Source organism: Capricornis sumatraensis, chromosome 23, assembly GCF_032405125.1.
Source record: "Capricornis sumatraensis isolate serow.1 chromosome 23, serow.2, whole genome shotgun sequence".
NCBI lineage: Eukaryota > Metazoa > Chordata > Mammalia > Artiodactyla > Bovidae > Capricornis > Capricornis sumatraensis.
This window is the reverse complement of record NC_091091.1, coordinates 44,208,034-44,325,402: the sequence shown is the minus strand read 5'-3', so window position 1 is coordinate 44,325,402 and position 117,369 is coordinate 44,208,034. Positions and strand designations below refer to the sequence as shown.

Here is a 117,369-nt window from a genome sequence, read left to right as displayed (position 1 = left end):
GATTTACATATGTCAGTAACTTTGAATGTAGACTTACTTTGCTATATTTTTACTTATTTACCATGCATAAACTTTTCAGTGTCTGTTTTTTCATGCTTGAGTTTTCTTTTAGCACATAATACTTACAGGCACTATTAATTTTGCAAGGAAAAAGTAATATCAAATTGAAATAAATTTTAACTGTTGCTCTGTTCTTTTTAGCTTCCTTTACTCAGAGCCCTTCCATGCAGTGAGTTGCAAGCGTGACATTTGCTGTGTTTTCAGCACCTGCCAACTTGGAAACCAGGGTTTGTGCTCAGGACTTAGGCTTACAACCCACACTTTGTGGTGCACAATGCCGTCCCAGCTGGCATGCTTCGTGCCTCAATGGTGCTAGACACTCAGTTACAAAGCTGTGCGGATTCACATGCGCTGATTTCAATAGGCAGTCTCCTTCAAGCTGCTTTCAACTCTCATTTTGTATCAAAAGAGTTAGATTGGTATCATTAAATTCACTGCTGTGCTTATTTTTCAATGAAAATAAATTCATTTTATTTAGCTCCTGAATCAAAAAATGACTGTCTTCGAGAACCAAAGTTCCTCTTAAAAAAAGGTGGATGTCTACAGATATGGGAGATAGATTTATGTATCTGTATGAGATTCCAGCCAGGGTTATAACTCATTTTCATCAGTTTTGAAAAGGTTTTAGAACAAAAGATAAAAAGAAGAGAAAGTAAAGAACAGACGGATTAGTGTGTTGTAACATGCTTATGTAGGTAGGGCTGTTAATTGAAGCTGGATCATAGGTATGGGGACGATTATAGAACTTATTTTTCTGAATAAGCTCTGAATAAGAAAATTGCCCCCATAGTAGGCTCAGAGTTTTGGCTTCCACTGACAACCAAAAACTTCCCATCATTTTTAAAGCAGTGTATTTTGCTAATAACTTGCTTTCAGTAGCCAGTCTCTGAAAATGTTTCAGGTGGACTTGGTGATGTCTATCTTCCCATCATCTATTACAAGTGATTGCAAAAGGTTCTGCTTTTATAAAGTTCTTTTCAAGTGTAGAAAAGACAGTGTGAAATGTGAATGACTGGCTTTTAATACAGCACTTGTGACAAAGAAGCTGTGGCTTTGGGAAGCTGAATAAAGGGGTTAATACACATGCATCTGCATACTGCTGTTGGTTCCAGTGTATAACATGTCTGATGTCTGTTTCACTCCCATCATTAGTCTAAAAAGAATGTTATTCTCAGAGACAAACCTGTTTACCATCTTTCAATGGTCACCACTCTTTACAATCATAGGTACAGATAAATTTAATGGGAAAAACTGAACAGTATTGACTGCTACTTGCTGAAATGTCAAAAGCTTAGCTCCCTGTTGTTTGAACATCATATTTATCTGGTTCTAAAGACACAAACACAGAACACCCACTAACTATCAAGGACATTTCTGAGTACTTAATCAGAACCCAATCTTTACCCGCCTCTGCACAAATGTGCTTAGGTGAATACTTTTATTAGCTTGTTGATACAAGTTATAGTTGGTTACACCCTTTCTTAGTAAAATACACCCTCATTGTCTCTTGTTGCTTAAGAGCTTTAAACTTGGAAGGGGAGAACCGTCTAGTATAGAAAGCCACTCAGTTTCTATCTCCCCAGCAGTGCTGAGTGGACATGTCATGCATACCACACACACAGGCATTCCTTCATTTGCAAGTTCTGCTTTGAGGGGAGCCAGGAGAGCCAGTATTGACTGTACTTTTTCCCTGGGCTTCATATGTTGGTCTTGGAGTGAGACTGCATGTAATCCCTACAGCTTATATTTCCCAGCGTGTTCTGTGCCTTAACCAGGTTAGTGTTGGTTGGTGATAATGGAAAAGTTGCAAGTGATCATTTTTGGATTATTTTATGGATTTATTCCTAAATTGGCCCATGAATTTGCATTTAGGTTTCTGGTTGTATTCTGAATCGGGTTTTGATTTGGTTTTGACCTTTAAGGACTGAACAGAGGTAGACAGCTTAGCCCTCCTACCCCCTTCCCCTGACTGCAGCTCACATTGTTTTAAAGCCAGTTTGACTGAGTTTATGTTTACTTCTTTGAATTAAGTAACTCTAATATACAAACTTTGGGGTAGGACTTTTTATAATAAAGGACTGTGTAGTATGGCCCTAAAAAGAGGGGCGTCATATATCTATGTTATAGGACTTTATTACATGATGTGGGAAGGCCCATAGGATGGAAGACTAGTGACACAGGCCTTAATGTATGTATTTTTAGTCCTTAGACATTCAAATTAAGTAAATGAGAAATAGCTATTCATTGGTTAGTAGCACAACCCCTGAAGCAGATAGTTTTTAGTTCTCTACACTTTTAAGAAAGCCTAAAAACCAGAAAAACAGGCTGCTTTAGGTCGGAAAGGAGGCGTTACGGCGAAGGAGCTTGCCATAACCACAATCCTTGGAGTTTTGTGAGACTAAAATCATCCTGAAAGCAACAAGAATAATGGTTGCAGTAATTGTTTCCAGGCTCGGGACCCCTGAATTTTGTTTTTTAAGTTGACCCCATGAACTAGTAATTGCAGGAATAAACTGAATGTTTGCCAGCAGGAGTCACTCTAGGCCTCCTAATAAAAAGTAAATTAAACTATATCCGTAAAGCTCTCAAAGGCTGAGGTGTTTGACACTGCATGCGTAAGATGGCATGAGGGCAGTGTTGCAGCATTCTCAAATTATCCCTGTACCTTTCTTTGTTCAATCTAGGGAGACTTGGTTTTTGCTTCTTTCAAAATTGGCCCTTGATAACTTTTCTTAAAGCAGAGTTTATAGGTAAGGATATCGGTACCATAGTATTCTACATATTAGCTTGGTTTGGCTTTATTGGATGAATTGATTGTATCCCACATCATCTACTTGAATGAATACTCACATCCTTCTCCTGGTTGTGCCTCTCAGTCTTGCAGCAGAAGTCACTGGCGTGAACTGTAGTTGGTGTGAAAGGAGATGTTAACTCGTGGTTTTCTGCAAAAGAATGGGTCCAGTGTGATGGGAAACTGAAATATGTTAGCAATAGCTGTGAAATATAATAGTTTCCCAAGTGCACACAAGCTCAAGAAGTTAATTGTTCATTTATGTTTGATACTGGGATTGAAACATTGGATTAAAACCAATTAAATGTTCCTAGAAGCAACAGAAAAAGTTTCCTGATTTATGAATAGAACCATTGAAATGGCGCAGACACAATCCATGTAAAGTAATGAGGTGTTTTGTTTTTTTGGCAAAGGAGAACACAAAACAGGCATAGGGAGTTCTTTTAAAAAACCTTCTCTTTAAAAACATCTCTTTTTGGACAAGGTCAATAAAATAACATACACCAGTAGGAAGGCCTAATGGGAAATCTAGGGCTTCACTTCACAAGGAAAACAATCCCCCTCCCCCAGGTGAGCGGCACAATGAAAATACTCTGCTTATTCTATCAGGGTTACATTCCTGAACTTAAGTCAACATCCTAAGTTACAGAACTAAACATGCTCTGCTTCTGCTTAGCAACCACAAATCCTTCCTTCACCAGTTGCATATATTTTGGATGTGGCTACCGAAGTACACATTCCTTTATTTCGGTCAGCGCCCCGAGTTAGGAAAGGAGCGCTTTATTTTCCAAAAGCGCGACAGACAACATTCACACGGCTCCCCCCGTCCCCTGCCGCCCAGCACGCCACTGAAGCGATGGTTTCTTTAAAACCTCAAAAAAAAAAAAAACCACACACACACACAACCAAAACACCCCAACAACCCGGAAGCTGGACGTCTGAAGTCCACGCGGCCCGGGGTTTTCGTCCAGGCTCGTGCGGGGGCCGGCCCCGGGGTCTCTGGCTCGGGGCCCAGGCGGTGGCAGCGCGGCCGGGGCCCGGGGCCACTTCCCGCGTTCCGGGGCCTCCCAGGCGCGAGCGCGGCGAGCGGCGCGCGGCTCGGCTCGCAGGACGCCCTCTAGCCCCGCCGGCGGCGCGCCGCGACCCCCCCGCCCCACTCCCCGCCCACCGGCGGCTGCGCGCACTGCACCCTCGCCCGCCGCTGCTGCCGCTGCCGCCGCCGCCGCCGCCGCACGCCGCCCGGCTCCTGCACGCCGCCGCCGCGCCGAGCGCCCGGGCCCGCGACGCCGCCGGCAGAGCGCTGGACCCAGCGACGAGCAGCCGCGGTCGGGCGGCCCCGCGGCGGCGGCGGGCGCGGGCGGGCGCGGGCGGCCTGGCCAGGGCCGGTTAAAGGGACGAGTTGCAAACAGTTCAGGAAGTGACAAGTCGATTTCCTCCTCCCCGGGAGCAGCTCCGTACAAAGCGCTCGGCGCCGGCAGGAGAGCGTGCGCGCGGCGGCCGCGCGGCGGGCAGCCCGGACGACTCGGCGAGCGCCGGCGGCGACTGCGCGGGGGCCCGCGGCCGGAGCGTCCCGCCGCGCACAGTAAGCGATCCCGGGCCGGGCGGCGGCGGCGGCGGCGGCCGGGAGGCCGGTCGCGAGCGGAGGTCCTGGCTAGTGCGCCCCGGCCGCCGGCGGTAGGGAGCCTGGCTCGCGGGATGCACTGGCCTTAGCACCCCCCCCCCCCCCGCGCTTTTTTCAATATTTGTGTGGCTGATTTCCTTTTGGTCCGCCTGCCTGGTTTCGTGTGGGGCCGGGCGGTTTCTCGGGGCGCTGAATGCCGCCGCTGGTGCATGCGTGAGACTTGTCAGAGCGCAGCCAGGGGAGCGAGCCAGCACGGCCCCTGCGGAAAAGTCTGCGCTTCCCCGGGGCGGGCGCGGGCACTGCTGCGCCCTGGGGTGTTCCCCCGTCTCCACGTCTCAACTTGAGCCCCGGCGAAGGCGCCGGGGATCCGGGCGTCCCCGCACCCCGAAGTTCCCGCATCGTTTTGCAGACAACTCTTTTGTTCGTGGAAGTTTGCGTCCGCCACCCCCGGGATGCGAGCGCGCAGCGGCGGGCTTCGCGGCGGCGGGACTGACCGGAGAGGTCACGCTGGGGGTGGGAGAGTACACTGTCCGCGGTGGGGAAAAGCCCCCGCGGAGGCCAAAGCCGCGGGGACTTGCGGAATGGGGTGGGGGTGGAGGGCCGTGCCGGCGTGGCTTTTGCACATGGCGAGAAGGGCCGTCCGGCACAGGGCACCCTGGCCGAGTCCCATCTTTGCCAGTCCTTGATTTGCAAGCCCGTGGGAGTCGGCTTCCCCCCTCGGGCTTTCTCTTGGTGGGGGTGGGCACGAAGACGGGGAGGGCGCCCAGAGTCCGGGGAGGGCCCTGGGTTTGCATTGCTCAAAGTGCCTTCTTGGCCACCGCCGCCCCCCGCCAGCTCCCCATCCCCTCCCGCAGACTTGAGGAACAATACTCGTGGCTCGATACCGGGTGGCGGAGCCCTGGCGACTGTCGAGAGCCGGGTCCCTCGCTCCCGGACGCCCCCTGAAGCCAGGCTCCGTGCATCCGAACGCCGGGCTTCATTCACACGTACTGTACTTCGTACGACGGTGAACAAAGAACAGCTCTTTGCAGCATTTGATGAGTGGGATTCTGCCTCCTATAGGCCACACTCCGAGTCTTCCATACGTTACAGCCTCCGGACTCGGGGGGCGGGGGGGGGGTGGTGGTGTTGGGCGAGTGGCCCCCCGCGCTGGGCTGCGCCCCGGGCTCGGGGACCTGGGCCGGGCGTTTGTGCCGTCGCCTCCGCCAGCTCGCCTTGCCGGAGCCGGTGCAGATGGAGCCAGGCTGACGGTTGTTCAACAGGAACAAATGTTTGTTGAATTGTTGGATGGTGGAGACAAGGGGCTGTTTTCTATTGACTGCTGCAGGAGTTGGAATGGCATTGTTTATTGGCCTGGGAAGCCAGGCAAGCGTCTTGTGCAGCTTACAACATATTAGCAGACTTCCAAATGACATACTAGCATATGTGTTCCCAGCAGTTCCCACCGGCTGGAGGGAGTTCCTTCCTTGATCCAGAATCCTGGACTCTGGGTGATTACAGTAGGACGCTACCAGGTTTGAGGACTTGGAAGGGAATGGAGTTAGTAGACTGGGTGAAACTCACTGTTTCTGCAGTTGGCTAGGTTTTGGTTTCATTTTAATTTATTCACTTAACAGTAACTTGTCTCAGTTACAGTTTTGATACTGAATTGCCGATCTGTAGTTCTTTTTTTCCCTTCCTCCCCTCCCATTTTTCTCAGCTAGGGACAGCTAGATAAACTGAAAACAGCTGCTTGTCCCAGTTGATAGGCCCATGTTAGTGGGAGAAGGTTTGGGTCTTAAGTTCAGGCTTGGTAACCCTTGACCCAGTGTTTGTGCTTGGCAAGTGCCGGGATCCTGCCAGCCATGGTCCAGACCGAGGAGCCAGGTCACAGGGTGCTGCTGCAGCCCAGAAAATGAAAGAAAGGCATGGGGCAGGCCTGCTGCTTTCTCCAAATGCTCCCCTCCAGAGAACAAGGCAGTTTGATGACCTGTTCCAATAATTCTACCCAAGGACTTCTTTTCCCCTGAGAAGTGATTATTGCAATGCAGTCATTTTAACATAGAAAGCAAGTTTTAAATAAAAGCTTGCAGTATAGCTGCTGCAGAAGTGGGCTTGAACGTCCTCAGGCTAGCGGGACAAGTAGAGCATTCCACTGTTTTGATTGATGATGATGTTTTTAGTCAGTTTCTCCCTCCTGTTTTCAGTTCAGGGTAAGTCGCATGTAGCAGAAGTGTTTTTGGAAGTTCGTAAAATTCTTGGAGGAAACAGAGCTTTAAGATACCGTATTGTAATCATGGCTGCTGCACTTAATTGGCGTTTTATGGGAGAAAGCCCTGTGGTTACCTCTTAGGCTGTTTCCCACCACGCCTTTTTGCCTTTATTCCCCAGTTGATTTCTTTTCACTCTCGCCCAGCCCCTCCATCTCCCCTGTTCTCTGGGAGCCTAGTGGGCTGGGTGTCCTTTAAATGGGTCCAGGGAGCAGGCGCCTGACCCGTGATGGAAGCTCAGGAAAGGCCAGCCAGCTTTCCTCCCCCTGCGGGAGGCTGGAGAGAAAAGAGCCTTGCGTAAACTCTGGGAGCTGACGGCAGAGGACGCTCCGGAGCAACTTGGTGTACCTTTGCATTGCTCTTTGAGAAAGCACACCCTTCTTTACCCACTGCTGGATGCAGCGGGCACTGGAGACTGTGCTTCGGACCCACTGTTGGATTGTTGCGTTGATGTTTTACCCAGGCAGTGTGACTTTCTTTTGGATTGCATAAAGTGTGTGGAAAACTTTGTTCTTGCCCTTAAAAAAAAAAAAAAAGACTGAAATAAGCAAATACTCAGATCAGCACAACTCCCATCATTACCACCACCACACACCTCTCTGATGTGTAATAAAAGAAACTGCGGGCATAATTTGTTATGTAATATGCTGATAATACAAATTTCGGTTTTCAATGGAAACCAGGTGTGGAGGGGCTCTCATTAATTGATCCAGCAAGGGGGACACTTTAATAGATTCACTAGCCCTTGAAAACCCCAGAGGTGATTTTTTTTGGGGGGGGTGCGACTTGAGAGGAGAATCCCAAACCCGGGACTTTTTCGAGGTTTTTGCCTCTCAGCTTCTCATCTTGCTGCAGCTGTCCTTTTTGTCAGACTCTTCCTCTCTTGAAAGAACCGGTTTGTTGCCAGCATGAAGCACATGGCTGGGTCTGGCAGGGCTCTGCTTGGCTTAACTCTGCTGGGCTCCACTCTCCTCCTTGCCTGGCCCAGCTGCCGGCCTGCCCTCTACCCTCCACAGCAGAGCCGGGCCGGGGGACTTGGGTGCTGTGAGGAATGCTGACTGGTTTCCCCCAGCTCTTTTCTACAACGTCTGATCATCCAGGGAGAGTTGCTGTTTAAACTTGCCCAACGAACAAACTTTCCGAAATCTCGACTCTCCTTCTCTGATTAATTTCTGTGTTTGTTTCCTGCCTAACTTTATGAGGGTTCTTTCTACACGACTGAGTCACCTTTATTATGGCCCAAGGTCGGGGACTGCACTGTAATAGCTGACCCCATTAACAGTAGTTTCATTGCGTGCCGGGGATGTGAACTTTGGAAACAAACCCAGAGGCTTAGATACGCTGATGTGCCCAGAGACTCGCTCAGAGAATTTTTGTTTTAGCTCAGTTTACATTAACATGATTAATGACCCCAGCCACTGAAAAGTCTATATTCAAAAGCAATTTTACCGTTCCCGAGGGTTCTTCTTACTGCGAAGTAATTTTCTTGGCCAAACAACTTTGTTGTAAGGTAACTTCTTCTTTGATGTTTAATCCAAACCTCCTGTGCACACGGTTTTGGATCAAGGTTTGGGCTTCGAAAATTGCGGGTTGTGGTTTTGGTGGTGCCGGTCTTAACCCTCCCGAACTCTGGTCAGGAGGCACCCGGGTTCTTGTCTCGGGAAAGTTCTCTAAGATCTGGAGCATCAGCAGAGAGGGAGGAAACCTTCCAGAGGAAACTTGGCTTCGGGGTGTCCTGGAGGAGGGATACAGGAGGCTGGAGCGGAGGACAAGCTTTTTCTTTTTCTTTTCCCCTTTGCAGAGATTGAAGATACTTGAGCGTTTTCAAAAAACAGAGACGTCTTCGCTGCAGCTGCCTCCTGCTCCTCCTCCTGCTGCTTTTTCCTCATCTTCTTCTTCTTCCTTTTTTTTTTTTTTTTGTTAAGTGTGGGTTGATTGAGAGGGGAAATGCTGATGGGTGGGTCTGAAAGCAGCCTTAGGAACCCAAGAAAATAAAAACACATTTGAAGGACTCTGGAAGATTTTGCATTTCAAAGGGTCTACCTTGTAGAATTTCACATCACGTCAGGGAGAAGTGTGACGGGCACCCCGCTTCTTTATAGTTCTCCTCTCCTGCTGTGGGGTGGCGGGGGAGGGGGGGGTTGATGCACGGGAGGCTGCTTTTTGCAGGGGGGAGGGGGACAGCCCGGCCAGACTGTGCAGGAATATCTCACAGCCTCCCCGCCACCCATAGGCAGCTGTAGTCCCTGGAGGGACTTTTTCTACCCAGCTCCCCGCTCAGGAGGTGAAAGCAAATCATGTTGGTAAAAAGCCCCTTTGACCCCAGAACGCAGGAGCAGCCAACTCCTGGCTGTTCTGACTCTCCCACAAAACAAAGAAACAGATTTTCCTCCTGCGATGATATAATGGGGCTCCCAAGATGCAGGCCTGTACAAAACTTGGGTGCAGCGGGATTTAGCTGAAATGGGGGTGGGCTATTTCAGAAATAATAGCAGTGCCCACTGGTTGTGGAGGCTCACCCTTGCCCAGGGGCTTTGCATCCACTGTCTCTCAACTCTCAAAGCAGTCCTGCGGTTACAGCTGAAGAAACTGAGGCTGAGGGAGGCTCCGGGACGCAGCAGCTGAAAGACTGAGCGTCTGGGGGCTCTGTTCCATTCTCTCTGGCTCCACAAGCCTGCCCGCTCTCCATACACCATGTTCATAAGATGCGGAGGCACCGAGTTCTGTTTTATCTCAAAGCATAAATTTTGTTTAGTCTTGTTAATACCACAGGGAAACTTAGAAATTTTAACTGCCTCTTTCCATTGCCCCTGTGTTTTCCACAGTCTTTTTTTTTCTTCCCCCTTTAAAGAAATGATTGAGTTCTATTGCTGTATCTGCCATAGGACCAAAGGCAGTGCCTCAGTTGGGAAGACTGAAACGTTTCGCTTTTGTCTTTACAAAAGACAGATTCACAGGAAAATATGATTATTCCTAGTGACCTTCTGGGGGAAATGGGAAATAAATCTGGCAGCCCATTAGAAGCATCACCATGTATACAGATCCCATTTTCCCTTCAAAGAGATTGTTAAAAGGATTTCCAGCATTTATCTCCTTTTTTTTTTTTGTTAGCTGAGTGAGATGTTTCAGAGTAAATCATTTTGTGGTACTTGCCACCCCAGGTTTGCACAACATCACGTTCTGTTTACATGCCCAAAGTAATCAAATAACTGAACACAATTGTCCATCCTCCAGTATGTGGGCACTTGGTATGCCCCAGCCAGGGCTGGGCAGAGGCCTTGCGTTCTGTCTCAGACAGATGGCTCTTTGCAGGTTGATCCTGGTTTGTGTGTGGGGGTGGAGGCGGGGGACCGGGTGGTGGGGGGGAAGGCAGAGTGAGACCCATCTCCAGCAAGGGCTGCCTGGCTGGGTCTTCTGGCCTTTCTGCTCCTCAGGGGTTTGTGGGAGAGGCCTGGGATCTCCATTGACCGAGTGTTTAGCGTCCACAGAGGTGGTCCTCAACCTTGGCTGCATGTTAGAATCACCTGGGGAGGTTTAAAAAAGAAAAAAAAAGTCTGGATGCCCAGACAGCATCTCGGACCAGTTACATCAGAATCTTGGAGAGAAGGGGTGGGACCCAGCGTTGGTATTTTTAAAGCTTCTGAGTTGATTCCGTTGTGCATCTAAGACTGAGGCATGAGGACTGGAATAGACCCTGCGTATGTATACCTCCGTCTCCTTCATAGGGGATTAGGGGCCTTCCTGTTCAGGAGTGGAATAAACCTATTGGAATTTTCCACTGCTCCCGCCATGTCTCAGCGAAGGAGAATCTGAGAGGTACCCACCCCTGGGCCCAGTGCCTGCTGCAGGCATCATCCAGGTAGTTCCTGTTTCGGCCCAGCCAGGTGTTCGCCGCCCCTCACAGGATTTGGTACAGCCCCTCTGAGCCACCTCCTTTTTGGAGTGAAGAGGGCAGGTTTTATTCAGTCTGTTGTCACGTAGGTCCCGCATTCCTTCTGGAGGTTGGGCACACGGTGTCTGTGTGGGGCTCAGGGGCGGGAGGAAGCAGTTTTGTCCATCGGTGATTCTGAGAGCCGCTGGTCCTTTTCATCTTGGTTTGCAGTGAGTATCATACTGACAGCCACCTAAGGGTACCTGACTGCCGGGAACCTGTCCTTCTACATACTTGAGATCACGTTTTTCGTAGAGTTCCATGTCGGGTGACCAGGGGCTGGGAGAGCAGGAGCTGCCGTGGCCTGCTCATGGAATCTTACAGAAGGTGAACCCCACCGCGAGAGATGCAGTGACTTTTCACCCAGTCACATGGGCCGGTGCACAGAGAGGCCAGAACCTGTGTCCCCACCCTTGCCCCGCCCCCAGGTCCCCTACTCGAGTGCTGCCTCCTCTCTGGTGAGACTTCGGGACGCCGTCTTGCTCGTGAGACAGTGTGCTGTGCAGTCCAGACCCGCAGGCAGCGTGGCCCTCGTCCAGTGCTCTTTAGCCTGGTGAAACGTGCCCTCCGACACCCTCAGTCGGCTTGGACCGTCCATCCCAGATTTCACTTCCTCCCCGATTCGGGGGCAGCAGGCCTCCCTTCAGTCGTTGAGAGTGCAGGGTTACTAAGTCCGCCACTGTCCACCAGGAAAACTGAGACCCGAGGGGAAGTGCTGAAACCTCAGGCTTGATCAAAAGGCCTTTGGTCGCTTTGGCAAAGGTTTGTCCATCTGCTCTTCTGGGCGCCAGTGGTGGCGCATAAATAAGGGCTCTTTCTCCTTCACGAGAAGTTGGGTTCGGGCCTAATGAGGTGGTCGGGCATGGGGGGGTTCTTCCTGCCTTCATTTAGCAGACACTGATTGGACACCTGCCGGGCGTCCCTTGCAGCGCTGGCCACTTTTCTTCATTCGTTCACTGAGTCCTCAGCACAGCCTGTGGCTGAGGGACTTGCTCCGTCGCTTGCTGAAAATGCCGCTGCTCAGAGAAATGACTTGGCCTCGGGTTTGAAGGACGGTGACCTCCCAGCTCTTCGTGATGGCCTCCATCCTGTCCCCGCCACCAGGCTCCCTCTTGGCCCAGTGGCTGCCCCCGGCCGGGGCAGCAGAGATGCGCTTCCTGCCATAAGCAGGGGGCATCGTCTGGGGAGATGGCCCCTGGCGATTAGAGATTGGGCACTGAGCTGCCACCTCTAGGAGGGGCCCAGGTGGCCATGTGCCAGGGCCTGCCACGGGGCCCAGGGAGCAGGGTCTGTCTAGGCCTGTGTCCCTGCAGTTGGAGCAGTTCCCCCGGGGGGAGGCGGTGGCTCGCCCTGAGAGGCCACCCTCCTTCCTGCCGCCCTCTGGCTCAAGTGCTCTGACGGCCCGGTTGGGAGAGGCCTGCACCGCGCCTGGAATTCCCCTTGCTCTGGCCTTCACATTGGCTTGGAGCCTCGGAGTGCAGGGAGGTCCCGGGTGCCGCCTGCAAGCTGCCTCTCTGCCAGTTTGGAGGTGGAAGGACACAGGTCTCCACGGCCAATTGCCTCTGTACTCAGGATGAGAGGGCGGGGCTGGGGCTGGGGTCTGTGGTTCTGAGACTCCAGGCAGAGTCTGGGATGCAGGGGGCCCTCTGTGGCATGGTCCTGGGGGCCCCTTCCCCCTGAAGGCCCAGGGGCAGTCAGATGATGGGATTCCCCGGGGGAGGGTGGCGGGCCCTCGATGGCTCACTTGCTGGACCTGGTTGGCTGTGTGACCCCTGTGGCCTCGGGTCTCTCCTCTCGCCCGCCCTGCCTCCTAGTGCTTTCAGGGTTGGGTGGGGGCCTGTCCAGGAAGCCCCCCGGTGAAGGGTGTGGTGCTGCCCGTCGGACGTGAGCTGGACTGGGTGGGCAGAAGTTCTGCCAGCCAGAGGACTACAGAGGAACTTGGGCAGGGAGGAAGGGAAACCCAAGGGCAGTTTTCAGCTCTGGCATCAGTGCCCGGGGTTTGAATCCCAGGTGTGCCCTCTGCTCACTGGTCGCTCTTAGGCAGGCCTGCCTTTGCTGCCTGGGTTCCCTCGTCTGGCGTGTGGCCAGGCCAATGGCACCCAGCCCCTGGGTTGGGGGGAAACCTAGGGAAACCACGGTTGGGGGCACTCAGAGCCCAACGGACGTCGCGGTGCAGCCCGTGGCAGGCATGTGCTTCTGGCGGGACCGATGAGGGGAGGGACCGGGGTGACTGTCCCTATGGCCAGTGGGTGACTGAACAAGGAACAGGGCAGCAGGGACTAGCTTGGAGCTGGCCCTGGCTGGCCAGGTGAGGCCAGGTCAGGCGGAGCGCCTTTCTCTACGCACAGTCTCCCGTGGTGAGTGTCTTGTGATTTAGGGGGAAGAAGGGTTGAAAGCCCATGTTAACGATCTAGTTTGCGGTGTGTCTCTCAGTTAAGATGGGTAAAATCTTTTAAGCTTTTTTGCTTGGGAAACAAAATCTCCTGTTTACCAAAGGTGATTGAATTTGGTCCTGAGCATGGAACACTGGATACGTGTCATGGTGTGGCCCCGTTATCTTGGCTCCGCCCTCACCACAGTCTGGGAAGGAATTCTGTGGCCACTTCCTGGCCGCATCCCCCTGAGGACTGAGGGTGGCAGCTCCTTCACTGTCTTTCAGGTTCTTCACAGACTCGCCACCTCTGATGTCTTTATTTTGGCCCCTCCCTTCAACTTGCTGAGCTGCCTTTCATAACTGCCCGTGTCCTCTCGGGTCAGGTTATGTGGCTGGAGCTGGGGCATTTGCTGGGGCACGTTTCACCGACTCCTGGGGTGTGAGTCCAGCGCCTCCAGAGCCCCTCTATCTTGCCCCTGATGTAGCGGCAATTTCTCCAGCAGCAAGAGCTCATCTAAGCTCATCAGAGCTTTTCAAACAAGTCCTTGACTGGGATGATGGAAGGGAGGGCCATCCCCTCCCCAGGGATTGGGTAGGCCAGTGGTCCCTGGCGGTCTCCATTCTCCAAGTCTTCTTATTTTCATGTTCATCTTTCTGCTTTTTCGGCCATGCTGCACAGCCTGCGGGATCTTCGTTTCCCGCCCAGGGATTGAACCTGCGCTGCCCACAGTGGAAGCACGGTGTCTTAACCCCTGGACTGCCAGGGAAGTCCTCCTGGTGTCTCCCGAGTGTCCCCTCGTCAGCCCCAGCCTGGCTGTCCTGTGGGGCGAGCAGGGTGGACAGTCTTGGCCTGAGAGATTGGTGCTCTGCTTCGGACAGCTTTGGGGAGACCCTTTCCTGGGGAGACCTTCCTGGGGAGACCCTCTCCTTTGGGGAGCTTTGGGGAGACCCATTCCTGCAGGGGTGTGCAGACTATTCACTGAGTCTGGGTGGGTGCCCTGACTCTGGGCTGTTGCTGTTCCTGCCCTCAGTCTGGCTTGGGTGGCTGGGGCCGGCTTTAGAGAGCTCTCCCCGTAGAGGACCCACTAAGGTGGCCGGCCTCAGGTGGCCTCGACACAGACCCTTTTCCTGGACCTCACAAAGCTCAGTGACCGAGGGGCAGTGTGAGGGGGGTGACCAGGACATCCGGGCTGCCTCCGCCCTTGCTGGACGTGACAGAGCCCGTCATCCTGGCCCCGTGTGCCTCTTCGGCTGTATGGCTGCTTCTCTGCTAACCACAGAACACTCTGCATGCTGGTTCCTCCCCGGCCCCCGGCCCCCCTTCCCGGTGGAGTCCCATTCAGTCAGTGGCTAGGAAGCACCTACGGTATGTGTCAGCATCTCTGAAGAATCCCGAGATGAGTGACCCGAATCCCTGCCTTGAGGAACTTGTGGACTTGAGCTGCAGACCATCAGACTGCACTTGTGTTCACGTACTTCCCACCATGCGCCTGGGGCAGTGTAGTGGACGTGTGGGTCCACGGGGCACTGGTGAGCCCCAGTCCCGTGGGAGTCACAGGGGGGGTCATTTAAACCGAGCCCAAGGGAGCAGGGCTGAGCAGGAGGCTTGAGGAAGGAGGGGTTTGGGTGGGGGCGGGGAAGGAGGCATTCCAGAGCAGGGAGCACGGAGGCCTGGTGGCTGGAGACCACCCCGTCGTGGTGGAGGACGACCTAGGCTCGAGGGTGGGAAGCACACCGCTGGGCCCACAGCTCAGCCGTGAGTCAGGATGGTGCGGGTGCTGGACGGAGGAGTCCGAACTTTATCCTGGTGGGCTGGGAGCTGGGGGCACTTGCTGATGCTTCTCTCTCTGGGAGGCTTGGTGCTTGGGGAGCAGCACTGTGGAGTGGGGTTGGAGCAGACACCCGGGAGACCACAGAGTGACCCAGGAGAGAAGGCAGGGATGAGGGTCAAAGAGGTAGCGGTTGGTTAGTCGGACACTCGCTGGAAGCTGGCGAGGAGGCAGCTGGGAGGAGGAGATGGGAACAGCCTGCTCCTTACCAGGGGCCCCATCCTTTTGACCTCTGAGTGACCTCCTGGGAGAGCCCAAGACTAGCCCCCTACGCAGGGAATCATCACCTAGTGGCACCTACTTGGCTGGAGGCCTGTGGTTTGTGTTGATTTTAGTTGCCACTCTTGCTTTCAGTGGGGGCACTTGGGATCCCCAAGACCTTCCAGAGTTCCTTGCCTACACCTGACTGGAACTAAAGGAATCAAAATGAACAAAGCCTTTTGGCATTGCATGAGCTGGAAAAGTCTGATTCAGGGTGCACCTGCTTTTTCTTTTCTTTTCCCCTTAAAGGAGAAGAAAGTAGCCACGTTGGTGTGATGGAAAAAAGGAGTGTGGGTGCCCTTTGGGTTCTGCTGTAGCGTGTGCTCGCTGGTGATCTCAAAGGGTGGGGAGTTGCTGACACAAACACGCGAGAATGTTCTGCGTGGGTCACCTGGCGCCTGGGACTCCACACCCTCAGATGCCAGCCAGGATTCCAGGCCCTGGTGGCTGTGTGGCACGTGACTCAGGCCCAGAGGACGATAACGAAGGAGAATGGTGAACCTCCAAGGCTGGGCCCTTCAGCAGCCCATCTCGGCTTTCAGGGTGTGTTTTCCAAGCCCTGTGGGAGGTTTTGTACATCAGCATTTAGTCTCGAGGAGAGAAGTTAAGTAAGCTGGCTTGCTCTTGTTATCTGATTCCCAGGGCAGTTAGCAAACTGCCCTCACCTGTTAGAAAGAAAAGTAGGAGAGTGGTCAGGCCTGGTGGAGGCTGAAAGGGACCCAGAAGGTGAGCTGCAGAGCAGAGGGGAAGTACCATGCCCATCAGGCACCTGGGCTGCTGGCTGAGGCATGTAGAAGGTGGCCTTTCCGCAGGTGATTGGGTTCTAATTTGCTTAAACGGAAAGTATCAGATTTTTGAACCTTTTGTAAGATTCAGGCATGTCCTCAAGGGCTGCAGAAAAGACCCCAGGACATCTCTGCTCTAGGTTGTGGCCCGGGGCGCTCGGCTCAGCCTCGGAAGGGCAGGGCCAGCCTGGCACAGGCTCTGGGTTGGCCCGAAGGCCCCTGGCCTGCTGGTACCCTCCTTGGCTTTGAAATGCGGATGCCCGGCCAGCCCTTTGCCTGCACCTGCTAGAGAAAGAGCAGGCTGGCCGCTTCTGCCTGGGGTCTGGGTGGATCTGTGGACAGACCAGGTGAGGTCATGGGAGGCGGTGGGGTAGACCGTACGGTCTGCAGAGCTCAAGAAGTTTACTGTCCGGCCTATTACAGAAAAAAAAAACAAAACAATGAGCTGATCCCCCGCCTGTACGGATGGGTCTGTATACCAGACCTGTGCCGTTCAGCTGGTAGCCGCTAGCCACGGGTAGCCGCTTAAAGTTTTTTCCAGCCTTATTGAGGGATAATTGACACAATTATGATTGTTTAAATTTAAAGCAGTGGAGTTAAGAAATCAGTCCTTCACCTGCAGTAACCACTCATCACGTGCTCAGTAGCTATGTGCGGTTCCTCACTGTCATGTTGGAAGGTGCAGATATAAAACTTAGCCCAGCGGCACAGAACGTCCTGGGGGCAGATGTGCACTAGGCCTCGTCTCCCGTGCGTGTGTTAAATTGTGTCTGACTCTTGCAACCCCATGGACTGTATCCTGCCCGGCTCCTCTGTCCATGGGATTCTCCAGGCAAGAATACTGGAGTGGGGTTGCCATTTCCTTCTCCAGGGGATCTTCCCGACCCAGGGATCGAACCTGAGTCTCCCGTGTCTCCTGTGTTGGGAGGTGGATTCTTCACCCCTGAGCCACCCGGGAAGCCCAGACCGTCTCCCAGTGTGTGAGGGAACCGGAAGTATGGAGGAGGCACTCCAGGGAAAGAAGGGACACAGGCTTCCCTGGCCCTAAGACACAGGGTGCAGAGTGAGTTCGTTGACTCGGAGGTGATGGGGAAATGTGTGATGCGACAGGGGGGCCTCGGCCTGGAATGGAGAAGCTGCCCCCAGACCTTCCTTCTCTGTGACTGGGCAAGCCCCTTACTGTGCAGACCACAGTGCCCAACTCCAAGTGACCAGTGGCTACGCGAGGACCCCCTCAGCCCTGCCGCTCCAGCCTGTGACCCCAGCTTCTCTACCCCTGGCTCCTGGCTCACCTGGGCCGGTGGCTACATCAGCTCTGCTGTGCCCAGCACTTCCCCCCGCTGGTGTGTGTGTGTGCACACGCAGGTGTACACACACGCTGGGCTCTGTGGAAGTCCACAGAAATCCCCCCTTGCCTGTGCTCCAATCACACTCCGCTCCAGACCACCTGGACCCGGTGGGTCGTATCACTGTTCCTCCTGGGCGGGGCACATTTTTGTTTTGATAGGATGGCCATGTTTTCCATGGGCAACAGATGAGGAGCTACTCTGTTCATTTAGAATGGTGGCCTCTGTGTAGCATGAGGAAGGAAGAGACGTTCCAGGCCCCGCCACTAGCCAGCATCACGTGGCTTTCTCATTACAGTGCCGTCAGCTGCAGCGCTGGGGCAGTCTGTCGACTAGCTGCGAGCTGGGCTGAACTGTAACTCTTGTCTTGCTTGGTTCCCACATTCGCTGACTCCCAGTCCCTTTGGAAGCTAGTTAGGGGTAGAGTCCTTCCGAGGTGGGACAGCAAATGTGGGGAGCGTGGATGTGAGCTCTGTGCGTGGGGCCCGACTGTGAATGCATTGCTGCTGGAACCACCTCCCTGCGTTGCTGGACGCTGGTGGACTCTGAAGGTGGAGAGACTTTGCGGGGTTGCTCTCTGCTGAGCTGTCCCGGTCTGGGGTTCACTGCCTTCACGAGATGCTGCATTTTGCCAGGAGTCCTGTCCACTGGTGCCCTTGGGAATGGCTGGGCCTGTCCACGTTGGGTTTCCATGAGTCCAGTCTGCTCGCGTCACCCAGCTTAGTGCCCACTCCCTTTGCGTCAGGATGAAAACATCTCCAAGATGCAAGCCTAAGATATCAGGGGGAGCTTCCCGGACTTTGGGCAAGAGTGCAAAAGGGAGGACACCAGATAAGCCTGGTGAGTTTAGCCACAGAAGAGTTGCATGAAAGAAGTGCTTGGTGAGGAGGAAGTTGGGGTTAAGAGGAGATGGAGCAAGAGCTCTGGAAGCCCAGGCCTGATTGCGTCCCCTCCTCTGAGACTCGGCCTCTAGCCAGCCCCGGAGGATGGCCTCCTGGGCCTGCCCTCTAAGGCTGATGGGGGCCTGAGAGCATTGGCAGGTTGGGCCATGCCCGGGATTGCGCACCGCTGGTCTCACCACCCAGAAAGGGGCAGTGTATGTGTTCCCCAGGAACCCTGGTACAGCACCTTCACCGTGGAAGCGGCTCGTTACTTAGGGAGCTGGTGCTGGGTGAGCACCTGCTGCATGCCGGCCCTGCGCCTGTCTTTTGTCTGATGGTCACCCAGGCAGTTGGCTGTTAGCTAATGAGCCCCACTCCACAGGAGGGGACTGAGCTGCGGGCATATCCGAGCGCAGGCCCATCCTCACAGGCCAGACCCCAGTTCTCCTGTTCCAAAGCCCATTTCTCCTTCACACCCGGTGCCATCCCCCGTTGGCGACCGTGCCACCATCTGCAAGAGGAGTCTCTTCCCTCTCTGGACAGCACCCCCGCAACCCCCGCCACCACCACTGTCTTATCACGGCCTGTGGGAAGAGGAGTAGGTTGCTCTGTGGGTTGACATTTAAGAAAGCCTGCTTGATGGAGCTGTCCCTCTGAATGTGTGGTTGTGGTACAAGAAGGCTTCATTTGTCCCAGGCTGTTTTGAAATCAGAGGCAGGAAACCCCCGTCTCATTTCTGTATCTTGCATAGAGGTCATCAAAACAGGATCCTGTGTTCTGTGCGGGAGTCGTGATCGAGGAAGCCAGCCACGTGTAGGCATCGGGGCTCCAGAACCATCTCTTCTATCTGCTGGGTTTACTTGGATTTGTTTAAAGAACTTGGCGTGGAAGCACCCCTTCCCTGATACCCCACTGTGGTAGAGGCTGGAAGGGAGCCCTCCCGGTGACGGTGGGGCAGACCCCGGCCGTCCTCTGCTCCCAGTAAGGCCGCAGCTCACGCACCTCTCTGATCATGTGGGTGGGAAGGCAGGCCTCTGCCGTTAGGGATTGCAAGCGTCATGGTGCTGCCCTGGTGTGCTCTGAATTTCAGACAGTCTGTGCTTTCTAGTCCTTTTTAGGGCTTCCTCTAACTCAGAACCAGCCAGGAGTGATACAGATGGATATGCGTGACTGTGGGGTGCTCAGGGCGAAGCCACTGGGCTTTTCAAACCGAGATGAAGTGCGGTTTTCTGAATGGCCTCGGAGCTTGAGTAAGCGTCCTTTAGAGCAGAGACTGCGCGCCCATGTTCTGGGGGCCAGATGTGGTCCCCTGGCAAAGTGTGTTTGGCTCCCAGGGTGCTCTAGGCACTTCTGCGTTTCTTGACAACATTTAAAAACCAAGATTGTACAGAGAAGTCTAGATGGTCAGCTTTTTCTGACACATCAGAAGACCTTTAATATAGTATTATCCTTGGTCCTCTTTCCCCCGCCCACAGCCGGGCAAGGGTAGCCAGCCATCCAGCCTCCCGGGGACTCCCTGCTCGGCATCACAGTTTCTCCCCATCAGGCTTCACCTGTTTCTATTCCCTGCTTGGCTCTGGAAGATGTTTGAGATCGCTGGAGTGGACATGCCATTCAGAAGGCAGATTTAGGTTTTCTGGTCCCCCGGATTGCATGGTTCAAGGTGCACGGTGGTGGAAATGCCCAGGTGCACAGTCATTCCCTCCGTTACCTGGCTGCTTGTGCCACCTGCAAGGAAACCGACAGAGATGAGCTGGGAAAGTACTCTGTTCATCCCCGTGAGGCTTCCCTCTGGCTGCTCCCATTGAAACTGCCCGCACGACCCCCAGTCAGCTCCGTGAAAAATGACCCTTGACTCTTGGAAGCCAGTCTCCAGCGTGGGGTTCCCTCCGCTTGCCCTGCAGATCGTTTCTGTCCCCCTCCAAACCCCCTACAGTCACACTCAGTTGCTTCACCCAGTTTAATCTTCTTAGTTCAAAAGTGCTCCCATGATTTTAATAGATGATGCAGGATTTTCTTTTTTTAAACAAAGATTTAATCTCTAAATTATCTTGACAGGCAGTCTAGCTGCCATGTATCAAGTAGATAACTTCTGCTGGTGGTCGAGAGAGAAAAACTTTCTCAGGGTAAATGAGAACGCGCTTCTCAGAGTCTCTCAGCTTATTCTTTTCGACAGAGACTCAATGAACCAAGTGGAAGCGAAGAGCCTCCAAATGGCAATTTCTGTTTTTTTCCCCCTAGGAATTGAATTTTCCTTCTCGTATTCCTCCAGGTATTTAGCATCAGTCACTCCTTTCATTTACTCTTTTTGCTTCAACCCCATTTTTTTTCCTCCTCCCGTGGCAAATATTCTGCCTCCCCATCTGTCTCCTACTCCCCTCCCAGCCAGTCCATTCCATGCCTGTGGGCTTTGTCTAACCCCTGACCCCTCAGGGCTGAGACTCCTGAGAAGGACCCCAAAGGCCCTGCCCCCATTGGTGTTCTTGAGAGCATTCTAGGGGCTGCTAGGAGCTCCTTAAGGACAAGCACGCACTGGGTCATCTTTATCTAAGTCCCCAGGTCCTGGCCCAGATGAAGTGCTGGTGGTGGGACCTAGACCTTCCACCCCTTTCTGACCTCATGGACATTTGCACGAGACTCAAACCAGTCCATCCTAAAGGAAATCAACCCTGGATATTCATTGCAAGGACTGATGCTGAAGCTCCAATACTTTGGCCTCTTGATGAGCTACCTCATTGGAAAAGACCCTGATGCTGGGAAAGATTGAAGGCAGGAGGAGAAGGGGACGACAGAGGATGAGATCGTTGGATGGCATCATCGACTCAATGGACATGAGTTTGAGTAAACTCTGAGAGATAGTGAACTTCCCAAGTGATGCTAGTGGTAAAGAACCTACCCCCAATGCAGGAGACCTAAGAGACGCGGATTCAATCCCTGGGTCAGGAAGATCCCCTGGAGGAGGGCATGGCAACCCACTCCAGTATTCTTGCCTGGAGAATCTGAAGGATGGAGGAGGCTGGCAGGCTACAGACCATAGGGTCACCAGGAGTCGGACATGACCAAAGCAACCTAGCATGCACGCCGGGAGATAGTGAAGGATAGGGAAGCCTGGCGTGCTGCAGTCTTTGGAGTCAGAGTCAGACATGACTTAGGGACTGAACAACAACTTTGATGGACCCCATTTTTTTCATCTGCAGAATTGTCCTCCCCTCCCAAGTATCCGGGTTCTAAGGACCAAATCAAGTAGAACATTGGTTTTCAAACTTTCAAGAAGCATCAGGCTCACCTGGAGGGCTTGTTAAAGCCCCGATTGCTGGCCTCTGCTCAGAGAGTCTCTGATTCACTCTGGGTGGGGTGGGGAGTGAAACTTGGCATTTCTAACAAGTTCCCAGGTGAAGCAACTTGCTGCTTGTCCCGGGACCACGACTTTGAGAACCACTGCACTGGTAACCACGTTGTTGAAAGAGGCTCCAGCGTTCACCTCAGCAAGGGTGTGGTTCCCAGCCAGTGACTCTGATGCCTGCCCTGCTTGCGATTCGGATCCCCTTTTTACTTTGATATTCTTTGACGTACACACAAAGCTTTGCATCTTTTTTTTTTAAATTTATTGATTTGGTGGCCAGGTCTTAGTTATCGCACATGGGATCTTTTGAGTTTTGGTTTCCCAGGTAGGTTTATTTTACCCTGTCTCATCAAGGAAAGGCTGTACTTGGGCTGAGTTAACATTTGCACGGAGATGCTGGGTAACCTGCTTCCTCATGGGCAGCTTGTTCCCCTCACAGCGCGCGTGCTCTGCACCTGCTTCCCACGACTTTCCAGGTATCCGTCTTGAGGCCGAGGCGCCCTCTGACTCAGGTGTCCTGAAATCAGTGTTGCTGTCGGTGGCGGCTGCCTGCCTGTGAAGATGAATTTCACCTCATTTTTGGTTTTCAGTTTTCCTGTGTGAATCTGAAATCACTGCCTGTCTCCCGTCCGTCTTTAGCCTTGGATGGAGTAGCTGGACGCGATGGCGGTCACCAGTCTTGCCTCACTTTGCAGTTTTCCGTGCAGTTTTGTTTTGTAAAGAGCTGTCCACTTCCCCCACCTCCCCGCCCCCACTTCCCTTCAAAAACTGGGGGGACAATAAAGCAGTCATGGTTTTGAATGAAGCGTCTCTGTTGTGTCTGGGACTCACTTCTCGCTACTCCGTCCTCTGCTGTCCCCGGACCCAGTCCCAGCAGCTGAAGCACACGGGCCCTTGTGCTTTTGTGCTTTCATAGGCACGCAAACATGTGGTGAGCGCGTGCTCGGCACATGCCTTGATCACATATTTGTGACTCGGGAGTCCGGGACGGTCGCGACATTCTCACGTGGGGCAGGACGTGGCCGCTCCCCCTCCCATGGGAGCGAGCACAATTGCCGTATTGTCTGTGGGCGGCTGAGCTAGCCGCGTGGGTCGGAGCTGGGCTGCTGGCGCGCCGGGAGAGCAGAGTAGCTGTTTCACCCTGGGTACCTTCCTGCTGCCGTTTTATGGAAGGGGGTGGCGTGGGACACCCATTCAGGATGCTCTGGCCCTGCTCGGCAGGTGCCCCTCGTGGTTCAGCTGCTGGCCTGGTGTTCCCATGTGCCGAGAGCTGGAGAGGTGGAGCCAGGCAAGGGGTGGGGAGGCCAGTGCGGCTGAGGCCGCCCCTGGATGGCAGAGCCCCCACCCTCCAGGGGCTTTAGAGGGCTGTGGGCATCAGCCGGACACGTGCCCATTTGGGCAGCATGGGGCTCCTTCTGCCGAAGCGGGAAGGGCCTCACCTGCCCCCAGCTCCTGGAGTCCTGGGTGCGTCAGCAGTCGGCTGCTTCTGGACAGGGCCTCGCCCTGTCTCCATGAAGCCCGACACTCCTGTCGCCTCTAGGACACCTGCCCAGACCTGGACCTCCCTGTCTGGGGCCGCAGCTCGCTCCTGCCCTGCAGCACGTGTCTGCCCTGGCACTCAGTGTTGTCGCTGTTGTTCAGTCGCTAAGTCGTGTCCAACTCTTTGCGAACCTGTGGACTGCAGCACACCAAGCTTTCCTGTCCTTCACCATCTCCCGGAGCCTGCTCAAACTCGTGTCCATTGAGTCAGTAATGCCATCCAACCATCTCATTCTCTGTCGTCCCCTTCTCCTCCTGCCTTCAGTCTTTCCCAGCATCAGGGGCTTTTCCAATGAGTCGGCTCTTGGCATCAGTTGGCCGGAGTATTGGAGCTTCAGCTTCATCATCAGTTCTTCCAATGAATATTCAGGGTTTATTTCCTTTAGGATTGACTGGTTTGATCTTGCAGTCCACGGGACTCTTAGAAGTCTTCTCTAGCACCACAGTTGGAAAGCATCAGTTCTTCAGCACTTAGCCTTTCTTTATGGTCCAACTCTCACAACCATACATGACTCCTGGAAAAAACATAGCTTTGACTATACGGATCTTTGCCGACAAAGGGATGTCTCCGCTTTTCAGTACACGGTACAGGTTTGTTGTGGCTTCTTCCAAGGTGTGCCTTGCGGTATAACTCTGTGAGCAACGGGTGGTGTGTGAGGGCTTGGCTGGGTCCCTCCGCTTTCCTTTCTCAGACCCTGGCACGGCCAGCCTGGGCAGTGTGGGACAGGGGACGCGGCCCCTGTACCAGGAGGAGGAGGCAGAGTGTGTGTAGGACCTGCCTGTTGAATCAGAGCACCTCAGAAGCTGCCCTTTGTTCAGGAGCACAGCGTCACGTGCGCATCTGACTTCTCCCCGGCGGTCCTGCCCCTTGGCCCTCCTTGCTCACTGTGCTGGCTGCTGGCCTTCAGGCCTCCAGCTTCTCAGGGGATGCTGGCATTTGGGGGTGCTGCCTCCCCGCCAGCCCTGAGTGCAGTCAGGTGCTTTCTCCTAAAAGCTGAACTTGGGGGGAAGGACCCTGGGCTGAGGGTTTCCCTGGATTGGGTGTGTGAAGGGCTGCCTGCCAGCCTGCCGGCTTGCCCAGGGAGCCTCCTGATGGGTATTTGCAAGTTTCCAGGAGGTGAGTGGTATCAGAGAGATTTTGTTCCGACCACATGCTCTGCTGCCGTGGAACCTAGACAGCTTTGAGCCCAGCCTCTCCATGGACCAAGAGAGCATTCGTGCAATGCTTCGACTTAGTGCCAACAGCCCAATTTTGATAGCTGTGGAGAAACCCCACAAACAACAGAGGTTTCAATAGCTTTTGGCATCAGGAAAGTCGAGACCCGACTTAATGGAGTGAATGTGGTTTTTGGGTTCAGCAAACATTTCCCTGAGCAGCTGTCCGTGCATGGTCCTGCGACTCGGGACTGTGGTGGGTTCTCACCCTCCCGAGGTTCACAGCTTGTGGGAGAGATGGACATGCTGCCCGTTCATTTCATGCTCCTTTGATCCTCCGTCTGTGGGGTGGGCAAGGCCTTCCTGGAGGGGGAGACACCTGAACTGTGTCTTAAGAGCCGAGGGTCGTGAGCTCAGCTGGAGATGGACAAGGCTAAGAGACGAGCAACCAGAGAGCCCAGCGTGAGCAAAGCTCGGGACACGTGGAACCGTGGGGGTTATTTGGGCAACTACTGGCAGCTGTGTGTGTGTGATTTTTTAAGAACAGACAATATATACACTTGGTCAGACTCAGCTGTGGAAAGGAGCTCTCCCTGCCTCCCTCCCTGTCTCCCTGGAAGAGTTCTTGTTGCCTTCTTGTTTATTCTCCCAGAGATATTCCATGGATGTGCAACCATATATAAATATATACAGACTTTTGATTTTAAACATTTATGTTTTTTTGCATAGGACACACCTTCAAAGTTCAAAACATGCAAAATGGTATTCCTTGAAGAGCCTCCTCCCCACTCTGTTCTCAGCCACCCTCTTCCTCTCCCAATGATCCCTCATATTGGTTTTTTTGCATCCTTCTATATTATGATTACATTTATTTAGTTTTACCCAAATAGGAGCTTGCTGTGTCCACTGTCTTTGCTTTTTCTCTCAGCACTGGACTGGAAAATGGTTTCCTCTTGGTACCTATCAAGTCTTTTGAAAAGCTGCATATTGTCCCTTGCATGGATGTCTGGGCAGCTGTTTATCCTGTCGTTACTGTTAGTTAAGTTGCTTTCCGTCTTATCTATGGTGAAGATGCATATTTTTTGCACCCGAGCAGGACTAATCTGTAGGGCAGATTAATTTGCCATCTGAGGCTCAAAGGGGAAGGCTGCCTGGTTGACGGTAGCATGGCACAGACCATGTTTCCCCAAGTTATGTTTTTGCTTTTGTTCCGCTTTGTGGGAGGCAGGTGACTTTTAAATTGGGTTGGGCTGAAAGTTTGGGGGAGAAACTGTTTTATTCTGTTGATGCCTCCCATATCTGACCCCTCTGAGAAGTGGGACCCACTGTGGGCTTGTGAGTGCCACTGACTCCTGGGTGTGGCCAGACCTGGGGCCCACAGAGAAACTTTGCCAGCCTTGGCTACTGGGGCCTGGTGGGCATGAATGCCACGTCTGGGCATGCTGTGGGCTTTGAGCTTCATGAGCGTCATGGCTCAAGCGAGTGTTCTGTTGGTTTATTAATAACTGATGTGAACGAGAATCTGCTCAGGAAGAAAACCCCTCCCGAAGGGTAAGGCGGGGAGACTCCAGCACGGCTTTGCATGCACCTCATAAAGGTGGTGATGCTCAGGTTTGAACTCCGGAAGGCCCAGTTATGTTGTCATGTCTTACGGGTGAGAGGGGTGAGACACCAGCATGACTTTGCATGCACCCCATAAAGGTGGTGATGCCCAGGTTTGCACTCTGGAAAGGCCCAGTTACGTTATCATGTCTTAGGGGTGAGAGAGGGGAGACCCCAGCATGGCTTTGCATGCACCCCATAAAGGTGGTGATGCCCAGGTTTGCACTCCGGAAGGCCCAGTTACGTGAGTGGGGAGACCCCAGCACAGCTTTGCATGCACCCCATAAAGGTGGTGATGCCCAGGTTTGCACTCCGCAAGGCCCAGTTATGTTATTATGTCTTAGGGGTAAGAGGGGGGAGACCCCAGCACGGCTTTGCATGCACCCCGTAAAGGTGGTGATGCCCAGATTTGCACTCCGGAAGGCCCAGTTATGTTATCATGTCTTAGGGGTGAGACGGGGGAGACCCCAGCACGGCTTTGCATGCACCCCGTAAAGGTGGTGATGCCGAGGTTTGAATGCACCCAGGTATGTTATCATGTCGTTTGTCTTTTAAAATGTTCTCCGTCTCAGTGCATTTTACTTTCTATTTCACTCATGCATCAGTTAATAATATTTACTTCTCTGGACAGAGGGCCTGTGGCTTACATGTGTTTTTGTCTTCAACGCCTGCAGACACCAAGCAGCCACTGGACAAGGGCTTGTAGAGTGAGTGAGCACAGCCCCGTCCCACCCGGCTTCCCGGGAGGACGGCCTGCTGTTAACTGTTCACCCAGCACACCTGAAGCTTGGTTTTGGTGTCAAACGATGACCTCTGTCCAAGGACCTGTTAAATTTCATCCAGTCTCATCTTGTCCTCTTACTCAGTCTGACAACTTTTTTTCCTAAAAAAAAAAAGCTTTATTATTTATTTATAACTCTGAGCACATTGATAATTTACACTCACCTCCTCAGGGCTTCCTCCTGGCCAAGGAGGCGAGCATTGCCCCTTCCTGCTCTTGGCTGCTTGGCATCTCCTCCAGAGGAGGCTCCTGAGCAGGGCTAGGCCCCTTCTACGTGGGGCGAAGGCCAGCCCACCCGCTGGTGGGTTTGGGAGGTGCTCCAATGCCTGGCTGTAGAGCTTAGTTGCTGACTTAGTGAAATGCACTTCCTGAGAGTTGGACAAGCCTGCACCACAACCTGGTTCCTCTGGCCCTGATAGGGGACGATGACAGTAACGTGACAATGACAGCAGCCGCGGGCACATCTGCGGGTTTTCAGGAATATTGGGGCATGTCGTGGACAAATGTGGAACGAACCTGCGTTTCTTCCGGGGCCCGAGCCGTTTCTGACAAAGGAGGTGGTCTCCTCACCTCCCGAGGTTGGGTTAAGTCTTTCGTGGAGTCGCCCTTAGAGCTGTCTGGATACTCTGGAGGCCCTGCAAGGGTTCAGCAGGGCTTCGGGAATTGGGTTGGCCCTGTTGTTTCCTCTTTAACCTCCCGGAGGGCTGTGCTCGAGAGGCTGGTTATCACATCCACCCTGGCGCTTAGAGGAAGTGGAGATGGGTTTGCAAATGAGGCGCCCCTCCCTTCCCCTGCCCCACGCCCTGCCGGAAGGTGAAGCAGAAGCGAAGACCCTGAGCTGCTGCTCCTTGCCTTCTGCTCCTGAACCATTCTAAATCATTCAGAACCGAGTCTCTGGGCTTTGCTGTGAGTTCGGACCTCAGCCCTTCTCCCGCCTCCTCGAGAGTCTGGTGTTGCCTGTGCGGACAGGTGGCTGTTGTTTACAGAGTGCCTCTCTCTGCCTCGCGCTGATGTCAGCGTCATCTAGGTGGAGTTGGGCCCACCCTTTGGAAGCCCCCTGTGAGGCACCAGAGGCACGGCTTGGAGAATGTTGACTGTGAGGTGCCCCGAAGTTCAAGGGTACTTGTCGCACCGACGGACCCCGAAGAGTTTCGTCTTGGCCGCCCACGGCGTTCTCGAACGTGCATTGGCGCCTGCAGCGTGAGGGGCAGAGGGGAGGGCGGAAGCCTCAGGGTAGATCAGTTAGCCTGGCTGATTCATTTCTGCACTAGACCCTGTAACACTGGTGGGTTCAGGAGGGTGAGGCCCCTGGTCCGCAAGATGAGGTCAGGGTGTGACCTCCCGAGCGAGCGGCAGATGGGAGGCCTGGTTCTCACGTCCCTAGCAGTCCTTTACCGTTGCGTCACCTCCCATGTACCGGGGTGACACTTGTGATACTGCGGGGGCCCCTGAGATAGAGAGGGGCTGCCTCCCAGCTGTGGCCCCAGTGCCGGCTGCTGTGGGGGGACTCCGTGCACTCTGCTCGGTGACCAGGCGTTCTGTGAGGGCAAGGCTGGTGTGGCTGGAGCGGGTCAGGACCGCCTCTCCCTGCCCGAGCCGTGCTGGCTCGGAGGTGTGCCTGCAGCCTGGCTGGGGACGGGTCCTCCAGCCCACCAAAAATCCGTAAATATTTTGCCGAGGGAGAGGATATTCCTTTGCAGAAGGTAGGAGACCAAGGTGTGAAAACTGGTGAGTGACTCAACTTCCTGGCCTGCCAAGAAACTTCCTCCATCCCCGAACGTTGTTAATGTCACTGAAAGACACCAGGTGCCCCCGCTATGCTTAAGGACCAAGGTTGGAAAATGTGCTTGTGCAAGCACCCTGGTTTGCACCCATAGATCCGGAAGGGTGGGGCCAACCCCCATCTGCAGCCCCAGAACCCAGGCGTCACCGGCCCCCAGGGAGTATCAGGGTGGCTTCCTGCTCCCCACTCAGCTGTACAGAAGGTCACGGCTCAGGCTTGCGATGGCAGCGAGTGAGAATTCGGCCTTTGCTGTTGTCCAGGTTTCCCAGGATCTTGAACGCTGGAGGTCGGGTCCGAGCAGGACGGGAAAGGCTGGCCAAGGCCTGGCAGCCAGAGCGTGACTGCAGGGCAGGCATCAGCCCTTCCCGCCCGCCCCCAGCTCACAACACATCTTCAGCTTCCCTGATGGAGTCATCGCTCCCCCGGGCTCCCGTTTTCATGATGCAGGGGAGGAAACTGAGGCTCAGAGAGGCCGCGGGACCTGGCTGAACCACCCAGCTGGGGCTCACTGAGCAGACACGGAGCCCGCGTGGCCAAGGCTTCCAGGCGAGGGAACCAAGACCACGCGGGGGAAGTGAGTTGGCAAATGGGGCTGGGCTAGAGGCCGGGCCAGAGCCCCGGCTCCCGAGCCCCGCCGCCTTCAGGAAGAGGCCACACTGCTTGGGCTCCTCTGTTCTTGTTCCATTTTTTCCTCTTTCTTTTTTTTAACCCCTCCTCTCTTTTGTTTCCTTAACCGTGGTTTGATTACATTCGCTGTGCTTGTAAATAGGTCTGAGCGAAGAACAGGTCATGGTCGTCTTAGGCTAAGTGGCTTAACATGCAGTAGCTTATCTCGGGGGCCCCGGCTCTGTCTCCCCGTCCTCTGTGCTCTGCCTCGCCCTGGTCTGGAGGAGAAGGCGGTGTCTAGTCTGTGCTCCCGCAGTAAGTGCTAGTCCTCCGCCCCCTCCGCCTCCCCGCCCAGCCTTCCTTTCCTTCCTTTTGAGTTCGCTCCTCGGACTCTAGTCCATAGGACGCGCTCGCTCGCTCGCTCGCTCTCTCGCTCTCGCTCTCGCTCTCTCTCTCTCTGTCTCGGGTTTGGCGGGTTAGAATGACTCCAGCGGTAGCGAGGATCACGAGAATGCTTATAGGAGACTGGCCTGTCAGTTATTTCTCATGATGAATGAGCTCTTGACAGGTCATGCATGCAGTTGGCTTCAGTTTCAAGAAGCAGCTCAGGCTGTCTCGTTCCCATGTTCAGATTTGTTTTGGCTCTGGGTCTCAACACTTTCATGTCCCTGAATAATGTCCTTCCTCCCCTTCCTCTTGAAATGCTATTTGCTTAAAAAAAACAAAACAAAAAAACCCAGCAGATCTCTTTAGCGCTGTGAGAGTGACTGTGTAAAGTCCCAGAGAACAGAGTCCCAGTTTGGTTCAACAGCTCATTGAACCAAAGCAAGGGTTTTGCTTGCCCTCCATCAAGACAGCCTCATGAGGGAGCCTGGGCCGCTTTGCTCAGCGCAGGGCACGGAGTGGGTCCCTCTCCCGCTGGGTGGCGTGGCCGCTCAACCTTCCCCCAAGACTGGGCCTTTGGCGGCTTTTGACTGCCTGGAGGTCTAGCCCAGGAAATGGCAATCACCCTAGTTACTGCAGAAAACACCCCCAAGGGCACACCTTACTCTGGGATGAGGGATCAGAGACGGGGTGAGCATGCTGTCTCTAAGGACAGCAGATGCTTTATTCTCACAGCTCAGCCCCCCAAGAATCCCGGGCAGCCATGAGTCGGCTGTGTGGCGTACCCAGGCTGGGCTGCCTCCCTGAGCCGAGTTTCCTCACCTGCCACAGGTGGATGGGAGCCCCCATGAGACTCAGTCATGGATTCAATTATCTGGCCACTGCACCTACCAGCGAGGTGAGCCTGTTCTGTGACCTGGTAGCCAGTTCCCATGCGCTGGAGGAGGGCCCCCTCTGTGCTTGAACTGCGCTCACCTGGGGACCTCGGTCCCCCGGGCCCCTCTTCAGGGGCCCCACCGTGCAGACCTTTCCTTCCTTAACTTCCCACTCAAGGGGGCTGACTTCTTACAGATCACAAAGCTTAGCAAAGTCATAATGTGCGTCCAAGGTGCCACAGCCCGCCCGGGACTAAACCTGGAGTGATTCTGGACCTTGCATCCAGTGCTCGTCTCCCAGCGTGTTACTGACTCCGCGAACGGACACGGATCAGGTTCCTCCTGTCAGAGCCTCTGTTGAGGCCAGAGGAGGCCGACACCCGGACGACACGCCTGGAGGGGAGAGCTCGCCAGAGCGCCCTGGAAATGGACTTGGAGAGAAGGGCAGGGTGGGCTGTGGGAGCCCAGAGAGATGGGGGCCGACGGACTCAGAATCTGATGTAGCGAGGAGCGGCAGCGCTGCCCCAGGCCTGGGGGGCGCCCTGGCTTCCCTGGAAGGCCCTTCACCTCCTCCTGGCGCCCGGTGTGGCTGCACCTCCCTGCGTTTGGGGTGGGGAAGCAGTGCCCGTATGCTCTCATCCCCACCTTCCCACCTCCCCACTCCCTGCCTCGGTGGGACCCCTAGTGCCAGTTCCATCGTTAAACCCAGAAGGTTGAGGTGTGGCCTCGGGCACCTTGGGAAGAGCTTATAGAGAAGGGGTGTCTTGCAAACCCAGCGTCTGTGCTTCAGTATCTGGTCCGTTTGAGAGAGCAAATATTTGTGGGATAATTATGATAAATGTTAACAGATCCTGGAGTTGAAGCCTCGGTGGGTAAGACAGAGACTTTGGAATCCATCAGACGTGGTTGAATCCTTGCTTCACCCTTCGCAGCTGGGTGACCCTGGGCCTCAGCTTGTCCCGCTGTAAGATGGGAAAACAGCAGCGCCCGCTTGGAGGGCTGCTCTGAGGACGTGGTAAGCCTGGGGGCCTGACTGCTCTGGTGGCTCAGACGGTAAAAGACTCTGTCTGCAGTGCGGGAGACATGGGTCTTCCCTGGGTCAGGAAGATTCCCTGGATGCGGGCATGGCAACCCACTCCAGCATTCTTGCCCGAAGAATCCTACAGAGGAGCCTGGCGGGCTACAGTCCTCGGGGTCGCAAAGAGTCAGGCACGACTGAGTGATTAACATTTTATTCATGGTCTGTTAAAGGTAGACCCCATGTCACCTGTTAATTTCCATAAACACAGACCAGGAAGCTCCTGGGAAGATGGTGGATAAAAGGTTATTTCTTTGCTGTCTGTTGCCTCTGCTGTGGAGTTGCCTTAAATCAGTGATATTTGGTGTCGAGCGTGTCCTTGGTGTTTAAGTATTGACGTTAAGAGGTCTCATCTGTCTCTGTTTTTCTGTCAGCGCATTGCAGGTGGTGAAGGCCTCGCTCTTTGATCGGTCATTTTTCAGTAGGATCTGAAGACTTGGGAACCTAGGCCAAGGGAGTTAGTTTAAGCGTTCCACCAGCGTCTGGAAAACACATTCTCCGGGCATGTCCTCTTATTGAAACTGCAGACTCTTTCCAGTATCAGCTCGGTGTGGGAAAGTATGGGCTCTTGATAAAAGTTCCTAGGCAGCTTTTAAGTTTTTATCCTTAAACTCAGACGCCTTCGCTTCACAAGCCGCAAGCAAAAGGCCTCCCCAGGCAGATTTAATTCCCTTCTCTTGGCAGAGGTGGACCCTGACTGCGACCACAGGATTCAGTTTCTCCTCTCCACCCTTCCAGGAGTTTGTCACGGGATCTGGCAAAAGGCCGCATGGCCCCCTGAAAGATGCGCTTCCTCAAACGTTCATAAATTAGCTTCCAGAGCCTGCCCACAGATTGCTTCTGTCACACCAGCAGCTGAGAAGTCACTGAAGCTGAGAAGTGCACGCAGCCTTCTCCAGGACGTTGCAGAACTGCTGTTTCTCTCCCATTTCCTTTGGCTAACGAGAGGGGGAGGGACACGGAGGCTGAGGGGGAATGACTTGCTCAGGCCATCAGGAAAATCACTGTCAGCGGCCAAGGTTATGTTTAGGTTTTGCTCCGAGTCCTGTGTTTGGGGTGGTGAGATATTCTCCTGCTATAAAACTAAGTTGCACAAGTAGTAAACACAGGATAAGGATATTAAAAGAAGGAAACATTTAATTGGGCGAGTTCCAGTGTGGTCAGTTTCTTTTCAAAGGGTAGCTCTTCAAAACGCATTACAGAAGCGTTTGGTAAACTCCTGTAATCTTCTGAAGAGTTATATAGAATTTGAGAGTTTACAGAACTTTTTGCGTATATAAAGGAATTTGGTGTGCACCGGGCAGGGTTCCCACTCCCCAGAAGCTGAGCGTCTCCAACCACAGTGACATCAGACAGCTGGGCTCAGGGGCTTGCAGAAGGCACACTGCAGGTTGCAAAGCAAAACCAAGAGAGCTGCTTGTTAGGAAAGGCTCGTGTGACAAAGCCAAGTCAGCCCCTGTCTGTGAAGCGTCCTGAGGAGGCAGACCTGGATTCACATCTCGCCATCACCCCTTCTAGGCTGCAGGATCTTGGGCAAATGCTTGATTTATTTTTCCGGAGCCTTAGTCTTCTCATCTGGAAAATGGGAGTGCTGTTAGCAGCAACAGCTGTTCATGGGAATTAGATGAAATGAGTGAGCCTGTCGTTGGTGCCCGGGAGCTGGAGGCTGGAAGCACAGCTGTGAAGGGGTAGGTAGAGGAGGACCTGGAGCCAGGCTGCCACGGGGCTGGGTCGAGGCCTCTTGTAGACTCTGGGCAGTGTCACTTGGTGCCCGTTGGCCATCGTGGGTGCCCTGGGCAGTGGGCACCACTGTCTGGGGCCTTCTCTGTGCTGCGCTGTTACGTGCCTTTGCTTAACCTAATTCTCCCGGCAGCCCGCAGAGCAAAGGTGTTCTCACTTTGGTTTTAAAGATGAGGAAACAAGTCAGGTGACTTGCAGGGCGATGGCGAGACTTGCCCAGTCCCTTAGCACGGGTCCTTGCCCCACCCTCCACACGTCCTGTACATGCAGTGGCAGCCACGTGGGCCCCTTAAAAAAAATTTTTTTTTTTCATATATCTGTGCAGTGTAATTCACTCGTTGGTGTTTGGTGTTATGAGTTTTGATGAATGCGTCGATGGAGTGGGCTTTTTCCATTTAAAAGTGTGACACCAGTGGTTGTCCTGTGGTTGAGGCTTTGCCTTCCCATGCAGGGGTTATGGATTTGATGCCTGGTCGGGGAACAAAGGTCCCATGTGCTTCATGGCCAAAAAAACCCAAAACAGAAGCAATATTACAGCAGATTCAATAAAGGCTTAAAAAAATGGTCCACATCACAAAACAAAGTCTTGAAATAAAATTTTGACACAAGAAAACATTGCTTTTTCTTGCTTCTTTCATTTTGTATCTCTACGAGATGATGGATGTGGTCACCAAACTTGTGGTCATCATTTCATGATGTATGTAGGTCAGACCGTAATGCTGTACACCTGAAATGTACACAGTGCCGTGTATCAATTTATATCAATAAAACTGGAAGGAAACGTTTTAGTTTGAGATCATTGTAAATTCACATGTAGCTGTAAGAAATCGTAGAAGATGCTGTGTATCATTCACTCAGCTTCCCGCAGCAGTTAACACGTTGCAAAACGACAGTGCAAATTGCAAACAGGAAGTCGACACGGATGCAGTCGAGATGCAGAACATTTTCATCACCTCGAGGGTCCCCGCCCTTTTCATAAGCACATCCTCCTCCCTCTCCCACCTGCCTTCCCAAGCACCCATCCAGACCCCCAGCAGCAACTAAAGCTAGTCTTCCATTCTGTCTCTTTGTCATTTCAAGACTGTTACATAAATAAGAGTCGGGCGGTAATTAACCTCTAGGGGATTGGGATTGTTCACACAGCATAATTCCCTGGAGATTCATCCAAGTAGGTATCAAAGGTTCGTCCCTTTCCAGTGCCAAGGGGCATCCCACAGCATGTCTGTCCCATAGTCTGTTCAGCCAGTCACCCATTGAAGGACATCTGGGTTGTTTCCTGGTTTTGGCTGTTTTGAATAAAGCTGTTATGAGCATCCATGTGCAGGGCTTTGTGTGAACATAAGCTTGCATTTTTCTGAGTTACGTGCCAAGGAGTGCGCTTGCTAGGTTGTATGGGAGTTGCTCGATGGGGCTTTGAAGGATGCATTTGGGATGGAGAGGCAGGTCAGGTGGGGCTTTGCTGCAGGTGGGCTCCGGTGGGCAGCACAGGCTCGGGAGCTCACCCCTGAGGCCGTGGTGGGTTACTTCATCTGTCTGTAAAATGTTATTAGTTACATCTGTCGTGTAACTAGTGAATATAAAGCACCTGGTACACGGTCGGTGCTCAGTAGATAGAAGCCGTTCTCAGTCAGAAGCCGTTCTTAATACGGGCTCAGAGAAGACCGAACAGGCCAGGGTAGGATCTGTGCCCCACAGATGAGCTCAGCAGGTCTTTCCCTTGTCACTTGTGGACTCCGGGGTACTTCCTTCTTACCTCGGGTAGAGCTGGGCACATAGTTGTCCCTTAAAGGTCAAGTTCCTGGCTTCTGCCTGAGAAGTCCCTGGCCCCGTTCTCAGGCTGGGCTCTGAGTCCCTGGACGGGCATTGGCATTCCCCAGTGAGCTTGGCCAGGCCCATGCCACGGATCAAAGGAATCCCAGGGAATTCCACATGGTGCCAGGCTCTGCCGGTCTGGATTTGCCTCACAGGGTCTGAGAATGTGCCCAGATTATTTCAAAAGTTGCTACGATTCAGCCTGGTTCCAAACACGTGTGAAGCTTTTGGTGTAGTCAAGACACCCTGCTAGGTGTTGCAAAGAAAACAAACAACATGACCGTTTCAACTGATCAACCCCACCAACTCCAGCTCCTTGGGGACCCTCCCCTGGCTGCAAGATGGGGCCTGGCATCAGTGCCTTTGGTCTGGTGTGACTTTTGTCTTTCCAGACCCTTGTCCCGCGGCTGCCCTTCTCCACATACCCTGTGTGCCTGCCACCAGTGGGCTGACGGCCCCCGCCCCCACCACATGCAGGCCAGGCTGCCGGGCTTTGCTCATGCTTCCCATTGCCTCCTCCCTTCCTCTTGAAGTCTTACCTATTTTCTTTGTGATCAAAAAGGTGTTAATATGGTTACAAGCACTGGATGAAATACACAAACAGCACGTGCGTGTGCGTGTGTAAGGCTGTACACTCAAAGTATGCCTTCTCCCACTCCAGGACCACGTGGTTATGGGACCACCCTGTTCTCCTCCCCTTGCTGTTTCCATTTACAGTGAATCATGGAGAGCGTGTCATGTCGGCACCACTAGAATCACCTCATTAAAACTGCGGTGCAGGTGACGGGGCGTTATTCATTTACACAGTGGCCCTGTGATTTCTCTTACCGGTTGCCTGCTGGTGGCCGTCTGGGTTGTCCCCACTCCCAGCCTCTTCCAGCAGTGCTGTGCGTCACTGGCCCCTGTGCAGAGGTGTCTGTTTAGGACTCAGCCCGGGTCCCCCACTTCCTCCTGTCTGCCTCTGGTAGCTGTGGTGCCTGTGTTTCCAGCACTGTCTTTCCACAACTCCTGAGGACAGGGCTTGTGCAGGACCCCTCTCCTTCCAGCGCCTGCCATGCTTACTGACTGCCCTGTTGCTGCTGCTAAGTCGCTTCAGTCGTGTCCGACTCTGTGCGACCCTGTAGATAGCAGCCCATTGGGCTCCCCTGTCCCTGGGATTCTCCAGGCAAGAACACGGGAGTGGGTTGCCATTTCCTTCTCCAATGCATGAAAGTGAAAAGTGAAAGTGAAGTCGCTCAGTTTTGTCCGACTCTTAGCGACCCCATGGGCTGCAGCCCACCAGGCTCCTCCGTCCATGGGATTTTCCAGGCAAGAGTACTGGAGTGGGGTGCCATTGCCTTCTCCGACTAACTGCCGTAGTTTCCAGGAATACATGGTCTTCTGGTATTCACCGATCTTGCTGCCCCTGTGTGTTCCAGCCTTCTGTAGGGCTCTGCTGGGAGCAGAGACACGAGAGCTGAGACGCCTGCACCACCATCTCTGTCCGGCTTTGTGCTTGGTACACAGCGGTGGCATCAGATGGGGTAGCTTGTTTCCATGGTGATAAGACTTCCACAGCATCTTTCTTACTGTTTTCACCACAGGGATCGACCACAATATAGCCAGTCCTCTCTAGATGGAACATTAGCTTTGGAAAGTTTTAGCTTTAAAATTCTGCCTTTAAAAAATTTTTTTGAGAGGACAGATGGTTTGGTGTCCATTGCTGAGAAAAGATCAGGACTCACAGCCTCCGCCATGAAACTAGTGGCTGTGGCTACTGTTTAATGAGCAGTTCTTCAAACGAGCTAGGGCTTCTCACTGTGCAAATGGCTTGAATTTGTATTTTCTCATGATGCAGCCATCTTCTGAGGCAATCTGGTGGCAGTCTTCTATGGCAAGAGGAAATCGAGGCTCAGAAAGGAAGTAACTTGGCAAAGGGCACTCAGCACATTTCAAGAGGTGGGATTCCGGCTCAGGTGTGCTCGGCTCAGGACTTGAGCTTAAAACCAGTGAACCCTCCTGCCTTGCTAGGAGGAAAGGCCTGGGGAGGGCGGGTCACCCTGGGCCTGGGGTGATGGTTGGCGGCCCCAGAGCTGAATTGATGTTGCACCCGGAGAGAAGTTGGCCACCATCAGGCTTGGTCTCCGACTCTGAGCTGCACAAAGGGTCCCTTTGAAGGGGGAGTCCAGGGCACCCCTCCGGGCGCTCTCCTGCACACATTCTCCCCCCTCCCCCCTGCTCTCAAGCCAAGTGTCCTGGGGGCTGGCGGGCATTTCTGGCTCGGCTTCCTGGCCAGACTCGGACAAGTGATCTGAAATTCTTTGCTGGGCCAGATGATACCTGGTCAGAACGTGTGTCACTTCTAGGTGGATGTGTCTTTGAAACAGGTCTCCCGGTGTGACTTGGGGACCCCGCTGGGCTTCCCTCCTGAACAGTCAACCCTTTGAAAATGTATTGATTTCCCCCCTCCCCTTCCCTGCTTTTGCACTTTGGATGAACCTTGTTTTCGAAGAACAGTAGAAGGTAATTTTCCCATGCTTGCCAGCTGGCCTGTAATTGAGCAATGTCAATAACACCCACTGTAAAGTCTAATCGAAGTAAACAGGAAAATATGATTTATGATCTGGACAGCAAGTAAATACCACGGTGCAATTAATTTTTACACAGAGCAGCAGATTCTAAAACATTTTCCTGCACTGACCAGTTTGTTTTTAATTACAGATTAGAAGCTGCTTTTTATGTATTTATTTTACGATTTTTATTTTTATTTTTTTTAACTTTTTGATGGTGATCTTCAGATTCCGTGGATCTCTGTGACTTTCTCTGAAGGTGTAACCTTCAGAGGGGTGGGATGGAGATAGGATCAGAGGGATTAATTTGCAAGGAGCGATTCTCCCGACGTGGGCTGCAGGCTGTACCTTTTGGGCTTGATGGGAGATGACATTGGGTTGGGGAGATACTCCGGGCTGTGTAGAATGGTGATGAGAGAGGGTCCGGAACTGCTGGGAGCTCAGAGGTGTGTGTGCAGGCCTTCCCCCGCCCCCCACCCAGGGATGTGGGGTGTTTTGGCTCGTTCTGAGGAAGGAGACAGGTATGGAGGCGCCTCTGCTGCCTGTGTGTCAGTGTGGAAATGTGATGCTTCCGAGGACAGGAAGCACGTGCCCTCGTAGTTCTTCCAGTAGCTTCTCTCCAGACCTGGGTGGAAAACAGAAGTTACTGCTGGTTGCCCAAGGGCCAGTGGCATGGGCTTCGACTGTGGGCTGGGTGAGCGCCCGACACCAGCTGACCTCGGGCTGTCTGTAGGGTCAGGCCTGCCTAGGAGGTCACAGGACTTGAGCACACTTTGGGGGTGCAGGCCTGTGACCAGCCAGACCCCGAGATCTGTCTTAAAAAGGTGCCACAGCTGAGCTGAGAGACGCTGCTGTGCCCACCAGGGTGTTGGCTTTAGGGATGCTCCAGGGCTGGCCTGGGGACTCCCAGGAAGGTGATTCTGGCCTTCATGTCCCTCCACCCACCCCCACCCCCACCCCCAGAAAGCATCTCAGTTCAGCGGTGAGGCAGTTCCGCTCCCCAGCAGGGCCCCACCTGGAGGGGAGGGGCTGTGCTTCTCGGGCCCCCGTCTTCCACGGTCCTGAGTCCCTCTGCCTTTGTTTTACCTTTCCAGAGAGCTGACCTCACTCTGCTGTTTCCTGGAGGAGCCCCACCCCAATGGGGCGCAGCCTCTCCTGACGTCATCGCCCGGGAGCCGCCCCAGGAAGTCACCTCTGCCCCCCGGTCTGCCCACCTGAAGATGGCTCGTGCCCACCCTGGGCTGGTGCCCAGCGCCTGAGGCCCTTACCATGGTGATGATCCTGAGTCAAAGCCTCGACAAGCAGGGAGCCGACCCCGTGGCCTGCAGGACCTTCAACGCTGAGCCGGTAAGGACCTGGTGGCCTCGTTTGGAGGCCCGATGTCCTGGTGGGGCTGTGGGCTGAACAGGCAGGCTTAGCAGACTGAGTCCAGAGGGCCCGCGAGCAGCGCTCTGGGAGATGTGGCTGCAGGGGCGGCGGGCTGTCACCCAGAGCCTGGCTTTGTAGCTGGCCCAGGTGGAGTCCTCTGGAGAGCGGTGAGGGGAGGCCACCCCCCCCCGACCCTCCCAGTGAATAGTACCAAGTGGGGCTCTGCCGCCCCTGCCAGGCCGAGACCCACATCCCTCCTGGCCTCCACCCAGTAAGGTAGGTGGTTTCCAGAAGGTGGGGGGTGGCACCAAAGGGCGGTTGGAATAAGAGCTGCCATCTCAGAGATGTCAGGAGCAGGAGCCGGTGGAGAAGGAGGGTGTGGTTGGGGGCCCGGGTGGTGGGCCCAGTGCTGGCGGCCCTGCACAAGGTTCTTCTCTGACCAAGAGGGCTGATGAGCTGGAGCAGAGAGGCAGGGAGCGGCCTTGTTAGACCAGGAACGGAACGGCCTCCTGGTCCTCCTTCCAGCCCTCCTTCCTCAGAAGCGGGTGGGCTGCCCCTTGCTGAGGAAGCACGAAGCAGTCCCACTCGGGCATGAACACTCTTGCGGTGGTGGGCTTTGCAGGTGGTCCGTCCCCAGGACTCTCTGCCGCTTCTGTGGACAGGGCTTGGGGGCACCCCTCCTGGCACCTTCATAGCCCCCTGTGAGACCCCATGTTAGCACCTCTCGTGGGCTTCCTCCCCTGATACCTCCCCAGCACCCACGCCGAGAGCGGGCAGGTGGGTCTCAGGTCCTTGCAGGAGCTTGTGAAAGTCACCAAGACCCGCATCCACCCCGCAAGGCTTCACTGGGAACCGTGGGCCAGAGGAACTCCGCAGGATGAGCCGGTGTCTGTGCGTCATCCCTTCCTTTTCCAGTTTGCTTTGAACGTGTCTCTCCGTAGACTTGCTCCCATCATTCCTGCTGCTTCCCCTCTGGTCCCGCCTGCGTCCTCTCTTGCCCGGACTCTCATGGGAACTGGCCCCTGCTTCTGGCTCCTGCAGCCTCTTCTCCAGCAGCAGCAGCTGCAGGAGATGCAGGTCAGAGCGGTCCTCCTCTGCTCAAAGCCTTCCACCAGCTATCCCCAACTCAGGCTGAGCAACACGCCAGACCCTCACTTGGATGGATGGGGGCTGGCGTACCCTGACACCCGTGACCACTGGATGCTCTCCGCCACGTTCCCCCCCTCAGTCTGCACACGCCTCGCTGGCCTACGTGCCTCGGGGCCCGTGCGCTTCCTCTGTGGCCTGGAACACCCCCCGTGAGCAGGGTTCCCTCCCTTCTTCGAGGCTTTTCTTGGGCCACTACCCTGCTCCCTTCCCACATGCCCTCTGTCCCCTTTCCCTGGTCTTTTCCCTTCCCGGGCACCACCAGCCTTCCTCACGTTTTGATCTTGTTCCCTGAGTTGATTCCTGCCCCAGAATGCTAGCTTCGCCAGGCAGGGACTTTTGTCTCTTTGGCTCCTTGCTGACCACCCCAGTGCCTGACCCTGGGCACAGTCCATGGTAGGTGCTCAGGGGACCTTGGCAGAGGGAGGGGATGTGGGTTCATGGAGCCAGGTTCTCAATCCGACCTTGTTGAGTCCCTTCTCCGGTACTCAGCTTCCTCGCTCAGGGGGTGCAGGTATGAGTTGAATCGTTTTCTGCTCTGGGCACGTGTTTTCCTGGTGAAATGAAGGCACCTCATGTGGAGTAGCTCTGACCAAGATGAGACGGCTCTCAGGGTGCAGGCCTCCTCGAGGTCCCAGGGGACCCCCCATTCCCTCCTCCCTTCCCTTCCCCCCCCCAGTCTGGTTCCAGCTGTGCTGTTGCTTCAGTCGCCGCTGAACTTGGTTCCATCTGGAGGTGGGCCGGCCTGGGCTTGGCCGTGGAGCTGGTTCCGGGGCCCATGGGCCTGTGGTCAGCTGGGCTGCTCTTCCAAGAGACAGGGCCCGAGCCCCCGCCAAGAAGGAGGGCGGCCTCCCAGCCCCAGCCGGGGAAGGAAAAAAAAACTTCTTCTCAGAAAAAGAAAAAGGGGCGACGAGCCAAGGGGAGCAAATGGCCATTGAAGGGGGCCCGGCAGTCGCTTTTGGAGAGGGGCCTCTCCTGTGTCAGCCTGTGGGCGCGTCATGGGCCTGGCCGGTTTCTGCCCTCATGGTGGGGTGGAGGCACAGTGAAGGCGAGGGAGCCCGGGCCTGCGGGGGGCCCGCCAAGGTGCCCTGCCTCCACGCCCCTGACTCACAGGAAACAGGGCCCAGGGGCAGGGGGGCACAGACGAGCAGGACGCAGGCTTCAGGTGCAGGCCCCGCCCACCACCAAGGCCTTCACCCCACCCCCGGCCTGTCTCCTGAGCTGCCACCGGGCTGGACTTCCTTGGGAAGAAGCACGGGCCATAAACAACCAAAGAAAGAACGCCCCCACCCCAGATAAGACCAGCCAAGTAATGACAGCCCCAGAACGTGAGATCAACTGATTAGAATCTGCTCTGCACAGCCAGCCAGGGTGAGAGGAAGATGGGGGGGTTTTAGCTTCAACTGCTTAAACGGGTCGCATCATCTTTGGGTAAATACCATCAAGATAATGACAGGAAAGAGGGAAAAGCTGTCCTCTTTTGTTTTCTCATCAGACTAAGAAGATACCAGAAGTTGGGGTTTCAGATTTAAGAAAAAAAAAGGAATGGTGAATCACCCCCAGGCAGCTTCAGAATTAGGGAAGCGAGAGGCCCTGCCGTGAGGTCAGAGCCTAAAAAAGCTGCAGGTGAACGTGCCCTGGGGGCTTGGAGATGGTGGGAGGGGAGAGACTTGGGCACCTCCCCCCCACCGTAGCCAGGCCCCGACCTGCTTGCTTAGAGGGTCCCCGACGCAGTTTCCTAGTTCTCCTTTTTCTATAAACTAAAACACTGGTGACAGCGTGACCGCCCTACTCCCCAGGGAGGTGAGCAGACAGCAAAGGGACTGAGAGCCCCGGTCTCGCCTGCCCCCGCCCCTGGGGTGGGGGGCAGTGCAGTGACTCGGTGCCCCTTTCCCCCACTCCGCCCGGTCGCCTTCCTTTCCCCCGTGAGTGGCCCTTCCTCCGAGTGTGCTAACATTAGCTGCTGCCGCTGGAAGGCCGCCCAGACATCTGACCTTGGGGCCAACGTTCCCTGAGCTCCTTCCCGCCCGCCCACGCTCCTGCCGAGGGCCCGTGGTCCCTCCTCCCCAGGCAAGCCTCCCGGCCCCCCTCTCTGGAAGCTGGAGACCGGAGGGAGCTTGGGGTGCCCTGCTCCCTGGAGGATGGGGCCGGGGAGCAGTGGGGTTGGGGGTGGACAGAGGCTGGAGGCGGGGGCTCCAGGCCGCCTCACTTTCCTCAGCCTGGAGGTATTTCCGGCCACAACAGACACTCGATGTTTTTGGAGCAGGTCCGTGCTTCCATGCTTGTCAGATGAGGACGCCGAGGGCCTTGCCCAGCAGGAGAGTTCAGGGGCCATGTCAGCTGCCCCAGGCACCCAGGCTCTTCCCCCGTCTTGCTCACCCGGAGTCAGCATCAGGCTTGACGGGGCCCCAGCCAGGATCCCAGGCTGGAATCCCAAAGTGCGCGGAGCCTGAGGCTGTCCCAGTCTGCACCCCCACCGTCCTGGGCAGCAGAGACCACCCCCCACCCCCATGGCTGACCTGCAGCCTGGGAAGCCGGGGCTCCACCCTGTGTCCATCAGCCTCCATCCCGGGGCGCCTCTGCCTTCTCAGCTTCTCTTCTTGGCCTGCCTCTGCCTCCCACTTTCTGCCGCCCAGGGTTTCACCCTGTTCCCTTCCAGAGGCCGGAGCACTGCTCTTGTTAGCCCCCCAACGTGTGAGCGTGGGTCCATCTGCATCGCTCCAAGGCGGCATCAGCAGAAGGAAGAGTGATGTCATTGCCCTAGTCTGCAGAAGGAAGCCACGAAGACGCGTGGTGATGCCCAGAGAGGAGCTCGGCCATTTTCTGTCTGAGCTGGCTCCTCATTAAATGATGACCTGAATTGAGTCTTATTTAAGTCAGGGCTTCTCAGTCAGATAGACGGCCCCTGGAACCTCCGTTTGGTCTCCAACTTCTTTCTTTTCTATGGAAGATGTAATTCCAAGCCTTCTCTGCTGATGTAAGGAGTCTCCCAGACACCAGACTGTGCCCTGGTCAGGGCGGGGGTGCTCAGGAACAAAGGTTTTGGAGTAGCAGGAGCAGCCCCAGGAGCAGAGCTCGTCGTTCTGGGGACACAGCAAGGGCCCCGGGCACACACTCGTGTGTGAACCCCAAGTGTCTTGTGAAACCTCAGATGGTGAGAGCTTCCCCCCCGCCCCACCCCGGGGGGCCATTCGGGCCTCACCACATCGTTGTCCACAGAGCAATGGGCTCATCAGCATTTGCACAGCGGGTGCAGAGGGCTTCAAGGGGTCGGGGAGGCTGGCTGCAGAACAGCACAAAGCAGTGGGGATAGGCTGGCCCTGGATAACCTGGAGTCCAGGGGGAGCCTTGGTGCTGGGCCCAGGGAGCATGGCCAGCGGTCGGCGTGTGCACGGGACCCTGGGAAGCGGTGGGTTATGTGATGTCCTGGCCTGCCCACTGCCAGCCCAACCTTGTGGACGGGGTTCAGAAAGCGAGTTGGGGCCCTGATCTATCTTTCTTTCTTTCTTTCTTTCTTTCTTTCTTTCTTTACCCCAACAGGAGGCAGAAGCCCCAGGGGGAAGTAGTTAGCTCATGACTTTCAGCCCTTTTCTGACCTTAAAGTTGCCAGCGTCCCGTTAGTCAACATTTCTCTACTGCTACTTTGATGGGATTTGTCTCCATACAAAACCAGTTTGAAACGAGCATCACATGAGGATGAAGGAAAAGAAAGAGGGGAGAGCTGCATTTTTAGGTGGGACGGGAGGGCAGGGAAACGCCGTTGCCCTCTACATATTTTGGCCGGTTTCCTTGTATCTTTTTAGTGAAGCAGTTTTCACTGATAAAGTATGCTTCCTCGTGGTACTGGAAGCCTCTGCCCAAACACTGCTTTGAGCGGTTGCATGATATCCCTTCAAGTGGCCGAGCCTACTTCCCCCGTTATCCTTCTTGAAGACCCCTATGAAATGGGCCAGGGTTCCTCGGATGTAAGCAGCTGGGGCCACCTCCCGCTGATACAGCAGAAGAGAATCCACTGGCGCGATCGAGAGAGAAACAGGAGAAGAACTGGTGACAAGTCCCCGCAAAGGGCAGGGACAGGCCCGCTGGGAGGATGGTGGAGGCGGGGAGGGGGCTCCCCACCAGGTGGACTGGCCCAGGACCCCTTCGGTCAGTGGGGGGGGGGGGGGGGGCGGGGGACAGAGCCCCAGAGCAGGCATGTCCGGTCAGCCAGGCCTGCCCTGTGCCGTGCAGCGGGCTTGGGGTGGGGGCGGTGACATCCCACCAGGACATTGCCCAGTGGGGAGGGGAGGAGTCCCAGTGCAAAATTAGGGTGCTGTCAGCAAAAGAAGGGCGCACGCCACCTGCCATGCCATTTCACACTCAGCGCGGTGGGGTTGTGCCAGGATGGGACACGGAGCAGGTGTCCCTTGTCAGCTCTCCGTGCGTACGACGGCCAATCCCCCTCACCCTGGGCGCAGAGTCAGAGGCTGTGTGTGTGGGGGGGTTGTCCCCGACTTTATCTAGCTGATGCTGTCCCCCTCCCCTGCTGAGTGGTGACTTGGCAGGAGGCCAGTGATTTGGGAGGGCAGCGGGTTGCGTCCAGGGAGAGTCTGTTTCCATCGGCCCTGCGTTTGCCAGGCACGTGGTAGCAAGGGCAGGCTCGGGCTGATGGCCGGCTGCAGTGGCGGTGCGGCAGAGAAGCCCCGGGGAGCCCGCTGCAGGGTGGGGATGCTGTGGACCGGACCACGGCCTCAGGGAGGCTCGATCTCAGGGGCGAGTGGAGTGTGAGCCCAGAAACAAAGCAAACTGATGCGCACTGGGTGGCGGTGCGGGGGGGGGCAGCTTTTAGCAAGGTCCCGTGGAGAAGAGCGCGGGTGGGCAGGGCGCGTTTCAGCCAGGGAAGGCCGCCAGGGAGGCCACGTGACAGGAACCAGCCTCAGAGCCAAAGGCCCGGGCTGCAGCGAGCCGGACCGTCCCCGAGCAGCGTGAGTGAGGCCGGGGTGGACGCGGGCTTGGCTCATGGGTGCCCGGTGGGCAGCGGGGAGCGGGGCACAGCCAGGTTTTATCCAGGTTGTTGTGAGCAGGGCGGCCACGGGGGCTGGGCCCCCTGGTTCTGCGTGGAGGACGGATGGTGCAGGATGAGCCCAGGACCAGGTCAGGGGCTCACCTGGTCCCTTGGTGGACGATGGTGGAGCTCGAGCCGGGCGGCGTGGGGAGCCAGAAGCGGTCGTATCACTAGTGCGTGCCCCCCTAGCCTGGCAAGCAGGTCCTCGCTGGGTGAGTGAATGAATGACTGAATGAATGAATTTTGAGGGCCAGGGGCACCCTGCGTGCTAACCCAGTGGCTCCTCTCTGTGGGCCCAGACCCCAGCCTCTCTGGTGCCCGCTTGCGGGCCACATTCCCGGGGGAGGGGAGCCAGGTGCCCCTCTTCCTGAAACACGCCTGCTGAGCGAGAGATCGGTCAGTGGGCAGCCCACCCATGATGGTCCGCGGGCAGCACACCCCTGACGGTCCGCGGGCAGTGTGCTTCCCTTCGCGTCTGTAAACCTGGGCCCCTGGTGGCCTCTGTGTGTGCCAGGGTGGTGACACGCGGCTCCCGCCTCTTTGTGCCCTCCAGCTCTCCCTGGCCTGCCCTGCTTCGGGTTTCTGTGGGCCTCCAGCCTGCGCTAGGGCCCCCATCCCTGCCCTTCACGGGGATAACGCTGAGGTGGGGTGGGGCTGTGGTTTCCAGTGGGTGTTGGCTCTGTGATATAAAGGCTCCTGCAGCGTCGGGGGCCATCCCCCTCAGCTGGCCAGGCCTGTGGCCTCGGCCAGGCCAGCTTCTCTCTCCCCGAACCTTCCCTGGGCACAGAGCCTGCCTGGCTTCCACAAGCCGCGCTGCCCAGATTCAGGGCTCTGAATGTCTGTCACACCTGCTTTCCACGCAGTGACTCTGGGGTGAGCTGGGCGGGACGCAGAGGCAACCCATCTTTTAACTTTTTCCAGGTATTTCCCCGGAGGGCTGTCGATTGGGTGGACCCTGGGAGGGATACCTATCCTGAAAACCTAAGGATTGTCTTCAATCCAAGGTGGGGGACTGGAGGAGGACAGCCCAGCCTCCCTTTGCACCCCCCACCCGGTAAGTTCCTTCAGGACCATCTCTGTTTCCCGCAGGAAGCCCGCCCTGACCTTCAGCTCCCAGCGCCCATGGCCTGGCCCAGCTGCCTCCAGTCCTGCGCTCTGTCTGGACTGGTTGTGTGACCTCTAGAAAAACGTGAGCTTCTTTGGGGCCGAGGCTGCGTCCTTCACCTCTGTGTTCCGGGCTGGTCAGGACAGACCCTTGATAACCTGATCAGCGAACGCATTGCTGACCAAGGGCGAAGGTCCCCAGCTCGGGCAAACTGAGGACAGGGGTGGGGAGCCCCTGCCAGATGCCAGCTCCCCTCTTATCTGGGGGGGCCAGGTGTTTCTCGGCAGCCACACCCTCCCTCCCCATCCAGGCTTGAAAAGAGCCAGGGCCTGCGTCCCCCCACCCCTGCTCCCCGCTCCTGGGACCAACAGCCAGGCACGCGTCCCTGTCACTTGGGGCTCCACTCAGAAGTGAGAGCCCCCTATGACCGCTGACCCCTCCAGAGCTGAGAGCTTCTTTCACCGTCGTGCGCTCCACCCCAGCACAAGCCTGCACGTGACTCGTCGCTGGTACATGTTTGTTGAGTGAGTGGATGAGTGAATGAGTGAAGGAAGGGATGAGAGAGGCCCTTCTTCCTGGGGCCCCGACAGGCGTGGATGGTCTCCTCCTCCTTGGAGGTCAGACCGGCCTCTTGACCTGGGTCTCGGCTAGCGCACGAAGCCCTGGAACGTTCCAGGCTCAGGTTACTGCGGCGCCGCGAGTGAGTGCCTGGGTGCGGGGTTATTCTGGGGCCCCCCGCCCTGGCCTTTCACCCCGTGACCACAGTGAGGCGAGGTGTGGGGTGAGGGGCAGAGGTGCAGTGTTTACAGGGGACAGGGAAACCCCTGTAGAAATGTGGCACCAGGGAGTCCAGAGGCCGTCGCCGTGTGTTGAGACCAGACGCAACCCGAGTTTCTGTTTCAGTTCTCGAGGGTGTCTTGACGGGCGGGGGGGCCCCTCCTGGCTGCGAAACAGCTTCTGAGCCAGGGCCACCCTCTCGAGCTTCTTCACAGAGACAGGGGAGCTGCTCTCCTTGCATCCAGGAGGGAGGCCTGGTGGGTGGCAGGTGGGCCTCTGCCCTTTGCTGGAGGCTCGTCCTGTCCCCGGGGACAGGAAGCGGTCGCCTGCCCTACTCCCCGCCCCGAGCTGCGGGGAGGCTGCTCTCCAGCCCCTCCCGCACCCTGACTCCGCATCACTCACGTGGACGAGTCCCCTAGTGTCAGGAGTCACGGGGCTCCCTTGTGTGTTTTTAAAGCCCGTTAACTTGATGGACTCCATAGCTCACCCGAGGCTCCGGACAAGAGCCCAGACCTAATTATGGGCAGATGTCTCTTTTAGTACTTTTTTTTTTTTTTTCCCCTCCTTTCCCTGATCTGACATTTCCCACCCCACCCCCGCCCCACGCCACCCCCCCTCCTTTAATTGTGACTTTAGCAAGGGAATCAGTGCAGGGTCATGTGCAGACGTGCTTCTTATGACTTGAAGAGTGATAGCTTTTCTGGTTGTTTGCAGCACACGCCAAAGAAGATGAGTCAAGGACCGACACTTTTCTCTTGTGGAATCATGGGTGAGTAACCAGGTGGCTGCGAACAGTCCTCCTCGAGCGCCTTCCCCCAGGGCCCGAGTCCTCCAGGGGGAGACGCTAGAAGCTCTTTCTGGACGCAGGCACAAGGAGCGGCCTTGGGGACTCTGTTCTGTGTTGTTGGAACTGTCTCGGTCTCAGTGGTGCTGGAGCAGGGCAGGGGCTATGGGGGCTGAGTGAGGGGCTGGGCGCTGGTGCGTGGTTTACAGACGTTATTTCCAGCAGTGGAACTGCGAGTTTGTGCCTGATCATTAAAGTGATCACGTTCATTTCTTTCTTTTTTTTTTTTTAATTCAGAAAAATGCACCGTTAGTGTAAAGTATAAAATAACAGTCTCACACAGCCCCAGCACCCAGCTATAACTACTGTTAATACTTTGGTATAGCTTCTGTCCTTTGCAGTTTTTACATAGCCAAGTCCATGATGAATGTATGATTATTCAAAATTATTTATCAAAACTTGTTTTTGCTTTTTTTTCTGCATACAAATAGTGACCCATCATTTCCCTGCAGCATGAAAACTGCCCATCCCATGCGTTAGAATGAGTCTATAGTATTGTCTTTTAAGGAGTAGCTCGTTTCTCGGTTGTTGGGTTAGGACTGTTCTGTTGATGGTGACTCAGTGTCTGAATCTCGCTCTGCCTTTCGGATTATTCCTTCAGGTGATTCCCAAGAGTGGAGTAGAGAGGCCGGGGTTTGGGGGGCAGGCACATTTTCATTTTTAAGGCTCTTGCTTTGTGTTTCTGATATGCTTTCCAGAAAGGTTGCCCTGGTGCCCTGTTCCCATGCAAGCGTTAATTACCGTTTTCCATAAGGGGGCCAAAAGGATGGCTGTATTGACTGTGTTGCTTCCTCTCTGCTCCCGGTGATCGGGCTGCTTCTCCTTGCACCCTCTCCCCTGGACTCTTGCCCGCTTCCGGGACATGGCTCCTGATGAGTTTCTATAAGCTGGGGTTCCGTGGCGGGTCCCCTCTTTGGGATTTCAGGTTTGCCTCCCCAGGACTGTGTTCAGTGTCCGTGGCCTTTTGTCTTGGCCCTTTTCCCTCTGGGCACAGCGTTTTCTTCTGCAGGCTCAGTTCCCATAGGTGGAAGGTCGAGGTGGTCCTGGGGGGTCCTCATCACGTGTCACAGTGAGCGTGGTGCCGTGCCGGGCACCTGAAGTGCAGGGTCCCCCTGGACTCCACAGCTGCTCTAGGTGGCAGGCAGGGGCGCTCCGCTCACATCTGGGGTGGCACTCCAAGGCCCCTCAGTGGGCAGAGCTGGACCCTGGGGCAGGGGAATGACTGTTTGCTTCTCACTCTCAAGCCGCAGCTGTGTGGGAGAACCCTGGGCCGCCTCCTTGGTGCTTGCCCCCTGGGGAAATGGAACCAGGGAGCTCACCTGGCCTTGGTTTACCCGTGTGACACACTTCTGAGGCCTGTCCCCACCAGAGGCTTGGCTGCATACCTTGGTTGTGGTTAACGGCTCTCAGCAAACCCTCCGCACCCCATCCACGTGGCCCAGAAGCCCGCCTCCTCACCCTCTTCCTGGGCCAGACCCACAGTCGGGCTGCAGCTGGGCCGTCTTCCTCTGTCGTGTCTGGGAAGGGGAGTGAGCGGGGCTACTGGGCATACCCACCCCTCTGCTGCCCCGCCCCAGGTAGCTCAGAAGTGGGCTGGACTGGTGACCCGGATGGTGGAACCCTTGGTCTTTATTTCAAGACCTTAACCGTCAGGCTTCCTCGGCCTTTGCTGTAAGTGCATTGCAATAAGTTAGAGCTCTCGAGGGTTCATGATGGTGGTGCTGGCCCTCACACAATCACTGTGAACTGTTTACCTTTTCCAAGCCTCAGTTTCCTCATCTGTGAAATGGGTGTTGGGACACACCTGCCTTGCTATGAGGTTTCCGAGACTCTCGGAAGGAGCTTGGCGCGGTGTGAGCGCCGTACTTGACAGGTGGAGAAGAAGGCTGAGCTTAGATTGAGAATCCTGCTCCTGTGAGAGGCCTCCACACCCCCAGGGACTACCTTGGTCACCTTGGTGGGCGTTGGGTGGGGGGTGGTGCAGGTGCGAGTCACCCTTGTGGGGAAGGTGCTCAGGCCCAGGGAACAAGGCAGAGGCAAGCAGGGGAGGTCTCTTCCCAGAGTTCCAGCAGAGTCCGTCTGAGCCCGCCGAACCCAGCAGTCTGCCTTCTGCCCGGGGGCCCCGAGGCTACAGGACGACTGGGCTGCTGCCCCTCGAGGCTCTGGTGCGCAGGGCGGCCCCTCAGGAAGGGCTCCCTGGTCCGTGGGCTCTTCACCTCCACGAGGTCTGTGCCCTCCTGCTCTGCCGGCTGGCGCCAGGGCCCTTCCAGGCAGTGAAGGACCATGGGGTCTGTGCAGTCAGCCCCCCTGCTCCTTCCGTGACTTCTCTCTCTCCCATCTCTTCATCTTTCTGTTGTCCTAAGCCCTTCCTTGATTCGGGAGATCCTGACCCACCTGACAGCACGTGCTACCAGAGCTTTTAGAAAAGTCGGCCCCAGTTCGGTTCAGGGTGCCTTGTTCTGGTCGGTATTTATTGAGTCCCTGCTCCGTGCCAGCGAGTCAGCCCCTGCCCTCGAGGGGGCTTCTGTCTAGTGGAGGAGCAAGACCAGGGAGCGTGGATTTCCCCTGGATCCGTGTGAAGGGGCCCCTCGGCGTTGTCCTCCTGGGCCTCCCTCTGCAGCCTGCACCTTGTGGGGTCCGTGGGATTTAAGGAGGCGCCGGCTCGCACCCCACCTCCGTCCCTTCCTCGCACTTGCTGCCGTGGGTGTCAGGGGTCCGAGGCCCTCCCCAGGCTGTGTGCTTGTGGAGGCTTCGGCCCGGGACTCACTCTGCGGCCACGCGCTGTGACACGCACGAGCAGCAGCCGCAAGACTTTATCTCTCCGTATCTGGTTTTCATAGCAAAGAAGACCGCCGGGGGTGGTGGGTGGGGGGAGCGGCCCTCAGTAAAGATGAAGCCTCACAGCATTATAATCACCAAACCCCCTGCCTGTCTCTCGAGACAGAGGACTCTGGTTCTGGCCCTGATTAGTGGAATTCTCCCATGAGAGCTGGGGACAGCGTGGACCTGGGACTCAGGGCATTTCCCTCTCAAGCCCCCATGCAGGGGTCCTTGCTGGACACCGGAATGAGCTGGAGGGTTTCGCGAGTGTTCATAAGAAAACCCAGGCAAGTGTGTTTGGTGGGAAGGGCCCGTTGGCTTCCTCTGGAGAAGCTGCCCTTGCCGGGAGCTCAGCCTCCTCTGCACCCACGGAGATAAAATGTGTTACTAATATCAGCGCTCACAACCATGTTTTGGCTTTTAAATACTTCAGGCTTAGTTATCCTGAGCTGGATTGCAGGGCCCTCCCCGCGGGTCTTGTCCCCTCCCTTCAAGTTTGGGAGCTTGATACAAAGAAGTAGTTTTGTCCTTTTCCAGCGTGGGGGTGGGGAGACAAAGGCAGCGTGACTGTGGACGGGAGAAGCAGGGTGGAGGGGAGCCAGGCCACGGCTGGCCTGCCCTGCCAGGGCTGAGTGCCTGGCTAGCCTGGGCACCATAGGGCTCCTTCTATAGCAGAGGCGATGGCGTGCCTCTGGGTTTCTCTCCTCACCTCCCAGACCATCCTCAGCATGCCTCCTGGGCTGAACCAGAACTGCCTCTGCAAACAGCTTCTCTGGGGAGAGCCGTGTCTGCCCGGGGAATTGTGTTCCTGACACAGGAAACCTTGGTCAGGTGGCAGCTTCAGGGATGTGGTCTGCCCACCAGTCAGCTGGCCCGACGGGCGAGCCAGCCCCATTCGTGGCTGTGATTGCTCGTGGGTGCACGCGGGGGCCTCGCTGCGCCCAAGAGGACCTTCCCAAGCCAGGCTGGGGTGGGACAGTCGCCAGGGAATCCTTGGCCCGTGGCTCACCCCCCGTGGCTCCTCCATGGTTGGGCCTGGGAGGTGCTTCTTCACGCTGACCCAGGGTCACGTGTGGATGGGTCAGATCTCTTTTGGTGAAACAGGGCAAGCGGGTGAGAGGGGCCTCCATTCACCACCCTGGGCTCGGCTCCTTGCACCCTGTTGAGCGAGTTCCGTGTTGCAAGGACTCTGGACTCTGCCCACTGCTCTCTCTTCAGCCGTCGGATGAGCCGGAGACCGGGAAATCAAACAACATGAGCAAGCACGTGCAACCCCGGTTACTTCCGAAAGGCCACTAGGAGAAGGCATGTAAATACAAGTCCATGGACGGGGAACAAAACGATTCAGATGCTTAAAAAAGAAAAAAAAAAAATTGGGTGGAAACCCATAATTACTTTAGGAGTTATGGTAATAAATTATTTATTAATGTAAATTATCTCACAGGCAAAGAACATAGAGGAAACTTGAGCAGAAGGATCATACATTATGTATAAAAAGGAATTGTAAAAATATTATAGCAGCCCTCCTTGTGCCACTGTGGTTCAGGTTTGTCAGCATTTTAATTATAAGCCCTTACTTTCCAAGTTTAATTACTCGCTGTTAAAGTCTGCTCTGTACACAGAAGGCTTGCTCCCGGGGGCACCCCCGTATCAGTTTCTACAGAGTACCCCAGTCGGCTGTGCTGAGCCGTGCAGGAGGAAGAGACTGTACTTTGAGGTCGGGTAGCTTTTGGTCTTCTCACCCTCCTGTCATTTGTTGCTGAAAGTGGGCTGTGATTGCAGCAAGCGAGGGGAAAAGCCAGCATTTGGAGGTTGAGTGTTTCAGGTTTCCAAGAGCACACGAACACAAGACTGAAACGAAACGAGTTGCAGTGATAACGAAGCCAGAATTTCTGGTCTCTGCCGCTTTTTCAGTCTCTCCGAGACAGCCACACTGCACATCATCCTTGGACCCAGGGCCTCCTATAAGAACTGATTATTAGCCCAAATAGGCTAGTACAAAAGTCCATAAAAAGTGCCTAGGACTGACTTTTTAGAACTTAGCTTTTAAGGGCTACTCTTATTTTTTTTTTTTTTAATGTACCAGAATTTTGGTCCTTTTTTTTTTATTGTGAGAAAATATACATAAGATGAAATTTAACGTTTTAAAATATACAATCCAGTAGCATTACAGACATGCACATTGTACCAACACCACCATTCATGTCCAGAATTTCAACTTCTCAAACTGAACTCACAACCCATTAGACAGTAACTTTCCATTCCCTCCCTCGCATCCTTGGCAATAACCATTCTGTCTCTGTGAATCTGACTACTCTTGGTATCTCACACACATGGAATCCTACAGAATTTGTCCTTGGCCCCTGGATTATTGCACATAGCTTAGTGTCTTCAAGATCCATTTACATTGTAGCATGTTTCAGAATTTTTTTTTAAGGCTAAATAATGTTCCATTGTACGTACAGACCTAGAGCTTTGTAGTTTTCCCTTAGAGATCTTGTACATATTTTGTTAGATTTACACCTAAATATTTTGTTTCCTTTCTTCTTCTTTCTTGGTGCTAATGTAAATGGTACTGGGTTTTTAATGTTATTATTATATTTTCTTCTTTTTGTTTCTAGGTTTTTAATTCTAATTGATTACTGATCTATAAGAAAGCTATTAGCCAGCCCCTGCGCCCTTAATTTGATGCTGCACTTCCCCTCCCTAACCATCCTTGGCTCAAGGCAGCACCAAAGGAGTCCAGCTCCCATAACCAAGAGCATCATGTCCCCCCCAAGAAGCCCCAGGCTCCCACACACCTGCGGGGGAGCAGACGGGCACTCTCAGTCTGAAGCAATCTCTCTTGTGCCAGGTTCATGCTGAAATGTGCAGAAACAGGTGAACACCCACCCAGTAATGAGAGACAGAAGTTTAGGGGTCCTCACCTAACATGCTCAGATACTCAGATACTTGTGTCCGATTCTTTACGACCCCATGGACTATAGCCCACCAGACTCCTCTGTCCATGGGATTTTCCAGGCAAGGATACTGGAAGGGACTACTCTTATTGACTGTAGGCATTGGTGGGGTTTTCCCATCTCTAAAACGGTGTAAGGTTTGTCCATGCAGAGTGCTTTCAGTCTTTCCTTTCACCACCTACTGGTTTCAGACGTTTCTGATACAAGGTACAGGATGGGATGTAGGTACAAAGTGTAGTTGGCACATGATGCCCATTGACGGTTGAAAAGGGAGCCTCCCTGGCTGCCTTCTCACCCAGGCTGGCCTGACGTGGTGGGCACGGGCGAGGGAGTCCCAGAGGTGCCAGAGGGCGGGGAACGGCAGCTGCCAGACTGGCCGTGGGCACCCCCCACCCCTACCCGGGCGTGGTGCCTCTCCAAGCCACTTCCACGTGGAGAGACAGTCGTTAGGACGTAGCCTGGCCCCGCCGCGGGAGCATGGCCTCAGGAGTGCAAACTGCTGAATTGGCGAGTGGCGTGTCCCTAGGCAAGACGCGAGGCCATCCTGTCCTGGAGTTGGTCTCCCCAGCCGTCACGTGGGGGAGCACTCTGCTGCCCTGCAGGATAAGAGCTGTGCTTGGGGTATGCACTGAGGCTTTCCCTCAACTTCAGCAAGGATCCCACTGCGGGGGCGGGGGGTGGGGGTGGGGCACGGTTAGCTAATTAACAATTAATGCGGCTATATTGACAGTTTCCTGAAAAGCTCTTTCAGTGGCCAGTTTCCTGCTCTGTGTCACAGTGCCCAGCTTTGCTGCACACGTGGGTTTGGAGTTGAGTCCCTGGCCGCTGCCCATGGCCCATGCCATGTGCAAACACACAGCCAGGGTGGGAATCCGAAGGCGATGGATGGAACAGACCGCTCTGTTGCTTCGGAGTTTTCGTGGCCCTCATCTTTTTCTCTTTGTTTCATCTTTGGCCCACGCTGTGCGGCATGTGTGGGATCTCGGTTCCCCAAGCAGGAATGGAGCTCTATCTATGACCCCTGCAGGGGAAGCACAAGAGTCTCAACCACTGGGCTGCCCAGGGGACGTCCCGCCATGTGAATACCAGCTTTTCCCTACAGATTTCTGGAGGTTGGGGCACAGCAGGAGGTCCATTCAAGGCAGGAAGGGCTGTCACAGGGCCCCAGCCCATGCTTCTGCCTACAGATGGGAGACCAGCCCACGCTCCCAGTGCCCAGTCTGGAGGGGTTTACACCTCTTCACTGCCTGGGGATCCCCACTGGCCCTCTTTCTGTAAGAGAAAGAACCCCCCCATAAGCAGTGGCTGCTGCCACGGGCCACCCGCACCTGGCTGGTGACGGCAGGACCCCAGGAACCCCCTGTACCCCCCAGCCTGTCAGACATCTCCCCAGTGCCCTTCCAGCCCGCCTTCCCTGGGTGGGGCCAGGGAACTTTGTCTCCAGCCATCCTGGCCCCTCGTTCTCCGGCCCTGGGCTGAGGTGCTGGGCATCCTGTGTTGTCCCTGAACCTAAGATGCATGGACATTCTCTGATTTATTGCAGGTGAAGGTGGGCATTGCCCCAGGCTGAGGCTTATGCAGGCAAAGCCCAGGAGCCTTTTCCTCCTGGCCCAGCTCTGTGTTGGGTCTCCATCCTGGTGACTCAGGGAAAGAGGTGCTCCCGTAGGCCAGGGGCTCCTGAGTTCATTTAAAAGCACGCGGTGCCTCTGTGGGCTAGCTCATGCCATTGTCCTGTGTGTGTGTTTCCACCTGTGCTCTTTTCATAAGACTGGTGTAATAAAGCGGGCTCCAGAAAGACACTGAGTTTCCCACTGAAAGGGTTGAGCTTCTCCCCTGCCCTAGATCGGGCAGAGAGTGCTTGCAGCCTGGAGGCCAAGTTAACACAGCCCCAGCCCCCAGGGCAGGGGAAGGGAGGCTGGTGTCAGCACAAGCAGACAGGTGTGAAATCCGAGAATGAGTCAGCCGGCCCCGATCCGCGCTCGGCCCGAGCGGCTGCAAGAACCTTCCGTATCTTCGGTCTGTGCTTCAGGTGTCTAACCTCTTCTAGAAACCACATTCTGTTGTGGTTATGTCACCATAGAGCAGCCTCCAAACACGGCATGAAGATACCCAAGGCCGTCTTGTGAACATAATATGAAGGCTTGTAGTCCACTAAGAATCTGGGCGCCCTGGGAATTTCCCTCCAAGTTTAAGGGCAGAAATGGAAACAAGAACATTTGAGGTCACATGCTGTTTGTGTTCCTCTGGGTGTTTTCTTCCTCTGAGCTTGGAGATCCGTGCGCCCAGCAGCCTCTGCCCTGCCCAGTCAAGGGATTTCGAGACCAAAGCCTGTGAGTGTGTGTGTGCATTGCCGGGAGGGGGAAGAATCTGAGTTCCTGTCCCCCAGGTGTGGGCGTCAACTTCTTCTGTGCTTCCCAGAAACTTCAGGCTCAGTTGGGGAGCCTCAGCTTGGGAAGGTCCGCTTGGAGGTCATTTGGTCAAGTCCGTCTGTGAGGGAGCTAGATGGCTTGTGTGATTTGTGTCTTTGCGTGGTTGGCCCCCACCCTCTGTAGAAAAAGCCCCGGGCGTGTGTATCCTGCACACACACCCACACCCACTCCAGTGTATAAGCCTCAAACTTGTGAAGATTGGCCCAGCAGGGAGATGGAGAAACCTGAGCTGCCCCTGAGGGTTGCAAGTCATGGGGCCACCGAGAACTTAAGCAGCCGGGGCCACTGTCCTGGGCCCGTACCATGTCTGCTGGGGGCTTGAAGCTCGGACCTTCCCTGAGAAGCCGCAGGCCACGGCACGTCTTGGGGGGGTGGGGGGCCTCCCACTAGTCCCGTCACGTGAACGGTCAGCCTCTCAAGGCCTTTCCCACTGGCTTTCCATCCAGAACACGCTGTGCAACTTGGGGTCCCCACCCCTGTCCTATGAAAACGGGACCTCAACGTACTCTAAGGGCAAAGTCATCCTTCTCCATAATTCTGCTTTCTGTCGTTGCCCCAAACAAAGCCAGCGCTCAGTGATGTTCTGAACGCAGGCTTGTAGAGACCAGCATGGTCCACCCTGCAGGAGCTTCCTGGTGTGTCTGGATGGTCTGACTGGGCCTCCATGGAGGTGTCTGAGAGACACCCAGGCCCCTGTGCAGCCTGCAGTCTCGAACAGTGGTTCTCAACCACTTCACATGAAAATAACCCAAGGAGTCTATTAAAAGGCAGGTTCCTGCCCCTAGAGATTCTGTGTATCACGGCAGGGACTGGGCCTAGGAATCTGCATTTTAACATCCCCAGCAGATACCCCTCTGGTGCTCCCGAAACCCCTCTTTGATTACACCCAAGTCCCCGTTCCAGACATACCCCAAGCAGGAGGGCTGGGGCTCAACCACCCAAGTCGCCTCCAGTGTTGTCATCACGGCCGCGCTGCTGTCTCGTGAGCCCGTCCTGTACTCACAGGCCCTGTGCGAGGCGGTGGTTCAGTTCTCAGGCTGGCTCTGTGCAGAGGTTACAGTCAGTCTTCTCATTCTGTGGATGAAGAAGCTGAGACTCGGAGAGGTGAAGTCACTTGCAGAGCTGGGGCTCGAACCCAGGTCCACAGCCTTCCCACCACACCGAGTCCTCCAGCTCAGCGGACTCCCCGTGGCCACGGCCATCGTCACTGTTGAAAGAGTTACGGTTGTTTGTGCAGAGACGGTGTTGAATGGAGGGGCGGGGGCGTCTGGCGTCCTCCCCTTGGAGCCTTACCGAGGCCTTCTGTACAACGTGACAGCGTGCCCAGCGCTCAGGGCGGTTTGCCATTAAAAATTAGCTTCTATTCCTGTTTCTTTTGTTTGGTGACCTGACCCAGCAAATCGCCTTCTGTTCCCTGAGCAAAGGGGGAAAACACACGGGCTAAACATAGCCTCGATTGTTTTTACTTTTCTTTATGTTGTACTTCTTGAAGTGATAAAGATAGAAACAATTAAAATATTATCTGCTCCGCAGACAGAACAAGTAGCCACCTGGCTGGTGTTGACACGCAGTAGCAAGAGCTCAGAATCGGGCAGGGTTTTGTGTTTTCATAGGGCCATGGCCACTGCCAGGCCAGCCAGTGTCCCAGTCAGTTCCATACACGACCATCCCTGGCCCCAGTGGGTTGGGGAATTCATGGTACAGCCCAGGTTGGACCTGCTTGGCCAAGGGCGAGGGATACACAGACCACGGTGTGCTGTGTAGCCTTCATCTGCTCTGTATCACCCTTCCCTCCCTCCACCCCGCACCGGCTGAGGTCTGCTGTGTGCCAAGCCCTGTGCTGGGTGCGGGAACGTCAGGCCGGGACCGCCCTCTGGAACTTGTAGATCTGCAGACGAAACAGACACGTAAACAGATAACGAAGGTTCAGTTACTGCGAGACACGTGACTGAAAGTCTAGGCAAGGCGCTGCAGGTGCCCATAGGCTTGTGTGGGAAGGGGCGGATCTGCAGAGGAGGCGATGTTTGAGTTGGCTCTTCCATGGGGAGTAAGAGGCTGGTGGGAGGATACAGGCAGGAGAATAACATCCCGGGTCTCCTCCCCCTTGGAGGAGGAGCTGCAGATCCATGGTGGTCACGTTGCACCCGCATTTAACCAGTGCACTGAATTGAGAATGGATTCTGTGAATCCTCCCTACAAGAGACATTTTATGTGTTAAGGTCCTGTAGATAGCATATTAACAAGCAGAGACATTACTTTGCCAACTAAGGTCCGTCTAGTCAAGGCCATGGTTTTTCCTGTGGTCATGTATGGATGTGAGAGTTGGACTGTGAAGAAGGCTGAGCACCAAAGAATTGATGCTTTTGAACTGTGGTGTTGTAGAAGACTCTTGAGAGTCCCCTGGACTGCAAGGAGATCCAGCCAGTCCGTTCTGAAGATCAGCCCTGGGATTTCTTTGGAAGGAATGATGCTAAAGCTGAAACTCCAGTACTTTGGCCACCTCATGCGAAGAGTTGACTCACTGGAAAAGACTCTGATGCTGGGAGGGATTGAGGGCAGGAGGAGAAGGGGATGACAGAAGATGAGATGGCTGGATGGCATCACTGACTTGATGGACGTGAGTCTGAGTGAACTCCAGGAGTTGGTGATGGACAGGGAGGCCTGGTGTGCTGCGATTCATGGGGTCGCAAAGAGTCGGACACGACTGAGCGAATGAACTGAACTGAACTGAGAGACTTCCTCTTTAACACAGGGGTAGTTCCTATAGGGGGGTAGGAACGCATTCGAGTTAGCCACCCAACCCCAGTTCCCACTGGGGATTTGAGAGTTAACCTCAAAACAAATCACATGGGGGACTTACCTGGTGGTCCGGCGATTAAGAACCCACCTTCCAATGCAGGGGACATGGGTTCGATCCCTGGTCGGGGAACTAAGATCCCACGTGCCGCAGGGCAGCTGAGCCCCATGCACCACGATTGCTGAGCCTGCCCACCGCAGTGAAGACCCAGCACCGCAAAAATAAATAACAAAACAGCAACAACCACAAAAATTGTGTGCACACTCCTCTGAATGTAGATATTAGTCGCGCTCATTCCTGCAGTCGCTCTATTAAGCTGTAGTTTTATGGGCTCTTCAGGGCTGTGGATGTGAAACCAGGAGCCCTCGAGGGCTGTTTCAAGGATTTTCAAGGAATGCCTTGGTATCCCTGATTCCTGTCTGACTTGTGCCGTGATGGGAGGTTTAGCGTCTGCAGCATGGGCCTCCTGGGGAGACCATGTGCAGACGGAGCCTGGACACCAGGCTGGAGTGTTTGCCACGGGAAGCTGCTGCAGGGGACGGACTGTGAACATGTGGGGGCCTCCGAAAGTTCTCTGGAGAGAGAGAGGAGATCGGACTGGACTAGGGAGCCCCGAGGGGTCCAGTCAGGAAGCAGCGAGATCACAGGTGGCCACTGCAGAGCAAAGGGCCCTGCTGAGTGAGAGAGACAGAATGTCCATCCCTAACTGGCTCCTCTGCCATCCCCTTTTCTCATGGTTTCCCAGAGATGGGAAAGTTCCAGGGCGGTGAGGTAAAAAGGGAGCAGAAAGTGGTATCTTCTGAGGACAGAATCCCTCTCCTTGACTTCCCTGGTCTCCCAGGGCCTGCGAGAGAGACCATTTCTCGCGGGCTCCCGGCTCCTCAAGTCGGGGCTGTGGTGGCGCTGTCTTGGAGCCTTCACCGCCCTTGGTCGGCTCCTCGGTTCCTTGCTTAGCCGGCCACTGGCCCACTGGGCACCTCAGGGCCTTGTCCCGAAAGAGCAGTCCATGGCGAGCATTGTTTGGCAAGGACTTCCTGAAAGACCGAAGGAGCAAACCCAGAGGAGCATGGGGCCCTAGGCCCCCAGCCCTCCACATATTTGTCCTTACCGATAACGTAGAAACCCCAAGAAACGAAAAGGAGAGAAATCAACTAGCTCTCTGCCAATTGACTGTGAACATGTGGGCTTGGTTTCCTTTTTATCTTCCCATATAACATGCATGTTTTACTAAAGAGGAGTCACGCTATCTTTATGGTTTTATGTCCTTTTCTTTATGTCTAGTATTCCATCATTAACATTTCCCCACATCATTGATATTCTTTGAAACCGCTTTTTTCATGTTCCATGTTATTCCTTGATGCTTTATTTAACCACCCCTCTCCCCCATAGGACCTTTTTAGTTGTGTTTATCATTTTGCTATCACTCATGTCATTTTGTGGAGAAGGCAATGGCACCCCACGCCAGTACTCTTGCCTGGAAGATCCCATGGACGGAGGAGCCTGGGGTCGCTACGAGTCAGACGCGACTGAGCGACTTCACTTTCACTTTTCACTTTCACGCATTGGAGGAGGAAATGGCAACCCACTCCAGTGTTCTTGCCTAGAGAATCCCAGGGACAGGGGGGGCTGGTCGGCTGCCTTCTGTGGGGTCACACAGAGTCGGACACGACTGATGCGACTTAGCAGCAGCAGCAGCATGTCATTTTGAAGAACATCATCATATGTAAATCTCCACTTTTTTTTGAAGAATAAGTTTTATTCTTCTCAATCAGAGATGGTCGTGACTAAGTCATTGTTAGTTTGTATTTGTTTTTTAATTTTACTATTAGTTTACTGAACTTTCAACTGCTGATAAATGTCATATTGAACCTCTTTTGAAAGAATGGTGACTCCTTGAGGAATAGTGTATAATGAAGACCTATTTTGAACAATGCATGCATCTAAGTCGCTTCAGTTGTGTCCAACTCTTTGTGACCCTGTGGACTACAGCCCTCCAGGCTCCTTTGTCCAGGGACTTCTCCAGGCAAGAATACTGGAGTGAGTTACCATTTCCTTCTCCAGGGGATCTTTCTGACCCAGGGATCGAACCTACTTCTCTTTATGTCTCCTGCATGGGCATGCGGGTTACCACTAGCACCACCTGGGAAGCCCATTTGGAACGAAGTAAATGCTATTTGCAAAAAGGTAAATTTTGGTAATGCTCTGTCAGGTTGGTTTAAAGAAACACATATCAAGACTGGCCATGCACCAGGGCCCAGGCAGATTTCAGAGGTGAGATGAATTGGACAGTTAGCATCAATCCTGCTTTTTTCCTGGCTGGCCTGACGAGGCAGGTCTCTCTCCTGCATCTCCAACTTCTAAGGACCACGGCCCCCCCCGACACATGGGAACAGCCTCTGGACAACTTATGCATGTCCCCTGCCCCGGGTCCCAGCCCCTCAGGCTCTGAGTCCCATGGCTGCGTAAGGGGCCCTCAAGGAAAGAGCACACGTTGAACCCCTCTGGCTTTTCCTCTGGCTCGTGACGCTCCCCCAGCAAGTAGCTGCTGGCCGTGACATTCACCATGGGCTCAGTCCCTGCCTCAGGTGTGTCTCTCGGGCCCTTTGAGGAGTGGCCCCTGGTAGAGGAGACGGTCCTCCAGTCCTTGCACTCCCGTAGGTGATGTCACAGGTTTCTGAGTGATGGCCGATCTTGTATGACTGGTAGACTCCTTGAGGGCAGGGCCGAGGTGAGATTCCCCTGTAGCTGCCTCAGTGCCACTGTGTAGTGAAGAGAGCAGAGGGCTTTGGGTAGGGATGGGAGCTTGCATCTCTTCACCTGTTAGCTGTGGCTTCGGGGCCACTACCCCACCTCCCCAAGCCTGGGTCTCCCCATCTGGGCAGCGATGGTAGCCATGCAGGGCACACCGCAGGTCACACCCACCACCCGCGGGGGTTGCACAGTAGTTGACTGCGGTGCTGAGAACCAGCGTGCGTGAAATACCTGCTGACTGTCATTTCAGGTTTTACTTCTACTACTGACTGACTGACTCAAACCATACTTTTCTCTGTGTTCACATTTGCAGAGTTTATGAAGATGTGGAGATTAGAGAAAACCAGAAACATGCTAACATGTTGATTCCCAGCAGCACAGTGTATTTCTTAACTCTGCTTCTATATTATTAACTATGTCAGATCTGTCTTTGAACTCCTCAGATTCTCAGCACATGGCCTGATTCCATAGCAGAAAAACAACACATAGTTCCTAGCAGGGTTGGCTTGTTTGTCCGTGAGTTCAAAGAGATACCCCAATATGTAGGTTTAAATTGTACACTTAGGTCTCTTTGCAGCCCAAAACTTGATTCTATGGACTTTAGCAACCTTGTCCTAGATTTTAGCAAGTGAACACAAGCAAAGTCCTCAGTGATTGGCAGCTGTTGTTGTGGTTGGCTGTGGAGCATTTTGGTTGGAGGGGATGTAAATCAATAAAATATCCCGTTTCTATCGTCTGCCTTCATTTTCAAAAGGGAACTCAGGTCAGCTAACCTGGCAGCACCACCAGCCACTCTGGGGGTCCCGACAAACTCACCTTTGGTCATGGTCTTCCCCCAGGCCGTCGAGTCCCAGCCCCAGAGCAGAGAGCCCTGAGATGGGACGTAGCAGACGCGTTATCCCTGGTCTGCTGCCGGCCAGGGCAGAGGCCGGGCAAGTCGGTTTCGCTTCTAGAGGAGGACAGGCCTTTGGGGTGAACAGTAGTGCTTCAAACTGTCCTGGGCGGCTAGAGCTTCTGCAGTGGCTCAGTGGTGTAGAATCCGCCGCAGTGCAGGAGCCGCAGGAGACATGGGTTCCATCCCTGGATCAGGAAGACCCCTGGAGGAGGGCATGGCAGTGGTCCTCCGTATTCTTGCCTGGAGAATCCCAGGGACAGAGGAGCCTGGTGGGCTTCAGGTCCATGGGGTGGCAAAGAGTTGGATGTGACTGAAGTGACTTAGCGCGGGAGGCCGTGCAGTATGTTGGAAAGAAAACCGTGTCAGGAGTCGTGGGGCTGCCCTGCGTCTGACTCAGCACCTCGGGACTCACGTCCGTCCCTCTGAGCCTCAGTTTCTCATTTGTAAAGCGAGGCCAGACTGGATGGCTTTTTTAAGGGCCTTTCTGTCTCTAACCTCCTGTTTAAAACGGGTTCTTGGTGAGGCGAGAGAGGACCAGCACGAAGGCCCTTCTCAAAGCCCCGTTTCTCTCTTTTTTTTGTCGTTTCTGAACCAGAAAATGACAGATGGCGAGACCTGGACAGGAAGTGCCCCCTTCAGATCGACCAGCCGAGCGCCAGCATCTGGGAGTGCCTGCCGGACAAGTGCCAGGACGGCGCCCTGTGGCACCGGGAGGCGGCCACCGCCTGCGCGGTCACCAACCTGATCAAAGACCTCAGCCTCAGCGACCACAACGGGCACCCGTCCGCGCCTCCCAGCAAGCGCCAGTGCCGGTCGCTGTCCTTCTCGGATGAGATGGCCAGCTGCCGGACTTCGTGGAGGCCCTTGGGGTCCAAAGTCTGGACGCCGGTGGAGAAGAGACGCTGCTACAGTGGGGGCAGCGTGCAGCGCTACTCCAACGGGTTCAGCACCATGCAGCGGAGTTCCAGCTTCAGCCTCCCATCCCGCGCCAACGCGCTCTCCTCGCCCTACGACTCGGTGGGACTCCACCCGCGGCCCGGTGGCCCGCCCGGCCCGGGGGCGCCGGGCCCGGCCACCTGCGGACAGGCGGGCGACCTCTGGGGCCCCGTGGCAAGCCCCGTGGGCGGCGGCCGGCTGGACATGCAGCGCTCCCTGTCCTGCTCGCATGAGCAGTTCTCCTTTGCGGAGTACTGCCCGCCTTCCGCCAGCAGCACCCCCGCCTCGACGCCGGAGCCGGCCAGGCGCTCGGGTGGGCTGGCCCGCAGCCGCTCCCAGCCCTGCGTCCTTAACGACAAGAAGGTGGGCATCAAGCGGCGGCGCCCCGAGGAGGCACAGGAGCAGAGGCCCTCCCTGGATCTTGCCAAGATGGCACAGGTAAGAGCTCCCTCCCCGCCCCGCCCCGAGGAGGCACTGCAGAAGCCAGCAGGGGCGTCTCTGAGCCTCCCCGGCCCCTGGTCCAGCCTGGGCAAGGGCAGGGTGCCCACGTCGAAGAGGCCCGGGAAGCTGGTTCATTCCCTCGTCCTTAAAATCTGATACGGTGAAAAATGAAATCAAGCCCCCCACCCCCCACCCTTAAAGCCATTGCCATTTCAAAGCAGAAGCGCTCTCTCCCAGCGCTAGCAGTGCTGACTGTGAGGAGTAGACAGCTAGGAAGAGGCAGGCGCAGCCTCACAGACGCTGGGGGTCCCCTTCTCAGGGGCCTCCCCCAGGAGCCCCCATCCCCGCAGCTGCCGTAGGAACCATTCACACAGGCGGGTTCAGCATTACTCAGATCATGCTGATCCCGAGATCACGGCAGTGAGTGACGGTTTCAGAGGATGAGAGAACAGGGGCAGGGTAGCGGGGTAAGGCATGCACTCTTGTGATTGAGCTGCCAAAAGCGTGCGTCCAGCAAGAAATGGCGCTCATCCTCGCTGTCCATGGAGGTGCAGCCTCTGGCCACGCGTCCTGTCACTCGCGCGTCATCCTCTGTGTCTCAGGGCCCTGGCCGCCCTCCCTCGTGCTTGGCCTCGGGTGTTGGTTTGAGTGAGCTGAACTTGGAGTTAATGTACCATCATCAGAACGGTCTCCAAGCCGGAGAGCTGCCTGCATTGGTTCTCACTGGGGAGTCCCGAGGGTCAGAGCCCCAGGAGCAGGGCTGGCCCCTCGAGGACAGACGCGCATGGTGGGTTCTGGGTCCAGGGGGTCCTCGGGTGCTCAGGGCCATCTTTTCTAGTCTTATTATCTGAGCTTCAGTCGCGGCTGGGCTTGAGGGAACGGAGACCCGCTTGGCGGTGAGAGGTTGGCCTTGCTTGTGAGCATGTGGCCACGTCCAAACAGGCAGGCTTGACGTGTCCACTCCTTCCCAGGCGGGCCTCACTGCCTTCCTTCGGTGGCCAGTGCTGCCTTTTCGTCAGGCCTCCTTTCAGCTGAGAATGGAAAACACAGCTTCTGTTGATGGCATTTCCTCCTCTCTCCCTTAGTCCTCCATCCCAACCTACAGATCCCCACCCCCAAAAGGAAGAGAGGCAGGTGTCTGTGGTCCAGAGCCCCAGCCTGGCCCCCAGGTCCGCTCTTTCTGGCCACCTTTGTCTGAGAGCCCAGGCCCTGGCTCTGGACCAGCGCGTGGTGCCTGCCTTTCTCTGTGCCCATGGGGTTCCTCTGGGGAGGACCCAAAGGGAGGACCCAGCGGGACCCCCGCCCCCAGCCCTCCGATCACCGCTTTCCCTTCCTCCCCATCGCTGCTCCAGGTGAGTCCGAGCTGGTCAGCGATCTAACACATTCATTCAGGTTGGACAGGCAAGTGGAATTTTCCTTCCTGGAGAAATGTAAATAGGTAAAAATGCTGGAAAGGTGACAGATTTGGGCAAAGAAAATCTTCTGAAGAAAATCCAGAGCCACGAGTTCTGGGTGCGATAAAACGGCTTCAGTTAAATTTTTAATGCTGAGCTTATTTTATTAGCTAATAAGCTAGATAGGTAATAAAAATAATGTACACGTGTTATTATATTTTACTGGCCACAAGTTGGAATAACACCACGGGCATCGTCAGAGACATTTCCTGCCCTCACTTGGGAGAAGCCATTTAAAAATACATTGTTTGGTGGGGCCATGCCCAGATGTATAGATTGCTTCATCGGCTCCAGACAGGCCTCCGAGATCCTGAGGAGGCTGCCCTCTGTCCGCCTGTCTTTTCCCAGCCAAGGCCTGGGGAGGGCAGAGTCCAGGGAAAGCAGAGAAGGGGCCCCTGGGAGGCAAGTGGGCCTGAAGGCTGCAGCCAGAGGCCTGGAGACAGATGGGCCCGAGCTGTCCCCCCACCGAGCCTCTGGACCCAGCCTGCCCTCTTCCCGTGGGGTGGCGCCTGCTTCGACTCCCGCGCTGGATGACTCATGGCCCTGGAAAGTGGGCCTTGCTCCTCCAGGAACCTCAAAAAGCCAGGCCCAGGGCCACGTCTGTGCATCTGAAGAGCCCTGAATGCAGTCTGGAGCATATAGGAGCCTTGTGCCTGATACCCTGTGAGCCGGTGTCGCTGGCGCGGGACTTCCTGCCCCCAGACCCTGTCCTCCGTGTGGGCTCCCCGCATCAGTAGCCACCGGGGCGGGCGTCCTGTGCCAAGGGTCAGCCCTGCTCCTCACGTCCTGCTCTCATTCCCTCCACTGGACCTTCAGACACTCTCGTGGGTCTTTGGATCTTGGTTTGTACGTTTGTCTACCTGGCGGGAGGGGTTCCAGGTGAGCTTCGTCCTCCGGGAGCCCCTGTGTGCATGGGCTCTAGGCCCAGGTGCTTGAGAGACTCAGTCTGCAGGTGCAAAGCGAATGTGCTTTGGTTGGACCTCTGGGATGATGGGCAGCTCTGAGAAGCTGTGGCCCGCCCCCAACCCAGTGGTGCTGACCAGGGCTGAGACCTTACCCAGGGTCCATGTGTAAGCCCCCAGGGGCACCCCGGAGCCTCTCTAGATTGTCGGTGGAAAAAGGACCAGGGAGAGACCCCGAGAGAGGCAGGCGGGCGGAGAGACCAAATGCTGTGAGGTCCGGGCTTGCCTCATGCCCACAAGGAGCCAGGGAGCTGTGGGTGGGCCCCGCTCTGAGGGGCAGGCTCTCAGCTGGAAGCCTGGGGCATGAGGGTAGGTGTGATCTCGGGCCTGGGCACCCCTCCTGGAGTGCGATGTTCCCCTTTAGGTCCTCACTTGGCTGGGCAGGGAACATTGATAAATCAGACAGCCTCAGAGATGGGGCAGAAGGCTGGTGGCCCTGGGAAAAGTGCTTCACATCTCTGTATAGCAGATAAATACTGTGCCGACCACTGCCATCAATGTAGGACTGCTGGGAGGAACAGGAAATCACGTGTGTGCACATGTGTACGTGTGTCGAGCAGATGTGTCCTTGTGCCTGTGTCCGGGTATATGTATGTGTGTAGCTTATGTATGGAGGTCTGCGTATAAGGGTCTGTGTGTGTCTGATTATCTGTTGACACACCTGTGTGACTCTGTCTACACGCACATCACCCGTGCTCTGGCCCTCCCCGCCCAGGGAGCTGACGGATGCTGACCGTCGTCATGGTGGGGGTCCCAGGGCTCGCTCTGGGCATCTCCAGGGGCAGAAACCGGCCCCGAGGGCGATGTTCTGCAGACTCCCCTCTTCATTCGTCCATCTCTTTCCTTCTGTTTTCAGCACCGCCCCCCTCCCTTCTGTCCTGGCCACTCACTTCTTGTCGATTCCTCTTCTTGCCTCATCCTTGGCTTCTGGAAATGGGAAGGAGGCCTGGCCTGCGGCTGTGTTCTGCTTGCAGTGGGCTCTGCGAGGAGGGCCGGGGGTTGTGAGATGGGGGCGGAATCTGAATCGCCACCTGCCCGAGGAGGCAGGTCGGCGCGAGCATCCTTGTCTTGTGTCTGTCACCCGGGGAACCAGGATGGAGGGGACTGTGGGAGCCCGCTGGGCACCCCTGCCCACCCAGCCGGGGTGTGGGCACAGCGGTCCAGCTGGCGGCAATGGTGGCTCGGCTCCCACAGCAGTGGGGTGGGGGTGGGGGCGGGGTGGTTAGCAATTGCTTTCAGATTGTCTTTGCTGCTCCTTTTTTTTTTAATTCTGAATATTATTTTTTTAACTTTTTATTTTGCATTGGAGTCTTGCGATTAACAGCGTTGTGTTCATCTCCTGTGCACGGCAAGGTGACTCAGCCATACATATCCACGTGTCTCTGCTGCTTAAAACCTGCCTGCCCTGCTCTCAGGCGGGGGAGCTGGTCTCGAGTGGGGGAGGGTGACTGTGGGGAGGAGGCCCTAGGGGGCAGATGACGCAAGGACCTGGCCCCGAAAGGCCCTCTCTCCCTGGAACTGCAACTGCAGCTGCTCTGTCCACAGAGCAAGAGGCTCGGAGGCGGCCGTGCCAGATCTGACCCTTTCCTCGACCTCCCCGAGCCGCTTTCCTCGGGCCCCTGCCGCCTGGTGTTGTATATGAAGCCTCAGCCTCCCTTTTGAAAAATGGCAGCGTGTGCCAAGGAGGGCAGGGCCCAGCCTGAACATGTGAGTTGTTTATTAGCGGGACTTTCACTGACAGGATTATTAGCTCCTGCTTTTTTTGAAACCTAGTCTGACCGCCCAGCATTGGTTGACTCCCAGCAAGCCCTGGGCTGCACGTGGCCACTCAGACCTGGATCAGGTATGTGAGTGTGCTCAGTCGTGTCCGACTCTCTGCGACCCCATGGACTGTGGCGTGCAGGCTCCTCTGTCCATGGGATTCTCCAGGCAAGAATCCAGGAGCGGGGCTGCCATTTAAAAGCAACAGTTAAAGATGAGCCACCAAACGCCGTGCCCTGGGTGGGTGTCACAGGCCCTGCCGTGTTTTTTAAGTCCAAGCTGGTCATCTTGAAAGAGCAACAAGTTGTATTTCCCACAGTGCCTCCGACAGAAGGGAGATGCTTGCAAGGAGGGGTCCGAGGGTTGGAACAGAGGTTTGATTGATTGCAGCGGCCCACACACTGTGGGCCCGCACCTCCCAGCACAGGCCGCTGAACAGGCAGCAACTGTTGTGTTAGCAGATGTTGGAGGGGCCTGTGAAAGCTGGCCAGGGGGCAGTTTGGGGTAAGAAAGAAGCCTGAGTTGGAAGCTATGCTGAGAGCCGGGGCCTGCAGACGGGTACAGGGCTGCGTGGGCTCTGACGGGGAGGGCTTGATGTGTGAAGTCGCCGGAAGGGTCATCTCAGAGGCTCGTCAATAGCTCATGCCGCTCTGCCGGCAGGGTCCCTGGGCGAGGTGGCTGCTGGCTGGCCCCCTGCCCCCTTCTGTGTGCGGAGGGACTGCCTTTCCCGAGGGGTGGCCCTCACCCCACCTGCCGCACTCCCTTCTTGCTCGGGCAGCCTGGCAGCTGCAGGCCAGCTGGGCTTTCTCTTGGCAGGGTCCCTGGGCCCAGGCCGGGTCGCCCAGGCCTTTATGGCTCTCTGTCCCCCTCTGCCAGGGGCGGCCACCTCCTCGGCTCCAGCTTCCTGCCACGTTGCACCCTCAGCACCCTTCCTGACAGCCTGGGGAACCCTGCAGACAGCAGGCAGAGGAATTCAGAGGTGGGTCGCCCTCTACAATGCGGAATGCGGATGGGTGCGAAGATCTTAGAGGAACAGTCATGGGAAGCCCTGGAGTTCCAACTGAGATGAAATAAATGCTAAATAAGAGGAAAGGCCTGGGAATTCCCTGGCAGTCTGGTGGTTAGGACTTGGTGCTTTCTCTGCCGTGGCCCAGGTTCAATCCCTGGTCAGGAAGCTAAGATCCTGCCAGCCGCGTGGCATGGCCAAAATGTTTTTTAAAAAGCCAAGCCAAAACCCACTGTGGATGCGTAGGAATGGTTGCTTCTGATGAGGGAACAGGCTGGGTCTGAACAGAGGAAGAGGGCCCTTGACACCCGGGCTGTCAGAATGACGGATGCCCAGGGTGGCAGCTCCTGCTGTGCCCAGGGCAGGCACTCCGGTTGAACTCACAGGCCGTCTAGAATCTCCCCTGAAGTGGTCTTCACAGCCGCTGCTAGTTGATACGCCACCTCTGCCCTTGTCCACCCCTCGCTTGAGAGTCAGGAGAGAGTTGGTGAGTTGCCCAAAACCACGTGGCTCCCTGGAGGAGGCTGGGAAAGCCGGCTTTGGGGCTCTTCCTGTGGCTCAATCCACCCCCAGGCGCCCTTCCCCGGTGGCTCACGCTCAAGGGACGCAGAGGCCATGGAGGTGAAGCATGAGCTCTGGGGTCAGGGGGGCTTGGCTCCCCATTCCTTCCCTTGTTTGAGCTCTTGGTGCCCTTGGGCGGGTCACCTCTGTAAGCCTCCGTTTTGGTGTCTGGAAAGCGTGAGAATGACCGTTCCGTTTCCCACGGGTTTGGACGGGACTCTGGTGGTGTGGTTCCAGCCAGGGCGATGCTGTAACAGCGGAGCCGCTCCCCGCAGCCTGCCTCCTGGCTCCAGATGAGAGCCGGGCTCGCCACCCCTGGCACAAGGGTGCTGTGACCCCGCGGCCTGGAACAGGGTGAGGCCAGGGCGGGCAACCAGTTTCAGCTCTCTCTAGTCCTTCTTTCCTCTCCAAAACACCGCAGTCCTTCTTTTCTCTCCAAAAAACCCAAAAGGGGTTCTCAGAATTTGAGGAAACCCCCTGGATCCCTCCTGCGTCCCCAGGCACAGCCACCAGGTTGCATAAGCAATCTGCTTAAGGTCACTCGGATCAGGGCCGAGTGTTGACACAATAGCTTTGATCTCCCAGGAAAAAGAAAAATAGAAGGAGTTCAACTGGGGACATGCCAGGGAGGCAGCTTCTAATGCCACTTGGTGATTTTCCATGCTTTAATCAAGAGCCTCGCTGAGCCGAAGGGTGTTTGAGGTGACAAAACTCTGGGGGGTTCACAGGAGTTGGGGGGAGCCCGCTGCATAAGCCAGAGGCCCAGATGAGCCAGATGAGCTCGGGGTGCCCTCGCCTCGCTGGGCCCCACTCTGGTGCCAGGTGCTGAGTTGGCCGCACCCCCCTCAGGAGGCCAGAGCCTGTGGGCAGGTGGAAAGCACGTTGGAGGACATCTCCCCATCCCACTTGGTGAGAAACGTCTAGAAAACGTCTCACATGTGGTGCTGGGCGTTTCCCAGGGAGGCTCCTACGTATGGCGGTCCCTGCTCAGTGGCCCGAACCCTGTGTCGGGCAGCAAGTGAACGACCAGGAGCCTGGCGCGGCGTGGCGTCTGTACCCTGTCCAGGTTACTGCACACACTGGGCCATCTCTGGGGCATTTAAAGGGGCCAGGCTTCTGGGGTGTCCTCTCAGTACCTTGGAATCACATGAGCAGGGCCATAAGCTGTGAGGCAGCCATGCCAGTGTGCACACAGGGGCTACTAGCAGAAGTGCGTGTGCAAAGGTTGGAGTCAGGAGGGGGCGGGGAGGAGCCCAGTGCGCCCGGAACAGGGCCAGGTGGAGCAGGAGGAGCCCAGTGTGCCCGGAGCAGGACTAGGCGGCAAGGGCCCTGAGCACGGGGGACCTTCTTGGCAGGCCCTCTGAAGACGCTTGCCTTTTATTCAGAGTGCAGTGGGGGGAGCATAAGAGAGTTTTAAGCAGGGGAGTAACAGCCCCCCTCCAGCAGCGTGGACTTAGGGGTGGGGCCGGCTGTTGGCAGGCATGCTAGTATGGACCAATGTGGACACACACCTCCTTGTAAGGGGTGCAAACATCCCAGAGGTACGGCCAGCAGGCCCAGCCAGGGGATCGATCTTGCACTAGCGTCCAAGTCACCGTGGTCACAGACCTCACTCACAGGGCTGAGCATCCATCACCATAATCCCCAACGATAACGTTCCTTAAGCTGCTGCATTCAGAGTTGGCTGGCGGTAAGGCCCTCGTGTTATCCCACCTTGCTTTGCCTGTATTTCTCTGTGATCTTCCCTCACTACAAGTGACGGGTAGCTGATCCCCGTGATTCACTTTGTTTCCACACGTGTCCTTGGAGCCATCCTGCCCCCGACCCTTTGCGCATCAGGCTCCCTCTGCCGTCCCCGGGAGCTCCGTTCCTACCCTTCCCGTCACCCCTGCCTCTAGCCTCCATCTCCTTTGCTGAAGCGTCCCTGCTCTTGTCCACTTGAATCTGGGTCTTCTCTCCTGGACTCGGCTGGGGACTCAGGGCCACAGGAGGTCTTGCCCGCAGCCCTGCAGGCTCGTCCTGCTGGGTCACATCTCAGGGGTGCCGCGTTGGGTCTGTTTACGTTGCCTGGGGCGGCATCTCTGGAAAATGAGAACCTACCCACACAGCCCAGGGAGCCCTGCGCAGCTGGGAAGGATGCAGGGGAAGGGGCCGCTTGACAGAAACCCGGAAGCAGTCCAGCGTTCCCGTCCTATTCCTGCCTCATCGGGGATGTCGGGGTCACAACCCCCGGGAGGGCGCTCCACGCCCTCGGTGAGCCGGTGGGTCAGCCCCTGGGAGGCCCTGAGACCGGGAAGCAGGGAGCCGTGTCCCTGAGACGGACGTGATTAATTACCAGCCGACGTGCCTGCCGCCTGCCCGTGCCTTCCTCCTGTACAGGCTGCTGGCTTACGTGCGGACTCGGGTCGTATGAAGTTAGGCCCTTTGGTAACACAGTCCTCGGTTGTCCTCAAGCATGGCAGCGACCGAGACTCCCTCAAACATTTTTGTGGAATCAGCTGTCCTGAGTTCCTGCCCTCTTCTTGCAGCCTCAGGCCCCTGTTGAGAACTTCAGAAAGCGAATGCCACGCAAGAGGGCCAGTCCTGCGCTGTGTCCCAGAGCTGGCAGGAACTGGGTTTTGCCTGGACTCGGGAGTGGGTGTTAATTGCCTATTTATGGCGAGAAGATTAACAATGCCTCCTTTGAAAGTTAGGCATAGTAGAACTCTTGGATAATTCCTGCTGGGGAGGGAGAAGGGTGGCTTTTTTTTTCCCCTGCCTTGGAAAACAAAAGGAATAGTTGGTTCCAAAATATAACGAATCACCACGAGCTTCATCTGTGAGCAGCAGCAGTGAGCTCACATCGTCATATGTCACTGAAGGCCACCAGGCCCAGCCCCCTTCCCTGAAACAGTGCAGGGGCCTGTCCTACGTTTAATCTCTGTTGACTGGGTGGTGGCTCTGGCGGGGGTGGGGGGTAGGGAACGCTGCAGCTGTTTCCTTTCCAGAGCCCTGTGCCTGGGGAATGTGCCAGGCTGCCTGGATTTGCTGGGACCCTCTGCAGGGGGCGGAAACCACCCCATGGGTTGGAGAGTTCAGTGTGGACGATGGTTAGGCAGGTTCCTGAAGACCGAGAAAGGGAGATGCTCCCACGGTGAGGGCCACAGCGGGAGGGGTTGCCCTTGGGAGGGTGGGGCTCGGCAGTGTGGGGTCCGCAGGCCCACCAGGGCTGAGGACAGGGAGGGCCGTGAAGTGGGCTCCGTGAATGTTGGAAAAGCTACAAATTGGAAGCAAGTGCTGTGTGTGGACCAGACGCTCTCGGGTGAGGAGCAGAGGCGGCCGCAGGAAGCAGGCAAAGTGATGCGCCTCCTCCAGCCTCGAGGGCTCTCCCAGCCCGTCCGTGGGCACAGCCTCTGGCGGGGAGGCACAGATGGCAGAGCCCCACCCCCGGTGCAGAGTGAAGAATGGGAGAGGGCCTGGAGCTGACCCTTGGTGCAGGGCGGAGGGGCTCGTCATCCTAGGGCCCTGCCGTGGGCGGACTGTGCAGACCCGGGCTAGCCCTTTGCCCTCGGTACCATCCAGCATCCTCGGCCAGGGGAGCTAGGGGCCTGTCCCGTTCTCTTCTTCACTCCGCACCACCCTCGTCTGCACTCATAGATGCTTCCCTGGGGAACTGCTGGGCACCTGGCACTCGGGATGAGGTCCAGGGGCGTTTTCTGCAAGACACACACCACTGTCACTTTCGTATCAGCTACTGTCAAGAAAGGGGATGGATAAGACGCAAGCAACTTAGCACAGACTCCCTGGACATGAGTTTGAGCAAACTCTGGGAGACAGTGGAGGACAGAGGAGCCTGGTGTGCTGCAGTCCATGGGGTTGCAAAGAGTTGGACGTGACTGAGCGACAACAATAAGCCAGCCCAGAAAAGGCAGGATAATTTCTGATGGCAATGTGTGCTGCCAAGAAACTCGAGCAGGCTGGTGTGGTTTGGAACGCCAGGTGGGAGAGAGGAGGTGGAAGGGGCCACCTCCGGTTGGAGGGATGGGGAGGCCCCCCCACCCCGAGGAGGTGATCTGATAGGAAGACACCTTCAGCTCCCTCATCTTCGCCCAGCAGCCTGGCTGAGGCCCTGGGGAGCCGGGTCCGCAGTCCTCATCAGACCGGCCTGCGTCCGTAGCAGGAATAGGAGGGAGTTCGTCGTTCTGACCCTCCACCACCGCCACCCACCCCCTTCTGGGGTGTGGTCCTTTATCCTCCCAGGAGGGTTCCTCTCCTTCCTCTTCAGGGAAAAAAATTGAGTGTGGGCTGCCTGCTCACTGCCAAGTTGGGAGACCCCTGAGGGGCGCCCTTCAGCCCCCCATGACCTGTGGGCAAGACCTCCCCAAAGGGCCCCTGCCAAGGGTGGGTCCTGCCAGCCCTTGCCAGCCAGGGGCCTGGGTGAGGCTGGGACCCAGGCTAGGCTTTGGGTTCCCTGCAGGTGGGGTGGCCCAGGGCCTCAGGACTTTCTCAGGAAGCATGGCTGTTCCTTGTCTAATCCACTAGGTTCACACACGGATGGAGGAACCTCGATGTTCTGATGTCATCCCGTCTCAACAGACTCATCCTCCCAGCCCTTGGCCAGACAGGCTTTGCATTTCTCTCTTTCTTTTTTTACTTTTGCCCGTACCATGCAGCCAAAAGGGGCAAACTCTCTCGGAGTTTGCTCCAACTCACATCTGTCGAGTTGGTGTTCAGTCACTTGCATATTATCCACCCTCTTTCTCGACAGTAGCTGATACGAAAGTGACAGTGGTGTGTGTGGAATCTTAGTTCCCCAACCAGGGATCGAACCCTCGTCCCCTGCATTGGAAATGCAGAGTCTTAACCACTGGACCACCAGGAACGTCCCAGCTTTGCCGTTCTCGAGTTGTGAGTTTTTGGGCTGGAAAACCAGGGCACCGAGGTTTCAGCACCAGGGCCTCCCTTGGAGGCTGTTTCCACTCTGCCTGAGGACTGCAGCGCAGCTGTCAATGATCCTTATCGGGATCCAGATCCTTCCTCGGTGCGGGGCTGGAGCACACAGGAGACAGACCCTCGGTCTGGCTCTGCCATGCCCAGGGGAGGTCCATGAGGTCCTCTGACTGTCCATGAGGTCCTGCAGGTGGACACATCCCCAGTCTGAAAGTGTCTTCTTAGCGCCCAAAGCAGAGCCTTCGTTACCCGTTCCTGAGATTTGCTGGGGGATCTCTAAGCCCTTGGCCATCGCCACCCCCTCGTCCCCAGAGTGACTCGTCTCCTGGGAGGGGCAGGTGTGGCGGCCAGTCCTGCACTTGCCCCAGCCCCAGGCCTGGCCGGCCTGCCCTCTGACCCCCAGCCAGGCTGTCCTGGACACAGGCCCCTGGTCACTCCTCTCCCGTCCCTCCTGGAGTCTCACTCACCCTCTGAAATGGTGAGCAGGCCTGGACGTGGGGAGAAGGGGCCTGAGAAATGGGCCTTCTGTGTCCTGGAGGGGAGGTTCCTGGCAAACCCCTTCCTGAAATGACTTGGCGAACAAGGTGCAAGGTGACCTTGAGGGCTTGCTGTGCTGACGGCCTAGCCAGGCCGGGGCTGTGCTCACACTCACGCGAGGGGCTCTTCTCTCCCCATCACCCTGATCCCTTGTCTGCCCCTTTCTCATGTGGGCACCCTGGGAAGAGTCCGAGCCCCGGGCAGGGCCCTCGTGGGCCGCCTGGGTCTTCTCCTGTCACATGTCCCCTCTGGAAGGACGGGTCCCCACTGGGACCCAGGGCCGTGGTCCAGTCTCGCAGACGCTGGGTCCACCTCTGGGCCCGCACACCTTCCCACAACCCCTCGGTAGTTGGGACCAGCTTTAAACAGGCCTAATCCACCTGGAGAAGTTCCATCTCACGTTAATCTGGAACAATCTTGAACAATGGAAGTTTCCAAGAATTGATGGCAGATAGAAATAGGAACAAGTATGCAGGCTGGGGAGCCAGCAACAGAGAAGCCCCTTTTTTGTTGGGTTTAGAACCAGCCCGGGCAGGTGTGGCACAGCGCAGCATGTTGGGGGTAAGCATTTCAGCAGAGGTAGGCCGATTATGCAGCATTAACTGTTTGGTGAGAGGAGGGACATGGCTTCTGAAATGATGTGAGGTTGATTGTGTCACTCAGCAGAGACACCAGAACTTCAGCATGACACATGCAGGGAGCCCGTGAGCAAATACTGTGCCCATGTCCCCCCCAACACCTAGGCCAGTGGGCGGTGGAAGGGTGGGTTCTGGACCTGGAGGGGCATGACGGGGTAACTCTTGCCAGCTGGGGGGCCCTGGGCACGTCACTGTCCCTCTCTGGGCCTCTGTGACCTCTGCTGTGCACTGTGGGCTTTGAAATTCTGGGGGCATCTGGAGCCGGCCGGGTGCACAGATACCCTCCGGAGGTGTTGGCCCCTGATCAGTGTGGTCACCCCTGTCATCACTGGTATTTCTTTGACTTGTTACTGCTTGTGACCTTGAAGTTTCAACATTAGCTTGATGGGCAGCCCAGAGAAGGAAGCAGCAGGCCGCCAGGAGGCCCGAGAGCGGCTGGGAGTCTGGAGCGGAGGGTGGGGAGGGCGGGTGGTTGTGAGTTACCCGCTGACTCTGGGCAGGTGAGGTAGGAGCAGGTTTGCAGGAGAAACTCACCCATCGAATGTTCTCAAGACAGCCCCGTGAGATCGACACATCTTATCCATTTTAGAGGCTGTAACTGAGTCTCAGCTCCATGCAGTGGAAACAGAATATGAGCCGTTGTTTTAAATTTTTAAATTATTTTAAAATTTAAAATTTCTGATTATTTTAAATTTTCTGGTTATTGTTGTTCAGTTCATCAGTCGTGTCTGACTCTCTGCCACCCCACGAATTGCAGCACGCCAGGCTTCCCGTCCTTCACCGTCTCCCAGAGTTTGCTCAAGCTCATGTCCTTTGAGTTGGTGATACCATCCAACCATCTCATCTTCTGTTGTCCCCTTCTCCTCCTGCCCTCAATCTTTCCCAGCATCAGGGTCTTTTCCAGTGAATCAGCTCTTCGCATTGGGTGGTCAAAGTATTGGAGCTTCAGCTTCAGCATCAGTCCTTCCAATGAATATTAAGGACTGATTTCCTTTAGGATGGACTGGTTGGATCTCCTTGCAGTCCAAGGGACTCTCAAGAGTCTCCTCCAGCACCACAGTTTGAAAGTATAAATTCTTTGGCACTCAGCCTTCTTTATGGTCCAGGTCTCAACTTGCTAGTAGCCACAGTTAAAAAGAAAAAAAGAATAGGTGAAATTAATAGCATCTTTTATTTAACTCAGTGGATCCAAACAGTGTCATTTCAGCATGCAGTCAGTAGAGATCAGTCGTTGGTAGAGATGTGTGCTCGTTTTCAATATATCAAGTTTCCATGTACAGGACGTGTGTTACGGTTACTATACATCCCAGCGGGACTGGCCACACGTCCAATGCCCGGTGGCTCCTCTCGTGTGCACTTGGAAGTGGGCCCCCTGGTCCCCCAGCACTCAGGCCGTGGGGTGCGAGAGCAGGTGTGGACCGGCCCAGGGGCAGAGTGTGGTTCCTGAGCAGTCCTGTCCCTGGAGCTTGGCCACTTCCTGACCACATTCTTCCTAGGAAATTGCATTTATGGTTCTAGTTTGTGCCCCGCTGTGCAGGGCAGACCTATAGGAAGGTGGGGCCTAGGCTTCAGCAGCCTGGGAACATCAGACAGGGCCCCGCCCACCATGGGAACCTTCTGGGCCCTCAGGTCCAGGTAGCAACAGCCCTGTGAGCTGATTCCAATCGGCATGCATTGACTGAGTGCCATTTTTGTGCAAGGGCCTGGAGCAGGGGCTTTAGGGGCTCAGCACACGTAAGACCCCGGCTGCACCTTTAAGGAGCCTGCAGGCTACAGAAGGTTTGGGTGGGAGCAACTCTATCTAGGCAGCCACCTGCAAGCTGGTGATGTAGCTGTGTCCTCTGGGGGTTTGGGTTCAAGTTCTGTACTCATCTCTTCATTCAGCCACTGCTGACCAAGCTCCTGCTGTGTGTTGGGCCCCTGGAGGTTCCAGGGGTGCAGCAGGAGACGGGGACCCTCCACCTCAGCCTTCTGGAAGTCACAGCATCAACACTTGATCACGTAGAAACATGGAGACTTTGACTGGCGCTCGTAGCTCTGCCCTCTGTGAAAGTGAAAGTCGCTCAGTCGTGTATGACTCTTTGTGACCCCATGGACTATGCAGTCCATGGGATTCTCCAGGCCAGGATACTGGAGTGGGTAGCCTTTCCCTTCTCCAGGGGATCTTCCCAACCCAGGGATTGAACCCAGATCTCCTGCATTGCAGGCGGATTCTTTACCAGCTGAGCCACAAGGGAAGTCCAAGAATACTGGAGTGGGTAGCCTATCCCTTCTACAGCAGATCTTCCTGACCCAGGAATCGAACCGGGGTCTCCTGCATTGCAGGTGGATTCTTTACCAGCTGAGCTGTGAGGGAAGCCCAGCCCTCTGTGCCTTTGTCTTTTTTTCTGGTTAAATAGGATCCGTAGTGGCTGTTATTGGGCTTAAAACAGGACGATGACCACTGTAAGGACCCTGCGTGGCACCTGATGCACTCTGGAGTGCTCCAGGAATCCAGCAGTCAGGACCAGGGACGCCTGGTGGGTTTGCCGTGATGTGTGCAGGGCTCTCCACTTCTTCGCAGGGGAGCCACGATACTCCCTGGTGGGCCTAGGCCTGGTACCCAAGCCCCTCCTCAGACCACGCCTCTGCTGGAGGGCAGAGCAGAGACAGGGCCCCAAGATGTTCCCTTGACCGGAAACTGACTCATGTGGCTGGAGCTGTGGTTGGGATGGCGCATGGAGCATTGGGACTTTGTTCTGCATGCCATCGGGAGCCAAGGACAGTTCTGAACAGGACAGTGGCGTTTTGGAGCTCTGTCTGGCTGGGGGTGGGTTTGCAGGGAGCCCCCAGGGCAGACAGAGAAGGATGGTGCCTGTGTATTTAGTGGCCCTCATGGAGATGGGGGCCTGTTGGAGTCCCAGTCATGCAATGTGAACTGCTTTGGGCCCAGGGCCTTTCGGGGAATTCCTTGCCTGGTTCCTCTAGGCCTGAGTGTCCAGGGCCTGGAGGAGACGGGGGAGCCGCTGGCTGAGTTGACCTCTGCAAGGCCACCCTATGAGCGCTTCCCCCCACTTCATTAGGGAAAAAGGAGGGTGACCTAGTGTGTCCTTCGGGAAGCGAACTGAGCCAGAAAGACCTTTCTTGTCCTCTCAGGAGCTGAGGAGGCCGGAAGCGACCCTCCTGAGCAGTGAGATGATGGGACCTCCTGCCTCAGTTTGGGTCACCTGTCTGGTCAGACTGCTGCCATGCCGTCCCTTCGTGTTGAGACCCGTTCGCCGGAACCCTGCACCTGTGTGGCCTGAGCCCTACCCTTTGAAACTTGGGTCCACACGCGAGGATAAGACACACTGCTGACGCTTGCCATGTGCGACAGTGTGTGCACTCTGCCTGTGTTCCTGCGCTCCACGGACCAGCAGGGGGCTTGTGTTCATGTAGTCACGTAGTGTCGTGATTACAGTCCCCAAAAGTGAAGATTGCTGTTTTCATTTTGCAGAATAAAAAACCAACATTCAGAGTGGCAGCCAAGCTCACAAGGTTAGGCGTGGTGGGGCTGTGCGGTCCAGGTTCTCGCACTTATCAGGGAGTCAAGGCAGCGCTCAGGGTGCCAGGCCCATTCCATCATCTCAGGTGTCTGTGGCGAGGTCAGGGCCAGAGACTGGAGCTCGGTGTGAGTCTTCCCTCCTCGGCTGTGATGGGCCCGTGGCGGGACAGCCTGGCCCTGGGCGCTCCAGGCTCTGCTTGAGGACAGTGCAGTGGCCCAGACTCAGGGGTCAGGCAGGGCCCAGTCTTGGGGTGGCAGCTGGGATCTCACATGACATCTTGAGGGAAGCCTGACCTGGTCCCTGCTGCGCCAGCTGTTAGAGCTGTCTAGACGGTCTAAGGTGACAGTTGTCACCATCCTAGAAGTAGGCTAAAATTGGAATATCACAGAAATCTGAAACTTCAGGTCAAAGTCATGACACTGAGCAAGTGCCTAAGTGGGGACACTAATGGTGGCCTTGATGAAGCCCATGGACCTGCACGAGGAGCCCCAGGCTTTTTTTTCTTTTTGGCTGCACTGCCTGGCATGTGGGATCTTAGTTCCCTGGCCAGGGATCGAACCTGCACCCTCTGCATTGGAAGTGTGACGTGCTAACCACAGGGAAGTCCCAGCCCTAGGCTTCTGAAGAAGTACCTAAGGCTTAGTATGAGAGGCTGGTGTGGGGGAAAAAGACAGCTCCCCCCTCCCTGGACCTTCCCGACTGCCAGGGCCCTCAAGCTACCCCGCAGTGCAGGCTGGTGCCTGTGAGACTCAACCAAAGCCAGCCAGTGGGGAGGAGGAAAGACGCGGGTGGAGTCGGTCCTTGCCCCGGGTCTCAGGATTCTCTGCGGGGCCCCTGTGGAGGCCGGGCCTTCAGGGCAGGGGACTTCCCCTTTGTCCCCAGTCTGCCTGGGTTTCTCTTCTTCCTTGTGGTTACGGATGGGACAGAGGGTGGTTGTGAGCCCCTCTCCGCCTGGGCCTCCCTGACCCTCAGTCTTTGACCCTGTGCCAGGGGGTTCTGCAGGGACCACCCTTGTCCCAGAGCGGAACCTCAGGGGATCGGAGGCCCAGTGTCTGTTGAGTCCTGTGTGGGATGTGACTTAATGGTTTATAATAATAGATTTGCTATTCTAACTAGCACTCTGCCGAGAGCACCCCTGGGATGCTGAGGGTTCAGTGGTGCCCCGCAGCTAACGGCCAGTGCTTCCAGGAGTGCTAGCAGCCGTCATCTCCAACCGTGTAGACTCGGGTCAGCAAACTCCCGTTACCCACTTTTGCAAATTGAGTTTGAACGGTGCACAGCCATGCCCGTGGCCTGTGGCTGCTTTCACGTCACAAAAGAGACCACGTGGTGCTCAAAGCCAGCAGCATTCACTGTGTGTCTCTCGCAGAGACTATGAGCAGCCCCTAACGGAGATGACCCTGTGCCTCAGTTTCCCCATTTGGAAAGCTTGACCGGCATTTCTTTGGCAGCTTCTCATGAGAATGGGTTCCCCAGGAGGGCCTGGCGCCGTGACTGCGGCCATCAGGAATGTGAGGGGTGATGTCAGGCAGTCCGCCCCGACTGTCTCAGGCCCTGCTGGCTGCAGACTTGGCCCCTCCACTGGGGATCCCCTGCTGGCCCAGCAGTTAGGACTCTGCACTTCTACTGCTAGAGCCCAGGTTCCATCCCTTGATGGAGAGCTAAGATCCCAAAAGCCACACACAGCTGAAAACACACACACACGACAAAAAACAAGGAGGTGCTGGCAAGGGAGCTGGTTGCTCCTGGCTCACCAGGGCCCTGGTGTCAGGATGAGCCATTCAGTATCTCAGCACACAAAAGCGTGATACCTTTTTAAGAAAATGGAAAGCCGCCTCCTGTCAGCAGCGGCCTGGCTCTGGAGGCGCTGGCTGGGTTGCTGGTCCAGGCCCCCGTGCTCCTATCCCCTCTCCTCCAGGCCACCCTCCTGTCTCTGCCGCCACTCTTGCTGGGAGAGCCTGCGGCTGCGGGGAGGCTGGTTCACTTCCTCCTGCTTTCGTCCCCTCCCCCGGCTCTGTTCTCATCATCCCTCGAAGAATTTCGGGTGAGGCCGTTCTGCCCAGGCTGGTAGGACGCAACTCAAGATGCAAGGGGTTGTCGTCACTCAGGACAAACCCCTGGAATGTTTGCACTGGCTGGGGACGCAGCAGCCTCCCCGCTGCCAGAGGTGTCCTGTCCCTGAGGCAGATAACCAGCTGGGAAGTTGCTAAAGGATATTAGCTCTGTGGCGACAGAACTTGGCCCAGCGAGGTGGGTCTGGAACAGCATTGTGAAAATAAGGGCGGGAAGGCTGGCTCTGACATTTAAGGGCCTCAGATGGCCGCGGTTTCCATCCTCCTGCCCCCCCACCCCCCGTCCACCAGCTCAGTCAACAGAGGCCGGCCTGTCCCGGGGCCGCCCCGCGCCTGAGAAATCTGAAGGCGGCCCTCGGAGCCAAGAGGCTGTGGCCGGGGCTGGAGCGCCTTCGGGGACCGGGAATGTGGTCGGAAAGTTCTTAGCATGACCAAGAGCCACTTCCACCACCGCGACGGCTGGCGTCGGCCCTGCTGTGAAGCCAGCCGGCCGCGAGCAGATGGGGAGAGGGTTTGGTGTAGGCGTGCGTCTCCCTGAAGAAGCCGCTCCCTGCAGGTCCCCTCATCCCCCAGTTTGTCCACAGGGGGTACCGTGCAGTTTGCAGTCCGCCGTATCTATGGTCGAGAAGCAAGAAGACTGGGGTCGGGGTGGAGTGGGGCTCACGGTTTTTCCCAGAAATTGAGCTTCACAGACTACAAATTCTGTGAACCTCAGCCCCCTGAGCTGAGCTGCTGCTGCGTCCGGGATGCTGGGGAAGGGTATGTGTGTGGCCAGCAAGTGTAGCCCCGCCCGGGAGAGACAGACACGTCCGCAGTTAGCCGGCACAAGGCATCCGCTAAACTGAGGTCCCAGGAGCATCCCAGGCTCCTCCTGGGAAGCGCTGGGTGGCAGTAAAGAAATGCCTCCATCAGCCTCGCTGTGGGCTGGGCGCCACTCTGGATGCTATGTAAGAGCTCCCTCCCTGCTCATGCCAGCCTGGGATGCTCTTAGCATCACGTCCGGTACTGCCAGGGACCCAGGAGCAGAGACCCGAGGACTGACTTGCCCCAGGCCATGGAGCCAGCCCCCACCCACCCACCCCTGCCTTCGGCAGGTGTGGGGTTTGAACCCAGGTGGTTTTGCTGAGAGCGTGTGCTGCTAGTGTGCAGCCCAACTCGGGAGGTGCAGGGAGGGGTCCAAAGGCTGGAGGTTTTCTAGGCAGAGCCAAGCAGCAGGGCGTGGAAGGGGAGGAATGCAGCTCTGGAGTCCTGCCACGGGCGGCCCGTGCCCTCGCCTCCCTGCCCCGCAGCCTCCCAGGAGCGCATGCGAGCACCTTCGTGCCCGTCTCCTGGGTGGGCCCAAGTGGACTCTTGTCCTGCCAGGCTTGTGCAGGAGGTTTTCTGAGGTCCAGCACTGTCGAACAGGTCTCACGACTGGGAGCTTCTTCGATCCTGAGCTTGTATCTCCAGGACGTAGAAGAAGCAGTCGTGTGGAGCCAACCCCTGTGGCCTCGAGAAGCACCATTACTGTGTGATCAGGGCTGGACACAAGGCAGTGGGCAGGAGGGGACCCACTGACATCTCCTCTGGGGTCAGTGCTCTGGGACCCTAGCAGAGTGACCCTTGGTTCTGGTCCTGAGCCTTCCTGGGGTGGCACGTTGTCAGGCAGCACAGAAGATGACCAGGCCTCCCTGCTGGCCCAGTAGGAACTGCCATCTCCAAACATGGTGTTTTCTCGTGCCGACCTGCCCCTCTCCCTTGCGCTGGACAGTCTGGGTGAGGGTGGTCACTGACCTGCTTCTTCTCAGGCACCTCCAAAGTGCCCACCCTGTCCTGTGGTCTTGAGATTAGTGATTAGAACAGCAGCTGCCAGGCAGAAAAAGGGGCAGGTGAGAAAAGAGCCCTAAAGTCTGCCAGAGAGCCGTGGAGCAGGCTGGCTGTGAGCGAGGCCTTTAGAAGCAGACAGAGAGCTGGGTGTGGGTCTGGCTGTGGGACCCTGAGCCTCGGTCTCCTCGTCTGTGAAATGGGTGTGGTAACAGGGAGCTCAACGAGATGATGTCTGTCTTGCACTGAGGACGTAGTGGCACGAAACACTCAGTTCATGTCAGTTAGCAATGTTTGAACAGGGGCAAACAGTTGTATATCAACCCAAGTAATTTTTCCAGATTCGTTATTGTTTCTTCTGGCTACAGAGTTGATGCGTGTATATATGTATGCCGAGTCATGTCAGTTGTGTCCGACGCTGTGCAACCCTACAGACTGTAGCCCACCAGGCTCCCCCATCCATGGGATTCTCCAGGCAAGAATACTGGAGTGAGTTGCCATGCCCCCTCCTCCAGAAGATCTTCCCAACCCAGGGATCAAACCCGCGTCTCTAGTCAATATATACATGTAAAAAAAAATTTGCAAGTTGAGAAGGTAAAAAAAAAAAATTACAGTTTAGAAATGTAAACATACAGAAAGTGAAATTCCTCCAACATCTACATGCAGAGATACTGTCTTTGAGTGTCGGGTGTAGATCCTTGCAGCCCTTTTTCTAAACAGCCGTAACACTGAGTGGAGACCCACGAGGCCCCTTCTGGTCCAGGCGTCCATTGATTCCACTGGTTCGCACATACTGCATGTGCCGCGATGACAGGAAGTGAGGATGCGTTCCTTTAAAAGAGAAGCGAAAGGAATAGTACTTACTGCAACAAAATCCACGCGCCTAGCACTGGTTTTTTACTCTATCCAGTAAAAAGCAGACATGGTTTCAAAAGGAAAACTGACCACAAAGTTCTTGGCCCTGGGCAAAACTGAACTGAATTCTTATTAGGGCCGTGTGATCCAAGCCCTGTGACCAGTGTGTTGATTGTCTCGTACCACACGTCAGTGGTGATGCTGTTCTCCATCTAACATTGCTGAACGCTCTCCACGCTCTTGGACACCACGCCTTGTGTGATTTAATCAGCTCCGTTGTCCATTCCGGGGGCCCACTGTCTTGGCTGCCCCTAGTGCAGCGTGGCCAGCTGGTTTCCAGCCTGTCCAAGCCCAGGAGTCACTTCCACTGTCAGCCCCGCACCACGGACTTGGAGCTGGCCTGCCGACGGGGCAGGGCCCTGCTGTTGTTTTGGTCTTGCTTCTCGTGAATAGTTTGCACATGAGCCCAGGGAGCTGGTTTGGCTGTGTAACGTCGTCTAAGTGAACCATTCCACTCTGGGGCTGCGGTGCCCAGGAACGCCCGTGCCACAGCCGTGCTTCTGGGACCCCCCCGCGCCACCACGCTCATTTGGGACACACTTCTTCATGGGGCCTCTGGTGCATCTTCCATGCTGGCCCTGCAAGGTCGGGGCGTGCATTTGGTGTGCAAAAACCCCAAAGCGCCGCCTCCCTCATGTCTGCGTCTCCCCACCCTTGCCTCCACCCAGGGCAGAAGCTGGCCCCCTCCTCCTGGGTTGGTTTTGCTCCCCGTGTAGGACCCACGTTCAAGGGGATCTCTGTCACCATCTGTCGGTCCAACTCCTCTCTCCGGGGACCTGCTGTGTTCAGGGCACTGTGCCGGTGCTGCAGAGCAGGAGAAGCAGAAGCAGGACCCCCGTTCCCTTCAGACGGATCCCATGCATTCTGGGCCTGCTGCTGCGTGCTGTGCACCTACTGTGCGCCGGCACTGCTTATGTGGGCAGACGGTCAGCAGGAGCAGAGAGACCACGTCAGAGCCAGTGCTCAAGCCCGGAAGCCTGGGTAGCAGGGCAGAGAGGGCTGGGCAGAGAAGCAGGACGTTGCGGGGTTGGGGGTGGCACGAGTGACCGCCCCCCTTCCCGAGGCTCGCTGTGCTGGCAGGAGCTGCGGGGGGCAGAGCCCGAGGGCAGGGGCCTGGCCCAGCCCCAGCTCTGCCAACCAGGTGGTGCCCTAGAGGGTGATGGCTCATCTCCTGGAGTGGCTGTCTCCCCGAATCCCCTGCTAGGCTTCTTGCCACTCCCCTTTCCCCAGCACCTCTGTCCTGTACGGGCCTCGAAGTGCCCGGGGATAGAATGTCTCGGTGGGGAAAGCTGTCCAGTTTTCCTAAAAAGCTGCCCCTGGTTTTCCTATAGACGTCCAAGGGGGGCTGTGACTCTGGGGTTCCTTAGCAGCCCAGCCAGTCTTGGCACAAACCCTGAACTCGCATGGAAACACCCTGCTTCAGAATGGGCTGCCTACCGTGTGGGAGGGGGCGTCGCCTGGGGTGGTCCTGACTTGTGGCTGGGAGATGGGGGCTGAATGTGTCCTTGAGCTGCTCCTAGCCCTGTCAGCCTACACGTGGCAGGACACGGGGACCGGTTTGGCTGGGAGTGTCTAACGTGGCGGTGAAGTTATGAATGGGCCACTGGACCAAGGGCTGGGGAAGCAGTCCCGGGCCCCAGAGCTCATCTTCTGTGTCACCGTCAGCGACCAAAAGATTTCCCAAAAAGCTGTGACCACTGTGCACCTTGGGCTTCTGTAACCTGGGCGTCTGGGGACCTGTGGCTCGTGTCAGCCTTGACTGTTGTCAGACACATCTCTGTGCCCCTTCCTGTCTGACTTTTAAGAGCAGCCAGGATGACCCTGGTGTGAACCCACTCGCAGGGCTCCTCGGGACAAACATGGGTAGGTGGGTGGGCACAGCGGGCTGCCCTCTGGAACGGCTGGCCAGCAGACCCAGGATTCAGAGCAGACAGCATCACGTCAGAGCCGCAGGGAGACTGAGTCACCTGTGGCCCCAGCCGCAATGCATGCTCCGCCGGCCCTGACCCTGCCGGTAACCGGGGGTCACGGGTTCTTGCCGCCCTTTGCAGGCTGGAAAGGAGACCGCTCCTGCACATGGCAGGACATGGGCTTTCTCCCCCAGCACGTGCGTCACGTGGGGCGGAAGGGGCTCTTGGGGCAGATGAATCAGAGTCTTCCTTCCAGTAACTCACTACTGTTTGTTCTGCTCCAAGTGGAAAATGCGCTCTCACCGCTGCGTTGCCCTGGCCGCCATCCCCACGCCCTTCCCCAGGGACCAGGAGCCTGTCTGTGGGAGCGCCCTTTCCTTCCCACCAATCCCTGCAAGGCCGCGGACCAGACACGCCCCTTTTTCCTCGGAGACCCAGCGCCCCTGCGGTCCTTTGGTGGTTCCGCTGTGGAGAGCACATCACTGCCAAGACCCAGGGCTTGGGAGGGTCGGGTACCCCAAGGCCTCAGGTCCCTTCCTTCCAAGATCTTTCTCTGAGCACCTTAGCGCTGGGTGCTAGGCACAGTGTCTAGCTCCCAGCGTGTTTTTATCTTTGAATGCTTCGTAAATATTTCCTTTGGTCATGATAATGAGCCTTTTGCTTTAGGATCCACACCCCAGAGTTTCCCTTCTTTCCAAATAAGGGAGATGTGGCTGGTGCCTGGGGTCCCAGGGGTTCTTTAGTGGCTCTGAGCACCCATGTCTCCCGAGTCCACAAGGTGACCCGGCAGGCTTCACTCTGGGGTGGGTATTGACGGGAACAGTTAGGAGAGCCTGCCAGGTGGAACCCAGCCCCTGCGGTTTACCAGCCGAGCCTCAGGCCCCACTGCTGGTCAGTGCCAAAAACGCAAGCCGGAGGATCCACCCGGCACCAGCCCTGACCAGATGACGGGCGTTCCAGACCTGCCTGCTGTGATCCGCTCCCACCCGCCCAGCCCTTGAGAGCCAGACCCCACCTTCTTACGTGTCTCACCTGTTTCTTCCCCGTGGGTTCCTCTGCGGTGGGCTCTGCTTGTCCCACTGAGGGGTAGGGAAAGTGAGGCTCGGGTGGTGGGCCTACCCACGGCCACATGGGGGGAGGGGGTGCCCAGGTCCCCTTGGCTGCCGTCTGATGCTGCCACCCCAGTGTCCCCTTAGCGACAGACCTAAAACCCATCCCCACCTTGGCTATTGGCCGAGCCGCTCGCGAGTAGACCACTGCTGTGGCTCAGATGGTAAAAGAATCCACCTGCAAGGCAGGAGACCTGGGTTCGATCCCTGGGTGGGGAAGATCCCTTGGAGAAGGGAATGGCAACCCACTCCAGTATTCTTGCCTGGAGAATCCCACGGACAGAGGAGCCTGGTGGGCTACAGTCATGGGGTCGCAACGAGCCGGATACGACTGAGTGACCAGCACCTGAAAGTAGAGGGCAGGGAGGGAGGCCTGGCTGCGGCGATCCTGGCAGCTCCCAGCCGGTTTCAGCTCCGTTGATGCCCCTGTTCAGTCGGCATTGGGCCTTCTTGCTGCCCCAGCCTTCCTGGCATAGAGGAAGCCTGCCTTCCCAGCTATAGGCCTGCTCTTCCTGAAATCTGGAAGACATCCCTTCCTGGCCTTGAGCATGGGTCTTCATCACAGAAACTCATCAAAACCTGTGTGAGCCAGAAGAGGCCTCTACTCCCAAAGCGGGCATAGCAATCATCAACCTAGGTAGTTTCTAGGAGCAAAACAGGACAAGGTGCGTGGGGTATTTGAGGTGCAGACAGGCAGCCCCTGAGGCTCTTTCTAGCTGAGTTCTCTGCAGGGCCCCAGTGGAAGCAGTTGGAAAGTGCCGTCCTGGCCTCATTTGCGGGCCTGTGGCTCCTCCCTCTTAGGGCTGCTGAGGCAGCGGGTCCCCCCAGGAAGGACGAGCCCTGTCATCCACAGTCCCTTGGAAGCACCGGGCTGGGGGAGCCCATGCTCACCCAGGGCATCCATGCCTGTGTGTGGGCCTTTGAGGGCTGGAAGGAGATGGGAGGGGCCCGGGGATTCGCCCCACGAGTCTCAGCTGGAAAGGGCATGACTCCTTTCAGAGCCGCACCCCCGCCAGACTCCTGCTGTTCCCCGCACGAAGGACTCGGGTCCCCAAGTTGGGAACCAGAGGGGCCAGGGAGACGCTGCCACTTCAGCCCTGCACCCTGGTCCTTTCTCGTGGCCGCGTGGACACACAGCACTCTTCCCCACAGCCCCGGACTCCTGGACCCCAGACCTCACCCCCACCTTCAATCCCGTGACTCTGTGGGCAAAGCCACTGAGGCCCCGGGGAGGGGAGCGACTGTTGCCACGGTCACCCAGCAGCTCATCACCAGGCTGAGAGGCTGGGACCGGAGCCCACGGCAGAGAGGCACCCTGGGATGCGCCCTCCTTTGCCCTGGGCAGGATATGGATGTGCCGTGCCAGTGGCATACCCCCAAGCACATATCGTGGCTCAGACCTGCTGAGTAGAAACATCTTGGGAAACTGACGATCTCCCCCTCTGCAGGGACAAACTGGGGCAAGTCTCGGGACCACGGTGGAAGAGAGGGCTGCAAGTGAAGAACTTAGAGAAAAATTGTTCAACCTTATAAAGAGTTCTCGGAGAAAGCAATGGCACCCCACTCCAGTCCTCTTGCCTGGAAAATCCCATGGACAGAGGAGCTTGGTAGGCAGTGGTCCATGGTGTCGCTAAGAGTTGGACACGACTGAGCGACTTTGCTTTCACTTTTCACTTTCATGCATTGGTGAAGGAAATGGCAACCCACTCCAGTGTTCTTGCCTGGAGAATCCCAGGGACAGAAGAGCCTGGTGGGCTGCCGTCTATGGGGTCTCACAGAGTCAGACACGACTGATGCGACTTAGCAGCAGCAGCAGAAAGAATTCTCACTCTTGCTGTACTTTGAGTCCAGATTGTGCTGGGTTTGAATTCTCTTGGGAGAGGGATCCTGGCGGGGTCAGGCAGGGACCTGCCTTGCCGGGCCTTCAGTCCCTGGAACTCAGGACAGCGCCCGATACATGGTGGGTGCTTCACAGATGAGGAGGAAGAAAGGAACCGGTGAGTGAAGGCCCCCTGGGTTGAGGAATGTTCCCCAGGCTCAGGTCATCCTGACGCCGGGGCTGGCGCGAATGTACCAGGCTCAGTCGCCAGGGACCGTGTCTGAGAGTCCCGCGTTGGGGAAGCCAGGGTGCCGTCTGCCAACCTGGGGCCGGAGACCCGTGTCCACGTCAGGGCTCACCAGGGTCTCTGTGGCCTCACTTCTCCAGAGCAGTCGGGCCCCGGGGCAGGAAGTCAGCTGAGTGTCTGCACTGCACTGCCCTGCAGAGGAAGCAAAGGGGCTGCTGGCCTGGGATGTCCGCCTGGGAGGCCGGCCGAGGAGGCGGTGAAAAAGTGGGGTCTGGGCCCCGGAGCCCGTCGGGGGGCCTGTGGGTCAGGAGCAAGGCTGGGGTGCAGGCAGAAATACCCCTGCACCTCTGCCTGTGGCTGTCCTCCTCAGCTCCAGTCCTGCCTGTCCTGTGCGGCTTGGAGGCCAAAGGAGACCCAGAAGGACCCCAGGCCCAACTGTCAGCGCCAGAGGAAATGGAACACGGGGCTGTGAGCTGGGCTCAGACCTTGACTCCGGGTTGCAGGGTGACCGAGGGCGTCAGAGGCTCCTGGCGTGGATTGAAGGCTGGCCTTGATGCCTCTTCCTGTAGTGCAGATGCAGAGCCAGGCCAACAGGGACAAAGGCTTTGCTCGACCTCTCCGCCTCTTTTGCCGTGGCGTTGGCTTTGGGGTTGTTTGAGGCGGGGGTTGGGGGGAGCCCTCGGGGAAGGGAGGGGCGTGCCCCCCAGTGCTCCCAGCCCCCAGAAGGCTCCACAGCCCTTCCTTTCCTGGCGCGCTCACTGCCGAGGGTGGGAGAGGGCTTGGGGTCTGGAGCACACAAGATCCCCTCTGGGACAAGTCCACTCCTTTCAGATAAGCCTCCCCCTCTGAAGACACATGCCAGCGGCCAAGGGAGGTTGGCTTGATAGGGAGATGGGGGACTTTTATTCTGGGGAGAGAGGCTGGAAACTGGTCATCAGCAGAGGAAATGGTTTCTCATCTGGACTCGATCCCTCGGGGAGGGATGAGGCAGACGAGGCGCCGTGCCTGTGGAGGTCCGTGGGTGGGTCCTGGCCTCACCACTCTCTAGCCAGGTGGCCCCTCTGAACCTTGGATTCTTCAGTTGTCAAAGAAGGTGCATCACTCACCTCATAGGGCTGGTGTGAGGATATCACGCAAGCCGCAGGGTGTAGAGCATCTCACACATCCGGCCGCACTGTGGACACTCGGGGAACAGTAGGGGCTGTCGACGGCATCACCATCCTCGTCGTTCCCTTCATCACTGCTGGTGTCTCCACCATCCGTATCAGCACCACGGCCACCATCCCCTTCATCACCACTCCCGTATCACTGTGGTCATCATCAGCGTAGTCTTCATCATCACCGCCTGTCACCTTCTTGTCACCGCCTCGTCACCACCGTCCCTGTCTCCATCACCACCTTCAGCATCACCACCATCGCCTTGTCACCACGATCATCACTTTCTTCATCACCATCTAGCAGGCAGAGTCCAATCAGAGGCCTTAGAAGATTCAGCCTCGGGCCTGGCTCTCTGAATCGTAGTGGAATGCGCTTTTCTTCATCTCTTGGGTTACTGCAGTGACCCAGGCTTCTCTCCCTCTTCAAGATGGCGCTTTCACCTTTGGCCCCTTCCCACTGGGAGAGAGTTCTTCCTTGTCGGGAGAGGTTCCAGGGTTAGTTGCTGTCTTCGTAGGACTTACTCTGGGAGCAGGGCAGAGCCTACAGTATCTTAAAATTATCCTGTACTTAATTATATTACTCAGAATAAGATATTCTGGCTCTATTAGGGAGAAAAGTCATCTGGTGGATAATTATATCATCTGTGCATGTCACCAAGGCATCGTGTTATGACTTGAGCTCTTAATACTGTAAATACCTCATGTGACTAGAGCTCTCCGTGCACATGGAGGGGCACCTAGGCCAGGAGGAGGGGTCTGGGGGTCAGCCCCACCTCTGTCCTTCACTAGGTGCAGAATCCTGCACAAGCGACTTTTTTTTGAGCCACAGGGGTATTTTGGTTTTGTTTTGGTTTGGGGTTTGTTTTTCCTGAAAAACGGGGCTAACACTAATGTGCTTTGTGGAGGCGTTGTGAGGACCAGAGATGTGCGGCATCGTCTGTGGGACAATTATGCCTCCAGTCCCTGATTGCTCCTTTGGAGCCTGAAGGACTAGGAGGGGTGGGGTGCACACTTCCCAGCACGTGTCAGGACGCACACGGCACCGTGAGACTGTGCTCTGGGGGGCAGCTCCCTGGCGCCCAGTGCTGCCACCTTGCAGCCGGGCGCCTTGTGTGGCAGGCGTCCTTCACACACTGGAGCACACACAGACTCGGGGTTGCTCGGGGACTTTGTTTAGAACTGGCTTTGTCCACATCTGTGCAGTTGTTGGGAGTTTGGCAAGACCGCCTGCTGTGCAGTGGAGAAAAAAGTCGGCTGACTCACACGGAGGCGGGGCCACTTGCGGGCTGCCTCCTGCTTCCTGCCTCGGCCTCTGTGCCTGGGCCCACGTGCCGGGCAGCACCCTCTCCACCCACCCCCTGTCTTGGTTGGTCAGGCGGAGGGTGCAAGGGTGCCGAGCCAGTCCCAGAAACAACTCGCCGGCCTCCGTCCAGGGCGGTGTGCTGGGGTCCACTGAGACAACAGCATCTTCCTCTAGGAAAATGGCATGCAGACTTCTAGTCCCCAGGACTGGTTTCTCTGCTCCCAGCTTTGAGGATAAAGAGATGCAGGCGGTGCTAGTTGGCACCCATAATCCTCTGAGCCTGAAGGGACCTCCGTCTAATCGTGTCTGTGCATCTGGGGGTAAAAGGAGGCCCCAGGGAGGCGAGGCCCTTTGCCCAGGGTCACACAGTGAGCCGGCTGCCCCTCCCCGGACTCTGTCACCAGCCCTGGCCCTTCCCCCGCCTTGGCACTTTCCCCAGCAGGCCTGCAGCTGCTCCTGCACGTTGGCAGGACGGAGCTCTCCTCTCCCGCTGGCTTCCTCCTGCCTCCCCGGCGCCTCCCCGTGCCTCTCCTGTTGTGGCAGGCGCTTCTCACTGCCCCCAGTGACGCGGCACATTCCTCCAGGGCCTGGGGTGCTGTGCTCTCTTCCCAGGGGAGCTTCCCACGATTGCTAATCCCGGCCAGGCCCTCTGAGCGGCCAGAGGAGCCCCAAGCAGGCCAGGCGGGCGCTTGCACCCGCGTTCTGGTGGCGGGACTGCAGGCAAGCCACCGAGCCTGTCTCTTGAGTCCGCTTGCTCATCTGCTCAGTGAAGACAAGAAGGACATCTCAGGACTTGTTGCTGCAGGGGAGTGTAGGTGCGGCCTCTGCTGCTGCTGTTTCCGTGGGTCCTCCCCTCCCGAGCCTCAGGAAGGCCATCATCCTTGAGGTCTCATGGTCATCCTGCCAGGCGAGCTGACCGGAGACACGTGATTGCCATTTCACAGACAGGGCAATGGAGGCTCTGGGGAGAGAAGGTGATGGGGATGGCTTTATGGCAGGCTAGGTATACAGCTCAGCCAGAACCCAGCAGCCTGGCACTCACCCACCCTCCCCCAGGTACCAGCCCCGCTCCCTGCCTTCCTTTCCTCAGAGACTGTGGGCTCATGGCTTCTGGGCATGCAGGTCTGAGGGCAGCCATGCTCATCTGTCCCTCTCATACTTGGGGGGTTCCTGCAGAGGCTTCCAGAGCCTTCTGTATTTTTGCTTCTCGGAAGCTTCGATGCCCCCGGTGCCCCCAGAAAGAGGGCCTTCTCAGGAGGCAGGAAGAGTGCACCGTTTGGCCCTGCAGAGGCAAGCGGATTTTTCAGTATCCGAAGGAGAACCAAGAAGGCAGGAGTCCAGGGGAGGCAGCCGCTCACGGGCACGTTCCGCGAGTTTTCCTGTTGACGCTGCTTTACCCACACCCACTTCCTCTCCAGCCCTCGCCCCGCCCCCATACCCTGCCGGCTGACTGGTGGCCGAGTCCAGCTACCAGCGTGCTCCGTTGTTGGTCTCCCTGGTGGTCTGGGTGCTGGTGGGGAACCCTGATCCCAGCACGGTGCCTTCGGAGTCTGAAAGCTCCTCCTCCATGTCTTTCTGGAAGCCTGAGACCCACGCTTCCTTGGCTCATCCCGAGTCTGCCCCTCGATGCCCGCAGCCTGGTGCCCAGGTTCTGCTGTGCCCCGCCTGGGACACTGGGCAGGTACCCTCGGTCCACCGCCATGTGTCCGGGCACACACTCATCCTCTCGTAGCTGGCTCGGGACTCAGAACTCAGGACTCAGTCCCTGGTGGGCTCTCAGCTGGCCACTTTCCCTTCCTTCTCTGGCCTGCTCACCCAAAGGGGCACTCACCCTGTTGACCACCCCCGGCCTCAAAATTGACAAATCGGCCTCCAGCTTGAGACTGAGGCACTGGGTTGTCAGGGGTGGGGTTAGGATCAGGAGAAATGGCCAAGGCCCAGGGGTGCTGGGGCAGCTGTGTGGAGGGGGCAGCCAGCTGTGGCTTTCCGCCAGCCATTCATTCCCGTTACCAGGGCTCTGAGTCCCCATTTAAAATAATAAAGTCTAGTCTCTCGGGGAAATGGACATTAAATGAGATGGTATTTCAAAGGTGCTTGGTAGAGCGCCCGGGCCCAGCCAGGTGTTCAGCAAACGCTGGCCCGAGGCCTGGCCCCTTCGCCCCTTACCAGCCTTGGCCTGTCCCAGCTGGACTCCTCAGAGGCCAGGCTGGTCTCCTCCTGCTCTGGTGGGGCCTGATGCCGGCCAGGAGGTAGACTGTGTCACCCTGTCACAGTCCCTGGGGCTGGTTCCCAGGGCCTGGGGCACCTTGGAGCCCACAGGCCGAGCCTCACCTTAGACCCGGAGAGAACCGTGTCTATGCCTTGGCTCTTTGGATCAGTGCTCATCAGAGGCCCCTCTCCCGTGGTGGGGAAGAGACATGAGCTGTTCTCCCCAGTACCTGCTTCCAGCCTCCCTGTAACCATAGGAGTCCCCACTATGACGATTCAGAAAGAAGTCAGGTTCACTTGAGGGGAGTGGGCGCAGACTGGTCTCCCTGAAGCAGGAGGGGGACGTGGGGGAAAGGGATGCAGAGAGTGACTGTGGCCCACCCAGGCTGGAGGGCAGGGGTGTGAGTCCCCATAAACCCCTGTGTCCACGGTGAGCCCAACCTTGTGCCTTCAGCCCTGAGCCCGGCATCCCAAAGGCCCCGGGCCTATAGCGGAAGGACCGAGGGAGGAGATGGAGGTGGTGGCATGTCGGTGGGAGAGCCCTGGGCTGGGGCAGCTGTGAGTCCTCGGAGTCCTCCTCCGTGTGGCTGGAGGACCTGTGTGCTTCCTCGCCTCTCCCGTCAGGCACTGAAGATCTGGGGATGATGTTTGAACCCTGTTTTGGGGGCCAGAGCAGATTTAGGTCATCTGCCCGGAAGCCGAAGTGGGAATCATTCTTTAAGGCGCCGAGCGGATGCCTCAGAGTAAGAAAGCCAAGCGTCCAGAACAGGGAGAGGTGCCGTGCTTCCCTAGCGCGGCGTGTCCCAGCTCCGGCTGCGTCATCTCTGGGACTTGATGGTTCTCTCGTGGAGGGAAGGGGGCTGTCCTGCGCTGGAGAAGCTCTGTCTCTGCCCCACAGGTGCCCGCGGTCTCCCCCCTTCCCTCCGCTCCAGTTGTGACGGTCACCTGGAGGTGACATTGTTCAGGTGAGGCTGCCGACCGCAGTGAAAGATAAGACCTTGACCTCCCAGGTGGCTGCAGCCCTGGGGGCCCTGGTACACGTTCTAGCCGCGGCCGGGAAATCTGATCCTCTGAATTGGGCAGCGGCAGAGGAGAGGTGCCTTCCCGGTGCCCACTCAGCTCAGGTGCCCTGCAGGGCGGGTGCGGCTAGGTGGCGGGCGTCTGGTTACTGGAAGACACAGGCAGCGTAGGCCTACCCTCCCCGCCGCCCCCGCCCCCAGGATGGGCTTGTCCATTTGTTTTCTCTGTCCCCTGGGAGATGGCCCAGGAGCTGCGAAGGACAGTGACCCTGTCTGATGGCTTCTTGGCCCGCGTCTCCTGCTGGCTCCTGGGCGATGCCGGGGTCTCTCCACTCCCCCCCGCCCCACAATCCCCTCCAGGGAGGCCAGGCAAACGGGCACTTGGCCAGACAGCCGCCCGCAGTGTGCGTCGCTGCTTTTCATCAGAAAAGGCGCCTGAGTCCCCTGCCAAAACCTGAGCCATTTTGCCCATTAATCAGGATTTCAGAATTCTCGGGGAGATCTTAGCAACTGCCTGGCACAAGCCCGACTCGATTTACCATCACCTGTCTGCCCTCGGAGCTGGCCCCGTTCACTGCCGCACCAGGGCCACCCCTGGCCCCGAGCCTCTGGGTTAGAATTAATGTTACTTTTATGCTAATTGACAGTGTTCCTTTTTTTTTTTAAAACTTGAAAGAGAAAAAGGAAGCCAACTGGTGTCCCAGATATCCCCAGATATTTCCAGGTTGAGGCCTGGAGAGGTGAGGCCACCCAGTCCATGTGCGTGGAGGCCTCCGGGAGCCCGGGGCTGGCCCAGCCGCCTCTTCCTGCACTGAGGGCTCCGCTTGGCTCCTTGCAAGGCCACCCTAGGGCTTCCCTGGTGTGACCGGGCCTCCTCCTTGTTCTGGGACTGTCCCCGAGGGCTGACTTCTGCACGCAGATCCCTGCCGCCCCCCACCTCCTCTCCTTTTCACTCAGGCAAGAGTGTGAGGGGCCGGCCCCGTGGGTTCTGGAAACGGTGGGAGCCACCCTCGCCCTTCTGGGGACGGATGCTCCGGGCGTGTTGGGTCCTCAGCTGAGGGGCTGCACACTCCATGCCCTCTATCTCCCAGCCCCTCAACCAGAGGCGGCTCTGGCTAGAAAGGCTGGCTAGACTGCCCTCCTCAGCGCCCCCCCCGCCCCCCCCCCACCATTCCCATCACCGCTGCTTGCCCTCTTAGGCCACCTTCTCAGGCCTCAGGGGTCTCTTCAGGTGCCCCCTCCCACCCCCACCCCCTTCTGGGAAACTGCACCTCCTCCGAGTATCCCTGGGAGGTCGCCCCTGGCCTCCCTCTGTGCCAAAAACCTCTGAGCGGGGCCTCTCTGAGACGTTCCTGGCGGGGAGGACCTCACTCAGCCTCCCGGATACCCGGGTAATTTGGAGAAGGGTTGCTGAATGCCACGCAGGTCAGCTGGAATTAACGCGCATTTCGTTGAGCGAACAGACTTGCCACCCACATCTTCCTCCACTGCTGGGCTGGGAGCTGTCCTGGAACTTTCAAGGGCACTGGAGAGGGAGGGAGGGGAGCAGGCAGGACCCCCTGCCCTACTTCTGGGGGTTCTGATCTTGCCCTCGTGGAGCCAGAGCTCCCTGGTTTGCTGGCAGAACTTCCGAGGGGGTGGTGGTGGGCGCTTGGTCGTGTGTGGTTAGTGGTCACAGCACTAGCTGTCCCCAGGGGCCCCCCGCTGTGCTAGCCCCGAAGCTCTGCAGGGTGGCCTTCATTGTCACTACTTTCAGCTGAAACAGGCCCAGGGGCAGAGAGGCCAAGCCTCAGATAAGCAGCTAGAAGGTGACTAAACCCGGGTCCCTTCTTCCCCTGACGATGGCTGTCTCCATGGTCAGTGATCCCAGGCCGGCCAGCTTGCAGGCATCGGGCGTGAATTTACCCCCGAGCAGAGCTGTGCAAGCTGTAGGCCAGCTCAGTCCCACCCACACCAGGTTCGACCCGTCTTCCTGAGCAGATTGGGGCTGGGGGGTTGGGGGTGGTCTCCGGTACATACAGGGAATGCTGGAATGTTCCACAGACCCCAGGGGCCAGGCTCTTCTGGGGGCTGGTGTCCAGGTGGGCCCTACTCCTTCCAGAGGCCCTCTGCCCCTGAGGATGGGGTGATGGTCTGAAGGGGACCCGTCGTCGCAGACTGCCAGCCGCGCCCGGAAGAGTCCAGCATTCACAGTTAGGCCTTGTCTTCCGAGGCCTCACTCCGCCCCAGGAGCAGCCTGGGAGGGACTCTGCTTTTAATTAGCCTAGTTTGGGAATGGCAGCTCTCAAGCCCTGGGAGGCGAATGCAGCCACCTCGCTTTTGGAACCTGCTGCCAGTGGACACAGTTGTAGCTACAGGAATGAAAACGAGGAAGAGAAAGGCCCATGGGCTTGCGTTTTTAATTGGCACCCCCCTTCACGGCCCCGCGCCTGCTCGCCAGCCCCTCCTGGGGCTGTTTGGGCGGCCTGGCCCGGCCTTCGAGTGATGGAGCCTTTCACAGCTTCAGACTGGTTTAAGTGGCCCCGTGTGGGTTCCTGCAGCCCTCGCTGAAAGAGCATGGCACGATCGCCACACTGATAAACCCTGGGAAATCGATCGGCCACCTGCAAGCAGTGAATAGCGATCACCAGCGGGAGCCCCGCAAGGCGGCCAGGCCGCCTATGGCCTCAGGGTCCTGCTGGAGAGAAAGGGTATTTCTAAAGCTGCAATTATTATTCCCCCCCCCCCGCCCCCGCTCCCCGAATCACTTGGAAGTTGCTCTTCTGTTTTGAGCTGGGAGAGCGGGGTGCTGGGTTCTGTGCTTCTCGAAGGCTTGACCACTGGTGGCTCCTCTCCCTCTCGACGAAGCACAGCTTTCTTTCTCATCAGCCATCAAGGAAGGGACTTTTTTGCTTGTGTTTTGTGTGTGTCCTTCTGTCGTTTTTCTTTCTCTGAGATCATCTCAAGCTAACAGTGAGGGGAAAAAAAAGGCATATGTGAGCGATTCCGCCTCGACAGGACCCACAATACCTTCAGGAATGTCCATTTTTCTTGCTTTCACAAAAACACTATGAGGTCTCCCTTCGAGGGGACAATGGTGGAGATTAAAGCGGCAGGCAGCGGGAGGGCAAAGGGGAAAGTAGAAAGGCAGCTGGGCCGCCGCTAGGGGACTTTGTGCTGCAGTTGAGGAGGTTTATTCTGGATCCCCCGCACCCTGCCGGGACAGTTTGGAGGGGAGGGGGCAGAATTCTTAGCTCTTATTTAGTTTTGCAGTGAGGCCCCTGTTTTAAGTGCAAAAGAGAAAGAAGGCCGCCCTGGTCCCAGGTTTTCTGTGAGCATACGTTGTGTGTGTCTGTGGGGCTGCTGATCTACAGAGCTTCGGGGCCCATGTCCTCTTGCAGGCTTGGTAACCACAGGGCATTGGCCTGGTGGCCGTCATGCAGTGGGGGAGGCCCCCGAGCCTCTGTTGGGCTGCCAGGGGGGCCCCCACCCCAGGCCAGTTCTCCTACAGAGAGGACGTGCCAGGCTTTAGGAGGTGGCATCTAGGGCCGTCTGGGCTCTGCCGGGCAGCCCTTCTGTCAAGGCAGAATCTTTTTGGCCCCTCCAGCCCCCCTCAAAGCTGGCCTGCTTTTGCCTCAATGGCCAGGAGTGGCGTTGGCATGAGGGGGGACCCGTCCCCATGTGTTCCCACATATGCAGTTCTGACTCTCACTCCTTCTCGTCTGGAGCACCCCTGGCCTGCTTGCCTGGCAGATTGTGAATGAGCCCGGGCAGGGTCAGTGTCCTCAAGATGGAGAAGAATGACCGCTCTGTGCCCTGAGCCCACCCAGCACCACCCCCGGCTGCAGCTGTCATGACCTACTGGTAGGGCCCCCCGAGCTCGTTTTCCTCCTGGTGTGCAGGGCGCTGTGTGTATGCACTTGAGCACGTTGCACACACGTGTGCAGCCTGCACATGCCTATGCCGTTTTGTCGAGAGAGCAGCCTGAGGCTCCCCATCACTGGGTGACCTCAGCAGGCTTCTCAGGCCTCAGTTTCTTCCTCTGTGGCCTGGGAGCCCTGACACTTGCCTGCTAGGGGTTCTGGCGAAACAAGGCAGGTGCCCAGGTCAGGGGTATATGTTATCAGCTGTCGTTTAGGTAATATGTATCCCAGGTGGCGCTCATGGTGAAGAATCCACCTGCCAATGCAGGAAACCAAGGAGATGCAGGTTCAATCCCTGGGTGGGGACGATCCCCTGGAGAAGGAAATGGCAACCCACTCCTGTATTCTTGCCTGGAAAATCCCATGGACAGAGGAGCCTGGTGGGCTACAGTCCATGGGGGTCTCAAAGAGTCAGACACACACTTTGCTAGTAAGACCCGCCCATCTGCTTGAAAGACAGAGGGTGGAGAAGGGGCCCTCTTCCTGGGTCCACAGGGCAGGGATTCAGCCTGCCGGTGGCCAGCCAGCCCCAGGGCTGCTTTTCTTTGAAGGCCCTGGGGACGTCTCCTGTGGGGATTTGAGAACTTCCTCTCCCAAGGCTCCCCTTTCTGAGAGAACTCAGGCTTCAGTTGATGACCCACAGCGTCTGGCAGCTCCTTTTGGCAGTAGCCACTTGCAGATGGAAAGTTAGGGACTTCCCCATGGGTTCTGCGCTTTTTCCAAGTCATCAGACACTTTTACAAGAGAGAAGTAGGCTCATTTCCTGACTTGTGCTCAGCCGGTGGTGATCTTAAGCTCGAGGCTGGGGCCCAGACCCGGAAGCTGAGGTCTCCTTTGCCCCTCTCTCCCATCTGGCTCTGGGCCTGGCCCCACGTGGGGTCAGCCTGGGCATACCCTCCCTCTCGCCCCTGGCGGGTACTTGGAGGGCACCTCACCTCCCATCGGGGCTCCCTCACAGCTCACCTCAGCTGTCTGGACCAGGACAGACGCAGAGAGGTTCGAGTCCCATTGACTCCGTGATCATCAGTCATTGTTGGCATTGTAGCAGCTTGGAGTGATTGCAAGATGGCAGAGCTGTGTGTGTCTGTGTGTGTGGTGTGCGCACACATGGACGTGCACGAATTTATATCTAAAGGGGAGAAGCGAGCGAGGGCCAAGCTGGGACCCTCGAAAGATGCCGGGTGCTGTGTGCATCCAGGCATCGTCTCGGCACTGACTGGTTCCCCCTGTTTCGTCCTCCTTGGTGCTGCCAGCACTTCCCCTGACGCGTCATTCATCACCCGGGGCTGACTCCAGGGAAGAGTAACATGCTCGCGGCCTTTGCCCCTCTCTCCCATCTGGCTCTGGGCCTGGCCCCACGTGGGGTCAGCCTGGGCATACCCTCCCTCTCCCCACTGGCGGGGGTGCTGCCCCGATGGCGTCTGCCCCGTGGAGACCCCAGTCCCTTTCCCGCTGTCTCCTTCCTGCACTCAGGCCTGTGGCCCCAGAGTCAGATGCCGGGGGTTCAGATCCTCCCCACTTGCTCCCTGGGTGGCCTTGGCAATTCCCGAGCCTCCAGGGACGATCGAACCCCCATCTGCACGTAGGGGTTCGTGCAGTGGGACAGCCCTGGGAAGCTCAGGGAACAGGCTTAGTGGACATTCGTCCTGCATCCATCAGAGGTTACACAGCTGCTCGGACATGAGAATGCACCCCCAGAGATGCCCTGACTCTGTTTCTGGGACAAGGCAGGATTCCAGGGACGACGGGTGGAATTTACGGTAGCTCAGCCTCATGGGTTGACTTTCTTTATGTGAAGGCACGTCTGGATTGGAGAGTGATTTAGGGCTGCTCCAAACCCTGCACATTCCTCGGGGGGCCATCCCGGAGCCCTCGTGGTCATAAGGGTCTTCGGCTGTCGTGGTTGGGAATCTTTACCAAGACTTGCCGGGGGTGCCTGTGGGGTAGAAATCGGGGTGGGTCTCCACTGCCGATTCAGGTATTTCTGGTGGCTGTGAGGTGCAGGGGTGACGGGTAAGGGTGCAGACAGAGCTGGGGCTGAACCTGGCCCAGCATGGGTCCCCTGGATCTCTCCACCTGTGCATGGAGGCGCTGGGCGAGCCGCCTCTTGGGGTTAGATGCTGAGACGATGGAGGGAGAGGTTCACCCTGTGGGGCCAGGGCGTTCCCCTCAGGTGTGTTCGCTTGGACATCTAGGGCTTCGAGATGCTTTGAAATGCCTGTGCTGAGTTTGCATGTCCCGTTCAACAATGAAACACTGATTAACAAAAGGGAAAAAACGGAAAAGAAAGAAAATAAGCCCGTGGGGAAATTCACAGTTGTATTGAGGTGTGTCCCTGGGAAAAGCAAAGAGACAGGGACCCGCCCTGGCCAGCCTTTCCCTAGCCTACGGTCTGGCCTCTAAGGGGGGAGTGTGTTCTGTGGGTTCACCGAGGCCCCGAGCTGGGTCTTCCGCACAGTTGGCGTTGGGCTCCCAAGGGGGTGAGACTGCAGCTCAGCCTGGGGCACTGGGCGGAGCTGGGACTCCAGGGCTCCTGGCCATGTGCTGGGCTCCCATCCTGGTGCCCAGGCCCCCCTGACACGCCGGCCCTGCCCTGCTGCAGTGACGGATATGACTGGAGAGACGTGGCTTACACGGGTGAGAGGACAGGCCATCCCAGGAAAAGTGCCTGGTGGGCAAGAGCCCATGGTGAGTCTTCCCGTGACCCTTCCTGTAACTAAGTGTCCTGTCTGCCTGTGAGACAAAACCCCCAGGACAGGTGGTCCTCTAGCGGGGCCTCCAGGGGCTCGGGAGCACCAGGGGCCCACACAGCGTCCCTGCCACTCAGCCTGGGCTCTGCGGGAAGGGGCGGCCGGGCCCACAGAGGCGGAATGTGCCCAGGAATGTCCTGCCGTGCCCGCCGCCAGCAGGCATGTCCATGGCCACCTGCCCTGTGCCGGGCACGCTGGGACATGCTGGCCGAGCCCCGCCGGCCACTGCCGGCCCTCGCCCCCGTGGGGCCCCGGTATCCAGGTCGGGCCAGCGTGGCCTCGCGTTTCCCAGCACGCCTGGGAGCTCTGCGCTCCCAGATCACTTCCAGGCTGGATGGAGGCGGGTGAACGGCTGTCCGTCTGCCACCCCTGCCCAAACCCTGGGGCCAGGGCCAGCCCTCTGCCCCACCCCTGTCCTGGTGCGCCTGGGCACCGCGAAGAGGTGTGGCAGGGGGGTCCTGCTGAGCCAGGCCCTGTGGTGATCTCACTTGAGCCCCGTAACTGCCCCACACGGGCAGCTGTATTTCTCCATTTTGCAAACTGGGAAGAGCAACTCAGGTTGCACAAGGAGGACCCCGGGGAATGGCAGTCATCGTGGCCGAGGTGGGAATCTGCTGCACGTGGGTGACCCTTCTGAGCCCTCCACTCAGCCTCCACCCTCGGTCCCTGGCAGGCATCAGGGACCCAGTGAGCAGACTTGTTCCCTGGCCTAGCACCCCCAGAATGCTGCCCGCCAGCCTGTGGGTGGGGGCAGGGTGGCTCCACTTGGGCTTTGGGGGGGTAGAGTGTGTTAGCTGGGAGATGAGGGGGGAGAGAGGTTTCTCCAGCAGAGTGATCCTGACTGAGGTGGGGGGCACCCCCCGGGAGAGCTTAGTGCATCCAGTTGGCCTAAATGGGCAGGGCAGGGACAGCCAGGTTCATGTAAGACCAACGCCGCCCTTGTTGTGGACATGGGCCAAGGACCTCCCCAGGACACGCCCGGTGTGCGACAGGCTGGAGCCAGGTGTCCACACCCCTCGGGGGCGTCCTGGACGCCACATAGCCTTTGGGGCTTGCCCGTCGTCTCCTGCCTTCTCCAGGCTGGCGCTGCACCCAGAGCCTGTGTTTAATGCCATGTGGGGCTCAGCATCCCTCATAGGCACGGTGCCTCCAGGGGTGGAGGGGAGCCGTTGCCCTTGAACCTTGACCTTAGACCTGGTCACACAGCAAGGGAGTGGGCCTTGTGGCTTGTGACCTGGCCAGCTCTGTGGCCCGTGAGGTGGCCCTCTGGGTTTGGCCAGGGAACCCCCACCTGATGCCGTTAGAAGCGAAAGCAATCAGACACTGTCTCCTGGCCTTCTGGGACCTCTTCCCAGCAGCCCTGCTGTGCCCGGCTCAGGGACGTGGGCAGGCCAGGGTGCCGAGTGGGTGGGCCAGTCAGCGGGGACAAACCCCCTCCCTGGGGGCCTGCAGCCACCCCATTCCCCGAGCCTGCCCTCGCAGCCTGTTGACATCCACGGGTGCTGAGTTCGCAGCAAATGAATGGTGGTGTCTGGGACCAGCCGGGGTCCTGGCTTCCTGGAGTTGAGGGGTGCTGGGACGACTGTAAGGTGGTCAGCGTAGGCTCTCCTGGCCTCAGGTTTGCCTGGAGTTCAGCCCGACGGTAGCAGGTTTGTTTGGATTTTCCAACATCTGGCCTCAGGAGATGGCCAAGGGAACAGACGGCAGACACAGGGCGTGCGTTTCGCTTTCCTCCGCGGCCCTCTGGCCTGGGCCCGTCAGCTGGGAGTCAGTGCTGCGCGGCTGTTGCCGTGAAGTCCAGCCTTCCTCCAGGGCCGTTGGTGTCAGTGCAGACACCGCCGGAGCCCGTGATGTGGGGTGGATCCTGCCTATGCAGGTGGCCTCTGCGCCCTGCTCGGACACTGACCTTCTTAAAGTCGGGGGCCAGGGGCCTGGAGCTGCAGAGCTTGGAAGGGGGGCGGAACCACACCAGAGAGGGTGGGAGTGTGAGCCCAGGGCATCCTCTAGGGGTCCTTCCAGCGGGAGGGGGGCGCTTGGTCCAGTCTGTAGAGGGCATGGGGGCGGCTCACTTCTGGAGTTTTCCACGCTGAGGCCTGTTGGAGCAGATAAACCGGCCAGTTGTGTTTCTGCAGGGTTTGCCTGCCTTTCTTTATGATTTATGTTTTATCGTTGAGGAGGAGATCTCAAAGAGCGCCTCCCCTCTCCCCCACCAAACAGAAAGGAAATCCAGCCGAATCGGACACTTTGAACTTAATCTGCGCTTCTCATCTCTTTGCCAGGTGTGGATACACGATGACAGGTGGCGGCAGGGCGGGGGGTTCCATGTTCACACGCTCCGCAGCTCCGGACCCCTGGCCCACACGTCCATCCTCGGCGTGTCTCCTAACCCTCCCTGGGGACCCAGGCTCTCGCGGATCCTGGGGGGCTGCTGCCCTCGGACCACTTCTGGTAGACAAGCAGCTTCTTTCCTGCCCTGGGCGGGGCCGGGCAGCTGCTCTGAATGGCTGGCACTGGCCCACTTGGACAAGGCTGGCACAGGCTAAGACATGGGCCTTGTCCAGGGAAAGCTGGGTTTGGGGCACAAAGCTGCCCCAGCCGCGGCCTGGGGTCACCCACAAAGCCAGGCAGTGTTCTCCCACAGAGCGAGAGGAGCCCCCCAGGCCAGCCCCCCTCTAGGCGGGCAGGGAGCCCTAGAAACCTCTAGAACAACGAGATATTTTCCAAGGGGTTCCCCCGGCCTGCGTCTGAGAGCACGCCTACCAGCCCCGGGCAAAGGCCCGCACGGCTGACTGCCCACGTGCAGATGGCTGGCACATGTGTGGGCCCTTTGCCACTCAAGGGGCGGCCTTCCTGATGTGTTCCCGCCTTGTGCTTGTGAGAGACTCAGATTTAATTTGGTGATTATTAAGTGTAGGAACCCTGTATGGGTTTTTTTTTTTTTTTTCCCGTCTGCACAAAGTACTGTTTTTTGGTAATGCATAAGCCTCATTCCTGCCAATAAGGGAGAAGGAAAGTCGAAAAGAACTTTGGTAGAAAAACATTAAAATGATTTAAGATGGAGATTGTTGCAGCCGTGGGGAGGGTCTTTTAAAAAAAAAAAAATCAGAGTGACCGTTTCAGTAAGATTTACTTTGGCCTGTGAGTCATCCTTTTTCTTCATTCCTAATTTAGAGTGTCCCTTCCTCTATAATATAAGCACGCACATATTTTATTTTTTGATGGTATTTTCACATGTTCAGAAATTAAAACAATACACAAGGGAAGTCTTGCTCCCATCCCCCGTGGCCTCAGGTTAACTCCTTGTTTGTTTCTTGTGATCTTTCCAGAATTCCTTTATGCAAGTACCAGCAAATAATAACGTTCTTGTTTCATTCTCCTTTCTTGTACGGAAGACAGCAGGCTAACATCTAGCCTTCTGCACCTCGCTGTCTTAAATCATAGACCCTGGAAGTGTTTCTGAGTCACAGCCCAGCTGTTGGCTGCCTTTTTCCAGCACAGGAGGGTCTGTTGTGTGACCCTGCCCCACTTTCTTTTTCCCAGACCCCGGCTGCGGACCCCCGGGGCCGCAAGCAGTCTTCTCAGCATTGCTTGGGCCCTTTCAGGCGTGTGCAGGTGTATCCTCTGTGGGCGCATCCCACATGCACACTCCTCATCCGGGAGCCTGTTGCCCAGGTGACGCCAAGGCGGCCACGCTCCCCAGGTGGTCCATTTCCCCACCGCGCCCCAACAGATCCTGCTCACACGTGGATTTTGCCAACCAGAGACGTGAAAAAGTGGTTTCTCCATGTCATTTTAGTTTGCATTTTTCTAGTCAGTCGAACATCTTATAGTTAAAGGTCACTCGTGTGTCCTCCACTGTATTCACGTGCCCTTAAAAGAAAATGGAGGTGTTGCTCTGTTTCTTGATGTACAGTAGTGTGTTATTCGCTTCAGTCATTTCTGACTCTTGGCAAGCCCATGGACTGTAACCCACCAGGCTCCTCTGTCCATGGGATTCTCTAGGCGGGAATACTGGAGTGGGTTGCCATTTCCTTCTCCAGGGATCGAACCTGGGTTTCCTGCATTGCAGGCAGATTCTTTACCATCTGAGCCATCAGGGAAGCCCCAGTTGTCCATTAGAGTTTGGTTTTTCATGTGCTGCTGCTGCTGCTGCTAAGTCGCTTCAGTCGTGTCTGACTCTGTGCGACCCCATAGGCAGACAGCCCACCAGGCTCCCCCATCCCTGAGATTCTCCAGGCAAGAACACTGGAGTGGGTTGCCATTTCCTTCTCCAATGCATGAAAGTGAAAAGTGAAAGTGAAGTCGTTCAGTCGTGTCCTATTCTCAGCGACCCCATGGACTGCAGCCCCCCAGGCTCCTCCGTCCATGGGATTTTCCAGGCAAGAGTACTGGAGTGGGGTGCCATCGCCTTCTCCATTTGCATGTGCTGTGAACTGCAAATGTTTGTTTCTGATTTGTTCTTTGTCTTTTGACGTTCTTTAACAGCTTTATTGGGATATAATTCACATTATTCAGTTCACCCATTTAAAGCAAACGATCTTGGTCGTTTTTTGTGTGCTCACAGAACTGTGCAGCCCTCACCACAGTCAGTGTTAGAACAGCTTCCTCACTCCCCGCAAAGAAGCCTCACACCCACTGGCAGTCGCTGTTCACCCTCAGCCACCCACTAATCTGCTTTCTGGTCTTCCTGGATCTGCCTGTTCTGGGTCTTTCATATAAATGGGATCATACAATAACGCGCCTCTCGTTGACCGGCTTCTTTCCCTGAGCAACGTGGTGACTTCAAAGTTGGTCCCTGCTGCAGCGTGTGTCTGTGCTTTGTTCCTTTTTATAGCCAAAAAATACTCCTACCACATTTTATTTATCCAGCTGCTAATTGATGGGACATTGGGGCGGTTTCCTCTTTTTGGATATTATGAATAACACCGCTGTGAACATTGATGTGCGCGTTTTTGTACGGGCATATGTTTTCATTTCTCTTGGCTATATACCTGGGGTGCAATTGCTGTGTCCTGTAACTCTGTGTTTTAACATTTTGAGAAGCTGCCAGTCTCTGTTCCAAAGCGAGTACACAATCTTACATTCCCACCAGCGCTTTTGGCTTCTTTTGACATGTATACTTTTTAAATCAAATTTATTATTTCTTTTATGGCTCCAAAGTTTGGATTTTAGAAAGGCCTTTCTATCCCAAGACTATAAAAGAATTCTCCTGTATTTCCTTTTAGTGTTTTTATGGTTTTATATTGCAATATTAGGTCTATGTGGAGTTCATCCTGTATATAGTCTGAATATGGAGCCAACCTTTTTTCTCTTTTTTAATATGTCTACCCATTGGTCTCAATACCCACTATTGAAAATCCCATCTTTTCCTCTCTGCTTTGAGAGTCCATCTTTAGGACATGCTAACCTGGGGCTATTTCAGAACATTCTCTATTTCATGAGTCTCTGTGTGTCCTCACGTAGTAATATACTCGTAATTATTGAGGCTCTGCAGTATGCTTTAGCATCTGGTAGGACTAGTCTCAGGGTTTTCCTGGTAGCTCAGCTGGTAAAGAATCCACCTGCAATGCAGCAGAGGCCTTGGTTGAATCCCTGGGTCAGCAAGATCCCCCGGAGAAGGGAATGGCAGCCCACTCCAGGATTCTGGCCTGGAGAATCCCATGGACAGAGAAGCCTGGCGGGCTACAGTCCATGGGGTCGCAAAGAGTGGGGACACCACTGAGCAGCTAAGCATGGCACAGGATTAGGCTCTCCTAATGCTTCTTCACAGAAGCTTCCTGCTCATTCTCACCCATTTATTTTTCAGTTAAAAACTTCGAGAATCTGCTTACTCTGAGATTGGAGACGGGGGTTGAGGACTGCTGTGACGTTGCAGGTTGAGATTGTGTTAGATTTATGAAATAACTTGGGGAGAATTCACACCTTTTTGAGGTCGAGTCTTCCTGTCCACAAGACAGGATGGTCTATTTGTTCAAGTCCACTGTTAGGTTCTGTGAAGTTTTCTTCCTATTTCTCTTGCCAATTCTTGCATTTTTATTCCTAGGGATTCATATTTATTCTCACATTTTTATTCCTAGGGATTTTTACCTTTTGTGTAACTGGCAGGTCTTCTTCCAGAATTCTGAAAGCAAGTTTTGGTTAAAAAGGGCAGTGGGTTTGACCATCTGTATTATAGATTCTGTTCCCAAAGCCGAGCCCCCTGACCCCTTGGCCATGCAGTGCTGTCCACAGAGAGCCACGCTCCCCTCCCTCAGCCTGAACACAGCGTGGTGGACGGAGGAGGGACGGGGGAGATCAAGGTTTGCCAAGTGCCTCCTTGGCTTCCTATGTGGTCTCAGTGTAATTACCCCTCCAGACAGTTCTGTGACTGTTGTCCTCTGTGCCATCTGGGGCACATCTCTTCGCTTCTCCCAGCTTCAGTCCACCTAATCTGCAGGTGGGGCTGCTAGGCTGATTGGTAATCTGCTCATTTTCCCAGAAAGCCTCGCCTTTCTCTGGAAGCCACTATCGGAACTGGTGGGACTGCTGCTGCTGCTGCTGCTAAGTCGCGTCAGTTGTGTCCGACTCTGTGCGACCCCATAGACAGCAGCCCACCAGGCTCCCCTGTCCCTGGGACTCTCCAGGCAAGAACACTGGAGTGGGTTGCCATTTCCTTCTCCAATGCATGAAAGTGAAAAGTGAAAGTGAAGTCGCTCAGTCGTGTCCGACCCCCAGCGACCCCATGGACTGCAGCCCCCCAGGCTCCTCCGTCCATGGGATTTTCCAGGCAAGAGTACTGGAGTGGGGTGCCATTGCCTTCTCCGACTGGTGAGACTGGTCTCGCTTAATTGTTGTTCACTGCAGCTTCCTGATTATTCTCACCTGTTTTGATTTTCCATTTAAAAACTTGAGAACCAGCCTCTCTTGAGATGAGAGGGGGCAGACATGGAGCTCCTGGAGCGGGGCTGAGCCGCCCCCAGCGCTCCACACTCCAGTCGCCCTGTGTGTTGGTGTGGCCACAGGGGGCACCCAGCAGCTGCAGACAACCCGGGGGCCCACCATCTCCTCTGGGCTTTGGCCCCACCTTCCGTGCCCCCGCGTCCCGGGTGGAGGCCGCCCCTGGAGTCCCCACGCGTCCCCGCCGCACATTGGCCTCGGCCCCCCCGCCAGTGTCCTGTGTGCTTTGGAAAGATCTCTTGACTTTTGTCAGGCGAAGAATCCTCTCCACGCCAAGCTGAGAGCAAGGTGGTTTCACAAGTCCTGTCCTGAGTGTGTGCTGGCCAGAACACACACCGCAGAAACAGAATGTTTCATTTCCCAGTTGTGAGCTGCTTGGCATCAGCATCTGCACCTCTGTGCGCAGGCAGGCCATCTGCCCCCCGACCCCCACCTCAGGGACCTGGTGTAGAAATGGCCTTTACCACAGTGTGGCGCAAGCGTGGGGGTGCTCCTGTGTGGGCTCCAGACCCTATAGGGCCGGCCACTGCTCAGAGGACACGACCTCTGGTTTGCGCAGACGCACAAGCTGAGCTCCTGGGGGCTAACCCCATGGGGTCCTTCCTTCCTATCCCACTAGGCTGCACTCGCACCTTCCATGACCTGGCCCCCAAGCCAGGTGGTGGGGTGCGGATTAGGGCCATGGGGGCCCAGCAGGGCCCACCAGGCTCAGCCTGGCTCTTGCAGGGACAACACAGACTGGGCTCTAGCGGACGAAGAGGAGCCTGCAGGGCTTGGGTGCTCAGGAGATGTTTTGTGACCTCCGCAGAGGGGAGCCCAGGAAATGACCCAGGAAGGCAGGGCTTCCCAGTAACTGCACCCTCACAGATAGTCCCTGCCCGCCTCCAACTGCCTGATTCTAGAGCCCGTGGTCTGGGAAGAACTTTTGAGTGTCCAGGGCTGAATCCACGGTGCTCCCTGGGGCCTCCCTCTCTGGGCTGCATGGCTGGCGTATTCCCGAGGGCAGGGGAGCAGTCTGGGCTCGAGAAGGCTGCCTCTCGTGGGGGTCCCATAGGTGAGCATGACAGGGACAGACTGGGCCCGATTTGCAGGAAGTGGTGCTGGGCTCTACGTCCTGAGCCTGGAGATGAGATGCTGGGAGTGAGGGGCCGGCTGCGCCCACCACCCTCGGCCACCTCCAGCCAGACCTACCACCTGACCCGTCGTTGAGCTCCTGGGCTTCCTGTAAGTGACAGTCCAGCCTTCATGCAAAATTCAGATTTACCAAAGATGGATTAAAGATAGGCCCCAAGTAAGCCAGTGTCTTTTTTTTTTTTCTCTTATCTGAGATAATTAAAAAAAAACAAAAACAGAAAACAGCACCACCCCAGGAAACCGCATGCCTCACCGCCGCCTTGGGTGTCGCTACGCCAGCCTCCAGCATCAACGAGACCTAGAACATTTCTAGGCCGCTAGCCATCCTCACGGCCTGGTGTTTTCCCAACACTTGGAGATTCTGCTCTGGAGAAGGCGTCTGTTTGGGGAGGAAATGCCCGGACTCTGCCAGCGCCCGAGCCCAGCAGCTCCAGCAGAGGGGCCCCCGAAGCTCCAGGAACCCTGGCCGGGCAGGGACCTGGTCTGGCCAAACTGACCGGCTGGTCGGGCTTCTGGGGATGCCCGTTTTCGAGGCGTTTCCCCCAAAATCAGTCACACAAAGCGATCTAGGAAATTAGATGACCAGGAGACACTGGCATCAGGAAAAAGCAAACGTGCCAGGCTGGAAGGCCGGTGCGGAAGAGGGAAGTCAGGCACTGTCACCTTGCTGTCTGAGCAGGGGGAAGGGCCCGTGTGCCTTGGGGGACCCAGGTCCCATCCCAGCACATCACAGAGGATGTTTCACCCTGGCCCAGGGGTGAGGACGCAGGCTGACCCGAGGACAGGGCCCCTCCCCGTGGCTGCTCCTCCCCGGCACTCCTGACCCATGGACCTCACGGGCCGCTTTCGCGCATTCCTGTTGGGAAGGAACAGTGTTGCGGGTGAGCCGTGGAGAGCAGAGTGCTTTCACCTCTCGTCTGAGGTTGGTTCCATGGAAGCAGGGCTGGAGCACAGAATCTTGTCCCGGAGATCCTGCGGCTCCTGGGAGGAACCTGTAGGAAGTGCAGGAAGCGGCCAGGCCGGCCCCAGCCCAACCCCGAGGAGCACCGTCTTCTGAAGAGCACCTGGGGTTGGACTACCCACTCCCCCCAGCCCGGGGCTGCTCTGGGACCCGCATCAGCCCGTCACTGGCCGGGGGGCTGCCTCGAGAGGATGGGCCCCCGGGGGCTGTGGCAGCCATCACATCGGCACTAGGGAGCGGGCTTCCATAGTCGGGGGGACGCCAGGAGGCCCTCTTCGCATCCCTTTTCTGGTAGGATCCTTGTGATGGCCCAGCGGTCAGGCCGTCAAGGACTGTTCCATTTCTGAAGCAAACAAGGTGACTCCAGCCTTGGGTCCGGGTTCTCTGACCCCATCTGCTGCTCCTCCCTGGGCCCACATGTACCGTACTCTTGAGGCCTTCCCAGTTCCAGGGGTTCAAGGGCAGGTTGGGGCCCGGAAAACAGCCGGTCCTGCTCAGGGCACTGTCTGCTTCAGGCCGCGGCGCCCCCGCGGCCCACCTTGCCCTTGGGCCTGCGCTGCTGCAGGCTGGCACAGGGAGCCCCGCCCCTGGGGACAGGATGGAGCTCACGGCCTGAGGCTAGGCAGGGCAGGGGGCGGGAGGCATCCGCAGGGAGACGGGGCTGAGTCTGTTGAGTTTGGGTGTGTCTCCCAAGGCGGGGTTTGGTTTTCAGCTGGTAGCTCAAGGTGGAGTTTCCTTGAGCTGGTGAGCTATGAGCTCTTCGCCCTTTGGCATGGTGGGCACTTGGGGCTGGGTATGGCTGCAAGTGCCTCAGCGTGCTCTCCCCAACCCAGATCTGGTGGGCCTCTGCCTGAAGTGAGGGCTGCCTGGACTTCCCAGGGGGATACCAGCAAAGATCCGCACAGGAGAAGGGGGCCCTTGCTCCTGACTGCAGAACCTTTGGGAGACCGGCTGGGTGTGTGGGCTGCAAAACGGTTTGATAGACCCTGCAATACAGCAGATCTGATGGAAGCAGCTGGACTTTCAGGGCCCTACTCCAGAGTCACTCCAGACTCTCGGACTGGGGTGCTGACGAGTGTCTCCAGCCTCTAGCCTGAGGCCACATGGATGGTCCTCTCTGAGTTCTGTTACCTGGGCAGGCCTGTGCCCAAGTAGGCGGCCCAGCCCTGGGGCTAGGGCTGGGCTTCAAGAGAACAGAGCTTGGCGTAAGGGGACTGTCTGTCCCCGAGCAACCACTTCACGCTGGAATGATGTGTTCACACGGTGCTTTGAACTTGTCCTCAGCTTTGCCGCTTTCCCCAGAGGGGCGCCCAGGCCTCCGGCAGGCCCGTGTAACATTCTTCCGTGGGTACTGAGATCTCAGGGAGTGTGAGCTGCCAGGAGAGGCGGGGTGGGACCCGGCCCCCAGAGCCTGGCAGGCGCAGCGCCACGCCCTGGATGTTGGCATAGGATGGGCTCTGCTGGCTTGGAACCTGGGCGGGACACACAACTGCCCCATTGTGACAGCCACATTCCTCCCCGGCAGGTGGGCCATGCCACCGGCTGGGACGCTCGGCAGAGGGGTCTTAGTTTTCACCGTGGCTGCAACAGCTGAGTTTTGAGTCAACAGTGTTTTCAAGGTGACACTGGCTTTGTGGCCAAGGAGGAGGTGCCTTTGAGGACTTTCAGAGGGTGAGGTCAGGGGCATCCCAGGGTTTGCTGTGACAACAGTCACCAACCAAACCTTGCAGCTTCTTGTCCTGCCTCAAAGCAGAAAGGACTCAGTTATTCCAGACAGCCAGAACAGGGGCGGGGGAGGGAGGGTGGTGCCCTCGGCCTACCCCTTGTTGGTTGGGGGGGGACATGGCCCAGAGGTTGGAGGGTCTTGTCTGAAGTCGTCAGGCCTGTGTGCGGCAGAACCTAGGACTGTAACAGCAGTCTCTCTAACCTCAGTCCTCTCCCGGGCACACTCGAGGCAGAAGCCACATCTCAGAAAGGCCCCAGCAAACCGGGGTCCCCAGCACCTTGCTGCTGGCGTGGCCGCTGCGTAACATGATTCGTGCCCAGACGCACCGTCACAGCTGCTGTGAAGGCAGGCACTCGCTGCCCCCCCCCTCCAACCCCACACCTTCGTCAGCACCTGGGGTCAGGCTGCTTGGCAGGCAGGACACTCGGGAGGAGTTCCGGAAGACCCCATTCTCATGGTACAGCTCCCAGGAAGCAGGGAGGCCCACTGAGGTCCTGCACACAGAGGGGAGCATCGTGGCCATTCCCCCAGGGCTGCGAGCCCCAGGATCTCAGCCTCACCTGTGGCCCATTCGCAGCACACCGGGCTCACACTGGACACCACTGTCTGCAACTGGACTCACACGGCCACTCACCACCACTCCTTCCACTCGGCCGCATCGATGGGGCGAGAGACCGTCTGGCCATGCTGGGGTTTAGATCGGGCTCCCCAGGGCCTCCCTCCTAGGCCTCCCTGCTGAGTCTGGGGTTTGATGCCCCTGCCTGGGCTGGGCCGTCTTTCCTCCCTTCTGTCCCCCACCCAGTTCTCCTCTTGTCCTGGCTCAGGTCTAGGCCCGTCCAGAGGGTGGCCGGGAGGCGGAGAGGCCTCAGGGGCCTCCCAGCTGGGGCTTCTCCTCACCCAGGTTTGTGTTCTGACCCTGGGGACATGAAGGATCTCGGGGGCCATTTTGCACGAGGAGCTGTCTCCCAGCAGCAGAGCAAACGTGCCCAGTGAAGACTTAGGCCCTCCACGCCCCAAGGCTGGCTCCTGCTGGGGTCAGGGCCAGCATCGCAGGTCTGATGGGGAGCCTGGCTCTTCTCTCCTCAATCCCCCCAGCACCCCCTGACCCCCAGCCTGCCTTCCTCAGGTAATCAAAAGATTCCAGGACAAGCAGGCCCACGAGAATGGGTTCCTCCACGGCACAGGCAGGAACAAGGAGAGTGCACGTGGCAGGCCCCGCCACCTCCCTCCAGAAAGAGCACCTTTTCTGTCCCATTTGCCCAGTCAGCTTCAACAGCTTGTTCGCGTGACAGCCATTGGTTGTCTTTATTTCAAGTGAAAGTGTAGCTCAGTCGTGTCCGACTCTTTGCTACCCCGTGGACTGTAGCCTACCAGGCTCCTTCCTCCATGGGATTCTCCAGGCAAGAATACTGGAGTGGGTTGCTATTTCCTTCTCCAGGGGATCTTCCCGACCCAGGGATCGAACCCAGGTCTCCCGCGTTGCGGGCAGACGCTTTAACCTCTGCGCCACCAGGGAAGCAGCAACACACAGACGCTGCCGTCTGCGAACGGACCAGGGCCCTCGGGGACGAGCAGGCGGTGCTCCCCGCATTCCCACCTCCCAAAGCCCGGTTCCCCCGCCGCTGCTGCCTCCGATGCACCTCGCTTTCTGTCTCGTCCCTGGGAAGGGGCTGGGCTGCCTCTGGTCATGTCCGGGCTTCGCGCTCAGCCGTGAAAGCAGGCGTGTAGCTGGACCCACTTGTGCACAGTACTGGCTGCCCCCTCTTGTGAGTGTGTGGGGTCGCGTCCAAGATGTGGCTGCCACCGGCAGGCCCTAGGCTGCCTCCTCTGGGCCGCCACACGCACAGAGGCAGGGCTTGGCGGGTGCGGAGCTCTTGGCTCTTGCTGGGGCCTCAGATGGCCCTGAGGGACGGGTAGGGACCTCCTCTCACAGAGGAGGCTGCCGAGGCCTAAGCGTGGCTGGGGGCGGGGGGGGGTCTGCCCGCGGGCCCCCAGCTGTGAGCCCGGCCCCGCCCCCAGCGGGGCTGAGACACCCACCACCCGAGGGCCTGGGAGTCCAGGGCCCCGTGTGGAACCATGCACCACGTGAACGTCAGCCCCACCCCCCGGCCATGTTCCGTCCCCACTGCAGCGAGAGGGTGGCGTGCCCCCCCCCGCGTCCCCTCTGCGCGCCAGTGCAGCCTGGCGGCATCTCCCTCTACGTCAGTGGGCCCACTCCTGCCATGTTCTTCCAACGGCTCAAGAGCCTCCCTCGGCCCGAAAAGACATGCTTTACGGAACCAGCATCACAGGGAATGACGCTGGGTCACTCCCTTCTTTCCACTGCAACGGTGTGATGAGGCACATTTGTGTCGCTGCATCCAAACTGTTTTCTTGCAACAAAAATCCTAGAGGTGAACCTGCCACTCGGGGTTTGCAGGAAGGCTTGCATGAAGGCCTCTGAGCCTGCCCCACACCCTCCCTACTGCACCACCACCACCCCCAGTCCCCCCAGAACTGGATGTTAGGCAGTTTGTGCTCTTTGCCCGTTTGTAGACAAATAACTGCATTTTGAGACGTCCCTGGTGGCTCAGACGGTAAAGCGTTTGCCTACAGTGCAGGAGACCTGGGTTCAATCCCTAGGTCGGGGAGATCCCCTGAGGAAGCCGATGGCACCCTACTCCAGTACTCTTGCCTGGAGAGTCCCATGGGGGAGGAGCCTGGTGGGCTGCAGCGCATGGGGCCGCAGAGAGTCGGGCACGGCCGAGCAGCTTCAGTCTCTCACTCAGCTACGTTTTGTGTCTCTTGATTAACACGGTGTTCACTGACCAGGGGCAGTTCTTCATGAGCTAACCAACAGCCCCTCTGTCCTTGCCCATGTTGGGGGAGGGTGTTCCATCGCCTGGTGGGTCCACCACCAGGTAGCCCCCCAGGGGTCTTGGCCGGGCTGGGTGGGTCATTCAGTCCTTGGATTCCACGGGACTGTGACCCTTTGTGACCTGTGTCTGTCTTCCCCACAGAACTGTCAGACCTTCAGCAGTCTCAGCTGCCTGAACACGGGGACGGAGGACCGGAGCGCCCACAGCCCCTTCGCTGTGCACACTGGCACCACCAGGTCCTGGGCCGCCCTGTTCTCAGCCCCCAGCACAGGGGGCAGGACGCCCGCTGGGACCCCGGTCCCCGAGCCTCTGCCCTCCTCCCTGGATGACCCACTGGCCTGCCGGGAGGAGCCGTGCTGCGAGGAGCCAGGCACAGCCTGGCGGGACCGCGGGGCCCGCAGCAGCCCCTGCTCCCTGGATGGCGAGCTGGACATCGAGCAGATAGAGAACAACTGAGGGGCCGCGGGCCCTGGCCAGGGGTGGGGGGTGGGATAGTGCATTCGAATTGAGGGGCCTCCTCCTGCCTACCCCCCCAGGTGCGGCGGCAGGCCCTCCTGGGAGCCCCACCCCTGGGCCTGATCCGAGCTTCCTGGGAGGCGGGCATCAGGGCCCAGGAGCGAGCCCACCGCCTCCCCAAGATGCTGTCCCGCCCGCGGGGGTCTGGGCTGCCCCCCACTCCCCGCCCTGCAGTACAGCATCTCAGCCTTTCACCAGCATGGCAGCCATGGTCCACAGAACCGGGGGGGCCGGGATGGAAGCTTCTCGGTCTCGGGCTCTTGCCCCCTTTCACTTGCGGCACATCGATGGGCACAGCACCCCAGCCTTGCCTGCTGGGCAGTCTCTCGGCGTCTGCACAGGGCTGTGGTTTCCACCCCCAACTGGGGTTTCCGCCTGAGGTCCGCACGCTGGCGTCACAGGCCTGCTCGCCCTCCTGCTCTCAGGTTTGGGTCGGGGGGGCCAGCCCTGCAGCGCCCTCCTCCCCTCGAGTGTGTATTCCGTGCCTTCTCTCCCAGGTCTCCCGCTCAGGCTCGGGAAGGCAGGGGAGGCTTCCTCGGTCAGTCAACACCAGAACCGTTCGGCCTTAATTCTGGGTGTGGGCGATGGAGCCCTGTGTGCCAGGTGGACTCCTGGGGTCCAGGGAACACCTCGGGGTTGGGGGGGTTGCTTGTTAGAGGCCTGTCCAGTTGGTAGACATCTGGTGGCTCCATTGGCCGAGAAGGCGGAGGCGTGAGCCCCTCCCATGGTGTGGAGGTCCCAGCCCCGGGCTCTTTGCTGCTCCGGGGCTGGGGGCTGAAGTCGGCAGGGTCGGCAGCTGGCAGCCGCTGTCCACGACTGCCCTGCCACTGAGCAATGAGCTCAGTAGACACGGGCGAATGGAGAGACATCCCCAGAGGAGGGCGGCCTTTTGAAAACGTCTTCAGGGACAAGGGCCCTGTGCAGGTGCGCAGACCCAGGCCCTGGGCATGTTCCAGGGCTAGAGGGTGCCTGCCGGCCATTCTGGGCCTGGCCACCTACCAAGCACAGCCTCGTTGGTTGGGGGGATTTGGGGGGGTGCCACCTCCCTGCTACTGCCCCAACCGCAAGTACAGAGTGGGGTGCCCACACGCCCTTCCTGGCTCCCGGTGCCCCAGCAGAGACCGCCCCCCCCCCGGTCCACAAGGAGCCCCGACCCCTTGAGGCTTCTCTCCCAGACCACTCCTCCCCAGCCCCACTTTGCAGACATGCCCCACGGGGCTCTGGTTCCCCTGGAATCCAGCTTTCAGCACTCGGCATCTTCTGCAGACAACAGCAGTGAGGGTCAGCTTATGAGCAAAGTGGCTCCTTTTCCCACAAGGCTCAGTCCATCCACGTGTCCCCTGCAGTGCGCTGCCGCGCGACAGAGGCACTCCAGGGATCCCTTTGGTCCCACTCACCTTCTGCTGACGGCAGAGCCCTCGGTGCTTGCAGGGGCTGAGGGCACATGGTTCTTTCTCTTTCCGCTGGAGAGAGACCAGGTTTGAGAAAATGTGACTTAAACCTTTACTTTTGGACATTCGAAGTGTGATGGCTCAAGTTCTCATTTAGAGTTGGCTCTTTTTAAAAATCAGCTGTTTAAGATGCTTGCAGAAAACCCCAACTCCATGACCCGCCACCCCGCCCCCCGAGATGGTGTCAGAAGCCGCAGGTTATAGAGCATCGCGGGCGTTTAGGCACTGGACAGGTCCCGCCAAAGGGCACAGCTCCCCTGGGAAGCCAGACCAGGCAGCTCGTTGTCTTTGAGCTAATCCATGGGACCCCGGGGCGTCCAGCAGCAGGTGGGTGGACAGGAGAGGACGTTCTGGCGCCTCCTAGCCTCAGGGAGCCTGGGTGGGAGGCATGGTACCTGACCCACACCGAGAGTGGCCACAGCGGGCACGCACCCCAGACAGCAGTCCTTCCCCTGGACGCCCTTCCTCCGGGCCAGGAAGGGAGGCACGCAGTGGTGGGTGTCACAGGGCTGT

At 56.9% G+C, this 117,369-nt stretch overlaps 1 protein-coding gene across 1 annotated transcript; it reads left to right on the top strand.

Moving 5' to 3' along the window:
- The first annotated feature begins 38,644 nt into the window (after positions 1-38,644).
- On the top strand, positions 38,645-115,345 carry FAM53B (family with sequence similarity 53 member B). Its single transcript, XM_068961759.1, has 4 exons — positions 38,645-38,722; positions 47,530-47,584; positions 62,907-63,685; positions 115,031-115,345. Exons 1-4 carry the CDS (start codon positions 38,645-38,647, stop codon positions 115,343-115,345), a joined length of 1,227 nt encoding a protein of 408 aa, XP_068817860.1.
- The last annotated feature ends 2,024 nt before the right edge of the window (positions 115,346-117,369 follow it).

Bases quoted from the DNA above. Each gene is read 5' to 3' on its own strand.
- FAM53B (XM_068961759.1), top strand. From the start codon at position 38,645: ATGGTGATGATCCTGAGTCAAAGCCTCGACAAGCAGGGAGCCGACCCC. The intron at 47,585-62,906 runs GTGAGTAACCAG...TTTCTGAACCAG, and splicing joins TTTCTCTTGTGGAATCATGG to AAAATGACAGATGGCGAGAC. The intron at 63,686-115,030 runs GTAAGAGCTCCC...TCTTCCCCACAG, and splicing joins ATCTTGCCAAGATGGCACAG to AACTGTCAGACCTTCAGCAG.